At 41.0% G+C, this 144,179-nt stretch overlaps 5 protein-coding genes, 1 non-coding gene and 1 pseudogene across 11 annotated transcripts in view; 2 read left to right on the forward strand and 5 right to left on the reverse strand.

The window, feature by feature from the left end:
- Nucleotides 1–33,531: 33,531 nt before the first annotated feature.
- On the reverse strand, nt 33,532–37,238 carry LOC147061444 (L-rhamnose-binding lectin SML-like; annotated as a pseudogene). Its single transcript, XR_015068145.1, has 9 exons — nt 36,372–37,238; nt 35,872–35,904; nt 35,716–35,793; nt 35,480–35,613; nt 35,157–35,266; nt 35,041–35,085; nt 34,740–34,872; nt 34,073–34,176; nt 33,532–33,660 (listed from the first exon to the last, which is right to left on the reverse strand). The product of XR_015068145.1 is annotated as an L-rhamnose-binding lectin SML-like (transcript).
- A 199-nt stretch (nt 37,239–37,437) lies between these two features.
- Nucleotides 37,438–51,114, reverse strand: LOC147061445 (caspase-9-like). Its single transcript, XM_085929517.1, has 10 exons — nt 50,013–51,114; nt 47,343–47,532; nt 46,624–46,692; nt 46,463–46,542; nt 40,699–40,875; nt 40,540–40,629; nt 39,142–39,289; nt 38,881–39,069; nt 38,545–38,654; nt 37,438–38,455 (listed from the first exon to the last, which is right to left on the reverse strand). The coding sequence occupies exons 1-10, from the start codon at nt 50,142–50,144 to the stop codon at nt 38,324–38,326; spliced, it is 1,317 nt and encodes a 438-aa protein (XP_085785643.1). The 5' UTR covers nt 50,145–51,114; the 3' UTR covers nt 37,438–38,323.
- On the forward strand, nt 50,911–58,372 carry dnajc16 (DnaJ (Hsp40) homolog, subfamily C, member 16). Of its 3 annotated transcripts, none has more exons than XM_085929497.1 (15): nt 50,911–51,326; nt 51,830–52,011; nt 52,080–52,146; nt 52,509–52,836; nt 52,921–53,105; nt 53,195–53,299; nt 53,380–53,538; nt 53,633–53,763; nt 53,844–54,033; nt 54,582–54,761; nt 54,884–54,960; nt 55,434–55,514; nt 55,608–55,697; nt 55,764–55,934; nt 56,673–58,372. In XM_085929497.1, the coding sequence occupies exons 2-15, from the start codon at nt 51,839–51,841 to the stop codon at nt 57,109–57,111; spliced, it is 2,376 nt and encodes a 791-aa protein (XP_085785623.1). In that variant the 5' UTR covers nt 50,911–51,326; nt 51,830–51,838; the 3' UTR covers nt 57,112–58,372. The 3 variants fall into 3 exon arrangements, with proteins under 3 accessions (XP_085785623.1, XP_085785613.1, XP_085785630.1); XM_085929487.1 differs by having other exon boundaries at nt 50,911–51,209; XM_085929504.1 differs by having other exon boundaries at nt 51,312–51,453.
- A 1,575-nt stretch (nt 58,373–59,947) lies between these two features.
- Nucleotides 59,948–111,150, reverse strand: mtcl2 (microtubule crosslinking factor 2). The gene is made up of 23 exons (XM_085928614.1): nt 109,896–111,150; nt 106,377–106,478; nt 105,815–105,937; nt 96,989–97,138; nt 81,346–81,408; nt 74,196–74,363; nt 73,920–74,073; nt 72,930–73,458; nt 72,401–72,698; nt 71,821–72,036; nt 69,893–70,024; nt 67,734–67,964; nt 67,417–67,518; nt 67,164–67,331; nt 65,411–65,560; nt 65,232–65,333; nt 64,187–64,251; nt 63,980–64,124; nt 63,260–63,826; nt 62,845–63,112; nt 62,541–62,759; nt 61,869–62,278; nt 59,948–61,708 (listed from the first exon to the last, which is right to left on the reverse strand). The coding sequence occupies exons 1-23, from the start codon at nt 110,820–110,822 to the stop codon at nt 61,565–61,567; spliced, it is 5,433 nt and encodes a 1,810-aa protein (XP_085784740.1). The 5' UTR covers nt 110,823–111,150; the 3' UTR covers nt 59,948–61,564.
- On the reverse strand, nt 108,646–108,759 carry LOC147061448 (U5 spliceosomal RNA). Its single transcript, XR_015068180.1, has one exon. It is a non-coding gene; the product is annotated as a U5 spliceosomal RNA (small nuclear RNA).
- A 4,974-nt stretch (nt 111,151–116,124) lies between the features above and the next one.
- On the forward strand, nt 116,125–131,920 carry LOC147061449 (oxysterol-binding protein-related protein 2-like). Its single transcript, XM_085912552.1, has 14 exons — nt 116,125–116,220; nt 124,343–124,489; nt 124,560–124,680; nt 126,242–126,317; nt 126,951–127,085; nt 128,001–128,098; nt 128,174–128,356; nt 128,464–128,571; nt 128,721–128,810; nt 128,923–129,043; nt 129,189–129,314; nt 129,395–129,518; nt 129,903–129,993; nt 130,443–131,920. The coding sequence occupies exons 2-14, from the start codon at nt 124,453–124,455 to the stop codon at nt 130,543–130,545; spliced, it is 1,413 nt and encodes a 470-aa protein (XP_085768678.1). The 5' UTR covers nt 116,125–116,220; nt 124,343–124,452; the 3' UTR covers nt 130,546–131,920.
- An 8,135-nt stretch (nt 131,921–140,055) lies between these two features.
- bsna (bassoon presynaptic cytomatrix protein a) overlaps nt 140,056–144,179 on the reverse strand; it is a 70,160-nt gene continuing 66,036 nt past the window's right edge. For all 3 annotated transcript variants that reach the window (XM_085913333.1, XM_085913317.1, XM_085913325.1), the window contains 4 exons: nt 143,192–143,514; nt 142,283–142,376; nt 142,052–142,186; nt 140,056–140,096 (listed from right to left, as the gene is read on the reverse strand). In XM_085913333.1, the coding sequence (XP_085769459.1) occupies nt 140,056–140,096; nt 142,052–142,186; nt 142,283–142,376; nt 143,192–143,514 (593 nt within the window). The remainder of the gene's footprint in view (nt 140,097–142,051; nt 142,187–142,282; nt 142,377–143,191; nt 143,515–144,179) is intronic.

The raw sequence follows: 144,179 nt of genomic DNA on the forward strand, positions 1-144,179 counted from the left end.
TCTCGGGTCCCTCTCAATACACCTCTGTACGCCTCTGTTGCCACCAGCAGACGTACTCTACATCCGAGTTGCCCAGCCATTAGTTATACTACACAATATGCAAATGGCACATCAACAAAGGCATTCTGTTATTATTCTATTGGCTATGTGTAAACTGCAGTTAACTTTAGCTTGCTCTCATTGGTCTTTCTTCTCCTGCCGAATCACTTGCTCGCTCCTCCTGGTTGTAGTTTTCCTTCCAGGGTCATCAGTTGTTATCTACCAGCTGCCCCTGGGTCATCTTGTACTCCTTGCCGCTCCTGCGTTATTGTTTGTTCTGGAACATTTCATTCGTGCACATCCTTGCCCACATATCTTGTTTTGTCTCCACCGTCACACACTCAGCACTTTACAGTTTCATACTCTCATACACAGGATGTCTAATGAACTACTTTAAGATCAAACTCTTATATTCCTTTACTATAAATGATCATAATATATAGTAATGACCATTTGTTTGAATCATCTTTAAGATCATAAAAGCGGCACAATCGTATCTGTCTGTGTCTCTCTTTGTCTGTCTCTCTCTGTCTGTGTCTGTTGGGACTGTAAACTGCAGTAATTTCAATATTGAACTGGCTGAAGATAACTCATTTTGGAAGGTATAGAAACTTTTACTGTCTTTTTTTTTTTTTTTGAGCATTAAAACTCAAATTTCCACATTCCTTAGTTTGAAATAATTGACTGCCTTTTCTGCAGATCCTGGGACTCATCCCTATTAGCTGGCGTGTTGTCTCTTCTCAATTTGCTGCTGACTAAACAATTGTACTTGTATTTGAAGGAAAATAAAAATTGTTTCATGTCATGAAGGTTTGGGTGATATATCGTATTGGCCTGAATATAAGATGACCCCCTGTTTTTCAAGACTCAAGTTTGAACCTTAAATTTATTTTTAAACTGAAAATAATTACTGTAGGTCTGAAACAAATGATTCAAATCATGCAAAAACTGTCACATCTGAACATTTAAATATGTAAACTAAACTGCAATCACATTTATAAATGAAAAGCTTCTGGTTTTTGAAATGTAAAGTGACCAATCTGTGATAAAATAAAATTGCAATAACTCCATTAACTTAAAAGTGAAGTCTCTGTAGTCCTTCAACAAAGAAAGGATAAGGAAAGACATTGCAATAAAATGCAAACTGCTACCGCTATTTTTCTTTTTCTTCGTGACACTGATTCGCTTTGGCCTGGGGAGTTAAGTTCAGCATTTGCTTTAAAGGTATCTGGTGCCATCGAACTTTGTGGATGGGTATAATGTCTAGACTCTGAATGTAAGACGAACCCCAGAGTCTTTTTTCAGTGCAAAAACAGTCTTCTATTCGGGTCAATACGGTAGTAGCCTTTACCAAGGAAAGCCTTATGCACAAGTTGATAATACAGTGGAACCTTAACTTACTAAATTCGTTCTGTGGTCGGGCTAGTATGTAGAGGCAACATTTCCCATTGAAATCAATGTAAAAGCAAATGTGTACCGGACTATTCCAAAAGTCGCACTTTGTGCCCTATGTTTCCATGGAAAATTTACAGAAATCTTGTATTTGCTTTTTCAAACTTTTATAACAGAAGTAAATGTCACTTTATTTTTGGATTCTTAACTTTGTTTAGGATGGTTCTAATTTTCTACAATTGCTATAAATACATCCAATCTGGTAATCAATAGCGTCACCGCCTCATCGTTTCAGTACTGTTGAAATGTTTTGTTCAAGAAGTCTGTTCCTAAAATAATGGCCTGAGAAAAATGCTGGCCATCTCCTATGGAGGAGTAAAACTGCCAAAATAAAGAATAAATAAAATGAGAATAAATAGATGTATCATAAAAAAAAGAAAGAATATATATAGTTCCTTTCATCTGTCCATTTTCTGTACCGCTTGTCCCCTCGGGGGTCGGCGGCATGCCGAAGCCTATTCCAGCAGTCATCGGGCAGTAGGCGGGGGACACCCTGAACTAGTTGCCAGCCAGTCGCAGGGCACACAGAGACGAACAACCATGTGCACTCGCACTCACACAGAGTTAATTTGAGTGCTCAATCCGCCTACCATGCATGTTTTTGAGATGTGGAAGAAAACCGGTGTGCCCGGAGAAAATCCACACAGGCACGGGGAGAACATGCAAACTCCACACAGGGATTCCGTGTGGTAGTTCTTTGTCAATGAGATGGAGTATGGTGGCAATGAAGATAGAGAACAGGGTGGGTGCAATGATGAATCCTTGTTTGACCCCTGTCTCCACAGTGAAAGGCTCAGTCATAGAGCTGTTGTTGAGCACTGTGGCTGTCATTCCGTCATGTAATAATCGCAGTATTCTGACGTATTTATCTGGGCAACCATACCTCAGAAGGATGCTCCAGAGGGCCTGGCGATCCACCGTGTCAAAGGCCTTTGTCAGGTCTATAAAAGCCATGAACAAAGGCTGTTTATGTTCACGGCATTTCTCCTGGAGTTGGCGTGCTGTAAAAATCATGTCTGCAGTGCCTCTAGGTGGGCGAAAACCGCACTGCGATTCTGGGAGAACTTCCTCAGACAATGGCAGTAGGCGATTGGCAAGAACACGAGCAAGTACTTTGCCAACTGTTGAAAGGAGCGAGATGCCCCTATAGTTCCCACAATCCGCTTTGTCCCCTTTCTTGAAAATGGGCACTATCAGAGCGTCCCTGTGCTCCGAGGGGAGTACTTCTTTTTCCCAGACCTTCAAAAAGAGGGAATGGAGGTGGCGCTGGAGCTCTGGTCCACCTTCCTTTAGGACCTCGGCTGGGATCCCATCTGGCCTAGAGGCCTTGTTGTTCTTCAGGCTCCTGATGGCGTCTTGGACCTCTGCTAATGTGGGAGGTTCACCCATGTCTTGATGGAACTCTGAGGGATATGACTGAGAAGATCTGACTGAATTGTGCTGTCACGGTTGAGGAGTTCCTGAAAGTGCTCTCTCCACCGGTTATTTATGGACTCATTGCCCTTCAACAGCTCCTGCCTGTCTTTAGAGCTTAGGGGGTTTTGGCCGCGATGGCTTGGCCCGTAGACAGCCTTAGTAGCGCTGAAAAAGCCTCTGGTGTCACCAGAGTCTGCCAAACTCTGGATTTCCAGTGCCCTTTCAGTCCACCAGGAGTTTTTAATCTGTCTCACCCGGCTCTGGACGTCAGCCTTGGCTCTGGAGTGAGCCTGTCTCTTTGCTTTGCAAGTGATGTCATTTTGCCAGACACGAAAGGTTTCCCTTTTCTTGGAGATGAGCTGTTCTATCTCTGTGTCATTCTCATCAAACCAGTCCTGATGCTTTCTGGACTTGTGCCCGAGAGTGGCACTGCAGGTATCAAGGATGAAAGACTTGAGCAGGCTCCAGTGTTCTTCAATGTCGTCAGGGTATTCCTGATTGAGGCTTTCTCCAAGAGAGGTCTGAAACAGCTGCAGGGCGGAAGTTTTGTTCAGGGTCTCAAGGTTTAGTCTCGGCCGGCTCAGCTTCTTTTGCAGTCTCCTCTTCCTCTTGAGTCTGATGGACATCGTGGATCGTATCAGGCGGTGATCTGTCCAGCAGGCCTCTGAATCTATCATGGCTTTTGTGATGCTCACGTCGCGCTGATCCCTGGCTCTGACAATGACATAGTCAATAAGATGCCATTGTTTAGAGCGAGGGTGTCTCCATGAGCCCTTGAATTTGTTCTTCTGGCAAAAGATGGTATTGGTGATGGTAAGGTCGTATTGAGCACATTTGCTAAGAAGCAAAACCCCGTTGGAGTTGATGTCTCCAATGCCTTCCTTTCCAATGGTGCCCTTCCAGAGGTGGTGGTCACGTCCCACTCTGGCATTGAAATCTCCCAATATAATGATCTTGTCCTCCTTGGGGATTTTTGACAATACCTCATCCAGACAGGCATAAAAGGCCTCTTTTCCTTCCTCATCGGAAACGAGGGTAGGTGCATAAGCACTAAGAACTGTTGCCGTCTGGTTGTTGGCCAGCACCAGACGGAGGGTCATCAGGCGCTCACTGATTCCCACCGGGAGTTCAGAGAGATGACTGATCAGTTGGTTCTTGATGGCAAAGCCAACCCCATGGATCCTAGGCTCATCTGTGGCCTTTCCTTTCCAGAAGAAAGTGTATCCACCCTTTTCTTCCTTCAGATGACCTTCCTCTGCACATCGGGTTTCTGAAAGAGCAGGCATCTTCTCAGTTCCATGGCAATGATGGCAGTTCTCCTCTCCGGCCTATCTCTGGTTACACTGTCCATTATGTGCGCACATTCCATGCTCCAAAATTCATGTTTCTGTGTTTTTGACCACATATTGGTGATCCCTCTGAACGCGTCAGGGGTGAGCAGAGTGAATCCTAAAAAGGGCTGCTCAGTCGTGGATGCAGCTACCAAAGAGTTCTTTCTGCCTCGGTCCAAGAGCCCAACGATCATCTAACATCCACCGCCTGATGTGCCAGCTTGTGACTAGGGGCTTCCAGACTTCACAATCCTGCCCCCGTTGCCACTTACTGGTCGCCACAGGACTTTAATCTGGGATGTAAAATGGATTCACTGAAAAAGACGCCTGTGCGTGATTTTGTTTAACGTGGGGAGACTGATGCACAGACAGTCACCACACTGTCCTTGACAGATTGGGGTCAGAATCCAGTGGCAAGGAGGCCAAGACGACCGGTGACCCTTTTCTGCTGCAGCCTTCATCCGACTTCCCAGCCGTTGTGACGCCTCCCTTTAGGTCAGCCATCATCCTCCGCCTGGTCCGCCGTTGAGGTCTTCACTATTTACCCAAAGCTGGGGCTGTTTACCCACAGCAGGGACAGTGGCTGATGGGCAGTAGGGCGTGTCCACACACCGGTGGGCCTACATGCCACATCTCTGGGGTCCACTGCTGCTCCGAGATCCTGCACAACTTAGCCTGGGACCGCAAGGTGCCAGTTACCGTGTGTGGCCACGAGGAGGCGTGTGCAAGTCTTGGCAATGGAGAGGAGGTGTACCGGCGGTGGAGGCTTATGCACTCGGCTCCTCTTTTCACCCCCGGAAACAGAGGGCTAGCCGGTGGCGGTAGCTGAAAGCAGAAAAGTGGCAAGCAGAGGCAGCATACACCATGCACAAACTACAGGCACTACTACTCCAACACTACTGCACTGACGCATCACATGCCCTGTGTACACAAACACACCGCCCCCAGAATACAAATACACCAATATTTAATTCTACGTATATATATTTTGTGGATTTATCTCCACATTTATTTTGATATTTATAATTTTTAAAATGTTTTTTATTTCTGTATTTATTTTTATTTATATTTTGTAGTAAATACTTTTGTTCACATTTTCATATATTTTTTTGAATGTATCTTTTTATTCATTTTTTTTATGTTTTTTTTTCACATTCATTTACTTGTTATTTTGACAGGTTTTGTCCTGGTGTGCAGAAAGATTTTTTATTTTTTTTTCAGATGAGGGGATGTTGAGTTGATTGATTCACCCGTTGGAGTGGCTATTGATTAGCAGAAGCCGTGGAGCCACTATAAATTGGAGTGATCCTCACCTCACCATGTACAAGTGCTGCAGACTGGGTTGTGTGAACGATGTTTTGGAAAGGCAATAATCATGCAAAAACTGGAAAAGACAGAATAGTTAAGGTTTAACTTCTTTGTTTTCTCAGAACATTGATGATAGGTGTGTGTGTGTGTGTGTGTGTGTGTGTGTGTGTGTGTGTGTGTGTGTGTGTGTGTGTGTGTGTGTGTGCGCGCGCGTGCGTGTGCGCCTTAGCTTGAAATAATTGACTGCCAGTTTTGCAGATCCTGCGACTCATCCCGATTAGCCAAAGTGCTGCCATTTGTTGTCAGTTGAACAACAGTGTCATTGCAATGTACTGCTGACTGAAAAATGTTGGACTTGCATTTGAAAGAAAATAAATTCCTTCAAATGATGCCTGAAAGATTTGTATTGAAGGTTTAGACATGCACAAGTTAAATATATATATATTTTTTTCTTGAGTTGTGGCTCACAAATTTACACAGCCAATTTCTATGAAGAACCATGATTAGAACATTTTATCAAAGCTGTGACTTGTCCTTTAGCACAAGGTGGAATAGCTCAAATATGCCAAAGTCTGCAACAAACTGTCATTGGTAAAGGGAAATGTGCTTTCAGCAGTTTGCAAACATATTTTTTAAGGTTGTGTTAAACATATAATCATATCAATATAATATCTAGTATTGGAGTGCTCGTGTGGATTGGTGGGGGTTGAGGAATGTGCAGGCACACTGCATGAACTTGTTTTCTGCGAATTGTTGTAAAACAGGCCCAGACAGGGAGTACCGGACGAAGGGAGTACCGAACGATAACCCCTCGAGGTCGGTGAGGAACAAGGAACAAAGAATAACTAAACGTCCAGGTGGTTGGGCTTAGCGGGAAAAATCCAACCGCCTGACCAGAGTGATGACACCTCGACGGGAAGGAGATGGCCATCGACCAATCATCACACAATGTTTTGCATGCTTTAATATTCATATTGTGTTTCTTTAAAACTGGGCAACCCGGAAGAATGTGTCGTCTTTTGGTGGTCACAAAAACGCACGAGTTTTAGTGTGAGGGAACCGGGACCCAGGCCTGTATTAGTGCGCTTTGTTAGGAATAAACAATTGGTAAATTTGATCTGATTGATCTACTGGTCTTCTCTTTGACAGAACGAACTCGCAAAGTTGTTAGGTGCGCCAGTGTGTGGATTGGGATATAGCAACTTGTGTTAAGTGTTGATCGCAATTTGGAGTCAGATCAATAGCTAAAAATCCGTATCCTAACATTGGGTATTTGTGCTGCTGACAGTTATCTTCTACGTATACATAATCTCCAAGGGGATTGATAAACAGCCCTTTTTTTTTTTTTTAAAGAACTGACTAACTTGGAAAGTTTATGCACTTCATATGGCAGTGACGTAATATTTTTTTTCACTTCGTAATATTGTGAACAATAAAATGTTGGTGGCATGTTATTTATGTTGTCTTTCTGCACTATTGTCTGAGACTGCTGATTATTTTGGGTCCGTTAAGGACTGTCACTAGAAGCTGCCAAAGGGTTCAGTTAAGGTTTTGACAGAGTAGTTGCATCTTGTGCCACCAGCAGTTTTGCATTCATTCGTTAAAAGTTTTTGTATACTCTTGGGGGAAAAAATTAATGTTTATTTCTTTTCTAATTGGAACATCCCTACCTAGAAAGATATCCCAAAAAAGTTACCTTATGACAAGTTCTCTATTTTTTTAAGCGCCTTTGCCATAACGGTGAAGCCAAAATAAAGTGTTCATTCCAAGTTTCATTCATCTTCATCATCTTCTTCCGCTCATCCGGGGTCGGGTCGCGGGGGCAGCAGCTTTAGGAGGGACTCCCAGACCTCCCTCTCCCCAGCCACTTCCTCCAGCTCATCCCGGGGGATCCCAAGGCGTTCCCAGGCCAGCCGAGAGACGTAGTCTCTCCAGCGCATCCTGGGTCGTCGCCGGGGTCTCCTACCGGTGGGACATTACAAGAGTGATGCTAGCATTGTATGTACGTCTGTCATTGTATATGCATTGGTATTTGCCTCATCTTCAGTCATTTGATTTACAGTACAGTAATCCCTCCTACTTCGCGGGGGTTACGTTCCAGACCCACCCGCGAAATGGGAATTTCCGCGAAATAGAAACTAGATTTTTTTGAGCTATTCTTGGAAGATATTCTATTTTTATCGCTGACATCAACCAGCTCGCTGCTAGGGGACTTTCATATCAATGGACTGTGCGCTCCGCATTCATGCCTTAGCGACGAGACTAACAGTGTATTGCTATGTCCAGATGAAGGCCACCGCCGGTGGAGAGTGTTATATCTTTACTATTTTCCAGGTTCTGATGTAGCAAGCATGGTTCGGACAACGACGTGATGGATACTGCTTTATTCCTTTCATCACAGTCAGTTCACTGGCCGTACATCACAACACTGAACGTCCCCGAAGCTCCCCCTCCCACATCCGGGGTTTTCCCACTACGGAACATGAGTTAGTCCAAAATATACAACATCTAAATATACAACAGAGAGAACGCCCTGAAGTCACATGTGACGATAAAGTATACTGTACTGACTCTTTAATTTATTCATTTCAAAACAAGAAAACGACTTTTAAACATAAGCTATCATTATTAAAGGAAAATGAAGAAACTCAAGTGGCCGCGAAACCTCGTGAAATGATGAAATTTCTGCGATAAAATCATTAATTTATTTTTGAAAACCCGCGATACAGCGAAGCCGCGATAGTTGAAGCCGCGAAGTAGGAGGGATGACTGTACATCTTTATTTGTCACTTGTTTGACTAATGACAATGATGATGGATTGAAGTGATGCCGCCCATCACATAAGGCCTCTCACTGTATTATGACAAATTCTTCTCATCTATCTTTTGTTTCCCTTTCCTGCTATTCAGCATGGCCTGGAGTTGAAATTGCAGATCTGCTATCAGGTCTGCATAAAAATTGAATGGTTTCTTCATTGGCCAATGCCTTTGCCCGCCAAGTCATTATGGCTTTATACTGCCCGCAAACAAACAGATAAATAAACTTGCAATCGTAAACACATGATCTCTTATTGGTGCTTCGCGGCGGTAATAAACATCCCTTCATTTCACCCAATAATTGATTGCTCCTGTTTTTTAAAAAGAAGAAACAAATGCCCTGCACGTTGTGGTACAGCAAGGGGTGGGTCCCTGGTCTTTTGAAATGTTCAAACATTAGTCTCCATCTATTGAATGTAAAATTTGCAGTCTGTGTCTGTCAGTGCTCTGATTGACACTTCAGGTGTGCTCTACCTTTGAGTGTGAAAGTGAATTGTTTATTTCTCTTCTGTAAAATGTAGTGAAAATGTGAACGGTAAAGTCCAACTACAGCGACTTGAGACAGAGGTTGAATATCTGGAAATCAGACGTTGAGCATTGCAATATGCATCTCACAGTCATGATCAAGTTGGTCCCTGTGAACTCAACACAGCAGCTCATGGGAGGTGATACCTTAAAGTTTTCCCAGCCATCTGATGGTTCACTTGGTCTTTTCATCATTGACAAAGTGACTGTTCTATGCTGTGCGGAGTGATCAAACTGAAGATATACGTACCTCCCAGCAAAAATGGGAAACGCAAAAACTCTGAGAAAGAATGTGAACCAATGACTTTCTACTAATACCTTAGGCTTTACATCATAACACCAAACTCAATTTGTGGCAAGGTTCTTGTATCCAAAAATAATAAAGGAGGAACAAAATGCATTCAGCAATTCAGCTCCACTTTGGTGGTTTCCGCTTTCTCAGGGGCTGCCTCAACCATCTAGTCCACCCACGCAAGGATTTAAAAGTGTTAGTTGTAGTATTGTGTTCCTCAAAATTAGGACTACTTCTCACTTAAATCCTGCATTACCCATACCAAAATCTAGTTTGGAGTGTGTCTTCAATTTTTCATGTGTCTTGGTGAAATGGAAATCTTGCTGTATACTAAAATGGATATTTCAAATCTCTGTGGTTGTTGCACTTTTTGGGACAAACCACAATCATTTAATAAGGATTTTGAAATCATCACTCCCTCAATAGGTTGTATACACACCACAATGGTGGCAAACCGATATTATCACACATTTAATAACAGTTTATGTGTTGAGAACTCTTTCGCTTCCTCCGTCCATTAATCTTAAATGAATCGTCCATCAGATTTTTTCCACATTGAAAAGATCTAGTTGTCGAGTTAACGGCCTTGAGATGTTTGCAGATTTAAGTCATAACTTTCCAATTCAAAAACGAACAGCGTCACGGGTGATGGGTCGTGTGTTTTGGGAATATGGTGAAACGTTCAGCCATAAGTGCTGAAGTAGATAGGCATGCAAAAAGACAATTCACAAGCTCGTGCTGAACAAAGCAGCTGCTCTAAGGATCCGCATGAGACTTGTGAGAGTTTGATATTATTACAGTCAGAACATGAAAGGTAAAGGGGCCCAATTAACAAAGCACACTTCCTTCATACAAGTGGAACAGTATGCTGTTATTTGCACCAAAACAATCCTCTTATTACAAGGCTTTAATGTATATTTTCTTTCTCTTTTTTTATTATTATGACTATTATTATGCATTTATGATGTGGGCTGGTGTGCATGCATCAGAGAATGATTTCCGTGACACTTTTGAGCCGCTGTTCGTCAACGGATTGAACTAACGTTAACATCTATTGTCTTTTCCAGACAACGAAATAAAATGACATAAAACTCATAAAAAAATCTAAGAGAAAAGCAGAACACAAAGAGGTCAAGTTAAGAAATTTGGGCCCAATCTCATTCCCATCTCAGCGACAAAGACAAAGGTTGGGGAAAAAAAGCCTTTTTCCTTTTGCTCGCCAATGTTGTTGGACCCCTGGTTACCAGGCATTTCTAGGGAAAAGAGAAAAGATGAGATCCAGCCTAGTTCTGACTACAACCTTGTGGCAAAGTTTAATAGCAGTGCACACAAGTCTGAACAGTAATGTTAGGATGGGGGCTAGCCAGTAATTTGGGTCATCTGGCATCACCATGGCAACAAAAGAGAGCCTATTCTCTAAAGCCAGCTCATCAACAGGACTTCAAGGTTAGTACATTGATGTACAATATACTGCACATGCAACATACTAAAAATATACACCCTATAATGATTGCAGATTAAAACCTCAAGGCGTTGGCATTAGTAAGAAGCTTTAAGAGGTTCCAATTGATCCTACACTGTGTAAGATGAGAAAATCAGTGTTATGCGTCTCCTATTCAGGAATTCTTTGTTATAGTTGCCAAAGCTTACAGTCACTGTGCATGAAATCACCCTCAAGCGCCAGCTCAACGATGAGAACATTCCCTCAACAACTCAAAATTGAACAGATGAACAGATCAATACAAGTGTAATATATTACTCTATATATCATTCCACATTTAGATCCATACAGAATGAGGAAAACATAATTGTGTTGTGGGTGAGCCCTCGCTGTCAATGCATGGTAATTGATTGGACAAAACTTACTTAAAGGTAACAAATGGAGGAAATATTTGACTGTTCCTGAGTAAAATCCTAAAGATATTTTAGCTGTTGAGATTCATCATGTCTTCATGATCATGTAAGCAAATGCTTTTGTTTAGACAATAAAATATTTTTAAGGTGTTACCTGCTGACAGTTTGGACTGATTCTCCAGGCTTCCTCAGAGCCAACGGCTGTGTTTAAAAACTTTAATGTCAGGCAATTAAGTATATCAGTAATGGAGCTTGTCATCTCTGCTTCTTTACTTGCACAGTAATTGCAGCGGTTCATCTGTCCTTCCCTGCTGCAAATTCTCTAACTAGACCCCCACATTGCCTGTGTATTCTGAAGGTAATATGCCAGCTGTGCAGGCCCTCCCCTATTGATTTTGTTTAAAATTGGTAGTTCAGTTCCCTTTGGCTTTAAGCACAATTTACAGGGTGATATGACGGGTGGGGGTGGCAGTATGTAACTGCACATTGTCATCTTGTCCGAAGTCACAGAATATTTGTCTTGTGCATGTTCTTGCTTACTTCACTTGTAAAATACCCAAAAAAGTAGTCCACCCAGGCCTCGAGATTGAGATGATTTAAAGAACGATAAGAAGCCTTTATTCCCAAAACCAATTCTCAAAACATTCCCAGCCTGCTCGTGCACATTTTTGTAGCACAAGTTGCTGATTTAATCATCCAGATTGAACAGCTGTCGACTGACTCTTTGACTCCCTCCTCTGCTTGCTTTCATCACTCTATTTTCCTCTCTGCCTTTTGCCACAAGCTTGACGGCGGACCCGTAAACTCGTCTAATAAATATCGTTCAGCCCAGAGCGGACATGCATCTAAAATATGTGTTTGATCAATTGGATCTGACCTTAATTTATACAGAGTAAATAATGAACAGGCCAACCTGTATGACACGTTAACTTTGAAATCAAAGAAAAGGCAAGGCAGGAATGGATGGCTTTGAAAGGTTTTGCAGATGGTTTAGTAGTTGCTGTCAGTATGTGCAGGTGGGGACCCTTTGGTTCCTAGTGGTACTTTCAAAGGTCTTACAGGATTAAAGTTTGAGCTCCTCAGGGGCAGATCAATAGCCATTGTGGTGAAGGTGACAGCGCTCTGACCTTTTAACGAATAATTTACAGTTCAATATTTCCAAAATTCTACGTGGGTAAACAGAATATGGACAATATTGCAGCGGGAGCCGTAATTGGTAACTTGTGGGTGTTCAAAATGGCGTTCAATAAACTTGTGGTAAAAGGGTCTGTGTGATTCCTCCTATTAAATTAGAGAAGAAAATTAAGATAATTAAAATGTATCATTAGCTTTTATAACGAGGCATAATGTCACTTTCTAATTGGCTCACTCCCCTTAATTTACAGATGCTAATTTCTAAAAATCTCTTGGAACCAACATGATTCACTTTGTCTGCAATGGTTTGACAATTGGTAGAACATTTTTGAGGAAAAATGAAACTTTCAGTCAGAAACATGCAGAATAGACTGAAAATTAAAATTAAAATAATTGCTGGCCATCAAGACAGAAACATTTAGAAGAAACACTGTTGCTCTGTTTTCTAATATGACCATTAAAAAGAATTAGAAAGATACAAAAAAATAAAGAAAGGGCTATACAAATGTTGCAACATGGAGTTGCTATCATTTGGTACAAAAGCACAGACTGAAGCGGGCAAAATCGAGCAACTTTTTCTTGCAACACTAATGGCTGTAAATAAAACGCACAATAAAGTGGCTGTAGAAGGGGCCTTTACGTTTTCTGTCACTGGCCAGCCTTTTGAGAGAAGTGTCTGGATGGCAGTGGCCGGCCGATAAGCCCTCTGTTTGTACTCCCTGAGCCACAAGCCCTATAACAGCCTTGGCTGCTGTTATAAGCTTGAACTCAAGTTTGAGAATTACTTGGCGAGAGAGCCCTGCTGCATAAAGACATGTGTAATGTAAATTAAACAGACACACGTGCTGCAGATCCTTGATGGTATGGCAGACGAGCTCATCCCCTTTCGCTCTGTCCTCTCGAGTTGTCTCCATAAGGGATGTGGTACCAGCATGAGTCCCAAAGAGTTTGTTCCCCTTTATGTGCCAGAAAAGCCTGTCTGCTTCTGTTGCCGTGAAGTGGACCACACCACATTTGGAACGATAGCCAAAGCCAAATGTGCTGCAAACACAAATCACACTAGTTCAATTTAATTTTATGTATAGATAGAAAGGGAGCATATTCGAGAGTAGTTGTATCTGCTAACATTTACTTCACAAAACAAATATTGGTTCTATGGCAGTACTGTCATGGTCTTAATTGATTTGGTTTATGATTAGAAATTGTAATTATATTTTCCCCTATTGTTTGTTTGTTCCAGTCTTGCTACTGTTTGTTTATCATTCCATGTTCACATCCGTTTTGCTAGTTTTTGTTTACTCTGGCCCTTTGGACATTTGTTGATTTTGTATTTTTGATGATCACTATTTGTTTTGCCTTTTTCTTTCCTTTTTAATTAAGCTACCTATATTTGCATTCCTGGTTCGCATACCTATACTTGGGTCATCAATTCCGCCACAAGCTTAACAGTACAGTGGTATATTTATTAGAACGTCTCTCTCACAGTTCTGAAATTTGGAATTTGAATCTCTTCTCTGGGTTTGTTAGAGTTTTCTCCCAGTGCAAAACTTAAATTGCTTTTAATCATTGGTGTGAATTTTTTGTGTAAAAGAGTATAAAGCAATCAAGGAAAGGTTAAGAAGGATGAAGATAGAGGGTAACTGAGGGAGAGCAGACTCCAACTTACACCCCCCCCAATAGTTCCACCACGCTGAAATCCTATTACACATTCAAGGGTGCCTAGAACAGATGGAAATGGTCTGTCTGTGCCTAATATTGCCAGAAACAAAAACAACAGCACTCATTTTCCATCTGTAGAGTGACAGCGACATTTAGCACTGGGGTTAATTCCGGTTAACCAGCAAGTATTGCTACTAACGCCTTATTCACACTGACTGCAAAACAAACGCGTTGCAGTGCAATTCATACCAGTTGTGCTTTGTAGTCAGCTGAAATGAAAGGTCTGTATGTTGTGCTATGTCATGTTTTATGAACAAAAAAAATAAAGAGTTTGCAGAACAGTTTTATTTGGAAACATACCGGATCTACCTCAAATGCCGACGCCCGACTTCCTGTCTGGCTTGGGTAATTTCTTCAGCTTTATAAAAATGTGCATTAGTGAGGTTAACTTTGATATTGCAAACAACCTCCCAAAAAGCGTGGCCTTACACAAAATCACTACCCATCAAATGTCTAAACTGGGTCTTAAATGGTTGTGGCGATAAGGGGTTCCACCGGTTCCACCTGATCTTTGGGGATGGCTGCCACCAGCTCATGGTTTGCGGATCCTATAACTGATGTAGGAGTTCACTGGAATGAGATTGCTTCCTGTGTGTTCACAAAAGCAAATTAATGCATCAACGGAGTACTCGAATAATCTTGTTTGCTCCCTCATAAGTACCGGTTGTGCCCTAAGTTAAGGCTTTAAATGAGGAAACTCTTGGTGTGTCAAATAAGGTCTTAAATTAGCAATCCTCTTTTAGCTTCCCGTCATTTGGCTTCATAAATTAAAGAGGAAAATGTATGTTTTAATCCAGCAATAAAATGTGAATTAAGCAGTTTTTCTTCTTCTGCTGTTTTTTTCCTTCATAGTTGTCGTCCAGTTCACTAATTACCTGTCACATATTCTTACTACCAGGAAAAAAAAAACTATTCATTCTCCCCTATCAAGGATATTCCAGTCTTAAACAGCTTAAAGCAATTGCTATGCATCATTAAACAGTGTATTAAATACAGGGATGTGTGAGGTGAGCCAAGGATGCTGTGGGATAACAATTGAGCTTATGGCGTTGTTAGCTTTTTCTAAATATGTGTACTCATCCGTTTCACACTTAACACTTCACATTTTGGTGGCTACTCTTCATACCCTTAAACCATCCGCCTGGAAAACTGTGAGAAGCCCAAGTTACACAAGAAGACCCAATTAAGTGCAAATGTAAGCTTGATACTTCAAATTTGAAAACTGGACGCCATTCGTAATATAAGGTCAAAATGATGTCATAAAGACAGAGTTTTGTCCATAAAGTGTACTCTAACTGGGAGAAAAGTTATTTTTTTAAGGGTTTGTATTTAAAGGTTTTGGGTTCTCGTCTCAACTCAGAATATCTCTCAGAGGTGCTTTTCAGGTGAATGGTGATATCTTATGCTTATATTTTTTTTTGGGGGGGGTGCATTTGTCAGGTATTCATTAGGCCACATAAAGAAATTAAAATTAAAATTATTTTCCATTCAACATAGTACACGAGCAACATATCCACACTTCATACATTCAGTATTTACATATCACTTCCAAAAGTGCTACACCCTTTGGGGGACAAGGGAGTCTTTGGAAGGACCACTCACAATCATCTTCACAATGTGCAAACTTTGCAAGTTTAACAGTGTTAATATTTTACTTGCAACTAACACTTGACATGTAAACTCTATTGCCAGAACATTTATAAAAGTGACGTAAATACCTTCATTACTGCATCAGACAAATCAATGATCGAGTGCAGTGTCTACATGTGAGCATTACATGTCTATGATATGTCAGATGACTAAGAGCATATTGTCAAATGAAGGCGATAATGGCAACGGTCACAAACTAACATATAATAAATTATTTTTAAAACATCGCTAAAGAAAAAAAAGATGTAAAAGTATTATGAAAAGGCGGTTATGGGTTGTTGGTGTGCAATAAAGAAAAAGGCCCTCATACATCACAAGCTCGCCTCGGGATGTTGGAAGCTGGAGCTGATCCCAGATGATATTGGCAATCTTTGCAATGTGGCACTTATAGTGCTTAATAGCTGTTAACTTTTGTAAATGAGTTCAAGTCATTTTTTTATCTTTCATTGTTAAGGTTAGACTTTACCATAGAAATAAAACTGTCCATGGTGGTAATAGCTAGTTACTGCTAAACATTTGCAAGGAGATAAATGCTGATTGAAATCCCTTACATCCAAATATTCACACTGAAAAGTGTTCTGGCCAAACAAGTCTTGGTTATTTCTTTATCTTGAGGGATAATTTATTAATTATTAATTATTATAGTTATTAATTTATCTTGAGGAAGGGTATAGGATCCAAATGCATACTGTATAACACAGTCATACACTGAAATCAATGGTGTTACATAAGAGTGGGAAAGCATATTTAAATGTAATGATTAATCTACTCAAACGAACTGTATTATAATAAAGCAACTTCCGATCATCCATACATTGTACTTTGTCTGGCTTGCCTTTAGAGTCATCTTGAGTAAGACAAATGAAATATTAAAAATTCATAAATGTTTCAATCGCCATCCATTATCTGCTCTGCTTAATCCTCATTAAAGTCACGGATGCGGCGGAGCCTATTCCAGCTCACTTGGGGCAAGATATCTATGAATGTCTCTCATCGGGTTTTAGTTCCCCAACACCTGGCACGGACCTTGTGGATCAGGCAACATCCAAACCAGCATGACACAAATTGAATCACTCATCCGAAGTATCGGCATATAGCCTAAGGATCCAGCGGGATCTTAGTATTTGCCTGGATCAGGATTCAAACCCATTGGAATTCCACAGGTGGCTAGTCGCCATGAGGTGGCAGTTCAAAGGGCGGTCACAACTAAAGACTTACGAAGGGTGAGGCAGATGCTGAATAGTCAGCTGAATGGCAAAAACAGGATCCAGGCTAACACCTTAGACCTCCCAGTTATCAGATACCCAGCTGTCATAATATCCTGGCCTCTGGAAGAGATGAAAGCCACTGATATCAAGACATAAAACGTTATACTGCAGAGTGGTCCACCAAGTCCAGCATCTTGAGGGCGCACACAAAGCGCAAAGGGGGGGGGGGGGGGGGGGGGGGTAGTTCCAGTGAGCGTCATGGCCACCATCTTGGAGGAAACAACAGCCCTGCAAGAATACATCAAGATGATGGCCTCTGGGGACGACCTGCTTAGTGAATGACTCAGGCAACAGAAGCCTAGTAAGGAGACTGAGCCGGATGGACTGTCATGGAAAGACAAACCCCTGCACGTACCACCGACAAATTGAAGAAGTTGGTTGACTTTGACAAAACATATGATGGATAATTATGATGTACCCAGTGGTTTGAAAAGGCTGTACTGAATGACAACACGGAGGCGCTAAGCATGGCATCACAAGAACAGGCACTAAACACAAGATCAGTGAAGGCTGGGGTCTACCACATGATACAGGATCCCAGGTGTAGGCTGTGCACAGAAGCCCCAGAGACAGTGAAGCATATTGTGTTAAGATGCTGGTGGTAGGTACACGGTAGTAGGAATAGTCTACTGGTATATCTGTATCAAATATGGATTGGAGGTCCCCGGAATCAAGATGGCAGACACCTCCAAAGGTAGTTGAGAAGAGCCAGGACAAGATCCTGTGGGACTTCCAAATTCCGATTGGTAAACTGGTGGTAGCGAACCAGCCTGACATTAAGGATAGTTGTTATGATTGATGCAGCAATACCAAGTGATAGCAACATCTGGACAAAGAAACACAAATATCTAAAGAAATACCAATGGCTTAAGAAAGAACTAGAGAAAATGTGGAGGATAAAGGTAACAGTAATGCTACTAATGATCAGGGCACGGCGACAGTTACCCCCAAACTGGGTGGATGAATCGAGCAGATACTAGGAACAACATCTAACATCTCCATGCAGAAGAGTGAAGAGTGAAATACTGGTAACATCTTATAGACAGTATATGTGTGGGCCAATTCTCTCTGGATGCTTATGGAGTTCAACATATGGACATGTTGACACACAAGCATGACTGCATCTCATCAGATTCAATGCCTACTCCAAAGTTTAATCACACACACACTCACACACACGCACACACGCGCACATGTGCACACGCGCACACACACAGGTTTCAGACAGAAATTAATGTTGTTTTGTATAAGTTCTGATGGCAAGGAGCTTTTGCAGCAGGGGAGTAATTGAGGTTGGTGAGGAAAATACTTACACAACCATCCACACAAGTTCTTGGCTGCTGTCCAATTAAAGTCCAACAGCCCCACTACCGACACAACCCCCAATTATACCGACAGAGTTCTGCTGGTCAGAAGAGCTGCCACCTCCTCTTTTCTCGCTGTAAGAAATAGCAAAGTTAGAGACAATGTGTCCTTTGGTGCATGGAGGTTTCAGCTGGTGTTGGTGGAGAGGGTGAGATAAACACTGAGACCCAGCTAAAAGAATCACATTAATGTCAATCAAAGTAGAATAAGATGATTACCAAAATTACACGTCTAATTTTCCCCTTGGATGAATTTCTATATTTAGAAGCCAGCTGCCTATTTTCAGTGACACAAATTCTTCACACCTTTTCAGGACTATATTGTCTCGAAACAGGGATCCACTGAATTGGTACGAGACATACATCTGTACTTGTAATCATATTCATTAAAATGATCTGATACTATGACACTGATACCAATTGAACATCGGCATTGCTATTCTACCCTCACTGTGGTGTACAATTTGGATCACAAACAGTTCTATATAAAAGTGCAGGTGTGCTTCATTCAAGACATTCATTGACTCCTACAGGAATTTTACGACACAAAATGTTTGCACTTTGTCTGTTATCTGAATGCTAAAATATGTATAATAAATTGTAATTAAATTCAAAAGCAAATTAGCATCAGTGTTATAGTATTAACCTTTAAATAACAAACAATAGAAAATATGCATGGAGGTGATCTAAAAATAACCACAGGCATACATGTTCTTTCTAGTCTGCGAAAAAAGTCAACTTACTGCAGATAGGGTACAGATACTAAAGCTGAACACAGAAAAACACTACAGTCGATTGTTAATTTGCAAAAATGTCAAGATGTGAAGGTGAAGCTTAGATCACGTCATTGTAAATCTGGTCAGGTCGTGGCTTTTTCAGCAAATTAGTATTGAGAGGAAGAATCAATGTATTATTCTTATTTTTAACAAAAAAGTGGAATCCAAGGGGGAACTTTTTCATTGTAATCATGGGAAACTAATGTGAAGCTAGCGAAACAAGGGCAAGATCATGTAACAATGATGAAATCTGAAATTAAAGTATTTTAACATGAAAATTGGCGACAGTGCAACAGTGACTTGCAAACAGAACGACATTAAGCACCGTGTAATTGTGGAATGGAACTATTTTCCAGCTCATGTCCCTATTGTAGTACTACTACATTAAGGACTCAAGTAATTTGACATTTTATTCTAAACCAATCCCGAATGTTTGCATTAACTGTGTCATGAAGAAAGAACATTTCACGTTTGACTACCACTTAACATATTTCCAGTTTGTAAACAAAGATCTATGGATATGAAATCTATCCATATTTATTAATCTTTGTGGGCTGTGCTGTGCTTGGAGGTTTGTATAAACATAAATATCCTTACAGGTGAACTCTACAGATTATATAAACTGCAGTAATAGTTGGTAACTGATGTTTTTTTTTGAGGGGGGGGTTGTTTTGTTTTTTTCCCTAGGAACAAGAAAATAGTTTTTGTATTTGTGGTCCGTCAACATACCCGCTACTTGATTTTCTTTTCCAAGTAGGTCATGTTTTCATTTCCGATGTCTGTTCCTTCTTTCCACAATCTTTTGTCATCCACCCAACAAACAGTTTTATTCACATTCCTTTGGGCTTTGGTTATTTTATTATTGTCTTAATCAAGTATGTCTGTTCTGCATTGTTGTTCTGTTGTATGGTTGGTTGGCTTCCTCAGTGGAAATCAGACTGAAGCTATATTTGTCTTTTGAAGACTTTTTAACACAACCACATATTTTTGATTGACCTATTCATCTTGAAGTCTCCATCCTCTCCTAAAGCCATATTTGCTCTCAGTTTATGTCAATGCAAATGCAATCTGTAGTTATTGTAGTAATCAAATTTAGAATTAAATTGCTTGTCCTAATTTTCTGAGCATGGCAAGCTTTATTTGCTTGCTTCTCAGTATATTAAAAATATTGTATGCTATGGCCCAAAAGGTCATTTGCTTTAAACCGCATTTGGGATCACCTTGAACATGTCCTCTGGGAGTGTGTACATAAGCCCAAAATAATGCCTTTTGAATACAAACAACTAATAAGAGTTTTCCATTATGTATTGCATACAAGGGACAAAAACGTAAAAGCATTTGAGATCGTACTCGTTTATGAATAATCAGGGTATTTTATTGATGAAGTGAACTTGATGTTGTCACTGCAGGGCACACTTCTGGCAACTTCATTATAACTTAGTAAAAATCAATGTTCGTTGCAATATTCACAAGTGGTGTAATGCCTATTTTGGGACCTTCGCCTCATGCAGGAAAAGCAGCATTGGCAGCCCCCTAAACAGAGCAAGCAATAAAGATCACACAATATTTTGCATCTATATGTAATACACCGAATCCATACATCCATTAGCTGAAGTCGTAACTCGTTATATTACATCATTACTGGCTTCATGTAATATAATACTGATACTAAAACGCTGATTATTAATACGCATACCTAGATAACCAAGTGAGTTGAATTGATTGATTCAGGATGGGTAACGTTCACATATCAGAGGGCACTGTACTAATTGACGTACATCCCTCAAAATAAGGTATAGTTGGCAGATATTTATAAAATACAATGATTGTGTATTGTTTTTATACAATATTTGGGGACCCCACCTCTCTGCAAGTTGTTTCAGCAAGAGCACAAGGTCCTGCTGGCAAGAGCATGTTCGATCTTTCAAAATGGGCTTGAGCCTAATTATGCATACATTACATTCTTAGTTGTTGTTTTGTTACTGTGTAACATTCCCGCTCAGTTCTGGTGTTCCTTCTCAACCAGGCTGATGGGGCACCCAGTGAGAGAAAACATCTCTGGCTGGATTATTGATGTAAATTGTTATTTGTCTTGATGCAAAAAGTGACCTGAATATGGAACGGACTTGAGGGTTAAGTTTAAGTACCTTGCATTTATTTTAGAGTCAAGAGAAGTAGCTACAAAGAAAGTACTGGCCTCTTTTGAGAAATGTTTGGTATACCATACCCAAAAATGATGACAACTGATGGGTTACATATTTGTGTGTGGGGAGGATCCGGTGCAACCCATACTGCGTTTGTCCTGCCTTGTTTATATTGACCTTTTCTTGAGCCTCACCATCATCCATCTCCACACGTTACTGTATTATAGTCAGTAACATCAGCGAAGGTCATTTGGCAGCAATAAATGAGGGCAATTCAAGCGTCTGAAAAAGCAGCATCTGTCATATAGTGGGAGTCAAAACTTCAATGTTCATATCAATTGTACCTTGCACCTTTATTTTATATACTGTAAGAAAATACAGAATGTGGGCGGCTCGGTGGGGCACTGGGTAGCACATCCGCCTCACAGGAGGGTGCGGGTTCGATTCCACCTCCGGCCCTCCCTGTGTGGAGTTTGCATGTTCTCCCCGTGTCTGCGTGGGTTTTCTCCGGGCACTCCGGTTTCCTCCCACATCCCAAAAACATGCTTGGTAGGCCGATTGAGCACTCCAAATTGCCCCTAGGTGTGAGTGCGAGTGCGGATGGTTGTTCGTCTCTGTGTGCCCTCTGATTGGCTGTCAACCAGTTCAGGGTGTCCCCCGCCTGCTGCCCGATGACAGCTGGGATAGGCTCCAGCACGCCCGCGACCCCCGTGGGGACAAAGCGGTTCAGAAAATGGATGGATGATTGGATGAATACAGAATGTTGTTTCTAAAGTATCAAAGAGTGTGCTAAGAAGTAGCATTATGGCTTTGATGCACAGAGGCAGATGAGACATTCACTTGAAATGATGAAGACAAAGTAATTAAGAGATTCATTCACTCGGGCCAACCCATCAGTAGTAAGCCCATCACCTTCCTCGGCCAAGAGCAGGACCAGTGTGGGGGAGGCTTTGATGCCGGATAATCCTATATCGGCATGATCTCTTGACTTCACATGTGGTACTACGTCATCCCTCCCAATGAGATCCAATGCTACGAGATCAACTCAAACTTCACCCCTGGGAATATGTTCAACTGGAGAGCCCCCGACTTTGATTTAGTTGGTAACATTTTGGTTGAGGATGAAATCACATTTTTTCATAACTTTCTGGGTTCCCACAAGGCATGTTTTACCAAAGACCTCATAATCCCAACAGCAATAGATGCCGTGTTGCAGCACAGTCCCTGAGTCAACTAGCAATTGAGTGCATGCTGTTTGAAATCTCAGTGAATCAATCCCTAATAATCTAAAATATTTTCCCCAAAATGAAATGTCAGTAAGATTTTTCTTTATAGGAAATAGAGACGTGCTGTGATTATTCATATGAGAAATATGTCTGTGGGACAATCTAATCAAGTAAAAAAAGAAGTGTCACTGGCACATAAAGTCTTGCATGAGGCAATTACTTCCGTTTTCTTTTCCAACATCCAATAAATAGAAAATCATCATCATAGATTAACTGCTGTTTAATACAAAACTCCTACAACAGATAAAACATTCGGGAAAAAAAGCAAATCCAGTATCAACTATGACATCACATGTTAGTGGTGATTTAGTCACCCACAAAGCAGACATGGGTTAAAGCCTGCTCATCATGATCCCAGTGGAAATAAACAGTAGCCTTGCCACAGACATCTCTGTCGGGAAATTAAGTTATTACTGATTTGTCAGCTTCTTCTTTGATCATGACGACTAACACATGTATGGCAGACTGCTGGCATTTTTAAATAAACAAATGAGTCATTCTGGTTGGTCTCCTATCACTGTAATCTTAGCTTTAACATGTATTCTGCAAAAAAAAAAAAAAAAAGACATTAAAGGAGATATATGCACATATTCCACATTGAAAACACCACAGCTGTAAAAAGTATTTCAATGGAACCTAGCTTGTTTTAAGAGAAACAGTGCTGCAGTCTTGTACTGTAACACTTTTGGATGAATATTTCAAACAAACAATGCAAAAATACGAAGTACAAAGTGGCTTTCCTTAAACTGCAGAAAACTGGCTTGTAACAAGCTACAGTTTATGTTAATCGATGACTCATTCTTGTGATTTACATGCATCCATCACACTTTGGTGAACTGATAATTTCCCTCCTTCTTTTTGTTACTCATGTGCTCAGATTATTCAAAGTTGTCAACACTTGGTGTATTGAAACAAAGTGTGATCATATCCTATCTTGACTGTGTGAGCCTTTTCTTGAATACAAGTGTGGTCTCAAGTGGAAATAAGTGTCATGGATCGGAATGGAGCAAGGCAACCATATGCAGCTTGGACCAGGGTTTATTGAAGGGAAAAGGTAGTTGCAAGAGAGGGTACGGGGAACAAGACAGCGAACAAACTAATATGACTTCCTAGCCGAAACCAACAAGATGACTGACCGACAGGGACGTGCAACAAAAGACGGGAAGACATTAATGATCCGACAGGGAGTGACACGCAGACAGGAAATACAAGACAGGTAAAAAGAGGTAGGTGAGAATGATCACACTGATCATGGGCACACAGGAGGGGAGGGGTGAGCACACAGGCACACTGACAGAAAATGTGACGATACGCACATAGCAAAAAAAACGGGGACGAGACGTGACAATAAGTGTTTGAACATCACTTCTGGTGGCAAAAAACAGAAATAGTACTTGTTCAATATCGAGCAATATAATTATATTTTTACAATTTAGCTCCAAACCTTTAACAGCACATGCAGGAGAACTGAGCTACTTAAAAAAATCATATACATCACATACAGTAGGCCTATGAGGTTATGGTCAAGCAGTGACAGCATTCATACAGCAAATTGTGTTATGTAAGTTATGTATGTGCTTTCCATTGGACAGTGACAATGTTTTTATGGTTAGTTGAGGAGATTTTAACCTGGGGCACTTCATTCACATGCTACAGTCTTTAACCCTCAGCTGCCTGTGTTACAGCAGATTTTTTTTTTGTATATTTTATCCTGGGACAGACAATTTGAGTATGTTTTGAAATTCCAATTTTGTGAGTATACATAAAAAGAACGTTACCATACTCCCCTTTTGTCCTTTCAAAAATGTATTCAATTTTTACTGTGTCCACTCTTGCAGTGAAACATTTTGTCTTGAGGGTAGCTGTCGAATTTCACGTGGAGAGATGACAACAGTTTCTGGGCTCATTGCCCACCTCCCGTCTGTGTTCTTTGCTATTTTATGTCAGGCCTTCCAGTGACATAGCTTCGTCCTCCGTCAGTGAACCTAAAAGAAGGACTGTCCCGTTGTCTGGCTGTCATTGTCAGCAACTTGAATTTTGCAATTCTTTCGACGTGGATCCAGTATGTGATGCTCTGATTTTTGACACCAGACAATGGCAAACCATTTTTTAACCCCCCCCCCCCTCCACACACAAACACATGCACACACTTATTTCATTGTTACGTCTTGCCGTTGAGGGGATACATGTCATGTTTGATTTTTGATTGAGTACTCTAATGTTCGAGTTCAGCAGCACTTCACTCTGAGTGTGGGCAATGTTAGTTTACAGACTGCTCGCGTGATCCTTGAAAAATGTAATAATGTATTGTTTTCAAAATATTGTTTAGTATAGCTAGACAGAGAGCCTCAATGTGAGCAAAATAAAGTTAGCCCTGTCGCGGCGCCTCATGAAATTTAAAATAGATAACAGACCATTTGAACAAGCACAACTACAAATGAATTATAACTTGCTGTCTGTGGTCAGCCTGGGATGGTCAAGGTAAGATTACTTAATTGATGGGATCAGGGAGGGTGTCAGAGTTAGATTGAATTCCAAACTGATAATTAAAACATTTACACAAACTGAAATATCAGGAACTTGCACCCATCCACTTGTACCGTATGCTGGAGCCTATCCCAGCAGTAATCGGGCAGTTGGCGGGGGACACCCTGAACCAGTTGCCAGCCAATCGCAGGGCACACAGGAACAAACAACTATCTGTACTCACACCTACGGGCAATTTGGAGTGCTCAATCAGCCTACCATGCATGTTTTGGGGATGTGGGGAAAAAAACGGAGTTCCTGGGGGAAACCCACGCAAGCACGGGAAGAACATGCAAATTCCACACAGGGAGGGCCGGAGGTGGAATCGAACATACACCCTTTGAACTGTGAGGCGGACGTGCTAATATCAGGAACATTTAGAATAAAATTATTGATTTAATTTTGATTGAGCCATTGCCAACTGTAGGGGTGGCAAAAAGGCCACTGTAAAACTACTTATGTCTGGATGTGATTGTAAAGGCACTGTAAATTTTAGATTATTTACATTGTAATATAAAAAGATAGATAACACCATATGATTTCTTAAGGATAAAGAAAAATAGCTTTGAAAGAATTTTCTTGCCAGTTGCTTGGAGTTGGCAGCACTGTAATGCTGTAAGCACTTAAACAGGGGCATTAAAATTCTGCCAAGGCCCTATGCGTTATCTGCTGTGCGACGGGTTACCAAGGGAGATGTTGAAACACTGTGGAGCAGAATCGTGTTCAACTTGGACACAGTAACATGGGCATACTTGCACATTTTTTTTAATCTTCTTCCCCTTGTACCAAGAGATCCTCTGAATGAGCAACTTTTATATCTACCTTTGCCAGAAGCTAACGAATCTGTGAACTACACCTGAACATTGTTTCACTGTGGCACAATAAAAAGAGACAAACACCATCATTACATTCTTACTAAAGCCACAGAAACAATGCATGTTTTCTAAAATACTTGCTCTCAGAAAGTGGATACTGAAACGGAAATTTCTCTTGCCTTAAAAGTTCAGGTGATGATGTGTTTGAGATGCTGTTTAGCTGAAGTTCCCTCCCCATCCAAATAAATACAGATTGGTAAACGCTAAAGCAAGAGTTTATCATTCACTCTAGTTTTTTATATAGTTTCAGATTTTATTTACAAGGTCATTGTATCATTTTATTTACAGGCCATTGTATCAATACTCAAACTATGGAATCAGTACTTTCACTTCAAACATTTCAAAATATGTTTTTATTCATGACAAGTAACAACATGGCCCTGTCATGCCTTCTTTGTTTCAATAACCAAATGTTGGCATCATAGATAATGAGCAGCGAATCAACAGAATAGTAGTGGTATTCACCACTAATGTACATTTTTAACTTTTAGCCCAGAAACACATGACAAAATCCATTATTTACACACATAACAGGGGTGTGTTGACTATATAGCCACTATAAATGCAGGCATTTGTAGATTCTCATCACATGGCTTTCAAATTTACCATGCTTCACCGATGATAATATGAATACAATAATGTGACTGACCTTCAGCTCTGTGCATAAAATGTAGCAACGCATTGTTACTACCTCGCTGTTTGGGAGTGATTGACATTAGTGTGGAGGACATGACTTCATGGAGCAGCAAGTGGCATCAACTCCATACCTAAAGTGGAAATTTAGAATAAACTTTAAATGCATCACTATTCAACTCTTCCCAACTATGAATGTAATCGGAAGATCAAAATAAAACGCCAAGATAGCTCTTTGTCACCTTGAGGACAATTTACAATATTATTAAGATCAAGCTGCTTGTATTGTGGCCAAGTGGGGTGATCCCACACCAGACACAGCGGATAGAGCTACAGTAAAACACTGCAGCAACAACAAAACTGGGTGTGGCAGTTAACAACAACGCTACAAAGCTCATTAGCACCACCTCAAGGACCAAAGTAGAATATAGATAATCAAGGGTGCAAGGGCGTCACCACACTGGCGGTGGTCACTCCATTAAAAGATCAAAGACAAAAAATTGAATAAAACTATTGACAGTTAAATGAGAATATTTCAAAATATATGCATAGATATGTTTAGATTACCAAGATAAAAAAGTTTGAATAATGTAGGATAAAGTAGTTCATCTCTGTCGTCTGATTCCGTAATGTGTTTTTCCAGTGCGGGGTACACAAATATTTATCCTTTGACAAGTTTGGCATTTGCAGTGTAGAAAATACCAATATAGGCCGCAACATTCCATTTCCTCCCCGGACTGGTCGGCAGTCAATTGCGTGCTATGCTATATTATGTGACGCAATCCAATTATGCACTTTTTGTCATTCACCCCATCAGCATACCAACAGCAATGACTGAGAATGACGACATGGATCAAGTCACATATAATTGAACAAAAGAGCCTTAAAGTCCATTGTCCATTTTTTAATCTGTTCTGGTCTGGACCTTTGTCCTGTTTTAAATTAATTCTCAAAATGATCCTTTTGATAAAACATTGCCTTCTGCAGTTATGAAAGACTTTGATCATATTTGTTCAGATATGAGTTCAGAAGATGAAATGCATGCAATAAAAACAACAGCTGGCTAGCATGATGCAACACAAAAAAAAATACTCCACACATTGAACTTCATCGCGGACGGTTGGATTACATCATTTGGGTACCAAACTGTTCCCTTCAGGTATGACTTCTATGGTACTGTTGTATAGATCCTCCCACAAGCGCTCCGGAATGCATTAATTGTGCCTCCTTTTCATATCAATGCAATTATGAGGAACCTCAAGCTTAATCCGGGTCACGTGTCTTGCATTTCGCAGAAAAATTTGCAACAGCTTCACTGGAAAATGTCTCCTCTAATTTAAGTGAGAACATTCCGTTTGTTGAACCCATCCATAGGATGCCACTGAAAAAGCAGTAGCACTGGATGGGATCCCAACTGTTGAAAATTCTCTTTTAGCGTTCTTCAAATTGTTAGGTATTATCATTCATCAAATAAAAACCCATAATCATTTCTGACTTCAACTGACAGTTTTTTCTGTAAGCTGTCAATGTTTTAGCATAGTGTGTGTTTTGATTGTAAGTTTGATCGTGTGAACAAGAATCAGGTTTTGGCCAGTGTTGGAATATATTTCTAATTTAACCTGAACTCGAGTTACTAATCTGACTCCAATTTGTGACCTTACCCAACTGCCACTCATCCAACAATATGCGCGCTCGTTCTGCAATAGAAAGGTATCAGGAAGCCGGCATTTTCACACACGAGTGGATTTATTCCTAACACACAAATCTAATACATCACCTGGGTCTCGGGTCCCTCTCAATACACCTCTGTACGCCTCTGTTGCCACCAGCAGACGTACTCTACATCCGAGTTGCCCAGCCATTAGTTATACTACACAATATGCAAATGGCACATCAACAAAGGCATTCTGTCATTATTCTATTGGCTATGTGTAAACTGCAGTTAACTTTAGCTTGCTCTCATTGGTCTTTCTTCTCCTGCCGAATAACTTGCTCGCTCCTCCTGGTTGTAGTTTTCCATATAGGGTCACCAGTTGTTATCTACCAGCTGGCCCTGTGGGTCTTGTCCTCCTTGCTGCTCCTGGGTTATCTTTTGTTCTGGAACGCAGACGTCCTTGCACCAACCACATATTTTGTTTTGTTCCCACTGTCACACACTCAGCAGTTTCATACTCTCATGCACAAGATGTCTAATGAACTATTTCAAGATCAAATTCTTATATTCCTTCATCAGTCAGAAAAGGGTGGCATGCCCTCTTCGGGTCAAGGATGAGATCCTGCCCCAAGTGGAGAAAGAAGGTCAAGTATCTTGGGGTCGAGGATGAGATCATGCCCCAAATGGAGAAGTGCAATTATTTTGGGGTCTTGTTCTTGAGTGAGGGGAGGATAAAGCTTGAGATCAACAGATGGATCAGTGTAGCGTCTGCTGTGATGTCGTCCCTGTACTGGTCTGTCGTCGTGAAGAAGGAGCGAAAGGCAAAGCTCTCAATTTAGTAGTCGATCTTCGCTCCTACCTCCACCTATGGTCGCGAGCTATGGCTTGTGACAGAAAGAACAAGATTGGCCAAAATAAGTTTTTCTCCTCAGGGTGTCTGGGGTCTGCTTTATAGATAAGGGTGAGAAGCTCGGTCATTTGGGAGGGACTTTGAGTCATTAAAAGGAGCCAGATGAGGTGGCTTGGACATTTCATTAGGATACCACCAAGACACTTCCGTGGTGAGGTGTTTGAGGTAGGTCCCACTAGTTGGAAACCCTGGGGACGACCCAGGACATGCTGGAGAGACCATGTCTCTCGGCTGGACTGGGAACGCGTTGGGATCCCTCCAGAAGACGTGGAAGAAATGACTGGGAAGAGAGGTTTGGGCTTCCCTGCTGAAGATGCTTCCTCCATGTCCCTGCCCCAGTTAAGTGGGAGTTGATAAATGGATGGAATTGTATCATGTAATATCTCAAGACTCCAAAGAAGTTTTAGACAGTTCAGACAGCAGCTAATGTAATAAACAGGTGATTAACAAGCAAACAAAACAGACAACATAGCAACCGGTAATGTAAACTAGTATAATGCAAAAACGGAATGCAGAAGTTGGTGTGTTGTATTGGATTGCACATAGGGAGGGAATCTGTGTTGCGTGTGACAAAAACAGGTCCAGGCTATTTTGGTTTCTATTCTGACAGTAGAAATGCCATAGGCTTGTCATGGGATTTTATTTTGATTTATCTTTATTCATTTTTATACATCCCACCAGTAAGCTGTAACTGTTTAAACAGTTTAATTACCTTCATTGATGGTTTCAAATAAAAAAAAAAAAACATGTTCTAAATAGGCGGCTCAGTGGAGCACTGGTTAGCACGTCTGCCTCACATATCAGTTCGGCCCTCCCTGTGTGGCGTTTGCATGTTTTCCCCGTGCCCCCGTGGGTTTTCTCCAGGCACTCCGGTTTCCTCCCACATCGCAAAAACATGCTTGGTAGGCCGATTGAGCACTCCAAATTGTCCCTTGGTGTGAGTGCACTAGCGAATGGTTGTTGGCCTCTGTGTGCCCTGCGATTGGCGGGCAACCGGTTCAGGGTGTCCCCTGCCTACTGCCCGATGACTGCTGGCATAGGCTCCAACACCACCGCGACCCCCGTGGGGACAAGCTGTATAGAAAATGGATGGATAATAGATATATATGATAGATTTTAAATAGAGGTACACGCCTGACTTGGGTGTGGCGAGCATGGGGTTCATTCCCGTTCAGTGACAGTGTGCATGTGGGTGTGGCTGGTTGGTCATCTTTATATGTGCCCTGCGACTGTCTGGTGACCAGATGTCATGCGTTTACTGGTGGAAACCAGACAAAATAATGTGAAGCTGGATCGTGACTAATATCTTGGAAGGAATTTTCTAATTGAATAATTGCCCTGTGATTAACTGGCAAACAGTTCAGGGTGTGCCTCGCCAACTCCCTGAAGTCAACTGGGGTAGGTTCCAGCGCACCTGCCACCCTCATGAGGAAAACCGGTTCAGATAATGAATGGACGTTTAATTAATGTATGATGGTAATGTTGCTTGGTTTCATTTGAGAGTTACAAGCTTCTGTGACTTCCTGAAGAACTCAAGTGCGGTTCAACTTGACGACACAAACTGATGGCCAAACAATCTCCCTTAGGATTCTCTAGAGCAGAATAGAGCAGAATTCATGAGTCCATCAATCGCAGTAAGTCGTTCAGGTCCTGAATTAGCAAAGGAGTTCCCGACCATCAACATGTTTCATTCTTGGTCCAGTGTTCTTTTTCTGAATTGCTGTGTTACTTCTATGCCAGCTGTGACATGACGAACAGTTTACAAAAAAAGTGCATCTTTTCACTTCTCAATCCACAATATATTCTTGGGAATAATCCAGATATTTTTCTTCTTTCTTCTTCTTCAAAAATCTTTGTTGTCTTTGGGCAGAAGCAATAGTGAATCAAGCACACTGACCTCAATTTGGCAAGGGAGGCCTGCCCTTCTTGATGTCCTGGATTTCTTTTTGACCTGTCTGACATCGCTGTGCTCTGATACGTATCTCATTGTCTGTCGATTTACTTTTATTTTATTTTTTTAATTGGGGCACATTTAATTTGAAACTCAAAACGAATATAAATGAATCTGGGGCCTGCGCTACATGGCATGGGGATTAGATGGGCTACAATTTCAATGCGAAGACAGTTGGGTTACAGATGATGTTGACAATGGTCTTACCAAAATATGTTTAAACCCTAAAAGCTCATGTATTAGACACAGACTCACTTTAGTTTCATAAAGTTAACTGATTATGAACACATTTTTTTTTTTTTTTTTTTTATCTTTGGCCTGACCTCCAAGACAAAGGCTCTTAAAAAAATTGAAAACGCACATCATAAGGTTGTTACATTTCTGCGTATATGTACATCTTATGGTCCATTTTAGTAAGAGGTAGGGATGTTCCGATCTGGGCTTTGGGTCTATGTACATCTTATGTTCCGTTTTAGGAAGAGGTAGGGATGTTCCGATCAGGGTTTTGTGCCACCGATACCAATCATCCATTTCTTCTTTCTTCTTCTTCAAAAGTCTTTGTTGTCTTTGGTCAGAAGCAGTAGTGAATCAAGCACACTGACCTCAATTTGGCAAGGGAGGCCTGCCCTTCTTGATGTCCTGGATTTCTTTTTGACCTGTCTGACATCGCTGTGCTCTGATACGTATCTCATTGTCTGTCGATTTACTTTTATTTTATTTTTTTAATTGGGGCACATTTAATTTGAAACTCAACAAAACGAATATAAATGAATCTGGGGCCTGCGCTACATGGCATGGGGATTAGATGGGCTACAATTTCAATGCGAAAAGACAGTTGGGTTACAGATGATGTTGACAATGGTCTTACCAAAATATGTTTAAACCCTAAAAGCTCATGTATTAGACACAGACTCACTTTAGTTTCATAAAGTTGACTGATTATGAACACATTTTTTTTTTTATCTTTGGCCTGACCTCCAAGACAAAAGCTCTTAAAAAAATTGAAAACCCACATCATAAGGTTGTTACATTTCTGCGTATATGTACATCTTATGGTCCATTTTAGTAAGAGGTAGGGATGTTGCGATCTGGGTTTTGGGTCTATGTACATCTTATGTTCCGTTTTAGGAAGAGGTAGGGATGTTCCGATCATGGTTTTGTGCCACCGATACCAATCATCCATAAATAAGATTGGCCGATTCCGATACAAATTTCAATCACGTGGATTGTTTGCATAATTGTTTTTTTTCATGGTGCGTGCTTTTGACAATATTATCTGGGAAAAAGCAACCATATAATTGCGGTAATATAGACAACATGATGAGACTGCGTACAGACAGGAGGTGGAGCGGCTGGTCCACTGGTGCAGCCAAAACCACCTGGAGCTGAACCCGCTCAAGACCGTGGAGATGGCAGTGGACTTCAGGCGAGACCCTTCACCACTTTCACCCCTCACGAGCCGCAGTAATACTATACTCTCCTCAGACACCTTCAAGTTCCTGGGTACCACAATCTCGTGGGACCTGAAATGGACCGGCCGCATAGACTCTGTCCGAAAGAAGGCCCAGCAGAGGCTGTACTTCCTGAGACAGCTCAAGAAGTTTAACCTGGCGAGGGAGCTGCTGAAGACCTTCTACACTGCCATCATCCAGTCTGTCCTCTGCACCTCCATCACTGTCTGGTTTGGATCGGCCTCCAAACAAGACAAGTACAGACTGCAACGGACAATCAGGATTGCAGAACAGATCATTGGAATCAACCTCCCATCTAGCCAAGACTTGTACCTGTCCAGGACCAGGAAACGTGCAAGCAACATCTCTACAGACCCTTCTCACCCAGGTTACAGTCTGTTTGAACTACTCCCCTCCGGACGGATATTATATATATATATATATATATATATATATATATATATATATATATACAAATTAATACAAATTCAACAACTTTGCTTGCGATATCCCCAGTCCGTATATATATATATATATATATATATATATATAGGCCGATTGAGCGCTCCAAATTGCCCCTAGGTGTGAGTGCGAGTACGGATGGTTGTTCGTCTCAGTGTGCCCTGCGATTGGCTGGCAACCGGATCAGGGTGTCCCCCGCCTACTGCCCAATGACCACTGGGATAGGCTCCAGCACGCCCGCGACCCCCATGGGGACAAAGCGGTACAGAGAATGGATGGATATATAATATATATATATATATATAATAGGAAACGTAATTTTGATCTCTATGTGTGTCTTGACGTGAAGAAATTGACAACAAAGCAGACTTTGACTTTGACTGTTGTGACCTCCATGAGGCTAAGCGGTTCGGTTTGGATCATTGATGGGTGTCATCAAAATGCTATCTATTATTCAAGATGAAAAAGTGATTACGAGAAAAGAAAAAAAAACCTTTGTTCATATAAGTAAATTAATTGAATTCAAAAGAACTCAACAATTTACAAAGTTTTTTTTCCCCAATACAACACAATCACCTTTTTTAAACATTACTAATACTCTTCAATTCTTCTTTTTTCCAACACGGACAAATAATAAACAAACTGTCAAGCCAAACAATTATGGGGCTACAAAATGATTGGAATACAATACAGCATTTCCATCTCCTCAGATTTTATTGATGTTTCATGAAGACATACAGTCAGGGGCATATCTCATTTGTGCTGATGGTAAGTCAATTCCGTACATGATGGAAGTTACAGGTGACCTTTATCTATTTAAGTTTCTGCAAAAAAAAACACACACAAAATTGTCACTCATTTAATATCTAATATTGTCAAGTTTTAGAATTCATTCTTTCTCTGTTCCTCTTTCGAATGAGTTGATGCATATATAAAATAAAGACAAAAACATTTAGAAAAAAACCTCAAAGAATTATGATATATTATTATAAAATCTTTGAGCCTCCCCATTTTTATTTGCAAGATATACAAACGTTCTCTACATGGCCGCTCAAGTACTGTACAGTGCTACATTACAACTAAAGGCATCGCCACTCAGTACAGTAAATATGATTTGCTAAGGTAGTTGAATAATATTGAACTCAAATCTCTTTTTTTTTTTTTAATATAAGTATGGCATTTTTTTCCTTTCCAAGGGCAAAAAAATATTTGGAGCTGCTAAAAAGAGTGACTTACTTTGACATGTGTAAGCAACCTCCAAGTACTTGTAAGTGTCTCCACAGGGATCTCCAAACAGGTCAGTGGTAACTGCAATTGTACATTCTCTCATCCCATTGCAACTATGGATGCAGAAGAAATTGGCGTATTACAGTTCTAAAAATACAAGTGTGTTGATGATGTCATCGAATAATTCTAAACTGTAACTTTGAGAAGCCCAGGCGTTAATATTGTAGTTCAAACTAACGACCAAATCACAATGTCAGTCACAGATGTTTGATGAGATATTCCAGTTCAAGCACACTCCTGCAGCAGGCAGGAACGTGCATTACCAAATGACCGCACCTGCCAATAATAGGAAACATGGGTTTGGGTTTGTGCGATTGGCTGGCAACTAGTTCAGGGTGCACCTTTAGATCAACTGTAAAAGGATCTTCCTTGGCCCATGCAAAGTTTTATGGAGAAAATACTTTTTCCCTCTGAGAGCGACTTCTTTCAATGACCTTGGACGAGATGAGGTACACCTTGAAGTTGTTGACAGTCAATCGCAGGATAAACGTAAACAAGCAACCTTTCACACTTGCATTAGAATGTTCAATTTACATAACACTTGTGAAGATTTCTCTTCCCTCCCATACCAAAACCTTGCTAAAGTCTCCTGAGATTAGGTTTTGATTTTGCATACCTGGTGGCGACAATGTCATTTGGGCTGAAGCACTCAACATTTTGTGTCTGGGCATCAGGTATTTCAAATGAGCACGTGGTCGAATCGCGGCGTCCATAGTCAGCACCACGCACGGAGATGACTTCTCCTTGATCTGGCATCAAGATGAGAGAAAGAAACTGGTGGTGGAAATGTGGCCAGTCACAACACAATTTTTTTTTAAGAAGAGCAATAATAATAAACACAAGATAAACTAAAATATACTGCAATGTAAAATGCATGTAACATACAGGAATTCAGCATGGAAAACTGTTAATCTCACCACAACACAAATGCGCCAAATTCTCATCACATGCCACAACAACATCTGTTGAAAGGAAATTAAAAACAGCTATAAAACAATATTTATTCTTTATAATTTCAATGTAGGCAATGTACTTGCAGCCACGCAGGTGTAATTGGTCTGCAAATATTTGGAGGTGCCACTACAAGGATCAGGGGAGTTGAAAAGCCCTGTGTTCACTTCGCATGATTTTTTGCCATTGCATCTGCAGACATAAAAATAAAAGTCAGCAGAATAAACATAAAAACTGTCACAATAGTTTTACTTTAATCATGACATGTGATGTACGTACATGCATATGCACTGAGGCAGATGTGCTAGCCAGTTGGCCACTCTACCATGTCAGGTGCAGCAGCTTACATACATTCATTCATTCATTCAAATAACACTTACCAAATAAGCAAAATGCATACCGTACCTTAAGCTTATGTCTTCCAAAACGTCGTCCTGAGCAGGCCGTGTTAGCCAGCTGCCCTGCAGGTATATCATCGCTGCACACACAGGAGTTTGAGCGCCCATATAAAGCCTCCTGGACGCTGATGACTCCGAAATCTGTCACATGACAAGAGAGGTTCTCTTTGACAAGTAAAAATGCTCGACTATTTCAGTCTTAGGCTTGTGAGACATTATTGAAGACAAAGGTGGGGGTTTTACAGCATTGTAGGCGATGGACGTTCAAAGAGCTCGTATCACAGGTGGTTGCTTCCTGTACATCATCCATAATTGCTCCAACTAAAATAAATGTATGAAAAGCTTGTTTCAGGAAAGAAGAGCTACAGTTGTTGAACATGGAGTTAGTTTGATAGTTACCTTCTGTGAGGAGAAAAAACGAAGCTATCAGCACTGAAAAACAAACATTAGTTTAGATACAATGAATGGATGGATACACAAAGATCTGAGTCCATTTTTCAATTGTGGATTATTCCGAGTTTAGAATATGTTTATCCGGCGATACACACAGCATTTTTGTTTTGGTGACACTAAAAAATAGCAACAAGAACAACAAAACTGCTTTTATTTTGTTCATATTTTTAATAAACCAAACTGACATTTTCTACATATCCTAAAGAGACATTTTCTCCCTAGAATAATGTTAAAAAATCTGTCTAAATTTGTATTAGTGAGAACTTTTCTTTTGTCGAAATCCAAGTGTAGCATATCTGTCAAGATTCTGGTTTGATAGCGTGAATGATATTTGCACGGTTGTGCTCAGTTGTTGCGCTGAATTTATCTGGAAGCGGTCTAACATTAGTCTTTCTGCAAACCCTTTTAAAGTAACACAATTAGTTTTGAATAAAGGGGATACTCACACAATGCTGAGGTGAGCCTGAAGTAGTAAGGCATGTTTTACACAATCCGATCAGTAGCACTAATGATGCCCCGAGCAAAGTCTCTTGTGTTCATAATTAGAGGAAGCATTTGAGACTTCCACCCAAGCTGGTTTGGTAAAAGCCACAACCCCTAATTACACCCCTGTATGTCCCCGTCATCAAATGTTCCAGAGCTATTTATCATTTTCTAGATTGTTTCAGATATTCAACCTCCACCAGAAATAACAAACAATCTTAAGTCCCGTTCCTCCTAATTACGCTTTTCCAGGTCTCACTGTCATTTCCCTAGTGAGCATTGCACTCTTGAGCACTCCAAAAAGGCTGGGTCCTCTAAACTACTGTTTGTTCTTCTTCTTCTTCGTTGGGGTTTAACGGCAGCTTGCATCCTATTAGTTGCATTGCCGCCCCTACTTTTTTTTTTTTTTTTTTTCACATCACAACACTAAATTCTCCTCACCAGACCAGTGCTTTTAAAAAAACTCAAAAAAACAGCGTTTTCACCGATATTCCCTGAAGCCCTTCTGTCCGCAGCTTCTCCACCAACTCAACCCTTTGCCCATAATATTTCCTACAGGAAAGCAGCGCATGTTGCACCGTCTCCTCCTCCTGACACTCAGAGCACAGCCCATCCCGGTGTTTCCCCAGAAGGTGGAGAGTGCTGTTAAGAAAAGTATGTCCTATCCTCAGTCTGGCAATAATGACTTCATCCTTCCTTTTCCACCCTCCTCTCCCACACTCATGAACTGACTCAGCCACTCTACTACACACTGAGAACAGGTGCCTCCCTTTGCTCTCTACTGTTTGTTGCAAGGTGCAAATAGCAATCAGGACGTGTCGCCCCACCTGAAGACAGAGGAAGGCTACTCTCTCAACCACCGGGGTGAACCCAATGTACAGGGGCCATCTGGGGGCGGGGGGGGGGGGGGGGGGGGGGCAATAATTATGTCCACACCTGCTCGGCACCTCTCACTGCGTGCAACTCCAGAGTGGAAGAGGGTCAAATAAAGAAAGTACTCCCACTTTCTTTGCAAGATAAGGTCTGACAAGTAAATCATCTTAATACATTTTCTTTAATTGATATGAACACTACTCAGAATTTGTCATAATTTACCAGTTTAATTTGTTAACTTTCATTTCTTTTAGCAGACTCTTTGGCTGACAACAGTGCGAGAGTGTCTGTCTGCCAATGTTGGCAACGCACAGTGCTTCAAGTGGAAAGTGTTGGTACTCCCCTTATTCGACTGTTGTCAGGTAAATGGGCGATTGCTAAAAGCAAATCAGACTAGACATAATAAATGCATAATTAATCATTTTTTTCTGAAATTGAAATGTCCAACTACATTCACTGAAACTGTTATTTAAAAAAAAAAAAACTGCATTCACTGAAACTGAAAAAAATGTGCAAACTCTGAAAATGAAAAAAACAAAACTGCATATGCCGAATAAGAGCGAACATGCATGAAGAGATTCAAATTCTTATATTAATATGTTAAATATCGTATACGTGGGCAACACAGTAGAGCTCAACATTTATTTGTAGGATGCCTGTGTAAATACTTTCAGGTGTTATCACTCTGATCTGGCAATTTGAAAACACACAAGCACAACGGCATAAGTGGTTTCACGACAATTACAAAGACTATCCTGAACCAACATTTTATTTTGTAGAAATTACTCACAGTCCAAAAATCTCTTATAAAAATCTACAAAGAAATGAAAAATAATACAACAAATGTGCAAATTGACAACCAATCATGTATAGCAAAACTCAATGAATCTGCTGTTAAAACATACCCGTAACACAAACTACAATTATTCAGTTTTTGTTTTTAGTTCCAAAATATCAAATGAAAATAGACCATATCATCCCAATAAATTGCTGTCGTTTTTTTATTTTTAAAAAATGGGCACAGTACAGAGTACGGTAACATCTATTTATGTTGAGCTAAATTTTGTCTTGGGGTTGAGGTTTGAAAGTAAAGAAGTTTTCGAAGGGAGTTAAATGAATTTGGTATTTGCTTATAGATGCCTTTTGCAGAGTTCTGGGAGACTTCATTGTTAACCTGAAAACAAACAATTAAAATTAATCGTCGAATAATGACTTATTTTAACAGAAAATATAGCTATGCCTATAATGAGAAGAGAAGCTCACCATCATTAACATTGTGACCAAATCATCAGTGGCAGCATTTTCCTCAAGGATGCGGTCCAGCGTCTCGATGTACCAGGAGCCTGACTGAGTGTCCCTCCAAGACACATAACCTGTGCGGTGTCAATTGATCAAAACAATATGAGGATGGTGTGGGTTGAGAGTTTATGTATATATGAAATGTGTTCGCATGCTTATTCATAAACGTTCCAATACAAATGAAAATATAAGCTCTATAATCGGGTAAAAGAAATGCCCTTGAGGTGCACTACTGCCATCGGGTGGACCAGAATGGCTACATACAACTCTGCTCATTCTGAACTCTGCAATGGAGTGTACCCGGAAAAGTAGAGTAGGACACAAGAATGTCACTTGGGGTGGGCAGTGTGGCGCCGGCGTCTGGTTCATCAGACGTGCTCAGCGAGTCGCTGCTGGAGGAAGCGGGGATGGCGTCCGTCTGATCATCGACTCCGCCCTCGGAAGGTTCGAACTCATCAGATGGCACTTCGAAGCCTTGGTCTTTTTCACCTCAATGACAAAAACAAATCTTTGCTAATACTATGCACAGTGTCAAAGGAGTCAACGTTGACTGTTAGTTACCTCCTCCGCAGGCCTGGATGAAGAAAAGTTTGGGTTTCCCCTGCAGCGAGGGACAGTGTTTCCCGTTGAAGTAGTTTGTGATGTGCTGCACTGGAACATACTGGCCGTCTACTCCATAAACGGCACCGGGGAAACGGTTGTGATTCACCTGAAAAGGTGGCATTGCGTTGTCTGAGATTTAGGGTACCGTATTTTCCGGACCAAAAGGCGCACCGGATTATAAGGCGCACCTTCAATGAACGGCCCTTCTTAAAACTTTGTCCACATATAAGGCACACCGGATTATAAAGTGCACAAAATAGAAGTTATACTGCAACAAACTGCGGTTGACTAGGGTTGCGGTATGCATCCACTAGCCAATCACCAATGAGCCCTCTGTAAACAATCGCGTTACTCAAACTATCCTATAAAATGATCAGAACTGATTAAAGTTCTGGTACTGCTTACCTATGTTTCCCTTCCATATCGATCCGTAAATTTACTCGAAACATTAACAGAGCAGCCTATTTTGACATGTAATAGCCTTGTGCGTACGGCAGCTATCACTATAGCCTTAGCCACCCGCAGACTCCCATGAGCTTCAACAAAGTGTAAACAATCGCGTTTCTCAAACGACGGCTTATAAAATGATCGGAACTGATTAAAGTTCGATCTGACACCTTGGTACTGCTTACCTATGTTTCCCTTCCATATTGATCCGTAAATTTACTCGAAACATTAACAGAACAGCTTATTTTGAAATGAAATAGCCTCACGGGTACAACAGCTATTCAGTGACGCCCCCTGACCACGGTTGCCGTAATGCTGGTAAGCGATGTGCAATGTAATTTACGAGTCATACTAAAACGTACTGAAAATTTTGGCAGAGCACTGTGTACAACCAGTATGGATCAACAAATTTATAAATTGATCCATATATAAGGCGCACCGGACTATAAGGTGCACTGTCGGCTTTTGAGAACATTTTAGGTTTTTAGGTGCGCCTTATAGTCCGGAAAACACGGTACTCATTTGGGTCTGACTCAACCAAACGCAGTCAAATGCAACCCAAGTGACTGGGCAGTGGTACAGGGACAGCAATGGTAGAGTGTTCGCCTCTCAACTCTAAGGTTGTGGGATCGATCCTCAACACTGATGACTATGTCAAAGTGTTTTTGAGCAAGACACTGAACCCCAATTTGCTGGTAGCATGCCTTGCATACCAGCAGCCTCCCTTTAGTGTATTGTAAAGCAATTTGGGCACCATGTGGTGTAGATACGTATAAGTGCAGTCCATTTACGCCTACTGTATCTACTGTAATTGGAGAAATACATACAGCGGCCATAACAGTAGTGAAGACGCAAGTGAAACATTGACGGGCTGAACATTATTGCCTTATAAATACGAACGCATCTCACCTCTGTCCCATGGGACAGAATGATGACCACGCAGCAGTCGTACAGCGAATGGTCCTTCTTGGATAAATTGGACAACTCGTGTTTGAGCCGCTGTAATGTGGAGAGAAGTGTTAGCATCACACCATTTGGCATCTCGCAAGAACAAGGAAGGATTCTTACTCGCTCTTTGAGATTTGCCCTCACTTCAACGACAAAGTGAAGTGCTTTGAATCGTTTCTCCATCCTGTCGCAATCAATGTTGGACCCCGTGCGATTACTCAACTCGCTCTGTGGCTCAAAATCCACGTTGTTGATAATAAGGCAGTGTCCGCGTGGGGTGGCATCCATTTTGTAGATCTGGGGGGCAAGGGGAAATTTATGTAAGCAATGACATCAATGTATTTGCACTGGCTGCTCAAAAGTACGACAAATAAATGAGTCACAATACAATACAAAATGTGAATCAACCTGCAATTAACCAAATTTAACAGTGTTGCAGTTTGAGCTTGATATTGGTCTCGAGACCACTTTAAAGGCACTTTTAATTGGTTTCGTCTGGGTTTCAGACAGTGTTAGAGATGTTCTGACTCTAACTTATTCTGCAAGAACCACACGAGAGACAGTATGCCCTTTAAGCACTTGCAAGTGGAGAGCTTGTCCGTTACTGTAGATACAGCAATGTTCGAACAGACTCTGCCGTTAGTCTCTTACAAGAGCATATTTATTGAGAACAAGTAGGGTGGGGGTGACATTTGACATGTGTGGTGGTCACCTCAGCAAATGGTTAATCAGTGCAGAGGGTCCCAGTTGGTGGTCACCTCAGCAAATGGTCAACCAGTGCAGAGGGTCCCAGTTTATTGTTTTACGATTAGATGACTAACTAAACAAGGATGTTTCCACACCATTTGGAAAGTTTCAACAACTGAATGGTTAAACTTTTCAGAGTCAAGGAAAGTTAAAAGGTTCAAACAAAGTTCATCATTCTAGTCTACATCCCAACATAATCATACGATCAAGATAGTTTATAAACCCTAACATATAGGGCGGACGAGGGATTTTTGATCAATTCTGGTCAATACCGTGGTTCGTGAGAAACAGGAAGCACAGCTTCCTTTCCGGTGTAGGTACTACATCTACTCGGGTGTTCAGATCGGCTCGGGTTCTAACACTTTCTAACATTTTTTATGATGTCATGCTATATGATTGGCTGGAAGGACAGTACGGTGAGATTTAGGATTGTGGTTGGTCTGTTTTAACTACAGTAAAATAATTGTAATCATCAGTACGTACTATATAGTGCGCCTCTGCGGCCTGACTCCACTCTGTAGTGTCTTTTTCATCTGAAGCCATATCACAATGCACTGACAAAAATCCGTGAAGCAGTGAGGCCGTGAACCGTGATATAGTGAGGAATGACTGTAGTACAAAAAGTCTACCATGCCTGTCATGTCAGCTTACTCTTTTTGCAGTTTTCCCCACTTGAAAGGGACAGTCTGTGGTTTTACTTGTCAGATCATTGCCTTCAAGGCTCTAAGGGACTTTATCCTGCTAAGGAAGTGTGAGTACTCGCTGTAATTGACACTTAATAACAAAAGATTGTTTAAAGGTACTTTGTTACGGTGACTGCTTCACAACAACTGTTACAACAGGCACTACATCAATAAAGGTGTATTGTATTGTTGGATGTTGTTTGAGATGTCCATTGTTGAGCAAGGAAAACAAAGATGTGTACAGGTGCTTTGTTACGGTGACTGCTTCACAACAACTGTTACAACAAGCACTACATGAATAAACGTGATTATATCATGGTTGTAAATTTGCTGAGGTGTCACCACAATAAGAAATTATTTAACCGCTCTGTCTGTGAGTCTTTGTAAAAGCAGTCATGAAAGTCCATGAGATAGTGCATGCTTACTGTGTACCTAATCTTATGGTTAGCGAGTGACTTAAGTTCATCTTTCTTAATGGCACATTTTCTAAACATCAGTCACACCCCTGACAGCCAGCATTCAGTGCTACAGGCACTAAGATATGTTTTAGTCATTAATTTTAAAGTATGTATACTGTATGCACACTACTTTACAGGTGATACCAGTTTCTTCCCCGTGGGGACAAAGCGGTACAGAAAATAGATGGATGTTATTTGTGGTGGTAGCAATCTAGTAAATGATAAATAGCTCTAACATTTGTTGACGGGGACATATAGGGACGTAATTAGGGTGTGTGACTTTTGCCAAACCAGCTTGAGTGGAAGCTTCAAATGCATTGTGAATATGAGACTTTGCTGTGAACATCATTAGTGCTACTGATCGGATCATGTAAAACATGCCTTGCTACTTCAGGCTCACCTCAGCGATGTATGAGTATCCCTTTTATTCAAAACTCATTTTGTTACTTTAAAAAGATTTGCAGAAAGACTGATGTTAGAGCACTTCTAGAAAAATTCAGTGCAACAATTAAGCACACCCGTGCAAATATCATTCAAACTATCAAACCAGAATATTGATAGATATGCTACACTTGGATCTCGGCAAAGCCAAAGTGCTCACTAATGCAAATTTAGAGAGATTTTTTTAACAGTATTCTAGGAAAAAAAAAACATCTTTTTAGGATATGTGGAAATTGTCGGTTTGATTTATTAAAAATGTTAACAAAAACTAAAGCACTTGTTTTTTTTTTATTTAGGGTCGCCAAGTGTAGTAAAACAAAAAGCTATGCATGTCTCGCCAGATGAACATATTCTAAACTAAGAATAATCCACAATTGAATAATGGACTCAGGTCTTTGTGTAGCCATCCATTAACTGTATCTAAACTTATGTTTGTTTTTCAGTGCTTACAGCTTCGTTTTTTCTCCTCACAGAAGGTGACTATTAAACTCTATGTTCAACAACTGTAGCTCCCCCCACCCCAAACAAGCTTTTCATACATTTATTTTGGTTTGCACAGTTAATGGTTCTTCTCCAAGGCAAGTGACAACCTGTGATACGAGCTCTTCGAACGTCCATCGCCTACAATGCTGTAAAACTCCGCCCTTGTCTTCAATAATGTCTCATACACCTAAAACCTTCACGGATTGAAATAATCTAGCATTTATACTTGTCAAAGAGAACATCTCTTGTCATGTGACAGATTACGAAGTCATCAGCGTCAAGGAGGCTTTATATGGGCGCTCAAACTCATTTGTGTGCAGTGATGGCATATCTGCAGGGCAGTTGGCTGACACGGCCTGCTCTCAGGATGACGTTTTGGAAGACATCAGCTTAAGGTATGGTATGGTATGCATTTTTCTTATTTGGTAAGTGTTATTTGAATGAATGAATGAATGAATGAATGAATGAATGAATGAATGAATGAATGAATGAATGAATGTAAGCTGCTGCACCTGACATGGTAGAGTAGCCAACTGGCTAGCACATCTGCCTCAGTGCATATGCATGTACGTACATCACATGCCATGATTAAAGTAAAACTATTGTAACAGTTTATATGTTTATTCTGCTGACTTTTATTTTTATGTCTGCAGATGCAATGGCAAAAAAATCATGCGAAGTGAACACAGGGCTTTTCAACTCCCCTGATCCTTGTAGTGGCACCTCCAAATATTTGCAGACCAATTTCACTTGCGTGCCTGCAAGTACGTTGCTAGCGTTGAAATTAGAAAGAATGCATATCATTTTATATCTAATGTTTTTAATTTACTTTCAACAGTGGTTGTCGTGGTGTGTGACAAGAATTTGGCGCATTTGGTTTGTGGTGAGATCAACCATTTTTCATGCTGAATTCCTGTATGTTACAAGCATTATACATTGCAGTAAATTTTATCTTGTGTTTATTGATATTGCTTTTCTTAAAAAACATTTGTATTGTGACTGCCCACATTTCCACCACCAATGTTCTTTCTCTCATCTTGATGCCAGATGAAAAACAAGTCATATCCGTGCTGGGTGCTGAGTTTGGACGCCGCGATCAGACCACGTGCACATTTGAAAGGCCTCAGGGACAGTTAACAAATGATGAGTGCTTCAATCCTACTGACATTGTGGCCACCAGATAAAAGATGCCACACTTGGGGACAAATCACAGCCTCATCTGAAAATAATTTCACAAGGTTTTGGAATGGGTGGAAAGGACTGCAAACCATGTGTCTGTGCTTATAGTTCAGACTAGGCTTAACGTGCGTTAGTTCGGAAAATGGGCCCCACCCAGTTCAAATCTCATTTTAAGCCGTCCTGTGTGACATTTTTTGCTCCAGCGTGATGTTTCTCTGAGCACTCCAGCTTCCTCTCGCATGCTTATTAGATAAACTGAACATTTGAATGCAAGTGTGAAAGGTTGCTTGTTTACGTTTATCCTGCGATTGACTGTCAACAACTTCAAGGTATACCCCATCTCGTCCAAGGTCATTGAAAGAAGTCGCTCTCACAGGGAAAACGTATTTTCTCCATGAAACTTTGCATGGGTCAAGGAAGATCCTTTTACAGTTGAGCTAAAAGTGCACCCTGAACTAGTTGCCAGCCAATCGCACAAATCCAAAGTCAAGTTTCCTATTAGTGGCAGGTGCGGTCATTTGGGAATGCACATTACTGCCTGCTTCAGGAGTATGCTAGAACAGGAATATCTTATCAAATGTGTCGGACTGACATCATGATAAGGTTGTTTGGATGACAATATTAAGGCCTGGGCGTTTGAAAAGTTATAGTTTTTAAATTATTCAATGACTTCATCAAAACAGTTGCAGTATTATTAGTACAGTATTAAAACAACTTCTTCTGCATCCATAGTTGCAACGGGACCAGCAGCTGTACAACTTTTGCTTCCAATTCTGTTTTTGGAGATCCCTGTAGAGGCACTTACAAGTACTTGGAGGTTTCTTACAGATGTATATGTAAGTAATCACTACTTTAGCAACTCCAGATAAGTTTTGCAGTAGTAAAGTCATCCAATAGAAACAAAAAAATCATACAAATCTCTAAACAACGTGCTTCCATTAACAGACTGTTTTTTTTTTTGTGTGCAGATCCTACCACTAACAGGTATTCTGCCTCTTGCTGTCACCTGTAAATTCCATCACATAAGGAATTGACTTACCATCAGTGCAAATGAGCTCTGCGCTTTACTGTGTGTCTTCATGAAATATATCAATAAAATTGGGGGAGATGGAACTGCTTTATTGTATTGCGTTCATTTCAATGCAAAGAGTTCAAGGACAGTCGAGTTACAGAACAAAGTTGAGCCCGTGTAATCTTACCAAAACATTTTTGAACCCTAAAATATAGGTGTCAAACCCAAGGCCAGATGTGGCCTGCCATATCATTTGTGGCCCGCGAAGACGGACTTTGCTTTGACTTTGTGTCATTACTAAAATTACAAATTGTCTTCACTTTAAAAAAAATAGAGATATTGCTTGCAATTTGTCTTTTTAAAATATTCGAACAGTTATTACTAGTCTCTGATTTCAAAACTAGTTCTTCCACACTTTTTTGTAGCCTATCTAGAAGACATTGACAATCATAATAAATAAACTTTTTTAGAATTGGTTTTAGACCCCAAGCCGATCTGAACACCCGGGTAGATGTGGTACCTACATGGTGTCACCTGGAGAGCTATTCCTCCTCCACACAGAGAGGGAGAGGGAAGACTACTTGAGACACAGCACCCCCGAAAACGTATAAAAAAACATTGGCAAACTCGTCAGTAATTACGTTTTGTTTCCGAAACCACGAGTTATTTGTCAAGCCAGGTGTAAGTGGGAACATTTTGCAAAAACAATTCCGTAATGCACCGCTTACACAAATGGCTGGCACCACGTCCATCTTTTATCCGCGCATTGAGAGGAAGCATAAAAGGCAAGAAAAGTAACCGTTAAAATAAGCTCTTCTTTACATATGTCAATTCCAGCTCCCTTATTCCATACAAGTCCATAACAACTAATTGGTGCTTACCTGAAGGCTGTCCCGCCGTCTCCTGCCTTCAATGCGGGTTCTGATCTGCGTCTGAGCTTGTCGGTTCTCTGCTCCGGGGGCTGTGGCAGAAGCATGCACTCATGTTCATTTCATAAACCAATCACTCAAACTTGGAACCCAACACAAATACGATAACTTACATGGAGCAGGAGTGTGCAGTGGATGGATAGGGGCAGCCTTTATTTGCTTCTGGAAATCCACTGCAGAGGCTGCACAAGAAACAATTGTTGTTTAAGCATCTGCTCAATGCAAGGTGTCAAGTTTCAGAATGCTTTTGAAACCATACACAGAAGAAGAGCAAATTTTCCTTGCGTCAGACTCACAAACAAGTAATGGCCATAATATAGGGCGTGCAAAAAATACTGACATAGGTCATAGAATTTATCATGTCCTTGTTAAAAAAACAACTCATTAGTCTTTATGTCAAAGAATAAAAAGTTTATTAATCAAAATTCCAACAAAATATTCAAATGGATATTGTTTTTACTAACTGCATCAGAAAGCTTCACAAATGCACACCACCTGTGACATGACAAACATTTTCACTGCAAAATCAAGGTCAGACATAAACAAACGTGAGAGAGCACGTGTGTCAAACTCAAGGCCGGGGGGCCAGTTACGGCTCGCCACATCATTTAATAATATCTGTTTTTTATTATATTTGACCAGTTTTTACTAATCTGATTTGAAAACGAGTTAGTTGTCAGTTTGTTTTGTAGCTTTTACTGTACATATGAGGTGCTCATACATTTATTTGGGTTGACAGTCATAATGGACCCTCCGAAAAAAGCTATGACTACAATGTGGCCTGCGACAAAAATGAGTTTGACACCCCTGTGATAGACAAATGTGCACTTACAAACTGGAAGTGTCCGGACAACTGGGTGAATGAGGTGGTTGGACATTGACCCTCCACTTTGAAGGAGCTCTGCCAAACTGTGCTGCTCTGAGCCCTGAAGACATTCCAGAAAGAGAGGGAAGGCCCGACTCCCACGGGTTGCCAGGTCCCGCGCCAGCTGCCTAGCTTGGTCCCGTGGTGTTCCTGAGCTCTGTTAAGATTAATGTTCTTGACATGAATAACAGTCATGCTTGTTTTTACAAAAGCTCATATTTGTTGGAGTTGTATTTTGAAGGAGAGTGATTTAAAGTTTTATGGCTCCAAGGAGAGTTACAACGTGGTCGATTATATGGCTATAATTACTTCTGGATGATTGTTTCAAAACACGTTTTGGTTCCATATATCCATCAAAAACCTTTCAATATTTCATGAAAGATGAAAAATATTCACGTAGCAATTATTCCTTGCATTTTAGGATGTTTTTTGGCCTGCGGGACTCGGGAGGCAGCTGACAGGTCCCCGGATGGCCAAGCGGAACGCGGCTTCGGCGGTTGCTGAGGCAAAAACCCGGGCGTGGGAGGAGTTTGGCGAGGCCATGGAGAATGACTTCCGGACGGCTTCGAGGAAATTCTGGTCCACCATCCGGCGTCTCAGGAGGGAGAAGCAGTGCACGGTCAACACTGTTTACAGTGGAGATGGTGTGCTGCTGACCTCGACTCGGGATGTCGTGAGTCGGTGGGGGGAATACTTCGAAGACCTCCTCAATTCCACCGACACGCCTTCCATCGTGAAAGCAGGGCCTGACGACTCTGAGGCGGACTCTCCAATCTCGGAGGTCGAAGTCACTGAGGTAGTTAAAAAACTCCTTGGTGGCAAGGCCCCGGGGGTGGATGAGATCCGCCCGGAGTTCTTAAAAGCTCTGGATGTTGTGGGGCTGTCATGGCTGACACGCCTCTACAGCATTGCGTGGACATCGGGGACGGTGCCTCTGGATTGGCAGACTGGGGTGGTGGTTCCCCTCTTTAAGAAGGGGGACCGGAGGGTGTGTTCCAATTACAGGGGAATCACACTCCTCATCCTCCCTGGTAAGGTCTATTCAGGGGTGCTGTAGAGGAGGATCCGTCGGGAGGTCGAACCTCGGATTCAGGAGGAGCAGTGTGGCTTTCGTCCTGGCCGTGGAACAGTGGACCAGCTCTACACCCTCGGCAGGATCCTCGAGGGTCCATGGGAGTTCGCCCAACCAGTCCACATGTGCTTTGTGGACTTGGAGAAGGCGTTCGACCGTGTCCCTCGGGAGGTTCTCTGGAGGGTGCTTCGGGAGTACGGGGTGCCGAGCCAACTGATAAGGGCGGTTCGGTCCATGTATCACCGATGCCAGAGTTTGGTCCGCATTTCCGGCAGTAAGTCGGAGTCGTTCCCAGTGAGGGTTGGACTCCGCCAAGGCTGCCCTTTGTCACCGATTCTGTTCATAATTTTTATGGACAGAATTTCTAGGCGCAGTCGAGGCGTTGAGGGGGTCCGGTTTGGGGACCTCAGCATCGCGTCACTGCTTTTTGCAGATGACGTGGTGCCGTTGGCTTCTTCAGTCCGTGATCTCCAGCTCTCACTGGAGCGGTTCGCAGCCGAGTGTGAAGCGGTCGGGATGAGGGTCAGCACCTCCAAATCCGAGTCCATGGTCCTCGGTCGGAAAAGGGTGGAATGCCCTCTCCGGATCGGGGATGAGATCCTCCCCCAAGTGGAGGAGTTCAAGTAACTTGGGGTCTTGTTCACGAGTGAGGGCAGGATGGAGCGCGAGATCGACAGGCGGATTGGTGCAGCGTCGGCAGTAATGCGGACTCTGTACCGGTCCGTTGTGGTGAAGAGAGAGCTGAGCCAAATGGCAAAGCTCTCGATTTACCGGTCGATCTACGCTCCTACCCTCACCTATGGTCACGAGCTATGGGTCGTGACCGAAAGAACGAGATCCAGGATACAAGCGGCTGAAATGAGTTTCCTCTGCAGGGTGTCCGGGCTCTCCCTTAGAGATAGGGTGAGAAGCTCGGTCATCCGGGAGAGACTCGGAGTAGAGCCGCTGCTCCTCCACGTTGAGAGGAGCCAGATGAGGTGGCTCGGGCATCTCATCAGGATGCCTCCTGGACGCCTCTCCGGGGAGGTGTTCCGGGCATGTCCCACCGGTAGGAGACCCCGGGGACGACCCAGGACGCGCTCGAGAGACTACGTCTCTCGGCTGGCCTGGGAACGCCTTGGGATCCCCCGGGATGAGCTGGATGAAATGGCTGGGGAGAGGGAGGTCTGGGAGTCCCTCCTAAAGCTGCTGCCCCCGCGACCCGACCCCGGATAAGCGGAAGAAGATGGATGGATGAAGTTTTTCCTTGCCCTTTTGTGAGCTCCAGATCAGGGGATGCGTTGAGAATGATTGTCAATTGTCAATTGTTAGTCTATGTGAAGCCCTGTGATGTAGGGCTATACAAATAAACTTGACTTGACTTGGTCTGCTATGATTCCGTCTGGGGGGGGAAGAAGGATTTATTTTTATTTGTAACAGAATCCAGAACCCCAGAGGAAGTTGATGCGTTGACTACTTGTCCACCAAGCTGCACGCAACATCCCCCCTTTCGCCATACTTCAAAATTGGCGTATCACTACAGTTTATCACCAATTTTTCAACTACAGTGTCCATTGCCATCCTACCTTTATTTTCTCGATCATCTCTGCAGTGAAAACCCCTTTCTGAAGCAGACCGTCATAGACACTTGATGGATCCAAACTTGTGACAATATTTATCCTATAGCGCTGAAGAATCTTCTTGTGACCTTCCTCCATTCTCCATTAAGTACTAAACAGCTGTCAGAAAAGCTGTGTTTAAAAACGAAACTAAAAAAAAACATACACGTACAGAGCGTAAAGGGGATATTTCATGTCAGCGCGTTGAGCTGTGTCCCGTGTCTACTTCCTGTTTTCCGTATTGTTCTGTGAATGACGTAACCATAATGGGCTTTTTTTTGTGGCAGATTTGGCAGGGTCTGAGCGTTTATGCCTTTATTTCGTGTATAAGTGTTACTGTTTTAGTTAAAATAATAATTTCTGACATCACAATTTCAGCATTTTACCAGATTATATCGGATTTCGAGATTTCCAAAATAAAACCGCGGATATGGCTCATTTGACCAACAGATGTTTGTTTGTTTTTTTGCAGATTTGGCAGGGTCTGAGCGTTTTTGCCTTTATTTCGTGTATAAGTGTTACTGTTTTAGTTAAAATAATAATTACTTACATCACAATTTCAGCATTTTACCAGATTATATCGGATTTCGAGATTTCCAAAATAAAACCGCGGATATGGCTCATTTGACCAAGAGATGTCTTTGTCGTACATTTACGCTTTGAACACAAACTATTTCTCAACAGATCTTGTTCGTAATGTGACACTAAAATATGCAAGAATAATAACAATTTTGGAAAATACACGTCCTTTCTGTGCATCTTGTTTATGGTCGATTACAAGCGTTACTTCCTTGTTTACATCACACTTGTTTGTGATTGGCCAACCCAGAGCATGCCTTAAAAAAGATGCGCTTGATATGACATACCCCACCGTACTATGGTAAAACACCAGTCAGCAATGAGCACTTTGCGTTTTGGTTTTATTTATTAAATGACGACTCTAATCACAAATACATTAACGCGGATTGCATATCCATGAAATACTCATCTTCCAGACTGTGCTTTCGAATGATCGTTGTCTGTTTCCTTGCCCCGGAGGAAATGGAATTGCTGCCGAACACGCCTTGTGATTGTCGTCGTCCAGCATACACTAAGAACCCCCACGAACATCATCACCCGCTGTAAAAATGTGGCGTAGTGGCGGTTGACTACTGCCGCTTGAAGGTGCCTGCTATTGCAATTACACGGAAACGAACAATTTTTGTACCAATTGAAATTCTCTTCGTGTCATATGTATCTGCCTGGACATTCGATCGTGGCCGAAACCAGTACTGTCGCACGGTGATCTACTGTCACATTATAATATCTGTTAAAACAAATGTATGGTGTCCTATCCGCTACAATTCTGGTTTTGGCCTATGTATTTATTTGCATGTGATCATTCCTTAATGTCGTCATCTGCTGTAAGGTAATTTGAAAGTGTGTGAATTTGTCCCATAATGTAAACATTTAGCGTCCCGCCACAATTTTCCTTGATTTCTATCTACTAACTACTGAGCCATTCAAAAATAATAATGTATTTAAATTCTGGGGCATTTATTTAATATGACTGAGCAATTATTAGGATTCCAACGCAGTGCATACCTCCCTGCGTAAACAAATACAATGCAGCTCAACCTCAGGTCAGCGGATTCATGGCAAGCAAAATGCTTTTGGCAATAAATCACCTTTGTAGTTATTATAGGAGCACAATCATTCCGTTGATGTTACACCCATCTGCATTGTTCATTTCCTAAAAACAAGACAACCTATTGAGTTTTCCCTTTCCTTAAAATGTTGTGAAGGTAACAGTGATGGCAGATTTCAAGATGTCTCTGCCATTGGCTGTCATAGTGGTCATATCTGTTCTGGACCTCGGTGTGGCCAAGGCTGGACCTGAACTAGACCCGTACAAAACCTTGGGTGTCACGAAAGGTGCAAGTCAGATTGAGATTAAGAAAGTTTACAAGCGACTTGCTCGAGAATGGTGAGTATCTTTAACACAAAAGTGACACAAGCTTGTTAACAGTTTGTAATAAATATGTTCTTTTCAAGGCATCCTGACAAAAACAAAAATCCAGGAGCTGAGGATATGTTTATCAGGATTACCAAATCATATGAGGTAAGTAATTTTGTGAAATTGAAGAGAAAAATAGTCTATCTATAGTTTACAATATTCCCCAGCTATATCGTGGGTCATCAGCCAAGTGAACACAATCACAGCACACTTGCACCAAAGCTGTTGTCATCCGTAGCGCACTCCCAAATACTCACAAGCAGATTTGCGGATGTCACATGCCATTCAACTGGACCCCGCCTCTTAAAGGACATGCATGTACGAAGACAGTTGTATAGTATTTTTTATTTTTATTACATTTCATGCCTGCACTTTTTGTAATGAATTGTATTCACAGTTTGTTTAGAAAATGTGTTTTAATGAGTTTATGTGTATCTAAAGCGAGCCATGTTCTACCTACTGTCAAGATTCTATCCAGTGAGGACAAACGTGCCAACTACGACCATTACGGACAGACAGATGACACTCAGCCGTATGGCAGGAGCCGCTACGGTGGTCATCGCCATGACAACTTCAACTTCGAAGAGTCCTTCTTTAACTTCCCATTCAACAGCAAAAACCACCGAGATTTTTCCGACAGCAAGTACTCACTGCACTTTAACCAATATGTCAACGACGTGGTGCCCGACAGCTTCAGGAGACCCTACCTGATAAAAATCACCTCAGATTGGTGCTTCAACTGCATCCACATCGCGCCCGTGTGGAAAGAGATGGTGCAGGAAATGGAGACGCTAGGTTTGGAATCAAGAAATTAGTCAATAGCTCTGAGATGTTGAGGTAGATGGTAAAAGTCAAAGGGCGCACATCTCATCTGCGCAGGTGTCGGAATCGGTGTGGTGGATGTTGGCAATGAGAGACGGTTAGCCAACCACCTCGGCGCTCATCGTACGCCGTCGATACTCGGAGTCATTAATGGCAAAGTGACGTTCTTCCATTATGCTGTAGCAAAGGAGCACCTGAGGCAGTTTGTGGAAGATCTTCTACCGCAAAGACTCGTGGAGTGGGTAAGCATCTCCAATTTGACTTTACTCCTTCATAACAACATGAATGCAGATGGCAGCATTTATATCAAAGCCTAATTTTATCTTGTCAGGTCAGTGACAAGAACAAAAAGCGGTTCTTGAACAGTTGGCATGAACTCAACAAACCGCACGTGCTTCTCTTTGACCAAGTCCCTGCGGTTCCCTTACTTTATAAAGTGAGCTTGGTCGGGGGTGTTGTCGCAATTGCATTTTCAGCTCAATGTGCTCATTGGTTTTAATCTCTCGCTTGTCACAGCTGACGGCTTTCGCGTATAAGGATTACATGCAGTTTGGCTACGTGGACCAGGGCCTTTCAGAGACGGTCGAGCTGCAGAGACAATTTAATATTAACACCTATGCTCCGACCATGCTGGTTTTCAAAGAGAACACAGACAACCCCGCTGACATCATACAGGTGAGTCACTAATTGGGTGCCTAACAAAAGAAAGAAGGTGAGTCTTTTTGTAATCAGGCAAGCCATAAGATATGACTCTTTTCCTTCTTTGCAGACTAAAGGGATGAAAAAGCAGATTATTGACGAATTCATGTCAAACAACAAATTTCTTCTGGCACCCAGGCTGGTGAATCAGAAGCTCTTTGATGAGCTCTGTCCTGTCAAGCAGTTCCACAGACGGAGGAAGTAAGAAAGCGTGTGTTTTATTTGCATCCTCAAATCACATCCACGGTGCACTTCATCATGGCTGTTCTTCCTCCCGTCAGATACTGCGTGCTGCTGATTACGGGCAACGACGAGAGCTTTTCTCCGGTGAACCAAGCCTTTCTGGCTTTTGCTTCGAGCAACACAAAGGAGGTTGTGAGATTCGCTTATGTTTACCAACAACTACAGCAACCGCTTTGTAACATCCTGATGACCAGCAAGGACAGCACGAAGACACCACTGCCACCCCAGGTATGTCACTCTACTCCATTCATTTTTGTCTACTATAAATCAATACTGTTAACAAACCCAATTAGCCACCAATTACATACATTCTCATTCATCTATACAGATAGATCAAATTGCCCATCCACTGATTTATGCATCCATCCAGATAACCAACCCAGCATCCCACCCAATCGAACATTCCCTCTGTCCACCGATCCCCCCCAATTTAATATTAACCAATATGTTAATATTGTAATATATATATATATATATATATATATATATATATATATATATATATATATATATATATATATATATATATATATATATATATATATATATATATATATATATATATATATATATATATATATATATATATATATATGTATGTGAAAAATCTATGGTGCATTTTAATCAAACCCACTAAATTTGCCCAAAGAAAGCAGGATTGTGCTAAAACAAGATCAAATGCACAGCAGCAGACGTTTAAGCCCGCCATGTATTATTACTTCCAGATTTGCCTTTGTGTGTGTTAATATATGTGTGTACGTGTTCCAATTTTACAGGTGGTGATCCTGGAGAGGCGCAATGCTGCCGGGAAGGCCTTTTTCAAGCCAGTGACTCCTTGGAATGGCAGTGAAGATGACAAGCAGCGTCTTGTGGCGGAGTTGCAGCGACTCCAGAAGGACCCGTCAATTCTGATCCATGATGCCATGCTGCCTGAGCTCAACAACGAATTTGCATCCGTATGCTATTTGGCTGGGTTAATAGTTTGGCTGCCCAATTCAGCCAAGAATAACATTTGTTGGAATTAATTTTGGTAATGCGCACAAAGCACTTTGTCTGATGCACCATTTTCTCTCCTTAGATGTTTGTTATCCAATGGCTCTATGCATTTTATGATTACCTCACTGAAGTCATCGATGACATTCTGCACAACAACTGGTGGGTAGAATTTTGGCAAACGATTACAAATGGTCGTGTACACACTTTGACGTACTGTTGCTCTGCGTAACATAAGAATCAGAATCTGCTTTATTGACCAAGTTTGGCATGCCAAACAGGGAATTTGACTCCGGTTGAGCTCAGCCTCTGTAGGACATTTAAGTGACTGGCAAAATTCAGGCAACTAACAACATTTAATGGGCGAGAGCAGGATGTTATTGCACAGTGATGTCTCTGAGTCTCTTTGAGTGGTTTGAGTTCATCAGAGCGACAGCCTGGGGGAAGAAGCTGTGTCTGTGTCTGCTGGTTTTGGCGTACAGCGCTCTGCAATATAGTGGACGAATGCGCAAATAGTATAAATGGAATGAAAATTTCTGAATAGCCAGGGCTGCAAAGTCTGAAGCCTATTATAGTGGGGACTGTTACTTTATGTTTATAAATGATTGTTAATTTCATTCTTTGGTGATTTTCAGGCGTGAGATGATGCCTTTGCTGTCCCTCATCTTTTCTGCCTTATTCATCCTGTTTGGAACTGTGGTGGTCCAAGCATTCAGGTGAGCTTGCCTATGCCCCAAACCGACTTTGTCTCTGTGCCTCTGTAAGGAATCACACCTTGGATCATGTACACTTTTTTTGTGTGGCTTCAGTGACTCGAGTGACGAAAACGCCCTCAATCCAAAAGCAAAAGATACAACTAAAGCGGAAAATAGATCACCGGGTAGTGCTGGTCCGTCAAGGTAATGTTTATTTATTTGGATTTAATATTCATCCAAAATGACCATTAACCATAACTACTATCATAGTCGACCTCCCAAGAAGAACTTTGTGGAGGTGACAGAGTTGACAGACATCACCTACATAAGCAACCTGGTGAGGCTGAGGCCGGGACACATGAACATTGTTCTCGTGATCACGGATGCCTCGAAGAACATTTTGCTTAGCAAGTTTGCCAAAGAGGTCTACTCTTTCACAGGGTATGTTGAAATGGTCATTTTTCATCCATGAAGCTGTATTTGGTGCATTATTTGGTCATTTCTAACTGGAGTTATAGCTGGTCATTTGTGTAAGACTCGAACATTCCAAAAGAAGAAAGTACCATTTTGGGGAAAGGGGCTTGTGTCTGTGGTGAGAGCCCTGACTTTGGTGATATTTTAATACAGTTGAGCTTGGTAAAAAGCAGTGGGGGCGGAAAGTGCGATCCACTCCATGCAGCTGGTTATTCATAGCATTTCCCATTCAGTTAAATGACATTTGGAATCATTTGTTCTTATCTATATTCTAAACTGTCACCATCATAAAACCAGTATTTATTTTACAGGGCTCTTTAAAATAAATATTTGTCCGTGTTAATTAGCCCAAGATAATTACATTGAAAACAAAACACGATTCAAACTCTCTTAAAACAAGAGATATTATAGAAAATTGAGTTTTTAATTGCTTGTACGCAAGCTATTTTATTCTCAAGCCATCAAGTGTAAAAACTACACAACTACGGAAAACTTTGCCATTTTGAATTTTGGTGTATCAGGGCCATGACAGCTGGGCTGGCCTGTTGGGTCTTGTTTAATTATCTGTTTAATGAGGTAACTGCATCCGCAGCACAGGAGACGAGACGCAATACGTTCGGTTTGTACAAATGAGTTTGTAAAAACTGTGTCTAGTATCTTAACATCTAACCGATAATGACATTTCAATTGTTTGAAATATTCTAGGAGCCCGGCGCTGCATTTCTCCTTTCTAAATACGGACAAACACAGAGAGTGGATGTGTACGCTGATGGAAAGCGCTCAAGACGCCGCGCAGATCTTTGCATGTGAGGACGACGAAGCCAGCGCCAATATGGACTACACCGGCTCCGTGCTGGCACTCAACGGCCACAAAAAGTACTTCTGTCTCTTTAAGCCCGTCTACACCGGGGAAGACCCGGACAGCAAAACGCCGGAGGACGATTCGACGATAAGGTCGAGGGTGGCTTCACGTGACGAACACCCTCCACGCAAGTCTGCTCGCTCCCGTAGCACGTCCACCCTCCAGATCCACCACAAGCTGGACCGATTGGGGTTGTGGATGGAAAGGCTCATGGAGGGCACCTTGCCACGTTACTACGTCCTTGCCTGGCCAGGGCTCCACAAGATTACCCCTAGTGAATAGATGGAGGCAGGTTAGTAGTAACGAGTTCACATTCAAAAGGCATCTTGTGTGTCCTTTTGTTTTGTCTTGCACTTTTTGCGTTATAGCAGGAGTGTCCAAAACTTTTCTTCTCTGGCCAGCATAGAGAAAAATCACAAGATGTAAAGGCCTCATGGAGATTGCTTCTTTATTTTTTATTAATACAGAAAAAAACCAACCAATCCATCAATGCACATAAAGATTGGCAAAATGTATGATGTCTCTTATATAAAAAAAAAAGTCTACACACCTTTGTTGAAATGACACGTTTTTGTGCTATAAAAATGAGAGATTATGCGAAATAATTTTTTAAATATTATAGGTTTTATTGCACCTTTAATACTACCTAAAACCTGTGCAATTTGGTGAGAGAAAAAATCTTTTCAAGTTGGGAATTGAAAATAAACAGCTGATATAATGTGGTTTTGCAAGTGTGCATACCCTCGTATAACATTTTTTATACAACAAAACATGGCATTTGAATAGGGGGGTGAACACCTTTTATATCCATTTGACCCAGGTGATGAAGCAAAACGCTTTTGGTCATCTTCATGTCTGCTTTATGTATAAATATACTATTTGAATTGAAATGTATGGAAATGCTATTAATCCATTCCACCCAACCAAAAACATCCTAAAATGTTTTAGTGGCTCTTTTTTATGAGAAAAATAGCTCTGTATACTGCTGCTCCAACTGTTGCTGCGGCATTGTGAATAGAGACGGAATATTGACGCAAGGTTGGCTACTCAGTCTTGACCGGTCATCTTAAAACTTTAAATCATACTGGCTCACTATTAATGCACGTTTTGTTTTCTGTTGAAAGATTATTACTCTGGATGTTGACTGGGTGGTGCAATATTACGTACTACTGTTGTGTTAATTGTGATCTTTCCATCGGACCTCAGAATAGTTATCCTTTGAGATAGAAAGACCCAAGTCCCGAGTGTAAGATTTAGCCCTGTTAGTCAATGTAGCAACCAAAACCCACAAGTAGCTTCATGTAGCCCAATAAAATTTTGTAGTTGCATTCTGTTTGCTTGTTTGGTTTTTCTTGTTTTTCTGGCACGGTGAATAACCTTAAGATTTAACTGTGAACAATATTTTTGTTGTGTGTTTACAAGTTTCAGTGTACTGTATAGTTTTCATTGCTACTGCACGTTAGTCACCAATGTTTGCTTCTGTAAGTTCACCAGAGGAGTTCTCCTTTTGTGGGGGAAATAAAAACAATTTATGTTTTTTAAATAGTGTGTTTTCTGCAGTCTATTTGTCATTCAATGGGTAAAGCAACGCAATGCATTTCTAATCAACTCAAAAACCAGGGACATGTAGCTATACTAACGACAATTTTTCGAACTTATTACCATTATTCCTTTTGATTTATCATGAATTCCATTGTATTTATATGCAAACACACACACACTGTCCGTTCGTCCGTCCATCCATCCGTCCGCCCATCCATCCATCCATCCATCCATCCATCCATCCATCCATCCATCCATCCATCCATCCATCCATCCATCCATCCATCCATCCATCCATCCATCCATCCTTGCAATTGTCAAAGAATGACAAAATGATCAAAAAGCGAAAAGAAAATGAACCAGAATGAAAATTCAAACATTTATTTGTGAATTCTATGACAAAACACAGTGGGCAGTTAGAAGACAAGCTACACTGGTCTAAAAAATAATGAAACAAACTTTTTAAAAGCCCTCTTGGGATGACTGGTCTATTTTTTATTATCACGTGCGTGTTTGAGCCGCTTAAGACTACACATACCCTACGTACAGAGAAAATGCTCAAGTGTGGTCAGTAAAGGGAGACAGCTACATATTTCCCCAGCGACCTGCATTTAGATCAGCCGTTGATATTCAGCTTTTCTCAAAACAACAAAATATTCTATTGAATCTACAACATATTGGAATTTGTTTCTTTTGCACTTTAATGTAGCTTCCATTGCATTCTCGTTCTTCATGAGGCATTACTTACTTAAAAAAGTCAAGCACATTGTAGGTAATATTTCTTGCTAATTTACAGAAAGTCACTCTTTAGGTATAAGCCTAAATATGAGCTCATACTATGAACAGCGAAGAAGTTATTTTACATATTGCCAACAAAAGGTTTAGGTAGTTTTCTCAACAACTGGCAAATGCGAAAAAGCGTGTTATCAATGAAATAAAAAGTTTTCATGAATAAAGCGATTACAATGCGTCAATTGACTTATCCACAAAGACTTCCAAAATGCTGGGAATGGATAAAAATAGCGTGATGACATTCTGATGAAACAAAGGTGCATATTGACGCCAGTAGTTCATGCTATTCTATTTTTAAGAATAAAAATAACATTAAAAACATTCTAACATGCATTCCTTTTGCAATTTTCAGCAACAAAATTGCGAAAGTGTGTAATAAGACGAAATGTGCGATGCAAGTGAAACGCAAACAACAAACTCATTTTACATACTGTATTCTTATTAACAATAATCCCACAAAAGTGTATTTTAAATGTATTTTAAATGTGATCTTGAGTCAAGCAACATCATTTGCTACGTATGTTAGGATGTGATATGTTACTTTACATTTAAGATATATGGCCGACAAGAAAAAGTGGATAGTGTAGATAAAGAACCAGCCCCCAAAATATATATATTATATTATATATATATATATATATATATATATATATATATATATATATATATATATATATATATATATATATATATATATATATTATATTATATTATATTATATATTATATATATATATATATATATATATATATATATATATATAATGTTTATATATGTAATATAAAAAAAAACTAAATAAAAATTATTTATTTCCAGAGAGAACATTGGTATAAAATGTGAACTAGATATATCAGCCTATCCTAATCCTGTAAACCTTTTGCTTGTTGTTCCTCTACTGTGGTACATACAGTACTTGTAGCTTCTTTTGTGCATAAAAACAATCTTTGTCGTTTAAATAAAAGGCCTGCTGGGCTTATTTCAACATGGAGTCCACAGCTATGTGACAGGCACTTCAATTATCAGCTGATCTTCATAATGGAGGTGACACAACGGAATGTAAGATGTACAGCAAAGTTTTTTGACTGCATTTCTCAGTCAATTTTGTTATTCATCATGATTTGATGAAAATGACAATTTGATGACACTGTTAGAGTATGAGAAAAAAAATTATATGAAGAGGAATAAAATCATAGTAAATGAGTGGATGACACAACACAAAACATTTTGCTAAATTTGTTTGAGAGTAAGGCCGTTTCATTAAAATCGGACCACAGTGGTTTCACACACTTCAAATGTTTCTTTTTTAAATTTGATTGATTTTAATGCAAAAAAAGATGTGGATTTAAGAATTAATTTTTGATTTTTTTAAAGCAAATTCAGTTATTTTCCCTGTTTCACAGTCTGACTTCTTTGAAAAAAGAAAAAAACAGCTTAAGCTAGGCATGCGCTTGTTAATAGCAAAGGAGACAAATTATGCTCATCTCCATAATTGAAAGCATTTCCTAGGTGTCTTTAATAAAAAGGTCAGATCCACCAATTTGTTGAAAATCAATTAAAAGTCAATTTTTCTTGATATGCCCCTTTTGATTCAATTGTCAGATAACAGCTTTTCTCTGCAAAAATAAATGCAGCGGTTGTTTGACATCATGTGAAAAATGGCGTAATGTTTGCATTACAATGACCTTTTATCTACCTCTCGCCAAATCACTACGGGCCCAACTACGCATTACTGTCATCGCCTCGGCTCGGGTTTTGACATCAGTGAAGAGATGAAACAAAACATCTCTTGCAATCAACAGCCAATGTTGTTTTTCCCCTTACAATCTACAACGACAAATATTACATAACACAATGGTCCCATGTGTGGAGAAAAGGTTCCAGGCTTCCGCTTATTGTTGAGGTCTTCAATTTGTACGATTTTTAAAAATGGATCGGCTCACTTTAGTGGTGAGAGCGATGTCTTATGGGCATAAAAAGGTCCTCTCTGTGTTTGTTGTAAACAAAGCAGCACATGCAGGTGGGGGTGACTACATTCTTTCGTTTCGGTCCCCCGAGCCTGCTGTAATAGCTCGGTGGTGTAACACGTGAAACTATTGAGGGGTGAGGGGTTCATTAGGTCCATAGCGATACTTATCAGAACGTCCTGCTGGTAGTATTGTGATTGTTAAACGGGTATGACGGCTCGTCCTCCTGGTGTAAGAACTGACACTGAAAATGGTGACCTGACTTTGTGTGTGTAACGTGTATGTGTGCTGAGCGGTGTGTGTTATGTTTGGCAGTGCACGTATGTGGCAGGTTAGGTGAAGGGAGTGAACGTGTTGCTATGGCAGTGGGGTGCCGTGTTTGAAAGGAATCGTGCCAGTGTGTGTGTGTGTGCGGGCGCGCAGGAGAAGCAGTGTTTTCACTCTGTCAAAGTGTCTCGCTTCTCCTCGACAGAGGCTGAAGACTCTTGTGGGCGGTGTTTGCACTGTCCTGGCGAGGTGCGAGGGCCTCGAGAAGGTCGGGTGGGACAGTTGGATGGGGCAATGCAGTCACAGGATCCATCCTGACGAAAAATAGAAAAAATCTTTCAATCACTACCCAATGAAATTGAATCGTTCACCATCTGCCGCAGTGAGGAAAACAATTGAACGTGCTCAAACATATGTTCAGTTTTACATTTGAGCAGGCTTTGAGCAAAATATCGTTCGAGCCAAAGCCCTCACCTCTGTTCCAGATCCTGCAGTCCCAGCGCTGACCGTCCCGTCCTTCCCTCCTCTGCCCATGATACTGACCATCTCGTCGCCGGCCATCTGTCTCATGAAGCGCTTGTTAACGATCCTGGTCACATTGTCGTTGCCCCCACACAGTCCGGCCAAGGCACCGAGACCTCCCACGGCAGCCGGCAGACATTCTTGCTTGAGCTCATCTACGCAGTTAAAGCCTCCTCCAACAAGGGACTCTCTTTGCATTCTCTCTCCCGAGAGGGTGACAGCTCCCTGGCTATGGTTGCTGCACACATTTTGAAAGAACTCCTGGACAGGACCTCTGAAGCGCTGAGCGTTTGGGTCAGATGGGCAAACTGAGGCGCAGGAGGGTTTCCCTGCTGTGTGAGGGTGTCGAGCTGGACTGGCCCCTGAACACACATTAAACTTCATGAGTTATGATTAGCTGAAAATGAATAAACCTTATTTTAATTGGGTTCATTCGCTAACCAGATGTACATTATGGTACATCAGTATCATCTGCTATTATCTGCCAAGATGTAATTTGGAAGTAAGATGTCGTTTGGAAGTAATGGATGATGAATGTATGAGCCCTCACAACATGTGGAACATCATTTTGTTTTTGTTTTCAGAGAAATTGACGATGCATCTATATATGACGGTGTATTTTACCTCCGTCCCCCCTCCAGAGTGTCTCAGTGCTTCCTGAATGTTCCACCACACTGAAGAGGCTAGTGAGGCCATCAGTGAGGCCGCTGAGCACGGGGCTGTCCCTAGTGGTGGTCGAGCGGGCCCAGGCTGAGCCCCCACCCCCACTAATGGCTCTTTGTTGGAAGCTCCACAGGCTGCGTTCTCGAGACAAAGGAGTCCCTTCCAGTCTGGAGGTGGAGCCTGAAAACAAGATCATTCTAATAATTGAAAAAACGACAAAACAAAGTTGACAATAACAGGGTATACGCTCAAAAAGTGGAAATACCAGAGGATACACGGCGCTGAAGCTTCGGGGATCCAAACTTGGGCGAGCAACAGGGCCTCTCGATTCGGCTGTGAACTTTGTCTAGAGATGTTGATATCTGTCTCACTCGAGTTGACGCGAGCGGGGAAGTGGTTGTAGATGAGGGCCGGGGTGACCAAGCTTTGCCGTGCAAACCTGCGACCCTGCTGCTGGTGAGGCTGTCAGTTTGAAGCCCGATGCTAACGCATTGTGCGGCTGTTTGTGTGGATCTGGTGGACATGCCCACCACCTAGAAAAGAATAAGAGTACATTTTTAAATGTTTGTTTAATTTTAAATTGTGATTAAAAAACCTTTAAATAATATGTGCCATTAAGGCTATGAAACTTTTTTTCTAGGGAGAATTTAAATAGTACTAGTAACTATGAATTAACTTACAGGTTCCTTGCCAGGCTTCCTCTCCAGGGATGAGGAGCGAATGGCTTGGCGCACACAATTGGTCATCTCTTTCATGTCATCACTTAAGTTTGCTGAAATCTCCCCGATCTCCAAGTCACAGAATGCTGATGACGCCATCCCATCAGCCAGGCAGTTTGCAGAGCCATTGTTGACCACAGCGGTGACAGAAGCGGCAGTGCATGCGCTTCTGCTCTCCAGCAGCTCTCGATGCTGCTTGGAGAGCGAGCTCAGCCACTGCTCATAAGATGATGAAAAGCAGGATGAGGGCTGCTGGATCTCAGCCGGGCCTGCCTCAGAGACACTCAGCCTGAGGGCAGAGGTCCCATTGGGGTTCCTGTGCATCTCGTCGCTCTCCCGCTTGATCTGTTGGTGCTCCGTACGTCGAACAGCAGGGGGGCTGTAGTACATTCGGATTCCGGTGCTTTCTGGAGCAGTGTGGCTCCTCTGGACAGACTCCAGATCCAGCTCTGATCCTCCTAAGTTGCCGCAGGAGAGGCTAGCGCTGGGGCCATCCCAAGTTTTACAGGTTTTCCCGACATTTGGAATCTGAGAAGATCCATGTAAGTAAAAGTGATAATTCGCTTTTTGCACCCTCACATAGGGACATCGAAAAGCAAACTATGAGTGGACATGGAAGCAAAGCTATTTGGAGGTTGATTTACTGTTTCAAAAAATTGTTCACAAAAATGGTGTAATTACCTCATCAGTCAGATAGGTCCAATTCTTGCTGGAGTCACTCAGCTGTGGACAAATCAAAGGAGGCGGGGCCGCGAAGTGGATCAAGCCCCTGAGGTCAGCTGTGGTTTGGAATTCTGGGTCATCGAGCTCAAGTGTGGATTTGGTCCTTTAAATGAAAAAAAGATAATTCAAATGTAATGCTCACTATTGCTACAGCCGAGTGTTTACCTTGGCGATCCTGTTCCGTTGGTGACGAGTGTGTCTGTCGGGGACTCAGCACCTGAAAACTTTGACTGTGGAGATAAATAAATACATATATAAATATTGAGATACATGACATTATGATGTTGAAATTCTGTGATGGGATGGCAACCAGCTTTGGGTATACCACTGCTCCCGCCAGAATTCAAGTGTAACAGTTCAACACGAAAACAAAACCTTGGGAGCATTTGCCAAGTTTCGTTTACACAAACTGTCAAGATGGGGGCATTAAAGTTCGGGCTTCAAAAGATGAATGTGGGACCAGAAATAAAAAATTCTGATTAGAAAGTCTTCTGTAAACATCAGCAATTATGGTGGTTGTTTTCATTCGCTTTTAAAATGTTTCTGTCTTCAAAAGCTGTTGTTTTCCTGTAACTGTTTCCATGTTACTTGACACATCTGTGGTTTCTTTCTTCTTCGGAACATTCCAAACGGTTGGACTCGCTATATTTGTCCAATAGCTCTGATTAATTTTTCATCTTGTTTATTGATCACAATTGCTTGTTTTTACCCATTTGAGGGTCTCTTGTTTTCTCTTTGGTTAACAAGTATGAATGTCTTCATAAGAGAAATCCTAAATCTGAAAATCTATTGCTTAAACAAGAATTGTAATGGAACATGCCTGGGAAAGAAAAACAAACCCCAAACCTGTTTGTAACATTCACCAATATTTGATCATATAAAGTATTAGATTGAAATGTGTATCCGATTCAGTACAGCAAAATTGACAGAAAAAAAGCCAAGACACTTGGTTAAAAACTCCTGTCTAAGGGCAAAAGCTGAAAAAGTGCTGATTCAATACGGCCTTATTCTTTCTTTTTCAGAATTTTCAATAAAACATCAAATATACTGGGGAACCGAGGTGAACTATGACAGAAACACATCTGATGAAAGGTCTTCCAAGGAAACCCTTATCACTGATGCACGCCATCATCCACTTCCATCATCTTAAGACACATACTCTTCCTGTCTTCGACTTTCCTTTTACACACACACACGCACACACACTCACCTTGGTCTCTCTCAGCATCTGCTCCCACTGAGCTCTCTCCTGGCTGAACCGCTCTAACAGCTCCAGCTTCTCCCTGCCCCAGTTCCTCTCTCCAATCTGAAGCTGTCATGCCAGAGAGACAAGAAAGAGAATCAACGACCTCTAATAATACTGTCTGTCTTTCACATAAACACTTTTACCTGTTTGGTCAAGTCCATTACGGCTGCATAGGACTCAGCCAGAAGGTGCTGGTGCTCCTCGCGTTCCCTCCTCAGTGCCACCTTCAGGTCAGGTGGGTCTATTGCATCAGCAGAAGACAAAGATGCTGCTTTGGGTGCTTTGCTCTCAAGCTAGGAAAACAAACAGTGAATTGTGTTAAAAAGATCGGGAGTAAACAATTTGGTAATGCATCCATAGTAAGTGTGTGTGTGTGTGTGGGGGGGGGGGTGTTGTGGGTTCTTGCATTTTTTTAATGAGGACCTTAGCTTTCCCTTTTCTCCCTGTTGCTGACTCCATGTAAGTTCACGCGGCGCAGGCGAGTGGCCCATTATTTTGACACACAGTGACTTTGCGGACCAGGTCAGTCGGTACATAGTGCGAATAGGCTCGCCGGGTGGTCAGTCGTGGAATATGACATGCGTGTTTAGCTAAGATTCATTCATGTTGAAGGTGGCCCACTGGAGTCCCTCATGCAAACATCGCTTACCCATAAAAGAGACATTCCATTTAAATTAGCATTTACTGCTCTATAAGAGGTAATTATGTATGTAAATAGCGGGAACATAATCATATATTTGCCATTTTCCTTTAGGGATAAAGAAGCCAACAGATCTTCACATTTCAGAGCTTCTTTCTGCTCTCCCATTGTGTGTGTAACCATGGTGACGCCCCTGGCTGAGCTGCGAGCAGATAGGTGTTAATACAAGCAAATAAATTGCACGAGGAACGACATGTCTTCAGTTCACAATGTTATCAGCACAGGTCAGTCCAGGTTACGATGGTCTAAAAAGTATTTTCCATGCAAATGTCTACTTTATTTATGGCTTATTGTAACTCCTACATTGGTGTAGATTAGTGATTTTAGTTTTACAAAAATATAATTCTTTTATTTACATTAGCTTGCATGTCACTGAATCATCATTATTTCTATTGTACCAAGCGACCAGACACTTTGCTGTATCGGCAAATTACATTTCTGGTTCTATGGTTACATTTTGTTGTGGAGTTACTGTTTCAGATGATGTTCAGAGCTAAAATCTCAAGATTTGCAGGTCTAAATCTAAAGTTTGACTTTGGAGGTGCATTTCGATTGAACTCCAAATTGTAAGCGTGTTGAGGCTTTTGACTTTAGGAAGTCCTACTTTACACTAACAAAGAGTTTTCTTTAATAGCTTGGCATGCCTATCACAGGTTAGTTCGAGCTGGGTTTATTACATTGACGTCAAAGTTTGGTTCCCCCTCCGAGGATTTGCTATTAAAAATAAAGCGTACGAGGACCCACTCAGAGCTGCTTGCAGGATTACTATTGTTGGGTCACGCCCGTGCCAGAGCACGCTTGGCCGTCAACTTCCCTCAGCCACACCCCTTCATTACCGTTATGTCTGTCAGCTGCTCCCTCTTGATGTCTCATGTATTTAAACCCTGCCCGTGTGTTTCTCCCTGTTGGTGTCTACTGTTGTCTCCCATCTGTGTCCGTGCCTAGAGTTCCTGTCCTGCTCGACTATATTCCACCGGTCTTGTCTGGAGACTCACGGTCTCCGAGTGAACTTGTGACTGTCTGTTAGCTGGCTATGAGTCTCTATCCCGTCTGTGTCTTTGTTTCCCCACCTACCTCCCTTCCAACTTCAATAAACCCTGGTTCAAGCTGCATTTGGTCGCCCTGCTCCACTCTTTCCTGACATGTTGCTGTCATTCTCCAGAGCCTCATTAAGGAAAATAATTCTCCTTGCCCACCTGAGCGATGAGGCTTTTAAGTTCAGTCCTCTCCACTTCCCATGATGCCTTGGCCTTTGCAAACTGCTGGGTGAGTTCCTGGGAGCCTTGCTTCTCCTGCCGTAGCTCGCCACTCAGGTCCTGCAGCGCTACCTTTAGGTCGGCCAGAGTGCTGCTGACAGCACTCAACTAAAGAGTGAAAATAATGAATCCGCATTGAGAGAGCTTGTTTTGGAAATAATCACGCATGTTTTTATGCATATGTGCAGCCAACCTTGATTGCTTGGCCGACTGCTTGTTCGTCTCCATCTTTTTTCTCAGTTAAGTGCAGGTTATCCTCCTCCAATAAAAGGTAGAGGTCCTTTAGGTTGTTCATCTAGATGACCAAACACAGAGTAGCATTTGTTTACCCCACCTTCTGACGATATAAAACGTATGGTTTTCATTTTAGAATTTAGATTGATTTTGCAGTATGAGACTAAACAACTTGTTAATAAAATAAAAAATGAGATGTGCTTTTTAAAAAAAAAAAAAAAAAAAAATCTACCTAATATCAATAGAGCGATTATGTTATACAAGAGAAAATTGTACCTCCAGAATGTCTTTCCACTCAGTGTCCTTCTTGCAGCCCAGCCTCCAGTGTTTGAGGAAGCAGCGTAGTTTGAGGCTAAGTAGTAGCAGTGCTTGTTTGAGGTGCTGTGACTCCTGTACCAGCAAAGTCCTCTCCTGGCTCCATCTCTTGTGCTGGAGCCGAGCCTGGAGGCCTAAACTCTGCAGCTGAAAGTCCTGGCGGAGCAGAGCCTTCTGTTGCTCCTCGTGGAGCTGAGAGATTGACAAGGAGTTTGAAAGCTACCTGGACCGTTCCTGGTGCTAAGAATCCTTGTTAAAATATCTTAAGATGTATGTTTTGCTGAACCTCTATTTTGCACACACCTAATCTGTATTGTGAAGAATTTTATCATGATGATCATGATGATCATGACATTGTGGTCACGAACCCACAAAATAAAGTTCATACTCAACTAGAATTAGCAATTTCTGGAGAAATTGCGTGTGAAGGCGAAGGCACTTCACACTATTGTGGGACTCGAAATGATGATTAAATGACATAAAAATGGTAAATTAATAATGATGATAAAATAAAATAAAAATGGTAGATTAATGATGATGATGAAAATAATTATTAAAGTGATGTGTTAAAATTGAATGAATGAAAAAAAAAATGGCCAAGCGTGATTCGAACTCACACGGGAGCAGCGCTCGTGTTTTAAGCTCCATTCTCTTCTTACTGAGCTAAACAGCAGCTTAGTGTTGCTGTGGTGGATTGATGCTATTAATCAAAAAATAAAGATGGTAAATGACGTTTGGTAAAATGATGTTTTTAAATTAAAATTAAATGAATAACTAAATGAACTAGAATTGGCAATTTCTGGAGAAATTGCGTGTGAAGGCGAAGGCACTTCACACTATTGTGGGACTCGAAATGATGATTAAATGACATAAAAATGGTAAATTGATAATGATGATTAAATAAAATAAAAATGGTAAATTAATGATGATGAAAATAATTATTAAAGTGGTGTTAAAATTGAATGAATGAATAAAATCGTTATGGCCAAGCGTGATTCGAACTCACTCGCGAACAGCGCTCGTGTTTAAAGTGCCATTCTCTTCTTACTGAGCTAAACAGCGACTTAGTGCTGCTGTGGTGGAATGATGATATTAAACGAGAAATAAAAATGGTAAATTCCGTTAAAACGGTAAAATGATGTTTTCAACTTAAAATTAAATGAATAAATAAATGAATGAATGAAAAATAAATAAATAAAAAATAAAAGAGTTAAATAAATGAGTTAAGGAAAGAAATCATGAAAAAAGTTGTCAGATGTCAAAATTCGAACTCTCTCGTGTACGTCGCTTGTGTCTAATGCGCCATTAAGAATGAATGGGGGATTTTAAGGCACAAATTTGCTAATTATGCAAAAACGGGTAATGTTATGAACAAATAAAATACTTGCAGTCATGCCGTGAATTTTTGGAACGTGGGAAAGTTGGAATGGGGTGAATCAGACATTTGTATTTGTGCATTCTCTCTGATGTGCTGAGTTGAATTGATGGCACATCGTTGTAATAGGTATTCGACCTCCAAATGGACTAGAAGCATTAGAGGTGTAACAAAGGCGGAAAGACTGCTGAGAAACTCAGCTTTTAAAACATTACAATTCATTCTTACGATGTGATATGATGATTTAATTGTAGTAAAAATCATGAATTGTAATGGTTTCAAAGACAACTAATTAATTCAGCATCTATTTTCTATAACAGCTCGAGCATCTTGGAACCTGTGAGATCCGACAGGTGGCTTGGTGCAGCGTCCGGAGTCATACAAACTGTCGTAGTGACAAAAAAGGCTGAGGTCTAAAACAAAGCTCTCCACTTAGCAGTCAGTCTAAGTTCCCAGCCATTGCAGTGGCCACGAATTGTGGGTTGTGACCAAAATAACTAGATCATGGATACAAGTGGCTGAAATCCTTTTACTCCACAGGCTGGGTAACAGAGTTCTAGAACTAGAATGAGACCTGAACCCCTCCAGAAGAGTTATAAATAGTTCAAGAGCATTTGACTCAACGTGAGGGACCAGTTCTACTGTTACACCTCTGATGCGAACATTTTGGACAGACGCGGAGTGAAAGAGGCTTCAGTTCTAAAAAAACACGAGTCCTGTTCTAAATCAGTGTTGTGTTACTTACACTTAGTGTATCTTGTGTCTCCTTTTCATCCTCCTCTGCTCGTTCAATGTGCTTTTTTCTTTTCTTTGCCTGACCGTTCTCCTCTGATTGGCCTTTGAACCCTGGTTGCAACTGGTCCCTACAATCAGGCTGCTGCATTCATGCGTGGGCAAATCAATAAAGAAAGAAATGAAAAACAAACATACAAAGAAAGTATAGAGAACAAAATGTGGTGTGAGGTGGAAAAGCAAGCCAAAAGACACAAAAAAGAAACAAAAGGAACAAACACAAAATAAAATGCATACACTCAACCACATACAACAATAACAATCGGTGGTTCTCACATGACAAAAAAAAGAATGTAGAGGAAAAAGATCTTGGTCAGAGAAGAGAAGGAGAGGGTGGAGAAAAAAAAGAAAAGCAAAACAGAGGAAATAATGAAAGGCTGAGGGGAGGATAGTGACAGAAGAGCACACAAGAGGGCAGCGGGAGGAAAAAAAGTGGGAGAAGTAGTATGAGTGAAAGGTCAAAGTGTGAGACACAAAAACAAGCGTTGGAGGGAAGATTGCAATGATGAACAAAACAGGGAAAAGAGATAGTTTGATAAAGATGGGAGGAAAATGTGAAAAATGGCAGAGAGTGAGGTTTTTAAAAACAGGGTAACGGGGGGTGCAAGGCAAAGTGTTATGTGCCCATGCGAAGAAAAGGACAATTGGAAGAGGGAAGAAAAGGAGGGAAAAGGGGTGGAGGGTGTTTGGACTCACAATTGGCCTCTAATGGAGTCTAAAAAATGATTTCATTTAGCTGAAAATTAATATCACAATTGAGTTAAGACAAAAAGGTGGAATAGAAATGCAATTATCTGAAGGGCATTTCAAGCAAATTGTATGTCTTTTTTCCCACCAAGGTACTGTATTTCAAGAAAGTCTGAAAATAAGTGGATAAAAAATACAAAAACAATATAATTTGAGAAAAATCTGACATTTCTATATTTTTTCATGTCAAATAAAAAAATGGGTGTTCCATGGTTTTGACGATGACTCAATTTAAATGTATTCATAGTCGCCCTTCATACATTTGACAATAATGTTAATTAGCATAACGCTGGTGTCACGCCAAAACCTACCAGGTTGAAGTTTGGTTAATTTCATGTTTTCAAAAATGCTGTAAATACCATTGGTCATTCCCCACGCAAGATTTTTAAATAAATCAATCATCGATTTAATGTGTTGAAAATGGCTTCTCTCTATGACAATGCAATATTAATGACTCAAAAGTCATGCTGTTGTTTGGGTTTCCTGAATTCATAAATCATGAGTTTCCAGATGCAAGTATTTTGCCCAATTCCAGCTCGCAATCATGGATGCTTTAAAATAAGTCAGGTATTATTTTGTACGTCCGAACTAATTGCCACATACAGTACATAAGTGGACTTGAAAAGGATCTGAAACAGCACGTCTAATATTCATGGAGAACACATTACTTCAATTATTATCAAATCTAATTCCAAAAACCCAATAGAAGCTACAAAATAAATATTGAACCAATGTCATGCAACAACCAGGCTCCATTTGAGGCCTAAAGCAGTGTGGAAAATTTGGATTAGGAGGTTGATCCAACTACATGCAGAGGCCACAGAGGGAGGCTTGCATTAGCAGCTCAATTCTGAATTTTTTTATTTTTTTGGAAATACATCTGATCTTACCAAATCTCTTTTTTTTTCCCGCAACATTGGTAATTGTGTTGATCATAATGGTCAGAATTGAACATGCATTGTAAATCCAGTGCGAGAACAATGAGATTGGGAATGGTTAAATCAGCCCAGAAAGTAGAATTAGCAGAGTGTAGTCAAAAGAAAAGAACCAAACCAAAAAAAAGCTTACAATAAAACAAGAAAATAAAGAGAATGAAAATAAATGAGGAAGAGGATGGAACGTCTTGTGTTTTACCTTCTCTTCTGCAGTCTTGAGTGCATTGTGCTCGTCATCAGCGCAGGCTAATACGTTGACTGATGAGGTCAAGGAAGACTGACCCTCACCATGTGAGGATTTACCCAGGCTGTCGACACGCTCCACAAAGACCTGGAGTTGGCTGTGCAGTGCCTGCAGCCTGCTGGTCAGAGCGCCAACTAGAGGCCTGTCAGCCAAGTCGGACAGCTCGGAAATCTATCGGGAACACCCATAGTAAATGCCGCGAAGCAAGTAAAGTAAAATAAGGCAGTTCAGAATGCGATCTAATTAACACATAAATGTGTGCAAAGTTTAAAAGGTTGCGATTTAAAAGCCACCTTTCCATCAAGTGGTACAGATGCTTTTATGAATGACCTTAGGTTTCACTGTAGCCATGGTAAATTTGATGGTAGCAGTTAACTGCAGGACACACCAATAAGGACAATGAGAGGCAGCTACCATTTTGTATTATTTATTTGACACAAAGACAAGCTTTGTTGTCTTTTGAGTAATTTTTATTTCATTACTGTTGTTGTATTACTTTGACTCTAACTACAGAGAGAGAAAAAAAAACACAAACCTGGCAGTGAGGCTGCGCTTTCTCCAGGTCACCCGATTCTGCTGCCACGTTGCTGAAAACGTTGTGATAGATGGATGGCGAGGACGGTAGGCAGTTGGACTCTGGAGATGTGATGAGCTGAATCGCTGTGGAAATTAGGCGCGCCTGATCCCTCATGGCGAGCAAAGCGTCATGGTCCTTGAATCCAAGGAGGCTGAATGGTGAGGCTTTGGGCCCGGCAGTTTTGTCCATCTTGTTTTGTTCAGTGTTCTCCAGAGAGACGTTTTCCACACCTAACGGTTCTTTGCGGTTTGGCGAACTGATGGAAAATGAAAGAAAGAGAATTTTATTTTATGTTATTGTATATGTGTTTTATTTTTATGTTTATGTTATGTTTATGTTTTTATGCCTTTGTCTTGAGCAAAAAAGGTGGAACGAATGACGATTAATACCCGCCCAATAAAAGGCGACAAAATATTTGTCATCTTACTAATTGAAGTGTGAATCAAAACCCAAACGGAGAAAAAGTTATTCATCCTTTGGACACTACCTGGTAGGGAGACACTCAGCTGAATCTCCAGCCTCTTCATTAGTCTCCAGAGCCACTCGTAAAGATGAAGAGGAGGAGGACAGGGGCTGGTAGGACGCTAGGTCGCACCGCTGCAAGTTGGACAGGAGCACTCGGTTCTCGTACTGTAGCTTTTTCACCTTCCCGCCTAGCTCTACGATCTGAAGCCGCGCTACTCGAAGTTCTTCCTCCTGAGGGGACGCATCCGGGCTGATGAGCACAGCTCCCGCTTGTACGGAGTGGAGCGACCCGTCGTGAAGAAGCCTTTCCGACAGTGAAGCGAGGGGCGCCGTCGGTGGAGGCAGCTCGGATTTATAGCGGTTGATTTCATTCATCAGGAGTTTGTTCTGCTCTTCCATCTCCATGAGGGACCTCCTCAGGAGCTCCGCCTCCTCCTCCACAAACTGGAGGTGTCTCTGAAGCTCCATGACATTTTCAGATGAAGCCCCTACTCCAACGACTGGCCCTGTCCCTGGTCCACCTCCAACGTTACTAAGTTCTTGGGACCCATCTAAAGAAGAGCAGGAGCGATGTTAAACAACAGTGGGTCGAGCCAAAATAGTCAGAAGGTGAATGCTGTCATTCCAAAAAAGTATTCTTGCTTAGACATTAACATAGATGAGCATTATAATAGCATACAAGACTTTTTTTGTTTACATTCACATGTATAGTGAACAGTGTGGTATCGATCATATTTTATCAACATATTATTGATGTATATTTCTGTCCATTGTTTATGGTGGAGGGAGACGGAATGTTTTTGTTTTAATTCTGCAGAATATTTTTGCTATGGTTCATATTCATTTCTGGATATAGCATTGGTTTATTCATTTACTGTTTGACATGAGACATCTGCATATATTATTTATAGTACAGTTATTATCGACAATAATTGTTGCCTTCATTTAAAATTTCTTCAGATTTAAGAGCATAAAAATAAAATTACAAATATTGAGTGTGACAAAATGCTACCTTGTGCTACTTTCATATCGTCCATCTCAGCTCGGAGGCCTCTGTTCTCCACCTCTAGCTCCACGATTCGCCGACTCAGCAGGTTAGCCTCCTCTTCCACAAGCTTCAGGTGAACTCTGACCTCTGCCTCACGAGTGTGAGGGGAGTCGGCAACCTGACGGCAGTCAAATAAAATGAGATCATCTCCTGAACTCGTCACCTTTATCTTGCTGTCCAGCCATCCATCTATCATATCTACACATATACATTGTACCTATCCAAAGGTTTATTCAATACCTCATCGACAGTGATGGAAGCGTCAACGTCCCCATAAAGGGACCTGAATTTGGCCAGCTCATCCTTCATGGACTCACTGTCCTTCACCAGTTTGGTTAGCTTCTTGCACATCAAGGCTGATTCCTCTTTGGCAAAGTGGAGCTGGCACTTGAGGTCTGAGCTGTCTTCCTGTGGTGATGGAATAAAAGACAAGCACAATATAGTGAGCACTCAATCTTAATGACGCAGTTGGCATCAGCTTTTTCTTTATCAAACAAGCACTTGGAAAGATTCATTTACCAATTCCTTTAAAAGTCTGACAAGACTCTCTTTAAATAAGATGACTAAAACATTACCGAAATAAAATGGCATTCTTTTCTCAAATGCCCGTTGTTTAAGTTCATTTGAAGGGCATTTAGAGGAAATATAGGTTTTGTACCTGCGACATGTTGACTCAGCATTTGGGAGTACATTTTCTGCTGTACTTGAATATGTTTTTGTGACAGGGTATGGGAGAAATGGGAGAAAGAAAATAGCAGACCTCAGTTAAGCAATGCCGAGGAATCCTAATCCACACTAAATGATACATATCCAACACCAGCATTTCACTTCAGTTCCAAATGTAATTTATCTCAATGAGAAATTTTATTTTGAAAGTCAACCAAAGGGTCATTTGAAGCACCACTGCAGTGTGGAGAAACATATGACTTGGACCTGTGACCCAAGTTGACCCAGTTCAACCACACCTCCCTGGCAACTCCGTGGGTGTATTTGCTTTACAGCCTGCGAAGCGTTTCCAAACACATTAAGTCAGAAGGTGGGCAGCACATTCACGACCATTTATGGTAAGTGCTTCGGATCGAGAGCCATTGAGAGGATCAGCTCTTGCTAGTCTTGACATGTCAGATCTGTATCTCAGTTAAATGCTGGTTTTATCTTTGCAATACAATGTTAAACAACGAGTGGGCCGAACATGTGCGTGCACAAATACCTACAAAGGTAAGATAGAGGGCAGCCACTTGGCAGAAATGAAGTAAAAACAATAAAATATGCAGCAGACATTGATTTATCGGCATACATTGATATTCATTCGCTTGGACAGATTGGAACACTTGAAGGACAAAACATCCACACTTCTCCATAAGAGATATTAGCTCCAGTATTACCATATGTGGGGGACTTGTTGGTGTGTAGGTTTATTAATAATCATACAGAACAAAAGGGGAATGATTCCTATACTGCAAAACACACACATCAATCCTAATGGCATTACAACTGCTTTCTTCAATTCCTAAGCAACAATGGACGACATAGAAAATGCAGCTGCTTTATTCTTGTTATCCCTCCAGTCCTGCCAACTACGGAACAATCGAGAAGCACTCTGCTGTTTGTCAATTTTATTCTTTAATTCTTAAATAATTGCAGCTTGCAGGGTACAATTCCTGAGTTGGATGGCAAGCTGCAGATATTTTTTATGATGTTGATGTTCATGTTATTGTGGGTCGAAGAGCCAATATTTTTGGCTGCTTTGTCCGAATAACAAAGAAGTCACTGGAGTTTATTATTATTGACGGCAGTTGTGATGACAACTAGAGAAGCGATGATAGAAGTGTTTTAAAAATAAAGAGGATGACGGGGCAGACGTATGATTACATTATGAGTAAGGATGAATTGAAGGGTGCCCACGTCGAGTGACCGACGTCCACCTCTGATGTTTATAAAATGAAAAAAGATGTGTTCACATTGATCTGTTTTGAAATAAAGATAAAATGGCTTATATTCAGTCCAGCTCCTCCATCATATTTGTGGAGTGCATAATGCATCACTCCAAGGTTTTAATTGCAGCAGCCAGTGCAATTTCAATGCACATGCTTCAAAGTAGTCCAGTTGAAGAGTAATGTAGTTCATTCATTCATTCATTTTCTGAACCGGCTGTGCTGCTGTGGTGGCCGTTTGTCTACTGTCGATCATCGGACGCGGAAGTATGTCTGCGGAACAAGAAGTTTGTACTGCTTCGTGCACCAGACTGTAGTCAGCCCGCTAGCCCCGTTAGCATTAGCCCCAAGCGGCTTGCTAATCGCGATGAGCCAGGTAAGACGCATAGCCGTCCAAAGTCATCTCGGTCTACTGGCCCTCGCACCTTGGTCATAGGTGACTCCATTACCCGAAATATCACGCTTAAAAATCCAGCCACGGTAATGTGTATTCCTGGGGGCAGAGCACCCGACATAGAAGCTAATCTTAGGGAGCTGACTCGCAATAGGACTAGTCAACAGCGTAGTTCCAACAACACTAGCTACTCTGATATAGTGATACACGTCGGCGCCAATGATGTTAGGATGAGGCAATCTGAGATCACAAAGAGAAACATAGCGAGGACTTGTGATCTCGCCAGAAAGATGAGTCGGCATCGAGTATTTGTCTCTGGCCCCCTGCCTGGGAGAGGCTCTGATGAGAGGTTTAGTAGATTAGTCTCCCTTAATCGATGGATGGCTGGGTTCTGTAAAAAGCAGGGACTGTATTTCATAGATAACTGGCCCTCCTTCTGGGGCCGCCCCGACCTGCTGAGGAAGGACGGCCTTCATCCTAACCGTGAAGGCGCCTTCACTCTTTCTAGAAATATAGATTACTGTTTGAGCCACTCATGACAGGTCACCTTAGAGCAGGCCGGAGCACAGGTGATTAGACCACCTGTCAGGATGGGTTTGGAGTCAGTTAAGTTAAAGTTAACTAGCGCTAGGCTAGACTTCCAGCATGCACATAGCTCCTTGTGTAGACTAAAGCGTAACAGTTTGAATAGTGCTACAGTCCACATGATCGCGCTTTCTACTGAGGTGGCAGACAAATCCAAAAGCTCCACGCCGACCAGTATAGCTGATGATATGGTGACTGTTTCAGATAATATTACGTGTGTACCAAATATTTACTATCAAATTCCTACGGTCGTATCGTCCCACCGCGCGAATAAACAATTGAGAGGTGATGTCAGGCCTAGAGAACACAACCTCACTTTCATTTCGTTCAAAACTCCTCCGATAAATACAAACCCTGACCAACCAATTACACTTAAACTTGGCTTTATGAATATTAGATCGCTTCATACAAAAGCGGTTCTCGTTAATGACCTCATCACGGAACATAATCTAAATATATTTGGTCTTTGCGAGACCTGGTTAAAACCTAATGACCTGCTACCGCTTAATGAGGCCTCGCCTCCAAATTTTGTGAGCTCGCATGTGGCGCGTCCTCGAAAAAAGGGTGGGGGTGTTGCCCTCATCTCAAATTCCGATCTTAGATTTACGCCTCGTTCGATTAACATATTTAAAACATTTGAAGTTCTCACTGTCCGATCCACCGCTTTACCGTCATTTTATCTTGCTGTTATTTACCGTCCACCTGGGGCTTACGCTAGCTTCCTGGATGAATTTTCAGAATTCGTGGCTGATCTAGTGACAAACGCGGATAATATAATAATCATGGGCGATTTTAACGTCCACATGAATTTACCGTCAGAGCCACTTACTTCGGCGTTTCAGACTCTAATTGATACGTTTGGTTTTACGCAAGCCGTACAGGTAGCAACGCACAAGAATGGTAATACCTTAGATTTGGTATTATCCCGAGGACTGGCAACCTCTAATATAACAGTACTGCCTTACACTACTGTTTTGTCTGATCACTACTTAATAAAATTTGAAATTTTAGTTCTTAGTCAAAGACAAGAGAGCAATCAGAATTATAGCAGCCGTAATATTAACTCCATGACTGCGACTGCGCTATCTGGGCTACTGCCACCAGCAACTGCCGTATTGCCCTCATATACCGGCTCTATTGATAATCTTACAAATGAATTCAATGCTACATTGTTAAATGCCATTGATTCTGTGGCGCCGCTACGTCTAAAAACTCGCCGTAGACAGCCTACTCCGTGGTTCACAGATGAAACACGTTCGCTTAAACAATTAAGTAGAAAGCATGAGCGCAAATGGCGTTTAACCAAACTTGAGGTTTTCCATCAGGCATGGCGCGACAGCCTCCTGAAATATAAAGATGCGCTTATTTTAGCAAAAACTCGTTATTTTTCGCAGGTCATTAATCTCAATAAGAACAATCCTAAATACCTATTTGATACGGTGGCAAAGCTAACACTACGCCAGCCAACCCCCGATGGCTCCTTTCACTCGGCTGACGAGTTCATGAAATTTTTTGCTCGAAAGATTGAATCCATTAGGGATGAGATCAAGATGACCATTCCGATCACTCAGTCGGGACCGCCGATTACCGGCGCCGACGATCATGCAATAACCCTTTCAAATTTTAAAAGCGTGTCCCTCGAAAGGCTTTCACAATTAGTTAGTGCGGCTAAACAAACAACATGTTTACTTGACCCGCTTCCAACCAAACTATTTAAAGAATTATTTCAAATCTTAGGACCGTCCGTTTCAAATATAATTAATCTGTCTATCTCCTCTGGGATAGTGCCAACAGCCTTTAAAACCGCCATTATTAAACCGCTACTTAAGCGACCAAATCTTGACCCGGACTGTCTCAGTAACTATAGGCCAGTTTCAAATCTCCCATTCATAGCAAAACTGCTTGAAAAAGTAGTAGCGCAGCAGCTTATTGATTACATGGTCGCTAATAATCGATATGAATCTTTTCAGTCTGGGTTTAGAGCTAATCATTCCACTGAGACAGCACTTGCTAAAGTGACTAATGATCTCCTCTTAGCTATGGATTCAAATACTTCATCGGTATTGTTACTACTCGATCTTAGTGCTGCTTTCGACACTGTTGACTTCAATATTTTACTAGAGCGTCTTAAAGGTAGTGTCGGTATTTCGGGGTCAGCACTAGGCTGGTTTCATTCGTATCTATCGGACAGGACGCACCGTGTGGTCCATGGCAATGCGTCCTCTGAGCTCTATAAAGTTACGTGTGGTGTCCCTCAGGGATCGGTACTAGGACCAATTCTATTTAATATTTATATGACTCCGCTTGGGAACATAATACGTAAATATAATATTAGCTTTCAATGTTACGCGGATGACACCCAATTATATATGCCATTATCAATGACAGATCCGTGGGACTGTTGTAATCTTGAGGCATGCCTTGCGGAGATCAAGCAATGGATGTCTCTCAACTTCCTTCGTCTGAACCCAGATAAAACTGAAATGTTGATAATTGGTCCAGCTCGTTATCAACATCTATTTAAGGAAACCGCTATAACTCTAGATAACCGTACTATCACTCAGAGTGATACTGTAACTAATCTCGGGGTAATATTTGACCAAACGCTCTCCTTTCAAAAGCACATTAAGAATATAACCAGAATAGCATTTTTTCACCTTCGTAATATTGCTAAGATTCGCCCAATCCTCTCGACCGGTGATGCCGAAATTATTATACATGCATTCATCACGTCGCGCCTGGACTACTGTAATGCATTATTCTCTGGTCTTCCCAAGTCCAGCATCAAAAGTCTACAGTTAGTACAAAATGCTGCTGCAAGGCTGCTCTCACGGACAAGAAAATTTGATCACATTACCCCAATATTAGCCAATTTACACTGGCTCCCGGTCCATTTAAGATGTGACTTCAAGGTTCTTCTATTAACCTATAAATCATTGCATGGCTTAGCGCCTTCATATCTCGTCGACTTAGTTTTTCCTTATGTTCCGTCTCGTAACCTTCGTTCGCAAAACGCTAGTCTTTTAGTGACACCGAGGGCCAAGAAAATGTCTGCAGGGGCTAGAGCATTTTCTATTCGGGCTCCAGAGCTCTGGAATGCCCTGCCAATGGATATTAGAACTGCTACCTCAGTAGAAATATTTAAGACACGTTTAAAGACGTATTTTTATGATGTGGCCTTTAATTAACCTGTAGTAGCCGATTCGGCTGGAGTTTGTTTTTGCTCCCTCTCCCCGACCCCACTCCCCCCACCCCTCCCCGGCTGGGGAGGTGGTTAGGTGACACCCAAGCTGACGACGGCTATCTAGATTCTCGTGGACCAATTCAGCATGAGGGATCTGCAGCGGAATACCCTCCTAGAGGACACTGCCAGGACAATCGAAGGCACCTCCGACAGCTCTTCGCTTTGGCCTGGACATCCACTTTTTGATTTCCATATGATGTATTTTATGTGCCCTCTTTGCATCCATTGCAGCCTGGTGATCCTGAAAGGGGGATCCTTCCATCTGTGGTCCCTTCTCAAGGTTTCTCATTTTTCCCCTGGTAGGGGTTTTTGAGTTTTTCCTTGCCCTTTTGGGAGCCCAAGATCAGGGGATGCTTTGAGAATAATTGTCAATTGATTGTCTATGTGAAGCCCTTTGAGACTGCTTGTGATTTAGGGCTATACAAATAAACTTGACTTGACTTGACTTAACCGCTTATTCCCCACGGGGGTCGCGGGCGTGCTGGAGCCTATCCCAGCCGTCATCGGGCAGTAGGCGGGGGACACCCTGAACTGGTTGCCAACCAATCGCAGGACAACGAACAACCATTGCACTCGCACTCACACCTAGGGACAATTTGGAGTGCTCAATCGGCCTATCAAGCATGTTTTTGGGACGTGGGAGGAAACCGGAGTGCCCGGAGAAAACCACGCAGACACGGGGAGAACTTGCAAACTCCACACAGGGAGGGCCGGAGGTGGAATCGAACCCGCACCCTCCTAACTGTGAGGCGGACGGCTTCCCAGTGCCCCACCGAGCCACCCCGAGTAATGAAGTACTTAACTTTTTTGTAAAATGACGTATTATCTTACTGACAACTTGATGCCTCGTTCGTTTTTCATTACCAAGTGATTACATTCCAGTGTTCAATTTTTATGACCACTTTGTTCTTTTATATGCAAATTATAATTTAAAACTCCCATTATAATTATGTATGATGATGAAGGTGTTTTACACTTAGTTTTTCCCTTTTGTGAGGCTGCTGGTTCAGAATTACAATTTGATTTGTTTCCTTGAAGAAAGCTTTATTTTTATTATTTATCATTATTATTAACATGACTGAATAGTAGAAAAACTAAAGTGCTATCTAGATCTGCCTCTCTCCCTTGATTTCCACTTTTGATGGTGCTCATATTGGGTATTTAAGACATACAGTTTTTTCAGAAACTGGCTGGATAACAATGTATATATTTTAGTGTGCTTGAGTATGCTACCTGCGGGGCAAGCTTCTTGTCAGGTTTGTTGTTGGGTCGCGCTCCTCTTTTCTTCTGGGAGTTCTGTAACAGCAAAAATCCACATTGTCATTATGTGTTGCACATTATTAGCAATGCATTTGATACACCCGTCTCCAATTATGGAAGTCAGGACATGACCTACAAAGTACTGTATACGATTATTTCCCTGTATGGTCCTGTAGGTGTCAGTAATGCACAACACAGAGCAGGTGGCTTTGTACCCAATATCCTCATCTGGTTCACTGTTCAACAAATTAAACTACATAACTGATCAAATGGAATATTTTACCAGCCGATAACTAACAGTTATTGATTTGATATTTTGAAAATAATTTGAAAAATACTGTTAGCAAAATATGATTTAGAAGCCATTAAAGCAAACAGACAAATGAACAGTACAGCTGTCATGGCTATGCATATAATCGCCATGGTGGTGTTTATCACCAGGGCAACACTGTTAGGAGCAATAACATGACACAACACTGGCAGGAGGAAACTGCAGCTGTATCACAGCGGTGTCTCCCTCTGGATCACTGCCTCAACAAAGTTTGAAGTAGACAGAGGAGAGAAGATTAAAAAAAACAAACAAACAAACAAACGAACAAGGCATCCTGCAGAAAACTGCTTGACGTTGCTAACTCTGGTCACACAGACATCAGCCTGTGCTCATCCAAGTGTCTGTTCAGCATACTAGATACTTATAAATTATCATCCCGTATTCACTTCAGCACATACGCGAACACACACGCCAGCTTATCATGGCTCGGTGTGTTTCCATGGCAACAAGCTACTCTGCAGTGGACAACAACAAAAGAGGAAAATGGTGGGAGGGAAGAAAGAGAAGGACAAAAAAAGGATAGAAGTGTGTGTACATGATTTGCGTCTTGTAAGTGTTGAGTTTGTAACTTTTCTATTGACAGCGGTCAATGCACTGCCTTTTTTTTTCCCCAGAGGTATGACGAGCTCCTCCCTTCCCTCTTTACTACCCATTTTCTGCCCATCCCGATGGTTCATTTCTCCTCCTCCCTCAATGTTTTGGCAACACGCTGACCTTTTTATTTTTCGCACCACACTGTTCTTGCCGTCTGATACTTTCCCAAAATGTCTCTTACCCTCCATGACCCCAAACCCACTTTAATACATTTATCACAGTGCATACAGTCTGTGGCTCTTAGATAGCTCATCAATAAGCCTGCCTGTTAATGGGATTATCGATTCTGGAAGGGAGTTGAAAACTACTTGACCAGGTTTTCGGCCGACAAGTGTTACGACACTTTACTTGACACAAGACTGGCATCCACGAATGCCATGCTTCTGGGTCTTGACTTTCAGACAACCAGTCCAGTTGGCTGATCTGCTTGGGTCTGAGCAACACAAAAGAAATCCAGGAAAACCAGATTGTATGGATTACGCAAGTTACGTACCTACACTGTACAGCACATGTATATATAGAACATAGAAACTAGAGCATATGTGCATATCGAGAGTAATATTTTCATGGGGAATTTAATTGAAGATCATTTCAATATTTTATCAGGATGCTTTAAGAGGTTGGATGCCTTTGGCAAGAATATCCTTTACTATACAAAAAATTGATGAATGTCTTCATATTTGCTATATTCTGTGCTGTATTTTAATGCACATAGTATGTTCTCATTTTCATAAATTTTTCTCTAGCCATTTCCCACCCCATTTCAGATCACTTTTAGTTTTGTGAGCTGATCTTCAATTTTCATCTAAGGACGAAGGATTTTACTCAATACATTTTTTCAGGAATTATTCATCACATAGAAAGACTCAAACACATGCAATAGGTGGGGACTGGTTCTCACATTGCCTTCAGGTTTACAGTTACTCTACAGGTGATGAAGACAGCTTGGTTTACATGCGACCTGATAATGTTTTACCATTTTTTTATTAGTTTCCAGTTAGTTAGTTAGTTAGTTAGTTAGTTAGTTAGTTAGTTAGTTAGTTAGTTAGTTAGTTAGTCGTTATGTGACATTTTATAAAACTCTAACAGACAATTCCAGAAAATGAGAAATTATTCACAAAAAAAAGATGTTTTTGATTTTTTATTCCCACTTCATTTTCACCATTTGATGATAAAGCGGTTACAATTTCCCTGGAAACAATAACCATGCAGTTCTGAGCAATATGAATAAAAGACATACAAGAATCAACGGACAGTGAAAAGGAACAAAGGATGCAAGGTGAAGAAGAGGGGGGACAAATGAAAGGATGAGGAGGGAGTAGTTTGTAGTTCTTTGTTAGCGTAGCTCGGCTCGCGTTCAACCACTTCTAGTAGAGAAGCTTTTGTGTGTGTGAGTGTGTGCATTTGTGCCTCCAGACACTTCTTAATAAGTCACAGTTGTAGTGTAGTAAGTGACCTTGCACAAGTAAACAGTCATTCTGTCAACACCGATTTGCATATTGATCGGAATTCTCTCTGTCTTCCATATGTTGTCTCTTAAATACAGAGTAATAACTGGAATGTTATTTACTTTCTCGCGTGAGCGAACGCAATGGTTCGCCTTTAAGGTCATCTGAACTACGTTTGCAACAAAGGATTGATAATGAGGAGTCAGTATAAAGTATGCCCCACCTTTCTCCTTTCTACCCCAGGGTCTTATTGCACCTTATTGTTCACTGCAGGAAAGATAGTCCCCTAAACCAACACATTTTAGTTTGTCAGGTTGTTTCTGCAAAGAGTTACATTTGGGCTCACTGGCATAATGACTTTGGATTTAATGAAATTTTGGCCTAGCACTAAATAATACCAAAGACGATGTTTTGCTTTGATGTGGTCGTTGAGATTTATACATGTTTGCAGCGCTCCTTCATCTCTGTCAATAAACGTTATGTTAGTAAAAGGTAGGCGTCCCCAAAGAACCATTTCTTTCCTGACAATCCTCTTTGTGTATATTCTCTCACATATGGTAATTAAACACCTGCGCCTTATAGTCCGGTATGGTTTATATATGAACAACACAAGACTTTCCCCTAATTTAAGATGATGTGCCTTAGAATCAGGTGTGGCTGATGGTCCAGAATTTACAGTACCTGTATATGGTAATGTGTTTATTGAATACTTGTCTAACTATTTTACAATTTCTCCTCATGTGCTCAGACATTTTTAGGGTCATCTTATTTCAGCCGTAAATGCTTGTACCATCACTAATTTTAATGAGCAGGATTATGGATTATTAGTAATAATTATAATAATAATTATCATATTAAATTATAATATAATTAATAATAATTATTATTATTAGACGAGACGTGGAGGTTATTAGTTCTATTTAATGGATTTCATGGTTTTATTTTGCATATATTTTAGGAATGAAATCACGGAAATGAAATGGAATAAAAGATGTTAAGCAGCGTCCATTTAAACCCCCAGCAGCCCTGCACCAAATACGTTGCTATGGTAACAGCATCAGAAGCCTGTCAGCAAGCTACCTAACGGCAGCATATTAATGAAACAACACAGAAAGACAAAAAGGAAGAGGTAATGAGATGGGAGAAGGCGGCCATGGAAAGCATGCATTATAGGAGGGGCAAAGGGGCGTGATAAAGAGGTCACGAAGTAGGCTGCAGCTTGTTGTGCTCTTCATAAAATATGCTCCTGAGAACTTAAAATAACCAAGCCCTCGTACGCCGTAAAAAATGTCGAGTGTACTGAAGTTTTTTCACTCAGACATTCTAAGTACATTGTACAAGGAAAGATTTTGAGTAAAAGAGTTGCCAACAAACCATATGTGAGGGAGGACATTAGCACACAACAAAAGCTTTTCCAGCAACGAATCTCCATCTGCTCTTTGGATGCACGTGTGTGTGTGTGCGTGTGTGTGTGTGTGTGTGTGTGTCTGTGGTTGTGCGCACTCTGATATGCTTCACTTCGTTGCAATTTTGTCATATCAGTCAACAGAGCCGTTGCAGTGAGGTAGATTTCTCCATTTTGCATGATACAATTAATTAATAATCAATTTACCACAATCAATCAGCCCTTACTGATTGATTATAATGCTCATTCTAGTTGAAACTGTGCCTCCCTAGGAAATTGGGTATCATGAAACATATTGTCAACTTGGCACCAATAAAATGATAATGATAATGCCAATATAACCCCTAATTCTGTTTCCTAGCAATGTATAGGGAAAGACATTGAAGTGATTAAATGTCAAGGAAGCCGTTATCATTGACTTCCGGGTACAGATGCCTGCGCTCCCGCACCACCAGACTCAGAGACAGCTTCGTACTCCAAGCTGTCCGGATCCTGAATTCCCTCCCCCCTCCAACCTCTGCTGCATGACGTCCTGTTCTTTTGCGCTTTGATCTGGCTGTCTGCTATTAGCGCGCTTGCTCCATTTTGCTGCTCTTATTTGTCAATTTATTTATTTATTGTTTATTCATTTGGGTTATTTGCTTATTACTTATTCGTTGCTCTTGTCTGTTCGTTTTTACTCTTTGTGCTATTTGATTGTGAGTGTTGTGTACTGTGTCTAGTCACCGTGGGACGGTGGGAAACGTAATTTCGATCTCTTTGTGTGCCTTAACATGTGAAGAAATTGACAATAAAGTGGACTTTGACTTTGACTATTTGCCACATTATAGAAGGAAGTAATAGCTCACATTTTGTTCCAATTTGCTAACAGTGATGTATTTTTGTGAGTGCTTGCATTCACTCAACTAATCCATTACAATGCATTTTAACAAGTGCTCCATTAAAGTGCACGACAATCTGTTAATCCGTTCCTCCCGTCCGATATTTGGAGCAAAGGGCGGCTTTGACGGACCTGACAGGCCACCGGCAACCTTTGGGTGAGTGTTTGATCAGTGTTCAGATCAAATGCTGCATAAGCAAGCACATGTTTCAAGTGCACTTCTTCCTCACTCAGCAGCTTCATGGGAAACCATGGGAAGGTCTTGCTGTTGCTATGCTAATTCATCTGAAGTGACAGGATTAATAGCAAGCGTCCAGCTGTCTGTGGAATATAAATTGTAGCATAATTTCCTGCAATAGACATGTAAGAGGAGCGTATTTATTCCGAGCATTAATACACACATATGGAGGATTAATAGGCCAACTCGCTGCCCTGGCATTTATGAGATGTGAGACTTAATTTAAACAAATGTTCCCACCACCAGATATTAACATATCATCCAGTTATGTTAATTACTATGTCTATATCACGTCATGTCATTACCTGAACTGACTCAAATGAAGCAATTCCTGATGCCTGATGGTCTCGTCATGATGGATGGCCTCATAGATTTGTCAAGCGCAAGAGATATACTGTATAGCCGTTTGGATGATGAATGAATGAAGAACACATCGCAATATCAATCATGGTGCGATCCTATTTATGGTGTTTCTCATTAAATGTTAGCATTAGAATAGTAGACAGTATGATTCAGCTGAACATTTTATGCAATGTTTAATTTGCTTAGTTTTAGCATGACGTTTTTGGTGTTGTAGTGCATCACGGATTTGCCTTTTGTCCTCCATAGCTGCTGCAGGTGGTGCCCCTCCACACCTGCTTGTTATTGTGTAGGGCCTGGAAGGGCTCTGCTTACAAATACATATTTTCCAGTGACAAACAAACAGCTTGAAGCCAGCAAGCTTGATTAATTTTTGGTGAACTGTTTGTTATTGTAAAACTACACCAAATTACCAGTGATGGAAATGTGGTATTGTGCATTTTTATGGTTCAGCATGTTGATAGTTTTCTTGTACCAGTATACCATGCAAAACTTGTAGTAGATATTGTATAGTTTTGCAATGGAATGATAGTGCAGACAGTCGTATCTAATGCTGTCTTGTGATACTGCACCGAGATAGTGTTTGGCGAGGCCATGGAGAATGACTTCCAGACGGCTTCGAGGAAATTCTGGTCCACCATCTGAGGAGGAGGAACAGTTAACACTGTTTACAGTGGAGATGGCGTGCTGCTCGACTCGGGACCTCGTGAGTCGGTGGGGAGAATACTTTGAAGACCTCCTCAATTCCACCGACACGCCTTCCATTGTGGAAGCAGGGCCTGGAGACTCTGAGGCGGACTCTCCAATCTCTGGGGTCGAAGTCACTGAGGTAGTTAAAACACTCCTCGGTGGCAAGGCCTCGAGGGTGGATGAGATCCGCCCGGAGTTCTTAAAGGCTCTGGATGTTGTGGGGCTGTCATGGCTGACACGCCATAATGTTCTCTTCATAATTTTTATGAACAGAATTTCTAGGCGCGTTGAGGGGGTCCGGTTTGGGGACCTCAGCATCGCGTCTCTGCTTCTTGCAGATGACGTGGTGCTGTTGGTTTCTTCAGGCCGTGAACTCCAGCTCCGACTAGAGCGGTTCGCAGCCGAGTGTGAAGCGGTCAGGATGAGGATCAGCACCTCCAAATCCTCGGTCGGAAAAGGGTGGAATGCCCTCTCAGGATCGGGGATGAGATCCTACCACAAATGGAGGAGTTCAAGTATCTTGGGGTCTTGTTCACAAGTGAGGGCAGGATGGAGCGCGAGATCGACAGGCGGATCGGTGCAGCGTCGGCAGTAATGCGGACTCTGTACCGGTCCGTCGTGGTGAAAAGAGAGCTGAGCCAAATGGCAAAGCTCTCGATTTACCGGTCGATCTACGCTCCTACCCTCACCTATGGTCACGAGCTATGGGTCGTGACTGAAAGAATGAGATCCAGGATACAAGCGGCCGAAATGAGTTTCTTCTGCAGGGTGTCCGGGCTCTCCCTTCGAGATAGGGTGAAAAGCTTGGTTATCCGGGAGAGACTTGGAGTGGAGTCGCTGCTCCTCCACATTGAGAGGAGCCAGATGAGGTGGCTTGGGCATCTCATCAGCATGCCTCCTGGACGCCTCCAACCGGTAGGAGACCCCGGGGACGACCCGGGACGCGCTGGAGAGACTATGTCTCTAGGCTGGCCTGGGAACGCCTTGGAATCCCCCGGGATGAGCTGGATGAAATGGCTGGGGAGAGTGAAGTCTGGGAGTCCCTCCTAAAGCTGCTGCCCCCGCGACCCGACCCCGGATAAGCGGAAGAAGATGGATGGATGGATGGATGGATGGATGGATGGATGGATGGATGGATGGATGGATGGATGGATGGATGGATGGATGGATGGATGGATGGATGATAGTGCAGACAGTCGTATCTAATGCTGATCTTGTGATACTGCACCGAGATAATGTGCTAGGCCGCAATGTTGATGATATATTGTTCCGTCCGCACTGAATAATTTCATTAGCGTGAATCTATCTGACTTTATCTCAATATTTTCCTGACGACTTTTCCTGCACTGTCTTCGCTGCATGTGGCGGGGACTAGCACTACCCCAGGTTGTCAAGGAAACTGTACCGTAAGTGGGACTAGCCTTTCTTTATCGCCCTTCAGTGTTTGGCATTTGTCTCACTTTCCTGCTTTCCTTTACTTCATTTCACATTTCGCAGCATGCCTTGAGTCCGATTGGATTATTTTACAACTGAATGAAAATGAAAATGACAACAAATTTATTTTTGGGCGAGGCCGTTTCACCACTGCTATTGAAAATGACATTACAAAATTAGGAGCAAAAACTATCATGGCACACACGACTCACTTTGACCCGAGCCGACCTAGTTACAGTCCTGCTGCGGTCCGATTGCAGAGCGTCAAAATTACTCAGATGTTGGCCTGCAATCAACACAGGACCATGTGTGCGTAAATCAACTTGGTCTTTAAACAGACCGGTCTATTGACATTTTGTCTGCCTGAAAGACTATAAAAGTGGGAGACGTAAAACATCACTGATTAAACTACAAACAACACTAACAAACATGATATGTGGCTGTTAATGGCTGCAATGCAAATTTTTCTAGGGGACAACAACACGCACACAAGAATTTGTTTGGCCGTCCAACAAAAATAAATGCGTTGTTAAACACCCATAATTCCAAGGGGAAAAAAATGCAATTTCAACATTGCATCCTAACAAAATATATATGCATGGTCAGCTGCAAACCAAATACATCTCACGTGATAGCTTCTGAATACACAAGTTAGTATAAAAATGTAAATAAAAATAAATATTGGTCTCAATTTATAATAATTTCTTTTGCAAATAATAGAATGTCGTTTAGAAAAGAAAAGTCGACGATATTTAGTCATCTTTGAATGTGAGACATTTTTTCCTCATTAAACCACAAAGTACAATACTTCGTTTTCTTATTATGATCGCTTAGGTCCAGCTACAAAAGTGACTCAGAGTGGGAAAGCTAAATATCTCAGTTGGTCTCACTATTAATAATGTGATCTCGCTGGAGTTGACCCGTGGTCATGGTCCAGCCGTGTCCTCTACCAGCATGTGAAATGATATAAATCTCTTTTAGTGCAGGATTAGTGTCATCCACTCAACTGAGCACATCTACAACAAACCTCACACACCATCTCTGTATACTGTAAATTGCAATTGACTAAGCTTTTTTTTTTTAAGATATTGAACGGATTCTTAAAAAATGCATTGGGTTATATTTTTCAGAGTTTGTGCTTTGGGAACTCAAAATGAGACAAGTAAATTTCCAGGAGCACATTGGATTTTCTGCTGAGTACTGCAGAATCCCAACAGAAAAATCCACCTCAGTAAATGTTCCAGTTAACTGGTGAATTTGCTCTTCCTCCTGATCCACTGCCGGCACCACTCAGCATCTTTCATATAATCTGGTCACCCGTGAGATGAGGTTTAGTGCACAGAAATAAAGGACAAGGGGCACGGAGGGAACAGTGCTTTTCTTTCTGTCCTTTTGTGCCTGTTACATAATTTAACAATTAGGAAACAAATGGAAGCCTACAAGGTAGATACATAGATAAAGAGATTTAAGGAAAATGTGAAACTGAAAAATATTTAGGGCCAACTTAAACTAGGAATCGGTATGGAGCCCAAGCACCTGTCACAATATTAATTTTCAGGACGATATATTTTCACAAAAACTACCATGATTAATCATAGTATCACTTGCATTTGATTTCTTTTTATACCACTAATTAGAGCAAAAATAATTCAACGAATAGTCAAGTCATAAAAGATCTTTACATTAATAGGTTTCACACGTCCCCAGACTCCCCACTTGTCTTAACGTCAATCCAATCTACTTCACCACCATACGAAAGGTAAATATGATGATGAAATATTGTATTTAAATTAGAAATTATGCAGGGTGGAGTTGAACCCAAATGAGCAAATGAGTGATTGACTGTGCTGCCTTTCTGTGTTGTCATGTCTTTAACTTGGGTGTATGGAAGTAATAAAAGCCCAATTAATGTAACTAAAAAAATGCATTGATGACATCACTATATTATTGAATAACTCTACAACAGCAGTATAAACAATCATTTTGCCAGTCCAGAGCATTTCCCCTGCCAGCTGTTGTGGGACATCACACTGCAGGGTAACCATAGCAACACACACGACACCGTCGGCGCAGCTATAGTAATTGAGCAGCTGCCAGACTAGCATCAGCCGGAGGCGCGAGCTCCTCATTTTCCACGTCTCCACTTCCTCTTCCCAGCAAGAGACGGACGCATATTGATGATGTCACACCGCCTCCTTTTGAAGCCAGGAAGAGTGCAGCAGTGAGGGGAGGAGATGGGAGAAAATAAACGAGGGGGAGGGTTGAAGAGAGAGTTCGGAAAAGAGGACAAGAGCAAGCCAGGGACAACAAGGAACTGGAAACAAAAGAGGAGCACATGACGCTGAAGGGGGAATAAAAAGATTCCAGTGCTGACAGTGTGGATTGCAATGGGACCACAACGTATAACAAATCAAAACACTCAAAGTAAAATCTATTGGGTAAAAGTAATAAAGTAGAAATGAAGCAACTTCATCTAGTTCATTCATTCTAGTGGGCGCAAAAGGTACATGTATACTCTTTGTGACCTAGAAGTACCTTTTGGTGTCTGCCATCACATTCCAGATCATGTAACTTAAAGCACATACTATCAGTTAAGGTAATGTAGGAGTAGGAATAGGTACAAATGAATTCATCTGTGCTGACTCAGACAAATTTCCCTAAACAAAAAGGATGAAATTCTGTGTGTGACAACAGCGCTAAGGCCCATTAAGTCTTAAGGGGCACAAAATGGATCTACAGTGTCCTGGCTATAATTATCACAATCAATAAACCATCACTTTATTCACACACAGGAGGTGTGTTCTTAATCGTGCTTAATCCATCTTTTTTTTAGCGTGTCCGTGTGCGTGTACGTGTGTGTGTGTGTACGTGTGAGTGCGGGCTCATCAGACACAATAGATCCATAAGGAGACCAGTGCCGAACCTTTTAAGAGAGCCCATGTGTCCTCCCACAGGTGAGGTAATCTGCACACCAATTATATCTTAGCGACTGCATTGTCAAGTAATGTAGGGGTTTGGGTGTATGTGTCCACTAGTTTGTGTGAGTGTGTACATTATGAGTGTTTCTTTCCTTGAATCTAAAATGTTCCAAAAAAATGTTATATCATTTATAAGGAAATATCCCTCAAATTATATTAAACCTATAATTGTGCTTAATTCCCCGCTAAAAAATATTTTTCTGAGATCATGTGGTTCTATGGCTTCAAATTAAGAAATAAATCAAGATTTATAGATAAGAAGACAATTCTGTCAATCTCACTTTCTCTTTGTCTTGATACTGAAAATGTTTCTTCACGCACTTATACGTTTCTCTTGGTGGGAAGTGGGATACTTAGAAGTCACATGGTTCTCTTCTCCTTGGACCGTCTTTAACCTAATCAATCACTCACTCTAAGCCAGTTTAAGTTCAGCTGCTTTGATGCGCTGACCCATTGAAGAACACACGTGTCTCTGGAGAGAACACAGATTTCATTGAGGACCATGAAGAATGATCACTGTTGACATGACCTGCAGGCAATGGAACACAATGATTTAAGGAGTGAAAAAAAGGGAAAACAAACAAGTAATATGAATATTTCTAAGGAAAATTCTGGGGTTTAACCACACATCACCCACCAAACATCTATTTAATCAACATAATTACATAGAAAAGTGCACAGCAAAGTCCATTGCTACCCTCTCCCTACATCCCTCTACTTGGTCTGAAACAATAGGTAAGGCTTCCGGAAAGTCAAAAATACCAAGAAGCACTTTCCTTCTGGAATAAGTAAGTTGCGGAAATGGACTTAGTGTAGATATAAACTTGCGATTTGGAAAACTCGCCAATCAGAGCAGCATAGAAGAGGTTTTCACATAGGTTCGATGTGTTTCTCCTAGCGACACGCCAATGTGTGGCACATTATCTAGTGAGGTTGGAGGGAAATGTTTCCAACACACAAAACTAACTAACCCAAATCAAAGCAAGTTGTGGATAAAGCTGTGTGTTTACAATTACAGTTTGAACCACAAGATATGAACAACTCGCGCAAGACTGCATTTGAGCACATACTGTATATATTTTTTAAATGACAGTGCATGGTGTAATACATGATGGCAGTGTGCCATATTATCCATCACAAGCCAATTGCATGGTGCTTAGATTCAAATTCACACCTAGGGGCAATTTGGAGCTTTCAATAAATGTTTTTTTGAATTTGAGAGGAAGCTAGAGTAGTTTCAACAGATTAACTGCACATTGGGTTTGATTTTTCTTTGGCGTTGAGCCTAAACAAGGGCTGATAGGAGAAGAAGGTGAGATGTGTCAGTCAAATTAGCTCCTGACTGTTCAATTATTGGAATATGGTAAGAGAATGCAGCAATACCATGCTCTAGCCAAGTGGACAAGATGATCTTATCATGCTCAATGGACTCATCCTAAATCAACATGCACTTGCGCTCTCTCTCACACACACACACACACACACACACACACACACACACACACACACACACACACACACACACACACGTATAGTCAAGGACACACGGGGCGATATTTCTTCAATGACCTTCAGCTGAGTTATGGTGATCATATGCAGAGAAGGAGCGAGAAAGAGTGGCTACATATGGACAAAACCCAAATTCCTAAATGGTATGCAGCCTTTTTTCTCTGTAATCATCAAATATTATTTTTCCAATTAAATTCACCCAGCCCTCCTGCCAAGACCCCACCTGGTACAGCCTCCTTTTGTCTCCTTTCTCCTTGCCCTGTACAAAGAAATGTCTTTGTTGTTGTTTACAACGTTGTCTCAATTTTTCTCTCCTTTCTTGGAGCAACTCTTTCACTTCAAGCAGCCAATGGAGCAGCTGTATCTCTTTCTCTACCAAAACAGCAATCTGTCTATATGATAGCTCTCCTCCTCTCCATTACTGCATTGTGTTTGCTTACCTTGGGGCTGAGGAGTGGGTAGGTTCAATTTCCATCTTTTTCTTCAAAAACATGACATTACTTTATAGTGGCAGTGCCGCAAATGCACAAAACTAAACAAATTAATATGCAGTCACTGGTTTGGTCTGTAACACGTCAGAAAATTGCCAAAATGCTGCTATTTGTTTTGAAAAGAAAAACAAATGTTTTATTTTTATTAAACACAAAGATAACCACTCTTCTATCGTACAGGGCAATAATCAGAATATTAACAATCAAGGAGATGGAATTTCAAGCATTTTTTGCAATTTCTTGACATGGAAAAGGGTATTCATAAAGGGTATTTATTAATTTTGAAAATTTATTGATTTGATTAGTTTGATTAGTTCTTGATTTGATTTGATTTATTGATCGATTAGTTCTCAATTAATCCATGCACCCCTAAAAATACAGTAATACATTGAAAATTTAAACAATGTATTTTTCGATTCATCAAATGCTCATCACAAGTCAATTTGATTCCCATATCACTTCTGTGAAAATTCGTTCAAAATTCAAACAACATCCCCTAACAGTTTGCAAGGTCCACTGTATTTAGAATAGACAGTCCTGATTAATTTCCCATTTTGTTGGCGAACTACATGAGCAGTCATTTCCTTGCAGAATCACCCCGCATGGCTCTATTGCAAATTCCCCAAACTCATTATCTCTCCCTGTCTTCCACACCTTCAATCAATCTTTTACTTCAGTCAAGCTGGTTAACTTCAAATCAAACATTCTCAGAAGATGCACCCCCCTGGAGCTTCTCTAGCCCCACAAAAAAACAGACACCCACCCCTCGTCTCTCCTCCGAAACTAGCAGCCGTCCCTCTATAACCCTCACTCCATCAAATGTGACCTTAACACATTCCAATGTCAAACAGCTGGAATGGAACAAACATTTTGGAGACAGGTGAAGACACAGAGATTTGAGGAGTCAAAATAAAAAGCTGAGAGAGCCAAGGGGGGGGGGACACATTGTGGATGGGAAACATACTGTATGCTGCCCATCACACTAGGGTTATTTTTTACCGTCAGTTATATACTCCCGGGTTGTTTTGTTCAACCCGTTTCAACATGGCCAACTAGCGTTCTCATTCACACGGTGACTACCGTGGCAATTTTTTTTGACAGTTGAAAAACAGGCATCCATGGCAACCCAGCCTGTCGCGTTTGCCCATTCTGTCCCCGCCCCACGGTGTCTCATAACCAACCTGTTTTGTCCATGGTGGCCTGAAAAGCGGCTGCCGTGGAAGCCTGGAACATACTTACTCGTAACCTTACATCAGGATATCAATAATAACCAGAGGCTGCAGACACTGCCAATCGATAATTCACAAACACCTTTTGAATCACCACAACGTTTATTGTCCTCTGTGTTTTCGGTCTTTTGGTCAGACTGTTGATTTTTGGCTTTAAACACTCCTGTTCTTACTAGTACAATGACTATACGACGATCACTCATTCGTGAATTCTACTCATATCACGCAAGGTGAGATACAAATGGGTGAGACATTCCTGTGTGAGTAAATGCTCACACAAGGTTCCCTAAAACATATCAGCAATGTGAAGAATTTTCTGCGGGGTTGGCATAGCTCATCATAACACAGCCAAACATGAAGCCAGGTTAGCAAGTCCAAGAGCGGTCAAATAGCCACAAAACCTTCTGCGGCTCTTATGTGTGCTGAGAAAAGCACACTTCAGAACAAACGGTTGCTCCTGCACTACAAGGAATCATTAATAAATCTACTTCAGTTAAAACAGAGCGGAGCACTGCAGCGAGAACTTCATTAACTTCAGCTGCACTATATAAACGAGTCATGAGAATAAAACAAAGTAAATCACTACTTCTATAGACACAATTGTTCAAATATTAGTGATTGAAGCCGATTCAAACGTTATCTGGAGTCCAGTCAAAACATATGGAAGTGAACTTGTGGAACAAAACCATATAAAAGAGCAAAAACGAGGGAGAAAATATTGATTTTAATCTGAGAAAATTCTGCTGAGCTCAGGCTCTGGCCTTCCTGTAACAAGGATTTTGTGTTCTCAAATTCCCAAAATGTAACATTTAATCCAAGACTCCAAATTATCCGGCCAGTTCCGAGTGTACCAATCATTCCGTGGTGTCTTTAGTTCATACCATTGCTAGTGGAAGATCAGTTGCAAATAGACAGACAAAGAAGAACACAGTAATTTTCCAGCCAAAATGCCCGATGATTTTATTCCATATGAAACCACCACTATAACTACCTATTTATGCAGAAAACAAAACAAAACAAAACATAACATCTCAAAAACTAGTCTGGAAGTGAACAGAAAAACTGACAACAATCAAAACTAAAACAAAACATTGCTATTTGCAGCAGTCAAACACTTGAAACACTTGCATTTACTTAAGCAGCCTCCTGGGCTATATAAAGGCAAAGTGATTTCATTAGCAGCAAAGCCAAATTAAAGTCGAGTGTCCCCGTACAAGTGAGGATGCAGTGGGGAATGGAGTGGGAAATGGGCAACATTCTCTATTAACAAAAAAATTGGAAATAAAATTGAAAGACAAGTACACTACATGCACCCCCGCAGGTCTAATTATTGAAGGACGAGGACAACAAGGGAGCTTTCTGTCTCCTCTATCAGGCAAACGGTCAATCAATAGTTAAGAAGTAGAGTGATTAAAAACACTGACCCCCTCTCAGACATCCACAAAAATCCAATTTTATTGAGGGAACATAAGCCAACTCCCCTGCCAGCAATCCACCCTTCCACCTCGCCATGACCCACATCAGGTCTTGGGCCAGGACCAGAACTTTGAGAGCCCAATCAAACATGGGGCGCGGGAAATAGACAAAGAAGCCTGATCAGCATGCTCACAATGTGGCCTGCCAGGATACCACTTTTAAAGCAGTGAATACAAAATCATTTAGTTATCTCAACAGCATTCCCAAATTAGTTTTCACTTCACTTGGTGAGAGACCAAATTGTCCCTTTAGTTTCAAACACTGTTTTCAATGCTGTACTTGGTCTCTTGCATGGAATCAGAATGAAAGAAAAGAGAGTCAACAAGAAATGTGTACAGTGGTTGACCAAAGACTTTTCCTTTATGGAGTTTGATATTGATTTACACCACACCCTGGTTAGTGTTACCCACCATATCACATACAATAACCGCTTTTATGTCTTCCACCTTATTGTCTTATTATCGCTAAGAGAAATCCTACAGAAAGCCTTATTTTGAAGGCAGACCCACTTTAGAAAACTTAGATCAGAACACTGTGACTAATCAAGTCCTACCTTGTCAATTTCCTGTTGCAGGACCTGTTTGGCGACCTCCAGATCCTGAAGTCGGACTCTGAGTTCCTCATTCTCCTCCTCCAGACGGGCCCTCTTCTTTTCCCCACTGTCCAACTGACTGTGGAGACGGATGGACACATCCTTCGCCACCTGTGAGATGTGAGCAAGTACAGCAAGGGTTTAACTCGGTTGTGTGATTTTGGGCTTGTTCCTTGGCTCAGTGCACACGTATTCAAAGAGACTGTAGGGCTGAACTAAAGGAAGGAGAGATATCTGTGGATTCACTTCATTCCTACAGATATGGGACAGTCTATATTGAGTCAGTTCAGAAGATCAAATGCTGATAAGTAGCTAAAAATATATCTTTCATTCAAATAAGACCAATTGTAAATATCTTCAACATTTTCCCTGGGGGTGCAACCATTTCTCGATCGAAGTAGTCTAGCAAATACATTGTCAACTCACTGATGATGTGAGATAAGGAGAAGGCACAACTGGATAGACAAAGTAAAAACTCAGTGGAAATATCTCTGGGTCACACAGTATTGGCATATACGTAACGATGTATTGTATTGTATTGTAACGTATCGTATTGTATTGTATTTAAAGAAAATCAGGAAGATCACTTTGTTACATAAACTTTAAATCTATATCCTGTATATGAAAATGAAGTGGAGTAACTTAATACTCTTTGGATACAGCCACCAAAAGCAAAACAAAACAGCCAAATATTTGTTTAAATCCTGCATACATGAAAAATTACTTGTGTAAGACTTGTAAGTCATGATCTTTACATTTAAATGTGACTACTGTTTTCAGTTTGAATGCTTAATATTCAACATTAATAGGTTGGTTACCAAATGGCTACAAACGTTTTAAAATCTGTACTGAGCAAATTGTACTGGATTGCTGTTGTTTGTGTATGTGTGGTTATTTGATAGACTCATTTTGTGTCTCACTGGTCATGTATAACATCTTGGTATGCAACCACAATTAGTAACTGTGTGTTGAATCTACATGTGCATGTCATTGTATGAATGTTTCTAAACCGGACTAAGCGTGCAGCTTAATGCCACAATACTCCAATTGACCACCCACACAAAACAATGCCCCCATGAACTTCTCCATCACACAGTCCTGTTGTGTGTGAACGGAGCCTTCTACATTATTCCTTGTGAATTGATTGAATCTAAAAGTGACAGTGAGCTTGTTTAGTTTTAAGGTGAAACTGAGGTCACTCAGGCTCATCGCACACTCAGCCTTGCAGCCGAATGCCACTGGTCACGGTTGCTCAGGTTTCAGGTCAACAACCAATCATGGCTTAGCTCGCAAACGTTTTATGTCAATATTCAGAAAACAGGGGAGCCATGATTGCTTGTTGCCTGAGCGGCCGTGATGTCATTTTCAGTCGACAGCAAGCTCCAAAATGGCCGGGCACTGAGATATATTTTGAGATTGACTAAAATTTTGCAACTTAATTCATTTGTCACAAATACAATCAGAATGCCATGTTGAGACTCATGGTGGTCAATAACACACATGGGAAAGAACATTTTTGACTTGACTTCTGCTTTAAAACCAAAAAAGCATTATTGAGGCTTAGCTCACGGACATGATTTACACACTTTTTGCAAACAAATGTTCTTTCTTGGGTTATTGCACAATGCGTGTGTGTGTGTGTGTGTGTGTGTGTGTGTGTGTGTGAGTGTGTGTGTGTGTGTGTGTGTGTGTGTGTGTGTGTGTGTGTGTGTGTGTGTGTGTGTGTGTGTGTGTGTGCGTGCATGCGTGTGTGTTTCTATGTGTCAGAAGACATAAGTCATGGTAGCATAAATCATGAGGTCTTTAGTGATGGAAGAGACCTTTTCAAGTTTAATGTAACAGCAGGACTAGGTAAATGTCTCCTATGATAGAAACATCATGGTCTATGTGTGTATTTGTGTAAATTAAAATGTTAAATATGCTGCTTTATTTTTCAGATTCACTTATTTTTTCTTGCGGTTCAATTGTTATATTTCAAGCAATGCAGAGTATACACATATTGGTGGTCATAGTATATGAGAAAGAGATGAATAGATCCACGTAATGCAGTTTTATTATTCTTCGTGGATTATACACTCAACCGAATCAAAGAGAAATTGGCAAAGTTACATTAGGTGAAGCTGTCTATTCATCACAGCAGTGCGTTCATTGGCCATTGTCCTATTTTCTTTTTCCTCTCTTCATTTGGAGAATTTTCTCCTTTGTGAGCCACTGAGTGTCTATAAATGCGGTTTTGTTCCTCTATGTCCAAGTGAACGCGATGGAATTTACATCCACGAGAGATTCACTATAGGATTCAATTAGCAGTCATTGAGACTGCCAGAGAGAGAGAGGCATGTTGAATTTATTAAGTGTGTGTGTGTGTGTGTGTGTGTGTGTGTGTGTGTGTGTGTGTGTGTGTGTGTGTGTGTGTGTGTGTGTGTGTGTGTGTGTGTGTGTATGTGTGTGTGTATGTCTGTGTGTATGTGTGTGTGTGTGCGTGTGTGAGTACATTTGAAGTCAAGAGGGAAGGGAAAATAGACTGACAAAAGCAGGCAGTGCAAGTTCTGTCTTCCACAAAACACAACTCAGAATATATATGCACTCAAACAGAGACACACAGGAATTGTAAGGTAACTCTAAGGATGACGCTGGTGACCTAGGAACAGACCTTTGTTTGTTGGACACACAACCACATAGTGTAGTGTCAACTATGAGATTCCTAACTGCCATTTGTTGGCTGAGAAAGCTGTTTGCCCTGTGGCGTGAGTGCGTGTCTGGAATTAGGTTGTTTTTTTTGGTTCTTGGTGGAAGGCACTGCAAAGGAAGTTGTAATATAAAAAGGGTGAGGCAAGATGCCGTGCATGTGTTGCAGGGAGCTGACAAAAAACAAAAAACAAGAATTAAACCACAAAAACCCTAAAAGGTTTTAAGTGTAGACCTCGCCCTGAAAAGATGATGAAACTAACGTTTCATGTGAAATAATGACAGCTTGGAGGATGGATGTGTATATTTTTGGTTTTTGTTGGGCTGACAGTGTACATATTTTCCTTTGGTTGGTGATCACGTAGCTCCCTTTCCAACAAGATCCACATATTGCATCATTGTTATTTTTGTGCTGTGAATACTGTAAAGCTGCTTGTAGCTCAAACCTCAACTAGCTTTTTACACTTACGGGGGTTTTATACAAAAACAACACGAGTCACCCATATGCTTTTTCTATACCTTTCGATGTCTCATCCAACTGCAACATACTCAACAAAATAGACATGCACAATTCGATACAAAATAAACAATACAAGACACATTTATTAATATAGCCCTTAATGACAAAAGAGTTTCAATGGGCGTCTTTCCCCGGTATTAGATATAAAACACATCGCAAGAACAAAATTAATACCTAACAATAGTTCTTTTACTGAATTGCACCTGACATTATCATAGCACATCAAGGAAAGTGTGACTATATTTGCACAGTAAATTTCAATATACAAGAATCTACTTTAGGTTTTACAGGAAGTTTTCACGGGCAGCCCTAGTGTTGATGTTCAGCGGTGACGCGAGTTGACCTTTTTGACATCCGGCCTGCACAAAGTCCTCTCGACGCCCATTTAGAGGATGTTACATCATGACTAATCTGTGGAGAGTCTATATATAAAACCATTATGTGTGAAAGAGAGAGTTAGATGCTGGCACGACAGCTGTTCCTCTGATCACTGGATAGGATGTAGAGGGATGACGGAATGTGATGAAAACTCAGTCCGGTGCATGTTTTGCTTCATCCCAAATGGGCACACAATGCCTGTGAAAGTAATGAATTACTATTTTCGCAATTTAGTATCGACTTGATACAATTTCTTATTGTCAGGAAGAATTTGAGGTCTGACACCCATGTTGAAGCTTTACTTCCTGCAATGGTTTTCTTGCAAACGCTTGCAAAATAAAAACCAAGTGAGCACAAGCTGTTCAGATAGAGCTGCCTTTGATTTATTAACTAGTTCCAGTCCTTTTGCTCTGACAAAAGATCATTCTGACTTAGATATAGACTTAGTTATAATGAGGACGTATGGGGGTTTGTGTCTGACCCTCAGTTGTCTTGAGGGTAAAGTGAAGCTTCTTAAGAGAGTGGATAACGTCATAGGATGACAGTGTGGGTGACAAAACTTTTTTTTCTTTCATCTGATTAATTGATTAATCGACAAAATATTTGACAGATTAATTGATTATTGAAATAATTGTTAGTATTAAGCAAAACATACTCGAAAACAAGGTTGGGGTGGAACTTATCTTGGGAATGAATAACTAATACATCAAACAGATGTAAGACACATTAAACAGGCATGAATGACATCAAGCACGAGGCCAATTTAGCGCCAGCTAATGCTAACACCTTTGACGGGTCGTAAATCTCTAAACAGCACCCCACTCTTTAATTGCTTAACAACCTGTTTGTTGCATGCGTCATGCACTTAACTTGAGAATGGTTATTTTGGTCTGAAACGATCGGAAGAATCTCATCCCTGAGGCAGAGGTAATAAACCTGAGTTTTTTTATGTATTAAATACAAGACTACTTGTACTACTATTATACTACTATTGTACAATGCCAGTAAAGTTCTTATTGTAATTTTAAAACTGTGGTCTCATTCTACTACTACCGCAATAAATATATTTTTGATTCTGTAAATTATCATGATTGTAATTGTACATAATCTAGGGGTAGCGAGTGTAAGCAGCACACATATTACATGTTTCACCATAAAGCACATAAAATTTTGGGTCACTGCTGGAGTAGGCTGTATTCACTCCTTATTTGGCACTAACTAAGAAGTTTTGCATTGCATCCAGTCAGTGCTGAGCAATAGTCACTCGAGTGGAGCCACATGGCTTTCATGCACTTAACTATATATTATCAATTTATCCAAAACCAGCTAAAACAGATGATGAACCTTAAATGACAAAGGAAAAAAAATACACTCTCCGAAACGTTGACATCATTGACAGCATAACGAGTAAATATGATATACACTACAGTATGTGTCCAATTGTGTGCAGCTGTCTGTGGGAATGAGAGCAGTGTGTGAGTGGGACAGGAAATTATGTCATGCCTCCTGAAGGAGATTCTGTTTTGTTCTGGGAAATACACTTGCCAAGTCACATGGCGCCTGATGCTGACACACATCACAAAGCCAACAGACGTGACGTGTTTAAAAATAACAGTCGCCTGAGTACAACATTGACAGTATGTATTACATTCATCATGAGAGTTTTCACACTCTGAGCAGTAAGATGGGGGAAGATGTATGTGTGTGCATATATGTGCGTATGTGTGCGTGCGTGTGCATGCATTACCAAATCAGTGCCTTCAACCATAAGTAGTAGTTAAGCCAATTTGGTAAAGCAGCTCAGTTTTGTGAAGCTCAAGAAGTCAAGGTCAAGTTGTCACGACTGAGAGAAATGCTGAGTGGACAGCACTAATTCTGTCTGTTTATTCTGTCCAAAAAGTAAAACACTATATTATGTCAGAGAGGGACAGTGGACCCGTTGTTGACTCGTAGTTCTGTACCCGTAGATTTGCATTAGAATCTAAATTTGTTTTATTTCTATTGTCAGTGAAGGAGTTCATGAAGTAGGAATTATTTGCAGTACAATTGTGCAACATGAAACGAGGATATTGCTGAAGGATAAATAATAAATTATATTAGTACAGTCGAGCCTCTGTTTTCGAACGTCCCGGTTCTTGAACAAATCGGTATTCGGATAAAAAAAAATAATAATAAAAAAAAATCGAGATTTTTTTGCTTCGGATGTCGGACGAAAATTGGTTGTTGAACTTCGCGAGATGCCAAATCATGCCTCCAATGGAAGCAAGTGGGAACAGTAAAGCTATCCTAAAACACAAAGACGCACCTTAAGCAATGCGACAGTGAGCGCCCGGCCGGCGCGCTGCGGTTGTGCGATCGGACAAAATCAAGCTCCCTGCGTACTGAGGTCCACTTACATCTTGGAAAGTACATCAGGACTTTAAGATATTTTCTAAATTTCAGCGACGGCTCTGTCACAATAATGCTACCAGCGCGGTGCAGTTGTGCGGTCGGCGGCACGCTACAGTTGCGCGTTCGGCGGTACGCTGCAGTTGTGCGATCGGACAAAATCAAGCTCCCTGGGCACAGAGGTCCACTTAAATTTAGGAAATTACATCAGGACTTTAAAAATATTTTCTAAATTTCAGCAACGGCTCTGTCACAATAATGCGACCAGCGCGGTACAGTCACGCGGTCGGTGACGCGCTACGGTTGCGTTCGGTGGTGCGCTGCACTTGCGCGATTGGACAAAAATGCGCAAATGAAAAAATGCTTAAAAAATGCGTTTTGTTTTGTTTTTTTGCTTGGAACGGACAATATTCTTTCCATTATTTGTGATGGGAAAACATGATTCGGAATTCGAACGATTCACTTCTCGAACAGCCTTCTGGAACGGATTGTGGTCGAAAACAGAGGCTCCACTGACCATTTAAATATTCTTTTTTATTTTGGTATTATTTTGTTTGTTCATTTAGATTTTTTCCCTGTCCCCTCAGTTTGTTTTAATCCCTTGCCCGGTTGTCGGGAAGGTTTATCAGCATAGATACCATGAAATAAAATCTAGAATTTTGAATGTTTGTGTGATATTCATCTTTTAATCGGCAATATAGTCAGTACAGTATACAACAAAAACTATGGAATCGACTTTTCTGTCCCTTATACTTTTGGAGGGAACTGCATATAACTGGTGTTGCTGTAGTCATTGTTATTATGCTGTTTCAAATAATAAATAAAATTCAATTAGAAAAGTACGCATTTGACAAGGTGATTATTCATTTCCCATTCTTGATGGACATTCTGCCAATATCTTAGCTGAAAATTTTAACAGTACTCGTTTCATTAGTGTTGCCAGTTTACCAGTCAAAGACTCAGTGATCAGAGGCAAGAGTGCCTGTCTGTAAGGCGAATGATAAGACGACATGAATAGTGAGTAGACACACACGCTCACACACACACACACACACACACACACACACACACACACACACACACACACACAAACACACACGCACACACAATGCGTTGTAACTTGACCCCCGCCAGCGTTTGCCCCTGGTAGCAAGGCGACAATCACTCATGTGTTGTTGAGGGACACACTGATGTCAGTTTGTATCTCCCACCAGTGTCGTTTTTCACAGGACACGTATTTTCTACTACAGTCCTCTGCTGCTCTAACTCAAGTTGTCTACATGTGCATGTTTTTTTTCCAGGAAAAGTTCCCACAATCATGCCTTAACATTTTTTTAATACACTCTAAGAAGGTGTTTGATGGGATGCGATAATGCCTAACCTAACAGCCACTGCAGCCAAACAGAAGAAAGTAATTTGTGGTAAAAGCACAATAAGAACAATTGTCTTGAGCTGCGGAAATGGGGGACTCATATACATTTGTATTCTCAGCCGCCACAGTTTTCCAAAATTCCCTGTTTACTTGTTTTGCATGAGAAGACAAAAGGCAGATGGACAATTATTTTCTTTTTATGCTCATGGTATGAGCAAGCCTTCTCTTACTATATAGCATTTTTCAATTTACATTTTAAACCTTTCTATTTAAAATTCAAGTCAGATCTTGTTTCAAAACAATTCCATTAAAGTCACATAATCCCCCTTGCAGTCTTGTCCACTTTTCACTCCTCCCCCTCCCCGTTTTATCGCTCACTCTGAGTGGCTAATTTGAATTTTCAAACAGTCACCAGTTGCCTCTTGCTTTTTTTTTTTTTTTACCCACACAGGATGTATACTCATCCCTTCCACTTCCTCTTTCAATCATTCCTTCTTTCAGGACAACCAGATGGTGAGACAGCGGCTGAGCCGCAGACAGAAAAGTCAAGCGGTGGGTTTGACGCGATATCACACAAACACACATTTGGCCTACACACACACACACACACACACACACACACACACACACACACACACACAGACACACACACACACACACAAACTATCAGTTAGCATATAACACTTTCTTTGTTCTCCATTACTTGGAAAATTTTGGGGGGGGAGAATCTGAATACGTCCATCCACATTCCTGGGAGAGAGACAGAAGTGCAAGCGCATACACGTGTGTGTGTGTGCGTGCGCATGTCATTGAGGTCAGTTTAACAGAAGAGTGTGGTTCACTGTCCTTAAGGCAGCCTGACAATCAAACCAAATAATATTAACGGGGTTTTCAAGCCTTCCGTTACCACAATCTTTCAACTGTGGAAGAACTAGGTCATCCATTACCAAGGTTATATGAGGAAAGTACATTACCGTTTGGTAACAAGTTGAATTTCCCTTGGACAGTTGGAATGCTGGATGGGTTATCAAAGTATCATTCACTAAAATTCCTATCTTAATTTCTTAAAGTAGGTGGACAATGATTCTTGGCAAAAATGTCACATTCCTGTGATGAAAGGAAAGTAATGGGAGGAATGACAAAATGCAAATTTCTCCAAATGAAACTACAATAGCCAAGCCAACATATAATATAATATTAATATATAATATTTAATCACAAAGCTTGCAGATTTTTCAATTGCATACAAATCTTATTTCGACCAAACTTTCAATTCTTTTGTATCAGAAAATAACCCCCATAATTGTCCCAAGTCCAATTTTGACCCAAATTATGTCATTTTTGACCCAATTAATTTCTGAATGAGTCTATAAACTGTATGTCTGACATGACAACAAACCTTCAAGTCTGTATACCAGGCGAGATCTTGGAAGCAAACACTTACTTTGACATCTTGCTCCAGCGTTCGTATCAGTTCACCATCAACCTGCCCCGTTTGTGCCACTCGGATGGAGCGCCGCTCTGACTTCCTCAACCGGTACTGCAAAATGCGGCAGGTCTTATTCGCCTGCCAATCAAAAACACACTTAGGATCAAAACACCTTTATAAAAGAAAAAAAATATATAAAATTGTGAGTGAATTACAATGGATCTTGATTATGAACTACGTACAACTGAACACAAATACTTCTCAGGTTGTACAACTTTTGAACTCAAACGAGAAATATACCTCAAAAGTCACAAAAAGTTTACATAATACTTAAGAGGATTTTTCCCTAAAAAATTTGAATCTGAATTAGAGGCTCCACTCTACTCTCACATCGCTTAAAAACATTCTGCAGCAGTCTCTGATTCACGTCTGTGTTTTCAAAATATGTGAACAAAGAAAATGAGGTTCAGTGTGAGGTTGAGCTCTCGTTTACTCATGCCTGGTTGCGCACACACACACACACACACACACACACACACACACACACACACACACACACACACACACACTTACACACCTGCTCCAGCTGTTGCCGCAATTCCTGCAGCTGGTAGACGTCATCCTCCATGTACATATCCCTCATCTCCAGCATCTCAGATCTTAACTCTTCCATCTCATCCTGAAAACAGAACAGAATACATGATGGGAATAATTCATCCATCCATCTATTTTTTTTAACCACTTAGTCCCCACGGGGATCGCGGGCGTGCTGGAGCCTATCCCAGCCGTCATCAGGCAGTAGGCGGGAGACACCCTGAACTGGTTGCCACAGAGACGAACAACCATCCGCACTCATACCTAGGGACAATTTAGAGTCTTCAATCGGCCTACCAAGCATGTTTTTGGGATGTGGGAGGAAACCGGAGTGCCTGGAGAAAACCCATGCGGACACGGGGAGAACATGCAAATTCCACACAGGGAGGGCCGGAGTTGGAATCGAACCCGCACCCTCCTAACTGCGAGGCGGACGTGCTACCCAGTGCTTCACCGAGCCGCTTTATGGGAATAATGTTTTAGCTTAAAATTGTCCAAATCCTCTGCTGTCAGCCTCTAAACGGTATTTATTGTTGTGTCAGTCATTCATACAAACAGATTATCCTTCGTGTTTATTCAAAATCACCACCTTTTGTCATTAGCTGACATGCCTTCTTCACAATCACGAAGAATATCAGGATGACAAATAGTATGACAATGTCTCCTCTTGTCAAATAAAAGAGGTAATATAATCCAGAGATCATGTCTTGAGTAACGAAAAAAGTGCATAAAAAGTAAGGTAATTGTTTTGTATTGATTCTTCAGTCCTTCTACTTTCTAGTGAGGAGGTAAAAGATCAGATCAAGTATATTGGATTCTCTTTGTAAATACTCTTACAGTCCCCACAGGGAAATCTAATCAGCAGTTAAGAGCAAAGCAAAAAATAAGACTTCATTGGGAACTAGAAGTCAAATAAAAAACTGACAGAGGGTGGACAAGGCGCTAGGAGGATAATTCAAGATTCTTGTATATAACAGGAATGAATTATTCATTTCAGTAGAGGAGCATAAATCATATCAGGTCACTGTCTTTAAAATTGTGTGAGAGAGAGAGAGAGAGATTGGGTCACTTGTGTTTGTGGGACACTGTTGAACTAGTAGAGTGATTCCCAGAGTGTGTGTGTAGCCAAAAAAGGATGATTGTTTGCAGTAGTAATAGTGCTGTCATCATTTACCACAGCCGGAAAATATGGGTCAGCAGCTAATGATAAAAGAACATTTCACAGCTGTAGGCTGGGTGTGTCTGCACTCTTCGAGTATAAACAATGAGGTTGAAAGAAGAAAGGTCATCACCAATCAATTATCTAATGTTAATAGAAAAGTCACTAGAATATAAAATATAAAAATTATTCCAAGCATATAAAAAGATCCCAACATCCTTGCAGGAGGTAACTATTGAGGGAAGACAGTGTGAATGATTCTGTTGGCGCCACTCACACTGACTACGAGAGCGCAATACATTTGCAAAGAACAGAGAGGAAGAAGTGAATTAAAGGCGAAAACAGGAAATGGTAGGCCGAAAATACAGGAAAGGTGGGGAATAGGAAGGATAAATGCCGGTAACCAAAAGGGGGAAAGGTGGGGAAAACAGAGCATGAAACACGGGCAGACAGTAAGGCGGAGAAAACACGGCCGCAGAGAACGAAGACGTGAGGTCACAGAGCCGGGGAATTACAAGTTCATGTTCCGAGAGAGAAATGCTCCACTGACCCGCTTTTCACAGCTAACTCGTAGGAACGACAGGGATGAGGTTTTCTGGGTCACGTGATCAGCGAGCAAGTCAGGAGAAGAAAATGAGCCAATCAAAGACCAGATTGCAGTCTCGGGTTCAAAATTGGAACTGAGCAATATTTGCAGGGAGAAAAATATTTTGCTCTCATTAAGTACAGCCCTCTACAATGTAGAAAATACAAAGTAGGGTTTTCTTAGTCGGTAGGAGGGGTTTTTCTTTTATTCAATTAATCAATCAATCAATCAAGTCAAGTTTATATAGCCCTAAATCACAAGCAGTCTCAAAGGGCTCTGTCCTCTGCATTTAACCCATCCCCATGTGATTTTGATCCATCCCCTGGGGGAGAGGGGAGCAGTGAGCAGCAGCGGCGCCGCGCTCGGGAATCATTTTTGGTGATCTAACCCCCCAATTCCAACCCTTAATGCTGAGTGCCAAGCAGGGAGGCAATGGGTTCCATTTTTATAGTCTTTGGTATGACCCGGCCGGGGTTTGAACCCACAACCTTCCAGTCTCAGGGCGGACACTCTACTACTAGGCCACTGAGCTGGTAAAAATTGAGATAGACTGTTGTTCCTCCCCACGGAAATCTTTAGTAAAAGGCGAAAGATTTGTACGATCTGAAGAGGAACGAGTGAATTCATTTGAATTTATTGTGTCACACATCATAATATATAATGTATCGTCAAAACACTGAGATTGACTTTTGTAATTAAATATTTAGATATTATGTCTGCATGTTGAATGTTTCACATTTAGTGACACTTTGACACCTATCAATAAAAGGACTGTTTTAATGAGATACACGTCTGATTTACAAAAATATTTGATTTAAGTCCTCTGGTTTTGATGCCCACTTCATTTGCACCAAGCAGGTGTTCCTCACAGCTGCAACGACAGTTGCCATGAGGCTTTTGGTAGGGTGGGGTATTGTCACGTTGTCATATTGCTTCCGAGATCTAGGTTGATCTAGGTCCCCTTTTCCACAAACCCGAGCTCCCACTGTCCTATCTTTGAGAAAGGCACTGGCTAGACCCTAATTGGCTCTCAGTGGGCCTGGCAACACTTTGGATGGTCAATTTGGGTTGTTCAGTACAAAGAAATGGGTTGTTTTGTGCAAAACAGCCCAGGATGTTGGTCCAATTTTAACCCAAATTGGGTTGTTTTTAACCCACCATTTTTAAGGGTGTGCCATTTAACTGACAGAACACCGTTGATGATTATGTCAATCAAAATATGGCATTATAATCACACAAACTACAAGAGAAATCAATTGCACTCGAGTCAATCCCCTTTAGCAGTCAGACATAGCAGATACCAAAGCAAAATATTCATTTTGGATTTTTGGCACCGTTGTCTGGCAGCTTTGGACAGCTGTTATATAAACGAGACTGCACACAAGCATAATGCTCTGGAAATATTATTGTGTGATCATGGCAGCTCCATATCTGCAGGTTTTGCACATAAGATATTATTCTAAACATCCAGGGTACTGGTACTGGTAGTCATCTGCCTTGGTTTGCATCTAAACAGCAGACGCATGTCTGAGTCAACTGTACCTGTCCCTTGAAACAGGCAGACCAATAATATTAAATGGCCAGTGTTATGACATTAATGGGCTTTAATATCTCGAGCAGCACCTTTGTGTGGGTCAGGTGGGTCAGTGATAATGGAAATGATTCTAATTGGTGTGCTGCATGCAATCAACACACTGCCAACCTGGCCACCACATGATTATGACCACACCAATTCAAATATACAGTGTGTGACTTACTTTGAGGTAATCATTCTCAGATCTCAGCTCCTCCATTTCCCTCACAAACTCCTCATGCATACCGTCCACAAACTCCTCAGTGAGGTCAGAGAAAGCAAGAGAGGTGCTGGCCGGAATTCGGCTGTCCACCGAGGTGACCGAGCGCTCCTCAGCCGGAGATGCGCTCTCCTCTCCGGCCTCAACACCAATGGACAGTCGGTGCTTATCGCCCTTCTCCGTGAAGATTTTAGCAGCGGCGAGTTGTTGTGAAGTTCCATTCCCGAGCAGGTTCTCCCCTCCGCCTCGGCTGCTCCTCGACTCAGTGTCACTGCCGGGGGCGTCTGATGAGAGCTTTTGTTCTTCGGAGGCGCAGTCCGACAATTCGGAGCTGCTGTCGGTGGGGGAAAGCTTCCCAGTGGCGCAGCCGGAATCCTTGGATAAGTCGTCCGATCCGATACTGGCGTCCGATACCCTCCTCCGTGCACCGCTGCTACTTTTAGACATCTTGGCGGCCGGGTTTTTGGACGACGCGTTGACTGAGGAAGCGGACGATTTGCCCACCAATTTCACACCACTTTTATTGGATTTGATGTCTTTAGTGCTCAGACCTCCTATGGGGCTGCGCCTGGAGGTGCGGCTCCCCAGGTGAATTGCACCCGGTTTCACGCTCAGACTGGGGGCGCCGATCCCACCTCGGATCTTCGTGAGGGACCACCCGGGTACATCCTTGGGTCTGGCTGGTGACGGAGCGCGATTAATTTTCTTCTTTCCTCCCTGAGCTAAGACTATAGCGGGCAGCTCCGCGTGCTGCGCCTGCCCACTGTCCGAGCTCTCTCTCCCGCCTCCGCTTTCCATCTTCTGCCGGAGATGGAGTCTCCGTTCCTTAGGCGAGGCGAAGGAGAGGTGAGCCGGGCTGTTGTGGACATCAACCTCCTTTGACTTTGTCATGCATTCCGTTTGAAGAGAACCCGGAAAACAGAAAGGATAGCGCTTGTTGTAGGGTCGTGGGAGGCAGAAGTTCTACAGAAATGAATAAACAACAGCGCACAGACAAAAGGAGCGACGATATCCTCGCTCTGGCTACAATGAAAAACTCACGCACTGAAGCGATACACAAAAATACAAGAGGATCCGATTAATAGATGTGCACTCTTCACTGTGTTTAGTAATACCTAAAATTATCTCAAGGTTTTATGGATAAAAATATGCATTTCCTAACAAAGCCGCAGCGGTTGTCGTTCGCAGCGTTTGCCCTCCAGGACGAGGACGAGTATGCGTGAAGAGTCGGAGGCGGAGATGTCGCTTTCTCTCTCCGCCCACATAACGGGACGTGCGAGCGACAGGAGAGGGACGAGATTCAACCAAAACAATATAAGGTTGAATAATTATAATAATAATAATCCATCCATTTTCCGAACCGCTTAGTCCCCACGGGGGTCGCGGGCGTGCTAGAGCCTATCCCAGACGTCATCGGGCAGTAGGCGGGGGACACCCTGAGCCGGTTGCCAACCAATCGCAGGGCACACAGAGACGAACAACCATTCGCACTCACACCTAGGGACAATTTGGAGTGCTCAATCGGCCTAACAAGCATGTTTTTGGGATGTGGGAGGAAACCGGAGTGCCTGGAGAAAACCCACGCGGACACGGGGAGAACATGCTAACTCCACACAGGAAGGGCTGGAGGTGGAATCGTAACCGCACCCTCCTAACTGTGAGGCGGACGTGCTACCCACTGCCCCACCGAGGCGCCCAATAATATTAATAATATTAATAATAATTATTATTATTATTATAAAACTTATTACCCTCGTAGATCTCAACATAACTAATAACAATAACAAAAATGTAACCGTAAAATAGCAAACCCTGTACATCCAACTCAAAATCAACCAATTCTCATTTGTACCCTCTATTTTAGTTTTTATAAATAAATGCAATTAAATGTCAATATCAGTCATAAATGTTATAGAAACAGCCGGCAAATGTTTACCAAAAAGAGATGACAAATAGTGAGTGTACATGAATTTGCAAGTATTATTTCGGTAAAAAAAAAATTAAGATGATACAGTTAAAAAATAATGTGGATAACGTGGATACTAATTGTAATGAGCGTCGACTCAGTAACATTTCTGCAACTCTGTCGCCACCTGGAGAACATTATCTGATTCTACAGACAGACCTCCTATAGGTAGATGGATAGATGGACGGACGGACGTATAAATAGACAGACCCAGCCAACTGGGCTCCATGTGGGTTTTTAGCATGGGCATATAGGCATGGGTTCCATCTGGGTTTGCTCCTGGGTTCCGCCAGGGGCACACCTATGTTAGCCCACATGTGTTTACTAGTTTGAAATCCTAATTTTAACTTCAAACCCTGCTTTGAAACCTCAACTCTAGTTTGAAATGTTAACTCTAGTTTCAAAGCCTGCTATAAAACCTGAACCTAGGTTTAAAACTCAGCTTTAAAAGCCTAACCTTAGTTCAAAATGATGACTTTAGTTTGAAACTCTACTATGATATTTAACCAAATAACCCTAACACCTAAACCCTAATCCCCTATTCCTAAACCCAAATCCGTAACCCCTAACTCTGGATCCTAACCATAACACTAACTCTAGTTTGAAACCCTAACTTTAATATGAAACACTACTCTGATACACTAACCCTAGTTTGAAACCATAACCCACTTTAAAGGCCTACTTCGAAACCCTAACCATAAATTGAAAATCTGACTTTAGTTTGAAACTGTACTATGATACATAAACATTAACCCTAACACCTAACCCCTAACCCTCACCCCTAACACCAACCCTAACCCTAACCCTAACCCGAACACCAACCCTAGTTTGAAACCTAATTTTAATTTAAAACCCTCATTTAACTTATAAACAGTTAGTTTAAAACTGTACTTTAAAACCCTACCTGATTTGAAAAGCTGACTTTAGTTTGAAACCCTACAACCCTACAACCTTCAAGCAATTACCCTAAACCTAACCCAAAAATCACTAATGTGTTGTTTCACTGCTAAGTATGTCTGCAGTCCACAAACAAGGCCACCCTCCTTTCCATTGCCATGATAATTCAACTGCTTTCTGTATGTTAGATCAGCATATCAACAAACACCAAGCATAAAGTCCACGCGTCAAGCAATTTTCTACTCAACAGACTTGCTCCGGCTAATCAGAGACTTGGTTCAAAGGGATGACAGACTTGAAATGTATAACTTTTAAACTGCTTACTTACACTGTAAACAACATTATTTGTGTAGCGAGTAAAATAAGATGACTAGCCTTATTCTTCTCATCTTGTTATTATCTGCATCTCCACAACATTATGATACACCAACGAGAACAAAAATATTGTGCTGCACCATTCTATGGTCAAACTGGATTTTGTCTTGGGATCTGACTTTTGACTTTTAATCTTCTATGCGGGACTAGTTGGTCAGCAGACCACAGTGGCCAAACAGGAGAATGAAAAGACACAAGATCACTTAAGTGTGGACGAACCTGACCATTTAGGGCCCAGTAATTCAACAGTTTATGGGAATTAAATAAAAAGGGAGTTAGTGCAAAGACATCAAAATGAAAGCGATGTGGCTGAACCGAGACAAAAGTCGGTCTCAAAGGCAAAGGCATAAATAATCATGCAGTTCATTGAACTCATCTGTCCATGACCTCATCATACAGGTATGAATGTTTCTGTCATATTAAGAGCTGGTCCTCGTTGTGTTGCATATTTTTATGTCATTATAATTTTTGATGGCACATGAGCACGTACGCACCCCAGTACTTTGGCTTTTAGAAATACTTTACCATTCAGTAATGGTGACAAATGGATGTAAATATTACTAAATAAGAAGACCACTTGATTTTTCACTGTTTTGTTGAGGTTAAAAGGGACACATTATAAAGATGCTATCCTTGCATGTTAGAGCTTGAGGAATTGTCAAGCTTTCAATTTTGTTGTGTTGGTAATAATGAGCTGCATCAGCCATGTTGCTGCTGCCACAATATATGCCACAACAACAACAACATACACTTTCCTTCCCTCATTTCAATTTTTAGTTTTTCTCTGAATGCATTTTCTATAGCATTTGTTTATAACATCCGAGTTGTTAATCTGTTGTTGTTTTTCTTGTTTTTAAAAATAGATTTACTATCTGCTTTCAGCCACATCCCTCTGAAAACAAAAATGAACATTTCAACAAAGTGGCATTTCACAATAAAACATAGAAATATTTTCTTTTTACTTTCTACGTACACACTCAAAAATGTCCCTCAGTTTTGCAATGCCTCAAGGCAATTTACAACATTTCTCATGCATCAACTATTGTTGTATGCTAAAATAATATAATAATTTATCCCCCTAATTGTAGTGTTGTTGAACATCTTCACATTATCCCTCTGAGACAGACCCGAGGGGTTCTGAAGCTGTCTATGCGACTCATAGAGAAAGTGTCTCACGTGGCCTCTTTATCTGGCAAAACAAGTTGTGCTCCATCCCTTGGTGATGTATAAGATGGCCAATATAATGTGTTAAGTCACAATTGCAAAATTCCACATGCTACACCAGTTCCCCATCCCTTGATTATAGAGTTAAGGTTTTAATGGGTTGAGGTTTGGGTTCAATTTACAAAAAAAATAAAAAATAACTTCTGGGTCGGCCCAATTTTCAACACAACATTTACGTAAAAAGGTGTACTACAATTTCACATTCAATACATTGAAGGAATGCATTAGTTCCTAGAACATGCAAACTCCACACAAGAAGGCCAGAGCCCTGCATCAAACCCTGCACCTCTGAACTGGCAGAAGTTTTAACTAGTGCCCCAGAGCACCGCCTGAAATCCAAATTATTTGTCGTAAATAAGTCATACTTTTTGGTGCAATTAATCCATACTGGGTAATTTTTTGACCTCATACGGCTCAGTCAATGTTCTGGGCTCTAGCACTGTAGTTGGCTCAGTGGTGTGAAGCTAGTGTTGTCCCCTGCGGTTCTATCTTGTTAAGAATATTGGATCTTCTGTATTAACTAATTTATTCAACTTTTATTTTATTTACTTTTAACTTGTTGGTAAAGTTTTTTTTTCAAATTAGTGTATTATTCAAGAGGTACACTTTCACTCAATTATGTAAAGACATGCTTAAAACATACTAGTCATTTCCAATGATGTTCACGATAAGAAACATATTTTTCCTTTCTTTTTTGAGACAGACTCTTGCAGTTGAATTCCCCGTGAGCATATTTGTGTTTTCTGCATGTTGGTGTAAGCATATTTATGTGTTGTGTTTGATTGCCTCTTTGTGCGTCTGAATCAATGCATGGTTTTGAATGGAGACCATTCATTGTTGCTGCCTAATGTTCTGTCCATCCCTTTCTGTTCTCTTTTCACTTCTTTTCGTCACAATATCATGTTTTTTGCACAACAATTGTTGAACAAAAATGTTTTTTTTGTATTTCTTGTACTGCCTGCAACAACATGAAAGCATCACATTGAACTACAACATCATTCAGATATGTAGCAGCATTGTTCTAAATGTGTGAGTCCAAATAGAAAATGAAAATATTAAATCATGGCTGATGAAAACATCACAAAATCTTTATTTAGTATGTCACCATTGTCATTTAAAAAAAACATTCCAGGCAGAAGAAAAAAAAATACATAAAAGCAAATTCACCTAGTTCTGTATGCTGTTGTACACAGACAAATACAAAATTTTAGAAAATATTTCATCCCATCTATGTAGGTCATACACATTTTTTTTTAAAAGAGACGTGCTTGCACAATCTCTGGCAAGATTCATTGTTGATGATAGATTAGAAAACAAATTAACATCCACGTTTTCTCATTAGCAAAAAGGCCTCTGCAAAATTTATTTTTATTGAATCCCCCCTATTTTTAAAGTGAAACAAAAGTCGACATAAATATAAAGTACAGAATATTTAGCTTAGGTATAGTTATTTGGTATTTGTACTCTATTTAGATGCGCGTATCAGTCAAATCAACCAGGAAAGATGGAACACATTTTCCACAGTATTTTTTTTTTTTTTATTATTATATATATTTTTTTATTTCGTTCGGGATGTGTCTGTGACCTGCCTGCTATTGCACCACATTATGATGCTGCTCCCACCCACTTCGTTCTTGCTACCGACATGTCTTGTCATTGGACAGCGTGCTCCCACCCACGGGCATGATTGGCTGTCTATTATGTCAGTCCTTCCTTCCATTGCCTTCCCCGCGGCTAGCCACTTCCGCTTCTGTGTCAGACCCAAAGCTCAACTGCAAGTTCTTTCTCGGGACTTGTCAAAGAGTTTACACTCCCCACGCGATCCTGGTAAGACGTGTTTTCATGGCGTCTCTTTTCCGTCTTTATATATTTTTAGGTGTCATGGCTGATCATCTTATGGTCTGTTATCTCAGATATGGACGCTTCTGTACTAGGTAGCTTTCTTCACTTTTAGCCGCAACGCTAACGTGAATGCTAGCTGTCACTATGATGTCCTGTCAGTGTTGGATCGGACATTTGGCTGGCCAATATCGTTATGATAAAGTATAACTCTTTAAGTTGTTCGTCGGGAATTCATACCACGTAGACAACTGAAGTCTGATCGCGGTGATGATGTGTTAGCTAGATGAATTGTTGTACAGTACTTGCTAATGATAGCAGCCAACTCAGCATTTGGGACAGTCACAGTGTTTTTTTTTTTGTTTGTTTGTTTTTTGTTTTTTGTCTTTAGGCAACACTGAATGGAGGTTGTTGGCCGCTGTTGATAAATCCGATGATGGCATACACTGATTGTCTATAAGTTTAAGTTTAGATCCGTTCAACGTCAAGTGTGAGATAAGCCCCAAGTTGGAAATGGGACAGAATGTGCTATAGATTGATGTAGATTTGCACGAATTGCACTGATCTGCGTGGGAACATCTGCGTTATTATCTCAAGCGTGTTGGTTAAAATTTCCTCCCATGGAATTTTACCGCCTCAGCAATGCCTGTTCAACTTGTGACCTCCTCCATTAAAATCTACATCTGACCCGCAGAAAACCCATTGTTTTCATTTTGTAGGAGGTTTATTGTGGGTAATTGACACTGAAGTCCATTGGGAAGTTATTTTACTGTACCTAGAAACCCGCACACACTGTTGCAACCATTATGTGTGGACAGTACTAAGTAAAGCCTGCATGTTTTAACGACTTGTTTACTTTGTAACAGTTTATCAAATAAAACATCTCAATTTGTTTTTAGCAGACTACCTAGTTCATGGAGAATGGCGAACAGACAGCTCCAATAATACCACAGTGAAGCAATGGGTTAAAATAAATTCTTTTATATACCCTTTATCCACCTCTTTAACATTCTCTGGGCTCTTCTTGGGCTTTGGCACCACACTCTACAAAGTTTGAGGGGAATGTTTTATGACCTACTCCTTGCTATTTTACACTGGCAAAATGATAGCAGTGATAATTGTCTTCTATCAACAACAAAGAAACAAAGCTAATTATTTTGTATTCTATTATCAAGGGCATATTTCTTGATGTGGTCTTAACTGACTACAGCGGCTGCGATGTCTAGGAAAGTCATTTATTTGTGCAAGTTCATTTTTCCAAACATTTCCATGATCTTTATATCATTTATGGGCTGGGCTATATGACCTAAAAATTAATACCATAGTATAAATGGATTCCCTCCCTGGTAATAGTATAGCTCACAACATAGTGTGTGTGTGTTAAGCTTTTCATTGTGCCACATAAATGCCTGATCCCAATTTTGCTTTTTAATGTGTCGGCATTATGTAGAAAATGTGCATTTTCACTCGCAAATTGCAATTTGAATCTGCCTATTTCGAGCCTTGGTCATCAGACTGTGATTTAAGTAGAGAAAACTCAAAGTATTAAATTTCTAAACATAATTTTTTTATGATTTGTTCTTTATGAAATTTGTACTGGCCCAGTTGGCCCAGTGTCAATGAACTTTGCGAAGCCTCACACAATCAGGCTGTGGCTCAGCAGCAATAATGCAAGATATTGTCAAACTGGGAGAAGATGTTAAAATATTTTCCTTTGAACATGGTAGTGAAGACTAGAAGACCTCTTGAATTATCTCTCCATAATGAATCAATGTCAAATGTCCAATTAGGCCACAATAGGAACGCTTTTTGGAAGGGAGTTATACTGTATATTTGTTCTTGGATCAATGGTTACTACTACTTGAGTGGCAGAATTTGTTCTCCAATTATTGTTGACGTGTGGTTAAAATTTTGGGACAAGAAAGACATTTTGCAAACGCATGTTCTCAAGGCCACATTTCAACAGATTTCAGTCGAATTTTGCAGCAGTAGCCAAACTAATGGGCACGTGTGTGACAGATGTCAATGTCAAATATTCTTCAAATGTTAACTTTTTGTGAGTGGGGTCTGTGATTGAAGGCTGTCTGACTACCACATGTTCCCATAAATGCCATAGGAATTTTTTATACTATTAATATTAAGACATAAATATTTTCTTAGTTGCTGATTGATTAGGTGTAGTTGTCATTTTACATTTGAATAAAGTACAGTCTGGCATTTCCTTCATAAATATATAATTCCAATCAAATACGATTCAATATATGTGCCTCAATATATTTTAAAGTGACATAATTGGATTCGCCTTAATTTGATGCATTCGCGTCTTTCAAATCAAAAGTGATGTTCCGTTTCAATTATTTTGTTACGTTCTCTTTAATCTGTTTTTGGGAAAGAAATAACAGGCAATTTTGTGCACACAGTCAGTTTATTTTGTTTGTCCCAAAGTGTCCCATTGTGTAACCACCCTGGTTTAAGATGAAGCACTAAGCATCCGAGAAACTACTAATTGCTGCGTGATAAAATCTATTATCAGTCATTGATGCCTCTATGAACTTCTTTGTCAGTTGTTGCGTGGTTTAACCTTAACCTTTGTAAACTGGAAAGTGATTCAATACCTTAGCGGTATTACTCACAAGCTATCCAAAACTCATTCCCCCACACTTTTTTTTTTTTTTAAATATATATACAGTGTTCGCCCCAAGCAGAGTCTATCTTAAGGCAAATGGTCCAAATTGTGGAAATGTAATGTATTAGTAATTAGGGATGGTCATCATGACGAGAAAAAAAACGAGAAAACTGAAATTTGCTGAACAAAATTGTTTTATAAAAATGAAATGTGCCAATTCGCACAGAACATTTCATTAATTATGCTCGTGGGTCTGTGCGCGTGTGAGTAATCAAGCATCCTTTTCTAAATGAATGGATATCCTTCTGCATAAGACACATGACTTCAGGAACACTTTGAGGCATTTTGCCACATTCTGTAAAAAGCCAGTTTAGAAGTAATTAGTCATCAGAATGGACTCGCAGCGCGATTCAGTTTCCTGGAACAGTGTTTCAAAAGTGACTTCAAAACTTGATTTTTTTTGTTTATTTTTCCTCCCGGCCTTATTTGATCCTGAGCAAGATGAGTCTGTTTTTCAATAAAGCTTGGCAGTCAGGTTTACTTCGGAAATGACAGGATGTGCCTGGAGAAACTTGTCAACAATCTCTTACATTGCACAGTTGCTTTTTCTGACATTGGATTGCAGTTAGGGGTGGGACGGTACCGATATCAGGTATTGGGCTGATACTTGCTTCATTTTTAAGGTATTGGGTCAAGTAGTACCAAGTACGAGTAAATCTGACGATACCAGCTATAAAGTATCAAAAAACTATTTAGGTATGACAAAACTTATATAGCAAGTTATAGAAAGGATTACAGACTTAACTGACATCCTGCTAATATTCTCAACGTAACTATCTGACATGCCAGTTGAGTAACTCTTGATTATAGCTCTTCCTAAATCACAAGCTTGGTCTTTTGATTGTAGGTTAAATATGTGAGGTCACACTTAATTTGCGGGCGACTGACATTCATTCTCTCTTTACAAATCTTGTGATTTTGTTGCTCATGTGAAATGGACTTGTGGTACGTTTCTCGGTAGGTGCGTGTGAGGGGAAGAAAGATGTGTGTATGTTCTGTCTCTGCTCAGTATTAACTGGTCTTTTAGCGCTCAATATCTTGACTCTGTTTTCTTTTTGCCACCTTATTTTATTTTTCATCACCACATTTACAAGTCTAGTTTGGTCTTTACTGGATTTAACTGGATTTGTTTTTAGAGGAAAAACAAAACTTTAAAAAAGTGATAATAAATAAAAAATAAATAAATGATAACAAAATAAAATAAAATAAAAAATATAAATTGGCTTTTAAATTACCCATCAGTGAATTGGGACGTTGACAGTCATGACTTGTTGACGAACCTTGGCAGCCCTAGTGCTAATCGCTTTCCATTCGTAACAAGGCTTCTATTTTAGGTCAAACAATATATAATTTTCCAATCATTCACACTGTTTATTGATTTCATGAAGGAGGGAACATCCTGCCCTAACCTTTTCTTCTTGGACATGGATCTAGGTTAGAGATCAGCCGCTGATGACTTCCTTTTTGTCCTAATGAGAACTTTTTGTCACCGCCTTTTGTTCATAACAACAGTAGTGACTTCATTATAAAATCACAGTGTCTGGTCATCGCGTTGCCTAAGATGTTATTGGGCAGAATTTTCATTAGACATACAGTACAATTTCTAAATCAAACGTGAAAGCATCATATTGTTCAAAATGTCAGAGTATCAGTCATCACTCCTTGTATTTATTTACCATGTGAGTTCTGTCACAATAAAAATGTCACACCACTTTCTTTTTTTTCTTTTTGTCCTTTTAGCCTTATACATCTAGAATATGCTGCTTGGATTAGGGAGGGAGCAAAATCATGTGATTCCATTGTGTGATTAAAGTCTGTTCGGATAGTTGCAGTTAGAGATGCAAAGAGATGATAAACATATCCTTAGTATACTGACCAAAGTGATTACGGTTGTCGAAATTATGCTGATTGCGGGAATAAATGTGGTGTACCTAAACCACTATCGTAAATTTTTAGTTAAAAAATAATGAAACCTCAGAAACTGTATGCATTGTGTGCATATAACCCACAGCAACTAGAATTAATTTTAATGAATGCAAAAGTCCAAGAAAATAAGGTGTTTTCAGGTGCTGGAAAGTGCTGTTATCATGTGCAGCCAATAAATATAGATTATGTATGAGGCTGCCAACTGTGACATCAAAAGTGCACTTTATTTCAAATGCTGTGATTGGATTTGTGATACACACCATTTTAAATTTTAAACTTCCTAAATATATCGAAGATTAGATATTTACATACAAGTCATAATGTCCACAAATATCATATTTGTAGAGTACAGAAGTTAGAATTTATACTACAGGGTAGAGATGCACCGATCCGACTTTTTCAGTTCCGATACCGATACCGATGCCTTGGCTTTGCGTATCGGTCGATACCCGATACCGATCCGATATTATGCTTGACTTAATACATACCTCTACATGTGGAACAGAAAAGACTAAAGGCAATGGCATCAGGCATGACTACACAGTTCTTTCCTAAGACAAAATGTAACAAGATAAAGCAGATTAATGCAATGAACTTTGTATTAAAACAAAAATTGTGCAACAGCAGCAATAAAGTGTATCAGCATTTAAATTCAAGACAAACTTCTTAAAAAAAATACAAATGTCGCAGTTTAGAAAGGGTGATCAAGCACACTAACCAAATATTAAAAGAAATAGTAACATGTAAACATTAGGTGCCGTTTCACACCACTCATGACCTGTTGATGCTCTAAATGCTCATTTAGGCAGCAATGAGAAGTGCTCCCTGAAAACAAGTGCTCTGAAACTTGTGCAGTCTCACCCTCTCATTAATGCTCACTTAAGCAGCAATGACAAATTCTTTGTCAAGAAGACAAGCATTTCTGCTCTGTCTGCAGTCAGTCTGTTTTGCTTGTCATTCACAGTGTTGGAAACTGTGCTGAACAATCGCTCACTTTCCACACCAGTGCAGGGGGCACAAAGATACTTTTTGGCAGTAGCAGCAAGATCAGGTAGCCGATGTTTGTTGGCTTCCCAGTAATTGTATGGGCTGTCTGATGCAGTGATGGTTTTCTCAGCTAAATATTCATTCAGTTGAACTGCAGGGCTTGAGCTGCTTGCTGCACTTGCATCCTCACTCTCCTCCAAAATTTGCTCAAATGCTTCCATGAAACTGCTCTTGCTTGGAGCTGCTACTGCTTCTGCTGCAGTCTCCATCCGAGGGGCCTTCTCTGGTCGCTGTGAAGCCTCTGCTGCTCCTGCTGTGCTGGTCAAGCCCCTGTCTTCAAGCTCCTTCAGCAGTGCATCTTTTGCATGCTTGGTAGAAGTCTCACTTGTAAAGTATCTGAAATAGACATAGAACAGCTTAGGTGTCTATAACTTTCATATTGCCATACTTGGTATCTGTTATATAAAAGCAATAGCTCACTTCAGACCGTAATATGTTGTGATTATATCACAGCTAATAGCTCACGGCCTGTTGAGTATGTTAGCTTAAAATATCTTACCTGTCCTTATATCTTGGGTCCAACAAAGTGGACAAGGCGTACAGAGGCTCATCTTCTACTGAGTCAAAACGTTGTTTGACAGCTTGGAGCAGGGTCTTTTTCATCGTTTTAATGCCAGCATCTGCCTCATCTTCCTTGGTCAGGATGCGGTTGAGGACAGTGATGGCTGGAATGACATCAGCAGTGGAGGCGGTGGATGAGCTTATTTTCCTGGTCAGCTCTTCAAATGGTTCCAAAACAGTGCTAGTTTTCTCCAGCAAGGCCCACTGGTTAGCAGTCAGTGTTGTGGGCAGATCATAATCCACAACATAGGCACCTAGTGTGCGCTTCTGTTCCAGCAGACTCTGTATCATGAAGTAGGTGCTGTTCCATCTTGTTCTGACGTCTTGTTGTAAGCGTTTAGGTTGCATTTGCATCTGGAGTTGGACGTCATATAGCCGTGAATAAGCAAGTGGAGAATGTTTGAAATGTTTCACAATCTGTCGGCCGTTTGCAATCGCATCGCTCACACTTCGCTGAGACAGTAGCCCTTCGTTAACAACGAGTTGTAGTGTGTGAGCAAAACAGCCCAAGCTGCACACCCCCATCTTTTCCATGGCCTTTTTCATATTGCTGGCATTGTCCCTGAGAATGACATGCACTTTGTTGAGCGGAATATTCCATTTATCAAGCATTGCCTTAATGGCAGTCGAAATTGTGTCACCGTTGTGTGCTCCGGGGAAGTTTTTAGCTTGCAGCACGGCACTGCGAGGGGTGTGATTCCTGTCTAACCAGTGCACAGTTAAACTCAACATAGACATGGGGCACACTTCCGAGCTCCAGATATCAGTTGTGAAGCTCATGGCATCTACATCTCTTAATTCTTGTGACAAGTGTTCGCATACTTTCTCTTTCTCATACATTTCTGACAGTGCGGTCTCAGAAAAATACTTGCGCGATGGCAAATTGTACCGTGGCTCCAGGTGCTCAAGTAAACGTCGGAAGCCGTCGTTTTCAACAACACTCATCGGTTGTCCATCCAAAACTATGAATTCCAGCACTTTCTCTGTAATTCTCATAGCTTTTGCGCTATTGCCTGGGAATTTCTCCCGTCTTTGCAGTGCATCTGCTAACGTTAACTGTGTAGGTCCACTTCCCGCTCGCTTTGATTTGCCCAACTGCTGGAACTCCTGGTGCTCCGTTGCGTGGTGTTTCTGGAGATGCTTAATTAAATTGGTAGTACTATAACTAGCAGTACTACCACCACCCCTGGCAACATTAGCTTTGCAGACATTAAAAACTGCCGTCGAGGTAGTTGGCGTGTTTAGTTTAAAATACCTCCACACAGCTGACTCTTTCGTTCGCTCCATGTTTGCGTTTGTTTAGAAAACGCTCGTGGTATGCGGCACACGTGCTGCTGACGTATGACGTAGCCCGCGTCCCAATAGGTTAAATTAATATATTAGATATAATTAATAATAATTAATAGATTAGATATAGATCGGCTCACAGATCGGCTGCATTTTCCCGTTACCCGATCCATCTATTTTGTTGATATCGGGGCCGATATCCGATCCAGATATCGGATCGGTGCATCTCTACTACAGGGTATTTGCAATGTCATGTAATCCACAAATTATACTCACAGGCACAAATTAATACACAGACACCCACAAAAATCTTGTGTGAAATATTCTTTTTTTTTTTTTTTTTTTTCCCCTGTCACTTAGTCAGGTCAGAATTTCTTTTCTCATGTTGCTTTTCAACAACTACTTTTGTCTCCACATATTTCTATTTCTTCCTTGCCTCAAAAAGCAAATCAATATGTTCAATAACATCGTTTTGGCTAACATTCACCTTCATCAACAGCAGACATTAACTGGTGTGCTTCTTCTTCCTCCATAAGCATCCATCCTAAGCATTTTGTGGAAACCAAGCACAAATACTGTGCTGTTGCTGTTGTTACGATCCAGTGGGAACCTTGGCCGACCATTTTCTATCCAGAAGAACACTCAGAGGTTGTCATCAGAGGGACCATGTGTTAGAGGTTGACCAGTCAACAGTCAGATTTGTCAGACAGAAGATGAGCAATGAGGAGGAGTTCTTCGACGCCGTTACAGGTCAGTGCCTAGTGTCTGTTTAGTTGCCATGTTACCATATCTACGTTGTTGTGATTATTATGCTTCACAGGCCTAGATTCGGACGAGTCATATGAAGGGGTGTCAGAGTCCAGTTACAAAGATGCATTGGTGTTTGATAGCAGCAAGAACAATGGATCAAAGCCACAAGAGAACGGTGTCAAGAAACACAGGTACTGCTGCATTCCTGCAGCACCTTTCAGGCACGCTTGTGTATTTGTAGCTGAGTGAACTCCACCAGAAACCACTCAGTCTGAAACGGGCTTTACTGTCATGGGCATGGGGCATGGTTAAAAATTGTCAAAAATTATTACCTCCAGGTAAGTACATCATTAAGACAGTGGCTGTTCATTCACTTTGATTGGATATTGAAGATTTTGAGGTTCTTGTGGGCAGCCATTGGTAGTTTTGCACTCATACTTGACTTGCTCTCCAGTCCAGGATGTCTGCCTATGCCTACCCTCAGCTAGTTTTGTTGCGCCTTAACCTAACCAACCCCAGACATGACCATGAACAGGCTTGGGGATACAGCATATAGGTGGACGCACAGAGATGCTTGTAGCTTCATACTTTGTGTTCTTGCCTGTGACACTCCAGAGATACGAAAATACAGTGGCAGGTGAAAAGCGTGCTCCGGTTTCTTTTCATTTCCTGCCAAATGGACAAACAAGCTTCCTTTTTCTGATAACAGACCTGTTGGACAGCGTGCTCTGATTATCTCCAAACTTTGTTTGTGCTGATGCATTGTTTAGGCCTGAGCGTACTTATATCTGATAGAGTTGCACAGATACAGTAATCCATCGCCTAACCACATTTTAATTTGTTGTTGAACCTATCCGTTTTTCTTTCGAGAATGCTCTAAGAAGTGACGAGAGGGCGCCAAAACCCTGTCTAGATTGTATTTGCTTGCAAGGCAGTCTATGAAAGTGATGCAACTGGGGTTGAGAGACAAGCTTTGTTGGGTGTGGCGCTCGAAGTTAGGAAAGTGCGCCATGTGCATGATTGTAAACATGCACGTAGCAAACACTTCTGCAAATAAGAGATTCTTTCTTCAAGCTATTTGGCACTCCCAACTGTAATTAACTGTAAAACTGACATGTAAAACAAACGATTACACAAATATTTGCGACCTAAATGCTTTTGTAAAAGCCAGACATGCTAATTAGAATTTAGCATCAATCTTTCAGAAAGAGCAGCAAAACTTGCACGACTGTATTTAATATAATCAACGACGGTGCATGTTCTTTGCAACCATCCACGATTATATTTTGTATTTAGTGTCTAAAAAAAAAAAAACAGCTAAACAATTACACACAATATGGATTCCTGGTCCATTGTTTTACCAAATAAAAGCGGTTTGTCTTAAATGTCTTTCTAATGAATACAAAAATGTCTGCTTTCATGGAGGACTAGAGAAATCAGATAATTATTACTAAAATCACAAGATTCTTTTGTTAAGAAATGGCTCTAAAAATGGCACTTTGATAAGCAATTTGTTGTGCATTTATCGATTGATTTTGACACCTATGGACTGAATGTATTACAAACATGAGGATCAGAGGCCACACATTTGGGAACCCTATGACTTGCTGCGTTTATCTATAAATTAATTAGGAGCCACTAAATGCTGATTGGATCCCAAGTTTCAGATTCGAAAGATGGTCTGCCTCTTTTTTTAATTCTGTTTTCTCTCCACTCATCAATGGTCATTTTATTTCCCTGTTTTCACTCTAGGACGTCATTACCTGCACCCATGTTTTCCAGAAGCACTATTAGTGTCTGGAGTATCCTAAAAAAATGCATCGGAATGGTAGGGATTGGAATGTATCCTATCTTACTCATTGATTATTTTTTTCTACTGAATATGCTCGTCATTCCCAAACTTTTTGTGTTTGTTCCCCACGTTTCTTAACTTTTTTTTTTTTCAACTCAATGACTCCCAAACTTGGTGCAAAGCATCCTCTAACCCACTCAAAAAACCACAAATTTTTAGGAGACAAATGAAACGAATTAAACTAAAACTACAAGAAGATGTACTGTATTCTCGATACATAAGTAAATAAATTGCAAGCAAATTTCATGGGCAGCCTCTTTTTTGTTATTGTTGTTTTTATTCAGACTGCACTAGAGAGGCCATTGACTTCTCAAACATGGTTTTGCACTCACAACTGGTAGGTAACAATAAGCAGTTATCTGTCAAACAGTGTGAAGAAGAGGAGAAAGAAGCACTTTGAATGTGAGTGCTCGAAACAATACCAACAACAAATCAACGTATTTACCCGAGCTATGATTTACTCTTACCGAGGGACAAACAAGTTTGGGAAATGATCATTTCATCATTGTGATTGTGCAAGGAATTACTTTGCATTTCCTAATGCAAAACTGTTAGTGTTGGCAATAAGCCAAGTCATCTCCACACTTCTTATTATGTGTACCTTTTCAGGAACTCTCCAAGATCACAATGCCCATTGTCTTCAACGAGCCCCTCAGCTTCCTGCAGAGAATCACCGAATACATGGAACACACTTACCTCATCAACAGAGCTTGCTTGCTGTCTGACTCCACAGAGCGCATGCAGGTCAGACACTCGGACTACTTTCAAACTGCGTGAACTACTTCACAATTACCACCTTGTGTGTTGTGTATCCCGCTTAAGTTGCATGGATCAGCAGATGTGAAGAAATCAAACACACAAACAGAATTGCAATTGTCTTTTGGACAATTGCCTCCTCATCAACATGATGCAAGATACATCTTGGATGCTTAAACTGAGGCTACAGTGTAACCACTAAGCCATTGTTTAAAAAATAAATAAAAGCATTGCATTTATGAAATCAATTAGCTGCTACAGAGAACTCAACAGTTTACCTACTAACAATAACGTTCCTAAAAGTGGTGCTTGGTTGAAGTTTACTTTACAAATGTCTGAGATGAGTCCGCCTTACATTTTTCATGATGAAGTCAAGCGTTTAATTATTAACCTTTTTTACCTGGTTGAAAAGATTTTGCTTCTCAGCGTACAGTGACATTACATCAGGGCAGTAGACGCCAACTTCATTTTCCACAGCTGGCATCTGTGCGATCTGAGTGATGTTTGTTTTTAACATATTTGTGTCGCATGTTGCATCAACATTGTTTTCTTTTTCTTCAGAAACTTTTGTTCTGTTGGATTCATCCATGGTTTTCTTACCAGGGCTCAACCATCTCAATCTTAGGCCCAAGTGTCTCACATTGGCGGTTGTGGTGCATATTAATCACTTATATTTTAACATTATCAAAGCGCCATAAACTTAATATTTCAATATAATTTGAAAACCAAACGGGCAAAATTACATTTAAAATAGATTTTCCAAAGTCAGGGAGAGCCACAGCCAAAGGATGAGCCGCGGGTTGCAGAAGAGCTTGACTAAATAGCCAAACCTGTGAGAGAAATCTCATTGAAAAAGCTTTCCCGTGAGTGATCTAAACATGTTGTCTATAATTGTTTCTTCAGACTGTTGCTGCATTTGCCGTGTCAGCGGTTGCATCTCAGTGGGAGCGAACTGGAAAACCTTTCAACCCTCTTCTTGGGGAGACTTATGAACTCACCAGGTATAGACATGTACATCTTCACATCTTTTTTTAACATGACTGATTCACCCTTCATGCTCCTGCATGTCTACACAGGGAGGAGCAGGGCTTCCGGCTGCTAGCAGAACAGGTATCCCATCATCCACCAGTGAGTGCCTTCCATGCTGAGAGCCTGGCAGGAGACTATGTATTCCATGGCTCCATATACCCCAAGCTCAAATTCTGGGGGAAGAGTGTTGAGGCAGAGCCCAAAGGGACCATCACTCTCGAGCTACTTAAGTATGTCAAAGAAATGTGGGAGTTACTTTCCTCATCTAAATGTATTCCTTGTGGCAATGTCCCATCTGTGTCTCATGTGTCTTCCTCTTCCTTCTCCTCTATCTAAGGCACAATGAGGCATACACGTGGAGTAACCCTAACTGCTGCGTGCACAACATCATCCTAGGCAAACTATGGATAGAGCAGTATGGCTCAGTAGAAATAGTCAACCACAGGTAAATGGATGTACTGCTCTGCAGTCATGAATAACCTATTATGCCATGAGACATCTTTGTTTTGGTGTGCAACGTGTAACATTTAGGTTGCATACAGTTCACCATAATTTATGGAGAGGTGTTAAATGCTTATACTCTTGTCTACACAGCACTGGAGACAAGTGTGTGTTGAATTTCAAGCCTTGTGGGATGTTTGGCAAAGAGCTGCACAAAGTGGAGGGATACATCCAGGACAAGAGGTTAGCCTTTTTACTTTGTCACCCATTATATGATTTCTAATATGTTGTGTTAAGTTTTCCAAGAAAGCTTGTTTTGTAAGCGGATCTTCCTCATGTGTTTGTCATTGTGCAGTAAAAAGAAGCTTTGTGTCATCTATGGGAAGTGGACGGAGTGCATGTGGAGTATTGATCCTCTGTCCTACGAGGCTCACAAAAAGGCAGAGAAGAAAGGAGACAACAGGAAGCAAAAACGTGTAAATTGATTAATTGAGTCAGAATCACACGAGTCTCTTTTCTCTTGGGTCGATGCAGAATTCCTCATGAGCATGTTCTTGGTAGAACGGCTAATGTGATGATTAACCATGTGATTTCTCAATCCACACTATTCCCATCCACCAGGAGGAGCCAGTAGGCTCCGAAAATGATGATGCTGATGACATGCCAGAGGTCCAAGAGACCGTGTTGGTCATACCAGGGAGCACCTTGCTCTGGAGGATAGATCCTCGACCGGCTCACTCAGCTCAGGTATTGAAAGGGGCAGGAAGAAAAAAACAATTGTGTGCACAAAATCTCAACAAATTCTTTGTACTTCTCTCTATGTTCAGATGTACAACTTCACCAACTTTGCATTGTCCCTCAACGAGCTGGAGCCAGGCATGGAGGCCATTTTGGCCCCGACAGACTGTCGCTTCAGACCTGACATTCGAGCCATGGAGAATGGCAAAATGGGTAATTGCATTGTCTACAACCAGCTAGTGTTTTGTTGGGCTCTGTTTGGCATTGTTTTAGCAAAAAGAAATGCCTCTGGCTTTGAGAACTCTGCTCTATCCCCCCCCCCCTGTGTGGAATTTGCATGTTCTTTGTCCATGAGTGCAAGTTTGAATGCTTGTTTGTCTATAAGCAACATGCCATTGACGGGGGACCATTTCACTGGATGGATGGATGGATGGATGGATGGATGGATGGATGGATGGACGGACGGACGGACGGACGGACGGACGGACGAGATTAAGATAATGAAACGCTGTCGCCACCTGCTGTTTGCCTGCATAACTGCCTCATGTCAACGACACAAACGGCTCCACTTTGTGACTCACTCCTGTGATTTTACAGAAGAAGCAAGCCAGGAGAAGGAGAGATTGGAAGAGAAACAACGAGCAGCCAGAAAGCAGAGAGCCAAGAATGAGGAAGAGTGGTCTACAAGGTTTGTGGAGAGTTAATTTGCTTTAGGTCTCTTTCTCTATGTAACACATTCACAGTCTTACTCTGACACACTAACTAGCAATGTGACAAGCAGTTTCCAATTTTGTCAATTGAAAAAAAAAAAGCACTTCAAATGCCTCTAAAATCCTTCATTCAGGGATAAAAACCAAACCCCAATTGCACAAATACATCAACTGCTCACACTGCTATTCTCACCCGTAATATTACCTTTGCACTTGATAACTTACGTTTTTAGGGCAAATGTTGGTGTTTGATGTAATTTGGTCGTCTTGGAATTTTACTAGCAATTGGTGAATATGTTTAACGGAAACGGGGCATTTGAGTCAATGGACGGAAGTGCGCACCAATCAGCTGTTTTTTTCCCATAGTGTGCTGCAAATTAATTTTTGTATGTTAGTGTTTTTCATTCGTTATTTTTTGTCGTTGAAGGTGGTTCCAATTGGGCACCAACCCGAACACTGGTGCCCAGGACTGGAACTACTCAGGTGGTTACTTCAGTAGAAACTACAGAAACCTGCCTGATATCTACTGATGAGACTAGTAGCCTTCACTTTGTTCCCTTTCCACCTCTTCCACACGCCTTGTCATAAGCTGGAGGGACACGTTTAAAATGTAACCCTTCACTATTGCACACATCCAGCGCAGATAGGAAAGACTTACAAACAGAGGCCTCTCTTGCACAGTTGACTCATCTTGACTTGCTCGCTTCTTCCCCATAAAGGATTGTACATCAACTTGAATTGCGTTACCTGTAACTGTTTGCCATCGCTCATTGTTTCTTCCATATATCACTATTGAACGGCCCATGACGGAATATGTGTCATATCAATGCAAAATTGTGTGTACATGGGCTTGAACAACAGAATGAGGAGTATCAAGTGTTGGTACGATATGGCTACCTTGCTGTCAAGAAAACACACACGACTGAATGTTTAAGATGTTGAAAAATTGCCAAATGATTCCATTCCAGTGTAAAAAACAATAAATAAAAAAAAAATTGAGATTATTTTGGTGTAGACACTTAAAGAGAACAACCCTAATTGGTAATGTGACACCTTGTCTTCTACATTATGCAGCAGATTCAATAAGGATAAATTAAATCCTTATTTTACATTCCAAGTGAAAATGTTGTAAAAATGTAAAAATAATATAATTATAATAATAAAAAAATAAAAAAGCTCAGCTCTTGTGCTGACTGGTCGTAATAGTGAAGAAATTTCAAACAGCTAAAGCAAGAAAATCTGGACAATGGTTGTTTTTGTTTGACTATTGCATACTGTAAAACGCAGACATGAATTTTGTTGAACGGTGGCCAAACTCCACGTCTTCCCCCCCCCCCCCCACAGCCTGCCTGTATTTATTTTAGAGCACTTAACCACATGCACCCTTTAGACTTATTTGTACATGTAGTTTCTGTCTGTTACATCTGCCTTTTTCTTTGGCAAAGCCTATGTGAGGTGTAATCAAAACACTAAAGTTGGGTGCAATGTTGAAATGCAGAAAATTTGTATTTAACACAAAATGGTACAAGGCCCTCCTTCATTAACGCACATAGCAACATTTGAACCGTCAAGGTCAAAAGGGTTTTTGTTGTTGTTTATTTTCTGTTTGTTTGCTTTTGCTATTTCTCCCATTTCCTTTGTTGAATTTTATCCCCTGCTTCTCTTGGACTATCTGTGATTGTTGTTGTTTGTGTACTCGTGTTACACAGAGGTAATCACATGCAAAATGAATGACACATTATTTTGTGCAATTGATTTATTTTTATAGTATTTAAAGCATTTTCTTTGGTGTGGACATACCACCAGATGTTTTATTTTTTGGTGGGGGACCATATAGGCATACTGTGGACAGCTTGATGGAGTCATGGACAAGAGAATGTCTACTAATAAAATCCTTAATTTCAATTATGGATGGTGACTTTTTTTGTTTTCAACAAAGTTTATATGAAAAAGCAGAGAAAATGTTTTGCCCCAACAGAAAATATTTATATTTGCTATCTATTGCAATAGATGTTGGTCCTCTTATTTTTAGATTTATTTTTTAAAATGATGTATGCTGTATGTTTTAAAATTTATTAAAGTATGCTTGACAAAATACAACCGCTTTAAAAAATAATAATAATAATAACTTGTTGAATATGTTTAGACCTTATTTTGATCTAAGGAACTCGAATAAAATTAAAGTGTGAAATTTGTGAAGTTTGGGCAAATGTCATTTTTTGCTAGAACATTCAAATTTTTTTAAAGAACTCTTGATATGTGTCCTTGCCTAATCTCCTCCAAGGTTACCGTTGTGATGTTTCATATTTTTGTACATATCAAAATGATAAGAAGTGCCATAAAGAATCCTTTAACCGTCCAATAAAACAATAGAATAGTCACAGTAAATGAATGAGTGCTTGATGGACTGCATGAGTATGATTGATTTGAGCTGTCTCAGCAAGAGATCATGTTAAGTCCAAAGTCAAGTGGTTCTACTTTTCTATAAGACAATCATGAACAAGTTTTGATTGTAATACAATATTATTTCAAAGGGGTTAGTGGTTCTAGTCATCCAAAATATAATGCATTTGATTTATATTGTGCTTTTCCTGGAGCACATTCAAAGCGCTAACAGTGGTTGCATTACTCTATTCATACGCTCACACATTCACACTGGTGGTGGTAAAATGCATGACGTAGCCACATCTGGCCCCGGGGCAGGCTGACAGATGGGGAATATGAAAATTACAGTGGCATGGATTAAGTTCAAATCCTGCCCTGTCTGATGTGGAGTTGTGATCATGAGAGTTAATACAAAGGATCCTACAAAGCACTATTGTGTATTTGGTAAGTATCCCGCATACCAAATAAAATGTCCACATCAGGTTCGTATGTATTTGTATTTTATTTTTCCTGATTGAAATGTATTTTTAGGTCATAATTAATCATTCATCACATTACATGGCATGATGCACCAGGTCTACTACACCCATTTACAGGAGGAACACACAGAAACGTACACAAGGTTTTACAATGGGGAGAACAGGAAGTTTAGCTCATTGCACTTACAACAATGGACGTTGTTATTATTAGGCTCTTTTTTTCATCACCAGCTTTATCAATTTTATCTATATGATTGTTTTTTGTTTTTTTTTTACATTTATTGTCCATTTTCCCTCCAAATACCATGTGGCCACCCCAGAATTTACATGGAAGCCGGAAAAGTAACCCACCTTTTGTTTTGAATGGTATCGCATTTTACAAACACAACATTTATAGAAACTCTACAGAGATCAATGTCATCTTTCTCCATATCTGATTCCATTTTTTTCAAATAATAATCAAACAGTCGGCACGAGCCAGCCACACACACACACACACACACACACACACACACACACACACACACACACACACACACACACACACACACACACACACACACACACACACACACACACACACACACACACACACACACACAATGCAAATGTTTGTCCTTTACTCATTTGTCTGATCTTCAGCTCTCTTAGTTGAAGTTGTTTTTATACACAATTAAAGCGCACGTTTGGCTATAAAGAGGCTCAGGCTTGCATACGCTCCAACTTGTGTTGCCTTGTGGTGGATTGCAAAAGGCCCCCCACTCGTGCCTGCTTGTATTATCATTGCTGACATTTACATGTTGAAAAGAATATGTCCTTGAACTGCCATGATTGTGTCAAGGGGACTGGCTCTCATCTCTTATTTACACTGGGAATAAACCCCAAAATATGGCAGCTCATGAGGTGGAATGTCGACGAGGCTCAAAAACTCAAGGGAAGGGGTTGAGTGGACTCTCTTTTCGGATTGCTGGGATGGGTGTCAATTCATGCATGCCATTTCACTAATGATTCTTTATATGGACAAAAAACAAAAAGCACTCCCATACAATGTTAGAGCTCATTTTGTCTCTGTTCCACTCCTGCTCACCTTAAACATCTCTTCATAAATATCTATTTATAATATGCATTTATAATATTTCAAGGTCTTTTTCTTCTAATGCTGCCCAATGTAGCACTGGTGTAAAAACATTTTGACCATTCGCACATACAAGGGAAAAAAATCTCTGAGCGACATTTACTCGTGTACGTTTTCACGACTGTAAACTTATCTGTAAAAATTGTTGAATGCGGAACTTTTACGTTGGTCTTTTTCATGTCTGTAAAATCAAGAAAACAAAATGTATTCAAAAAAATAAATAATGTAAACATCATTTTAAAATGCAATCTAAGTAAAAATGGTCACTTATTGCTGAGGCTATCAAGAAACAGTAATACAAAGAAAAAAGTGTGAATGACAGTTCACGACTTCGAACACTCCAAAATGTCATCGGTTCCATTTTTTCCATTTTGCACATAAAGCAGAGTTGATGATTTGAATCCTTTTCACATCCAAAGTAAATTTAATGTCAAAAAGTGGATCATCAGCAATATGTGTGTTTTGTTGTCTACATTTGTGCTTCAAACATGCCGTGGGTTGGTGATTTTCACTCTCAAGTGTAGTCTATTACATTGCTAGAACTAGACAAGACACCAACAGAGTGCAGACAGCACAACTGCTTCAATGGCTTTCTTCGATGACTAGTATTACACTGTAGACTAAAAGCCCTTGCTGCGATGCATATTTAAGTCACCTCGAGTGGCTGATTGAGACAAGCAAATGCGAACTAACGGTGGCCAGGCTACGAAATATCCATTTATTAGAAACCTCGTAAAAATCCTATCTGTGTTTGAGAAAATAGTGTGTGTAGTTTCGTCTTCATCCAGCTGTGTATGAAATATTACTTTCCGGTCTTCCGCATTTTTTTTTAATGTTCAATGTTTTAAGGGTTCAACGTCCTCCTTTCTGAAAACCGTACAGCGTCCCCTATGACTATTAGAAAATATTTCTTTAAATACTCTCATTCATATTTCATAAAATATAGACTTCTTAAAGATGACTGATTTGTACGCCAAACAAAAATAGCAATTTTGTTGAGCCCCATCTCCACCCCATTCTGACAAATACACATTCTTATCGTAATACAGTTGACCCTCATATTATATTATGGGTCAAATAGACTCATCTTCAAGTTAAAATGGTTTGGTATGAAACTTCTGCTCACGTTAAAACAACATCCTGTATACTTTATATAACTGCTGACTGATTTGATAAAACTGAATAATGAGCAATGTTATTGGGATTGGGGGGAATTATTACAATTTGCGCAAGGAATGCAACATAAGAGAACAAATAAATATAATATAAGTATAATCTCTCCTGTGCCTTTGATCTGATCTTATAAACCGTCATGGAAACGTCTGGTATCATTCAAGTATTGTCATCAGAAACAAACACACAAATAAAACATGAGCTCGCTTTCAATATTGAGCAGCCATGGAGCACATTTTGGAATCTACGGTAATCTGTATAGAATCTCTCAATATATATGAATTTCTGGATAAGACTCTGGGGAACACCTGTCACTGTTTATTTGGCCAACTACTGCATGTGCTGCTTGAAGCATCGTAACCAGTAATGACTGACATTTGCGATCAACTGTGTGCCGCTATCAACTTTGTTTTTTCTCATTTGTTTAGTTTAACTCTCCTGTTACCGTGAAAATCACCAACAGTTTGTATACTCGGGGTCAATTTGACCCCAGCAAGATTTTTAACAAAGTTTACTTCTGAAATAGCCCTAAATACAGGCGTACGTATCCTAATACATGTCAATATTGTGAAGAAAAAAATTCATAAGCAAAACTCATACTTTATGTAGAGCCACTATTTGCCCTATTTATTTTGTCAGAATTTTAATAACTATAGCTTTATAACTCATTCAAATGTACTTCTCAAATTATACAGTAGCAAGAACATTACCTAAGATATAGGGATTTGTCGGAAACCAGCCTTCTGAAAATGATTTTCTTTTATGAATGTGCACGAGTTCCACCCTTTGAATCAAACTAAAAATGTATTACGATGCACCTGTATTTTCCATTTTCCAGTTGAAAGCATCGCGTAGGGTTTGCTGCTATTATTCACTAATGCCAAAACCTTAGCATTTAGCTACGACTGTGTTTTTTATGCCAACTTGTCTGGCTCATACTGTTACTAAATGGGATTCATTGCATAGAACGAGTGGAGATGAGAGGTGGCCTTTCTTTTTAACCCCGTATCGTACGTGTGGCGATTGATTGAACAGTTTTTTTTTTTATGTTCATTATTGGCGAATACATACAAACACAAGTGCCGCACTCATATGCACATACATACGAATTTTAGGAACAAAACAATATAGAGGTGACTTTGAGGTTTATCTTTTCCTTTTTTTTTTTTTTTTTAACGCCGGGCAGCATGCGAAGGTCCCCGGCGAGCGTTCACACGGACAATATACAACACAAGTGTCGCTTTCTGTTCGTCATGTTCGGCCTCGACAGTACGTTTGTTGTTGCTGTCGTGCGGCGTATAGGCAAGATCCATCCTACAATGCACTGCAGGAGCATCATCAGCAGGAGGGAGAGCGCTGACCTGAGTAGTTTCCATGACAACTGAGATAGGTTGTAGGTCAGGGTGAGATAGAAAATGGGGAAAAAAGTGATTTTTGGTTCCTTTTTCTCCCTCTCTTGACACCATTTGGAAATGTGCTTTCATGTGCACTGCGCACATTCGACTTGACATGCTGATGCATACTGACGATATGCGAGGTCTTGGCTTGGAAGGAGGTGGGAGTGTGGGTGGCGTTGTCCCAAAGTGATCCCGAAACCAAGGTTAGGGTGCCAAGTCCGGGGTCTGCTTCTTCACTGCCTCTCTGCTGGCCTGCAGTGCTCTCGGCCACATCGGTGACTCGTGCCTCAAAATGTCCCACTGTGGTTGGTTGCAGGTCGTTGTACTGTATCAGTCAGCCACAGCTATGGTACAATATTGAGAGGTTGGGATTAAGGGATGGGGTTTCCTTATATGTTGATTGGTGAGCGTCACATGACTGCTAATTTAGACAGACGCAGGCAACTATTTTTTACTTGGTCAAATGACACACGGTTGTGCTCTTGACTCGGCTACCTAAATTCTATTGCTTTGATATAGTTCATGAGTTCGTGAGTGTGAACACAACAAAAACGAAAGGAAGCTTGGGAACGTGAATAGAAAAAAAGTGATGATAAAAAAAATTATAATCTCATTGTCAGCGTACAGAAATATGCGGATAAAATGTGTTCATGGATGCCTTAAAAAATAGTCCACTTTTATGTTAAAACAAAATATAAATAAACAATTAAGGCTGTGCTGGCAACTGAACAAAAATCAAAACTCAAAAATGGGAACTATATGACAGCAGACATAAAATGTCTTGATGGCTTTGTAATGGCTAAAACGGTTCGCTTCTGAATACAAACTGATTTTTAGTATCCCATTTCCATTTTGTTCCTGTTTGTGTAGTCGAGCTCGGACGCATTTGCCAGTGTCTTTATGGCCTCTGCTTAATGATGACGAACAGTGTGAAGGTCTTAGATATAAAGTTCCATGCATTCCAAATTCTCTCTCCCTCTCCACTATGCTTCTTTTGAGACAAATTGAGGAGCGTTGGCGTGGGAATTAGAAAACAGAACTGGACGAAGTGCAGAAGAGGAATCACAATCTGGAATGTAGATAGAAAGAGAACGCCCGCATAACGTCGCCGTTGACGTTTGTCAACGGTGCATTTGCATGAACTGGACGGGTAACGAAACAAAGAGGTGGTCGGTACCAGAAAAACCTGCATTGCAATTATTCGACGTCCCTTTCGCTTCCGAATCCTTCGGAAGAGAGGAAAAGGAAGATGAGCGAAGCAGCTTTGTTGGATGAGACAAAGCATGCTAAAGTCCTCCAGTGGTACGGATCGGAGTCCTCTGCATACGTTGCATCATTCATGTTCTCCCAGTCATGCGTGTCTTGGAGCCACATGGTTGACTGGTTGTACGTGATCCTTCTGCTCTACTTGCTCTGCAGGATTGTTCTTGATCCACCATTTGTTTTGTCTCAAAGCCAGTTGAGGTTAAAGTGAATTTTTGGATTGATGATTGACGCCTTGGAATAATCTGTGGAAAAACATACGTCGTTTAGGTAAAACGTCAAGTGTTCTTTGATCCATCCTGCAGATGGAAAATGTTGACACGGTTCAAAATATTTGACAGAAGTCAAAGGATGATCCCAATACTGTTCTTGAACATGTGCTCATCGCCAGTCTGGCTATATGCCTAGAGTGTAAACTACACTTAAGCTTTTGTGTTTCAAGAAGTAATGAAAGTTATGTTTTCTACAAGATAATAGATTAGGACAGTTTGAGGCCACTTATGTTTGTTCCAAGCCAGGAATAGCTATCATCTTTCAAAAAATCTAAATATAAGCCTTGAATCTGTTTTTAACTCGAAATGCACAGACTGGTTTCCAAAGGCATCACACTTCAAACAAGCTAAGCTCAAAGTGAACCACTTCATTTGAAGGGGAAATGCTATTGATAATTGACATATTTGTATTGAAACATCCTGTGTACCTGCTCATGCATGAAATGACAAATTGACCAAACCAAATAAATCTTTTGTTAGCTGTCGATTTTGGAAAATACGCCAACTGTTCAGGATTGTGATGTCACACTTTGCCTGATATACAACATAACCACGCCACCACTATTTTTTTTCCTGACCATTATTTGGCATTCGGGTGGGCAAATATATGTCATTGTTAGGCAACAGCCAGAGTTGAATAGACCAGTGGCGACATCACGCAATCGCCATTCATTTGCAGTTTTTGGAGTCACAGAGGTGCCAGAGGTCTTCAATGACACTACAAAAAGGCATTTGATTGCTTTTAACACAAAGAAAATGTTAAAATGGTCGTACAAAATGCAGTGTTGCAAATACTGGTACCTGGTCACTTTGCCACACACCCTAGCTCCACCCTCAGAAATCATACTAACTAAAGATGTATTTAGTATTTTCTCAAGACAGAACCACCTCTTCAAAACTGTGTGATTTCAAAGCGAGTGTGCCAAATGTGAAGTGTCTTAATCCTTTGTGTATTTTGGCAGAGGAATGTCTGATCTTGAATTAAGACACTTGGGAATGTGTCACGCCCGTGCCAGAGCACGCTCGGCCTGCACTTCCCTCGGCCACACCTCTTTTGTTACTGTAATGTCTGTCACCTGCTTCCTCTTGTTACCCTGTGTATTTAAGCCCTGCCCGTGTGTTTCTCCCTGTCTGTGTCTACTGTTGTGTCCATTCCTCTTCTTGTCGTCTGGTTTTCCTTCGGTCTGTGTGGAGGCTCACGGTCAGAATTTTAACCTTATCCAAGTGAACTTCATGTCGGTCGGTCTGTCTGTTTGCTGGCCGTGAGTCTCTATACCGTCTGTGTCTTCGTTTCTCCACCTGACTCTCTCAAACTACCTTTTGCCTCAATAAATCCTGGTCCAAGCTGCATTTGGTCTCCCTTCTCCACTCATTCCTGACAGGAATGGCTTTAAACCTGGTGCCCTCATCAAATTTACTATCCCTAGAAGTCTGGATCCAGTACTCACTTGCATGCTTGATTCTCAACATTGTCCGCTCCTTCCCTTTTTCTCTTTCTTTCAGAGAATGAAAAACAAGAGGAACGTTGCAGGTTTGTCTGGTACGGGTCGCATGGCTTTGAGTTTTTACATAGTCCTGCAAAGGCACAAATTTGTTATGTCAGTTATTACATTTTTCTATTTTGATGTTTTGATGCACCTTAACCTTGTAACCCAGGGGTGACTAAACCTTTGGAAAGCAAGAGCAACTTCTTTGGTACTGAATAAACGTCAAGGGCTATCAGTTACAGTTTGATGCAAACTTCTGAAATCAGATTTGCTGGAATTTTGGTAAAATTGGTAACGATGTGTGAAAACATCTAGTACTACATGTGAATTTATTTATTTAACAGAATGAAAACAGCGACCCCACAAACAGGATGGCATTCCCACAGTTAAACAGTGCATGTGCAAGAAATCAAAATACAAACAAAAATACACACCTTAAACTTAGCACTTTAGAAGAAAGAGGTGAACTTCTTGCCAAAGCCGGATATAGCTGGGAATAATAAAACACAATGCAGGGTAAACGGTCTTACTGATGAAAGAAAGATTCAAAGAGTACTTTGTGATTACATCAAACCAACTGACTATGCATGTACTATACAATGAAAGGTTTCAGGATGCTTGTACTAAGTTCATTTTGTTTCCTTTTTCAATCACTTTTTGGTTCTTTTATCACAAACAAGGTATTTTAGGTTGCATTACCTGACATGTTTCGGCATGAACTTCCACCTTCATCAGAGTGTCACTGTTGTAGTTGACGTGTCTATCAGCTGATCGATGAATGAAGGCGTGACTCACCTGTCAGATTTGACAGATGAGTCACACCCTCTGCTGTCCCTTCACCTCTCCAAAATGCTGCTCCAGGTGGTAGAGAGCATGTAGGCTCCCTCATCTCTGTTGATGGTCCTCGGGCCTCGTTTACAGATCTCAATGGCCTCCCTGATCCAACGCTGATGTTTATTTTCTTCGGTGCGGATGACTCTGGCCTTTTCCCAGTCCATGATGTGGTTTTCTCTTTTACAGTGGTCGGTGATGGCTGACTTGTAGTGTTCATGTTCTGCATGCTGTTTTATTGCTCTTGTTTGTCTTATTGCTGTCTCCTTCTCACACTAATTTTTGTGTTCCATTTCCCTGGTGGTGAAATTTCTCCCTGTCTCCCCGATGCATGATTTGCATGGTATCTCGTATATGCAGTTGCATTTATTTTCTGGGTTGATCCTGTCTTTTGGGTGGACCAGTATCTGACGGAGTGTTGTGTGTGGTTTGATGGGTGTGTTTGTTATATTTTTTCATGGCCCTTTTGATGCGTTCCGTAATGCCTTTCACATACGGCAACGTCACCATACCGCTGGGTTCTTGTCTCTGTGTTTTCTTTTTTCTTTCCCCCTGTGTTGTGTTTTTTGTTCTTTACCTGTTCTGCACCTTTAGTTATTGCCCATTGTGGATACTGACATTTTTTGAGTGCGTTTTGTATGTGCTTTTCTTTCTGTGTTCTGTCCTCCGGGTCCGTGATTATTGTTGTTCGTTCGTATAGTGTTTTGACTACTGACAGTTTATGTATAGTGGGATGTTTTGATGTCCAGAGGAGGTATTGGTCGGTGTGTGGGGGTTTTCTGTGTACTTTTATTTTTATGTCTCCGTTGTCTGTGTGATGTATGTTGATGTCTAGAAAGGCTATGGATTGATCTGTTTCTTCTTCGTGAGTGAATTTTATGTTGCCAGTGGTGTCTATGGTGTTGAGGTGGTCTGTAAGGTGTTGTGTGTGTGTGTCCTGTTTTTGTTTTTTCCAGAATATCATCTACGTAGCGTCTCCATAGTGTGGGTTTGTATGTATCCGGGGCTGTTGAGAGTGCATTTTGTTCTAAATCCTCCATAAAAAAATATACGAGATACCATGCAAATCATGCAATAAATCATACATCGGGGAGACAGGGAGAAATTTCACCACCAGGAAAATGGAACACAAAAAGGAGTGTGAGAAGGAGACAGCAATAAGACAAACAAGAGCAATAAAACAGCAAGCAGAACATGAACACTACAAGTCAGCCATCACCGACCACTGTAAAAGAGAAAACCACATCATGGACTGGGAAAAGGCCAGAGTCATCCGCATCGAAGAAAATAAACATCAGCGTTGGATCAGGGAGGCCATTGAGATCCGTAAACGGGGCCTGAGGACCATCAACAGAGATGAGGGAGCCTACGTGCTCTCTACCACCTGGAGCAGCATTTTGGAGAGGTGAAGGGACAGCAGAGGGTGTGACTCATCTGTCACATCTGACAGGTGAGTCACGCCTTCATTCATCGATCAGCTGGTAAAGACGCGTCACAACTACAGCAGTGACACTCTGATGAAGGCGGAAGTTCATGCCGAAACATGTCAGGTAATGCAACCTAAAATACCTTGTTTGTGATAAAAGAACCAAAAAGTGAGTGGTTTCAGGATACCTTCTCCTAGTTTTCCAGCCTGCTCAGCAGCTCCTCCTGGCAGGATCTTGGACAACATGCTGTCTCCTTCCATGCCTGGCTGAGCGGCTGCTGCTGCACTGCCTATACCGCCGGGCCTTGGAGCAGCTTTGGAGCCTACCAGAAGATGATGATTGGGAAGATGACAAAGAGAGGAACCAATGGATGATGAGTCAATGAGCAGCATGGGTGTTGGGGGGGGGGGGGTGTCACCTATGCCTGTGAGAGGCGGTTGAGCTCCTTTTGTGGCCATGACAGGTGCTGCTTTTGCTCCTATGGCTGTTGCTGGAGGGGTCTCAATCTTGGCCTGCAGAGAGAACAAAGGAAAGAGCTCATTGCTTAGCAGCACTGAAAACAGCAGGGGGCAAATCCTCCATATGGACCCAAGTATTGTCTGAATAACACAGCCAAGGGAAGTGAATATGGAAGTTAATATCAGTTCCTTTTAAACTCCGAATGGTGTTGCTTGATGGGATTACAGATCAAGGTTCAAGTTTGTCCACACCAAACTCAACCAAGCATGTCCTCATTTTGTGCACTATGCCGGGAATAGCTTTGCCTATATGGAAGCATACAATGGTCCGAAATGACATCATACAATCAAACTCAAGTGATTTCTGACTCCGAATTGATTTAAAGTGTGTCAAGACTTTTGACTACATAGTGAAGCCACTATATGCACCATGCTTGCAGGGGGCACATCTGTTCAATTTTATTGACTTTTTGAGACCCCCTTCCATTAGAGTAGAGAGATTAGGGAAGAAGAGGGAGGAAAAGATTAAAACAAAAACAAAAAAAACAATGGTGCTAGACTGAGTCACAAAAGCAGTTTGAGAATAATGGTCAATTTTTGTACATGTGAAGTCCTTTGAGACCTGCCAGTGATTTAAGACTATATAAATAAACTTGACTTGACCTTATCTTGTCAACTGACTTTGCATGTCAGCCAAATAGCTTTTAACCCATCCGCTACCAGCAGATGAAAGGAAAATGCATTGTCAAATTGTTGGAAGCAACGTATAAATTGTAAAATGGAGTTTAAAGGAGTATTGTTGACTCAAACAAAAGTAAATAATTCTATAATTGTTGTTTTCATCACCAATCTTTATTTCCTATACTCACCATGCCGGCAGTTGTTGTTCCCGTGGGTCCTGTCTGCCTCGCCTGCCCCATAGGTCCTCCAGCTGGTCCTATATGCCCGGGTTTGGCCTGGCCCTGCCCCATCCCCATGCTTTGTCCTTGGGCTGGGGGCTGTTGCTGAGCACTAGTGGCAGTTGGGGGTCCTTGCTGCACCGGCCTTGCCGTTGACGTCTGGGCTTGTTGTTGGAGCTGCGTCCTCTGTCCTGGGACACCGTCGTTCTGGGAAACCTGGCCAACCTGTCGCCCGGACCCTGAAGGGCCACCTGCAGGGCCCTGTCCCCTTGAAGAGCTAGACCTGGAAGCACCTGGATGATTTATATGGGGGAAAAAAAAGAAAAAGCTCATGTTTCATTTTAATCTAAAGTATATATGTTTCATTGAAGCCAATTCAAAGTGAGGTTTGAATTTATATTGTAAACAACTGCTATGAACACTGGAAGCAGCTGTGGAAAATTAAAATATATGAAAAATGAGAAGAAGCAATAATCTGAGCTTTAATGAGTACATGACTAAGAACAATGATGCCCTCGGGGAGAAAAAATCCTCCAAGAGGTTACGGTTGATAGATTTAATTAAAGACTGTTGATCCCTGTGTGGACACTAGTGTAAAAGACAACCAAACTGCATCTGAACAAGTGATATTAAATATTCTTGTCTGTTATTGGAATTAAAATGATATTATTTAATTCAAGAATCTCAGTAATATCAACTTTTAGTTCTGTAACTAACTTTCACTTAATTCGACTCAATTATGTTACTCGTTTGTAAAATAGGTATCAACATTCTCTAAAATATCCAAATCCAGATTTATGGGGAAATATACAGTCTTCCATTAACATAACGGACGGGAATACCTAGAGAAAATTCCTACGAACATCGGGGATAAAATGCAAATTTCACACTCAAAGATCCAAGCCATGATTGGAACCCAAAACCTTTTCAAGATTCAAGATTAGAGAAGAATTTATTC

This window comes from Syngnathus leptorhynchus, chromosome 1 (genome assembly GCF_054491065.1).
Source record: "Syngnathus leptorhynchus isolate UIUO chromosome 1, UIUO_Slep, whole genome shotgun sequence".
NCBI classification, from domain to species: Eukaryota; Metazoa; Chordata; class Actinopteri; order Syngnathiformes; family Syngnathidae; genus Syngnathus; species Syngnathus leptorhynchus.

Excerpts from the sequence above, each read along its gene's own strand:
- LOC147061445 (XM_085929517.1), bottom strand. The coding sequence starts at position 50,144 with ATGGAGGAAGGTCACAAGAAGATTCTTCAGCGCTATAGGATAAATATT. Across the intron at positions 47,533-50,012 it reads AGATGATCGAGAAAATAAAG|AGCTCAGGAACACCACGGGA; the intron begins GTAGGATGGCAA and ends TAATCTTAACAG. Across the intron at positions 38,655-38,880 it reads GTCCTACTCTACTTTTCCGG|GTTATGTGTCTTGGAGGGAC; the intron begins GTACACTCCATT and ends GACACCGCACAG.
- dnajc16 (XM_085929497.1), top strand. The coding sequence starts at position 51,839 with ATGGCAGATTTCAAGATGTCTCTGCCATTGGCTGTCATAGTGGTCATA. Across the intron at positions 52,012-52,079 it reads AAGCGACTTGCTCGAGAATG|GCATCCTGACAAAAACAAAA; the intron begins GTGAGTATCTTT and ends GTTCTTTTCAAG. Across the intron at positions 55,515-55,607 it reads GTGGTGGTCCAAGCATTCAG|TGACTCGAGTGACGAAAACG; the intron begins GTGAGCTTGCCT and ends GTGTGGCTTCAG.
- mtcl2 (XM_085928614.1), bottom strand. The coding sequence starts at position 110,822 with ATGACAAAGTCAAAGGAGGTTGATGTCCACAACAGCCCGGCTCACCTC. Across the intron at positions 97,139-105,814 it reads CGCTGGAGCAAGATGTCAAA|GTGGCGAAGGATGTGTCCAT; the intron begins GTAAGTGTTTGC and ends CACATCTCACAG. Across the intron at positions 73,459-73,919 it reads CGATATGAAAGTAGCACAAG|ATGGGTCCCAAGAACTTAGT; the intron begins GTAGCATTTTGT and ends GCTCTTCTTTAG.
- LOC147061449 (XM_085912552.1), top strand. The coding sequence starts at position 124,453 with ATGAGCAATGAGGAGGAGTTCTTCGACGCCGTTACAG. Across the intron at positions 124,490-124,559 it reads GTTCTTCGACGCCGTTACAG|GCCTAGATTCGGACGAGTCA; the intron begins GTCAGTGCCTAG and ends TATGCTTCACAG. Across the intron at positions 128,811-128,922 it reads GGATACATCCAGGACAAGAG|TAAAAAGAAGCTTTGTGTCA; the intron begins GTTAGCCTTTTT and ends GTCATTGTGCAG.